The sequence below is a fragment of the Botryllus schlosseri genome, chromosome 4 (genome assembly GCF_051294905.1).
Source record: "Botryllus schlosseri isolate E-star chromosome 4, Bs_hap1, whole genome shotgun sequence".
NCBI lineage: Eukaryota > Metazoa > Chordata > Ascidiacea > Stolidobranchia > Styelidae > Botryllus > Botryllus schlosseri.
In genome coordinates this window covers 30,180,597-30,295,434 of record NC_137239.1, presented here as the reverse complement: position 1 = coordinate 30,295,434, position 114,838 = coordinate 30,180,597, and the positions used below count along the sequence as shown (strand labels likewise).

At 41.1% G+C, this 114,838-nt stretch overlaps 4 protein-coding genes and 2 long non-coding RNA genes across 6 annotated transcripts; 5 read left to right on the top strand and 1 right to left on the bottom strand.

Annotated features, from left to right (window-relative positions):
• Positions 1–13,733: 13,733 nt before the first annotated feature.
• LOC145437822 (NF-kappa-B inhibitor epsilon-like) lies at positions 13,734–23,527 on the top strand. Its single transcript, XM_080315123.1, has 7 exons — positions 13,734–13,988; positions 14,162–14,219; positions 16,831–16,936; positions 16,995–17,088; positions 17,152–17,289; positions 21,856–22,060; positions 22,688–23,527. The coding sequence occupies exons 1-7, from the start codon at positions 13,808–13,810 to the stop codon at positions 22,881–22,883; spliced, it is 978 nt and encodes a 325-aa protein (XP_080171249.1). The 5' UTR covers positions 13,734–13,807; the 3' UTR covers positions 22,884–23,527.
• Positions 23,528–29,456: 5,929 nt separating this feature from the next.
• LOC145437818 (uncharacterized) lies at positions 29,457–32,143 on the top strand. Its single transcript, XR_013914745.1, has 2 exons — positions 29,457–31,710; positions 31,991–32,143. It is a non-coding gene; the product is annotated as an uncharacterized LOC145437818 (long non-coding RNA).
• Positions 32,144–39,251: 7,108 nt separating this feature from the next.
• Positions 39,252–81,503, top strand: LOC145437817 (fibrillin-1-like). Its single transcript, XM_080315114.1, has 59 exons — positions 39,252–39,499; positions 42,747–42,838; positions 42,953–43,057; positions 43,111–43,206; positions 43,681–43,776; positions 44,146–44,331; positions 44,610–44,735; positions 44,794–44,913; positions 47,953–48,135; positions 48,531–48,713; positions 48,801–48,938; positions 49,112–49,237; positions 49,306–49,431; positions 49,504–49,604; positions 49,671–49,815; positions 49,874–50,032; positions 50,092–50,253; positions 50,325–50,431; positions 53,897–54,032; positions 54,090–54,230; positions 54,290–54,466; positions 55,003–55,218; positions 55,283–55,427; positions 57,088–57,197; positions 57,257–57,379; positions 57,438–57,566; positions 57,623–57,745; positions 58,262–58,376; positions 58,437–58,573; positions 59,267–59,389; positions 59,445–59,567; positions 59,625–59,753; positions 60,218–60,305; positions 60,920–61,077; positions 61,479–61,645; positions 61,703–61,892; positions 61,955–62,080; positions 63,063–63,199; positions 64,325–64,532; positions 66,338–66,463; positions 66,520–66,642; positions 67,661–67,777; positions 68,813–68,938; positions 69,273–69,398; positions 70,186–70,308; positions 71,375–71,587; positions 72,454–72,570; positions 72,631–72,753; positions 73,141–73,263; positions 74,463–74,597; positions 75,442–75,567; positions 76,422–76,574; positions 76,807–76,986; positions 77,537–77,659; positions 77,854–77,957; positions 78,018–78,162; positions 78,665–78,878; positions 79,268–79,414; positions 80,587–81,503. Exons 1-59 carry the CDS (start codon positions 39,327–39,329, stop codon positions 81,134–81,136), a joined length of 8,619 nt encoding a protein of 2,872 aa, XP_080171240.1. The 5' UTR covers positions 39,252–39,326; the 3' UTR covers positions 81,137–81,503.
• Positions 81,504–86,306: 4,803 nt separating this feature from the next.
• On the top strand, positions 86,307–89,475 carry LOC145437814 (uncharacterized). The gene is made up of 7 exons (XM_080315113.1): positions 86,307–86,488; positions 87,318–87,439; positions 87,516–87,583; positions 87,637–87,755; positions 87,817–87,967; positions 88,550–88,664; positions 88,759–89,475. The coding sequence occupies exons 1-7, from the start codon at positions 86,422–86,424 to the stop codon at positions 88,975–88,977; spliced, it is 861 nt and encodes a 286-aa protein (XP_080171239.1). The 5' UTR covers positions 86,307–86,421; the 3' UTR covers positions 88,978–89,475.
• A 49-nt stretch (positions 89,476–89,524) lies between these two features.
• On the bottom strand, positions 89,525–106,946 carry LOC145437813 (uncharacterized). The gene is made up of 8 exons (XM_080315112.1): positions 106,745–106,946; positions 106,563–106,690; positions 102,529–102,593; positions 102,365–102,474; positions 96,690–96,828; positions 91,709–91,814; positions 91,457–91,652; positions 89,525–89,760 (listed from the first exon to the last, which is right to left on the bottom strand). The coding sequence occupies exons 1-8, from the start codon at positions 106,857–106,859 to the stop codon at positions 89,690–89,692; spliced, it is 930 nt and encodes a 309-aa protein (XP_080171238.1). The 5' UTR covers positions 106,860–106,946; the 3' UTR covers positions 89,525–89,689.
• Positions 106,947–108,756: 1,810 nt separating this feature from the next.
• LOC145437816 (uncharacterized) lies at positions 108,757–112,988 on the top strand. Its single transcript, XR_013914744.1, has 4 exons — positions 108,757–109,044; positions 110,307–110,403; positions 110,476–110,586; positions 111,327–112,988. It is a non-coding gene; the product is annotated as an uncharacterized LOC145437816 (long non-coding RNA).
• Positions 112,989–114,838: the final 1,850 nt, after the last annotated feature.

The following is a 114,838-nucleotide window of genomic DNA, read 5'->3' as shown; positions in this document are numbered from 1 at the left end:
GTCGGCACCTGTACGCGAACAGGAACACATTAGTCATTGATAGTAACCGGAGAGATAAACGGAGCTCCATTTTTCCAATAAACAAAGAGAGCGTTGGATTTAGAATCACATTATTAATCAAAATAATTATATAGTCAAGGACATCAGCAGTACCGTCATGCGTCATCGCGGTTATAGAGGCTTGAATCAGATATTTAATATAAAAATGTACTTCATTTCGCTGCGCTGCGCGGCATTATTTTGATTCGAAAAAGTTGGTAACCACAATGATGATGATGTTTAATATCATCTCAGCATAAGCGTCAAAAGGTTCAAGAGCTTCACGCGAATGAACTTTCCATGTCAGAAACAAAGTTCGGGAAATTCCTTCTGAGATACCGAAGTCAAGAATCGTTTCTTGTCAAGCCACGACATGGAAATTCCCGCGTGTCGATCGAGCAGCTAGATTGTCGTTGCTTTGCAATAACAACCCTTTCCAAACTGGTTGTTTTATTATACATAGTACGACTGCAAGTCTTTAAGAAGTTTCCACTTATTCGCGCCTTATCTAAAGCGACATCAAACGGGAGCACGGAACATACAGTACTTTTGCGTGATTGTAGGTTTATGCGAGTCATGCGGGAAGGGGATCTGTGCGAGACTATCTTTCTGCATGGGCCCTGGCTTCAAGATATTGTAATAGAAACAGTAATACGTGCGTGGCACTCTATTCCCACTTCCCAGATAGGTCTACATGTCAATAATGTTAATAACGTCGTCGCCGAATCCGGCAGGAAACCGAAAATAGCTGGAATTCGCTGGAAAGTTTGATGATTATTTTTATTTGGTCAATTTTCCAGCGAGAGAGGAAAAAGACTTATAATTTCTCTCGGATATCAGACTGTTTGTGATTGGCTGTTTGGACGGAATTTCCCTTCCACTAATTATGGCTCTAGCCATGTCATTGATGCTGTTACTGGTCAAAGAGGCGTATCTTACATCAAGTGAAGACGGGTTTGGGTCTGAAAGTGGGGTCTTCGAGACAGATGTTATTTTATATTTCGGCTCCTAAATTTAATTGATTTATTCCTGAAAATATTTCAAACTTCGTAGCGATATATTAAGCTAGGAAACACTGAAGAATTTATAGTCTGAGACAGTGAAATGACTGCTTCTGTTTTACCGTGAATTAGAAGATAGACAGCGGCATAAAGATAAATTCAAAAGTCAGTCTAGGTGGTACCAGACCAGTACCGGTGTATTGCCGACAAAGCAGAACATAATTTAGTGTTTTCAGTTAGGCTTTCACTGTTATCTAGGCTACTTATAGTGACTGAATGTATACCTTATAATTATAAATATAATGATATGGTTGTACTGCCTGCGATGTAACACTGTAAGGATATCATCATGTTACATGATTCATGTGTTTTTTTATTTTTTATTAGTTTCTTTTCAAAACATAGACAGAGCGTCATTTATTGATTCGTCAGACATAAAATTTGACTGGAGATGACGATATGACCTATAAAGGCCTTGTTACTCATCACCTCCATGATAGTGAAGTAATCGAGTCTCGAGTGTATTAATTGTAAAAAGCATAACAGTGGACAGTCTGCAACATAGAAGAAAATAATAAACACAAATTCCGTTGAACAGAGACGGTAGCCATGCTATTGCTAACATATGAAAACAATAATATATAGTTTTTTGAAGTTGTCGGCTACACTAACCAAATTATGACTATTATATGGATATACATACAGTGAGTAGCCTATGTTATAGGTCTTTGTTGATGCCTAGTTGACACTTGGCAGCATGTGTGCAAATATATATGGAAAAGGCAACAGCATAAATTTCATTTATGCATCGTCATAATAGGCTACCGTAGGCCTACTAAGTGGAGTTACCATACGTACTCCTTTAGGGCGATTTGTCCTCCTTCAGATTTTTGAAAATGTCCTCCGAGGACTCCTAAATGTTCCCATTTTTGAGATTTTGGTCCTCTTCTTTGAGAATCTTGGTTAAATATAGGGCAAAATTCGGCTGAGATACAGTAAATCAGCACTGAAATAATGCTATTGCGGCTATTTCGGGAGCTGAGCCAGAAAACTGACTTTTTTTTAAATCAACAGATCATGAAGTGTGGGTAAAATTTACCATTATTTCAAGATTTTAAGTTTGAAAATTTTGAAAAAGTGTCCTCCTTTGCCGATTCCAAAATATGGTAACCCCAGTACTAAGTAGCCTATGTTAAAAATAATGAAGCAGATATTTGATCAAAAACAGCCTCTGAGAAACACCGTACCTTACATGATGCTTCCCTAACAAATTCTATCCCGGATTCTGGCAAGTTAAATTATCACGTTCTGCTCTTGAGTCTTGAATAAGTTTTGATTGTCTTTAATTCAATGTTTGTGTGTTTCTTCAAATTTTTAGATCCGGCCCGCCATTCTAAAATGTCCTACCCTTACAATGCATGCAGCATCAGTATCTCAGAATAAACTGCATGTGCTCAGACAGGTTGTACATGTACACTTGATATCTATTCACTAAATGAACCGAGACAGCGAGACCTGATCCAGACCTGGTATCTGTGCAATAAATCAGCTTATGCCAGCACGAGATGCTTGAAACGTAATGTATGCAGTTTGTATGGAGATCTCTAATACTGTTTTAGCATTATCCTTAAGCTTAACGCCATTTGAGTGTGGCAGACGTTCTGATAAATTTAGAACATTTTCTATGATTATTATGTTTCAATTCATAGTGTTATTGTTATTGCAGCTTATCGACATTGTAAATCAATGTTTCCTAAAATTTTTATGTACCCTAGTACCCTACATAAACCCGAGGACCCTGGCAGCAGGGGCGTAGCCAGCCGAGAATAAAGGGGGGTGTTTTGTCAACAAAGGATGTTTTGTAACAAAGGATGTTCTGGATTATACCCGATTTATCGGGCTAATTGTATGCACAAGTGCTTCTACTACAGGAATCAGATAATCTCGCTCGAGTTAACAACTCTAAACGCATATACATAGCCCTGTCATATCAAAATATAACGCCTATGTCGTACGCTACAATCGATAGCAGCCCGAGTACGTCTCTTCGTATGCGCGCCTCATATTACTGAGAGCAAGTTACGACATCGACAACACATGCGCACAGATCATATTTCAGTCAACGCAGCAGCGGGAGATCTTATATTTTCGCATTCAGATAAGTAGCGGCCTCAGCTTAATATGATACCATAACCATGCAGATTCACGAATGTTATTATATGTAGTCGGAATCTGGTACATCGTGATAACTTGTGGCATGATTCAATTCGATGTACCGCCCGCCCAACGTTCCGATCTTTTTTATTTCGGCCCGTAACTCATCCACGTAACCCAGTTGTATTATTACGATATAGCACCACAACTGGTAAGCTGAGACAACAGCAGAAACAGGCATAACTTGTCCTTAATTACCAGAAGTGAGCAGTGTGATCAAGTTACAATACAGCCAGAGATATTGCCGTTTCGCGCTCGCGACCTCAAGTCGGGTATCATAACAGATTTCACAAATAATAATGTTGAATGCGGAATCTCTTATTTATTGATGAAATTGGCGATGAATTAGCTCGGTTGTTGGAGTAACGAATGCCCGTCTTGCTAATCGTTACTCGTCCTCTAACACATCTCCTGATTGTCATGATTTAATATTCGCGCAAATACATCTTGGCCTTTGCTATGAAATGTTCACAGATCGTTTCTGCGGATCTGGATTAATTCAAATTATGCCCCATGATGAGTCTTGATTCAACATGATATCGTTCGCTAAATTGATGTAGCATTTTTTCTATGTTGGGATGGTAAAGAGTAAAGACCAAATGTGTGCGAAAGTGCTATGCAATCGTTAATGTCAGTAGCCAGTCTCAGGCCAGGCTTAGGCTCAGGCTCGTAATCGAAAAAGCATTCCTTGGATTACGATGCAAAAGAGACAAATGTGGAGTATGCACGACTATTACCACATTACATCGAACGTTTATAGAATTGTAATACATAGCTAATCGCTGAAATACCTAATTTTTCACGCCTCCGCTGCGTTTATGATTGTTTCTATTTTTGGCTGAATGTGTGAAAGCAGGACTAGACTCCAAGAAATACCATAGCAATGAAAGGCGGGCACCGGGCAGTAGTAACTCACACAACCGAGTTGTATCAAATTCATTCATGTTTCAAACAGATTCCGCATTTGGCATTTGATTAAAACATGGCAAGATATCAAGCTCGAGTCGCCAATTTATTTGTAACGCGAAATAGCGAGATCTCCCGCTGTGTTGTAACATGACACCTGAAGTACTCTCGTTATCACAGACGAGAGAAGAATCGGAGAAAAAGGGCACATTGGCATTGATTGTTCAGTGAAAACACTCGCTGTGCATCAATTACGAATGCGTGGTTATGCCATGAAATAGTATCTTCAGATTTGCGATTAAAAAGGGGGGATATTCTAGTTTGGAAAGGGGGGTGTTTGGACACCCGAATCACCCCCCTGGCTACGCCCCTGCCTGGCAGTATACTGTATGCCCCTTTGACTGAAACACATGACAAATTTAATCTCATGTCGTGAATGATGGCACAATGTCATTAACCTAATGTATAATTGGACTAAGGTCATATATTTCTTGTCTTACTATATATATATATCTATTAGTCCTACAAGCAAACAGAGTGGTCGTCGCGGCAATGATAAAAGTTTCAACTAGTCCAGGGGCGGGCAACTTCTCCAGTCGGCGGGCCGGATATAGGAAAATTAAGTACTTGGCGGGCCGGATTGCTGAATCGATACATTATTCGCCCATATATCTACATATACAAGGAATAAATCGTACTTCGTACTAATGTATTTTACCGACAGCAATGTCACTGCAAAGCCGTATATCGCCGATAATGACGAAGACAATGTAGATTTGAGAACAGCATTGTTATACAGGCGCCGTCTGTTTCTCTCTAATCAATTAACACAAGGTGCAATCTTTAAATAAGATTTCAAGGCGTTCTATAAGCCCGTTACCCACAATTTACCGAGATATCAATTCATTAGGGTTGAGTACATGGTAAATGCCGATACTGCAAGTCTTCTTGCTTCGATGAACTTACGCGTGAGCTCTACTCTCGCACGGTGCGTACACAAGTATATAATAACATACAGTCACTATAATTTGACGCTTACGCAAGTAGCGGGGTATCTCGGCGGAGTGGCGCTGCGGGCCACATTATCATGTAAGACAGGAAACTGTCCGCGGGCCGGACAAAATCCCTTCGCGGGCCGGATCCGGCCCGCGGGCCGTATGTTGCCCACCCCTGAACTAGTCCCATACCCATAATATCTTTAGCTCTTTTTCCAGTGCAAGCAATTAAATAACAAGGTGTGTGCAGAACTTTGCTTCTAGAATAAAATTGGCTCAGAGCTCAATTATTAATTTCTTGCTGTGTTGGGATCAACTCACTACCTTCGAGTCACGAGTAATCTCGAGTCATTGCACATTTTGACTCGAGTCAAGTCAATCGATTTTCAAAGGTGGCTCGAGTCAAGTCGCGTCACAATTCACGTTAAATTGAATTTTCAAAGTATGAGTTATGATTCAAATTCATTACATTTTGCTTGCTGTTTGAAAGACAAGATTAGTTGGCCATTTATCTTGAATCAAATATACGATATAAAGGTAACTATACATGCAAAAAGCCATTGCATTGCTCGTGCACACATAGAACTGGGAGGAACTGTATAGCTCCATGCTACAGTATGCTATTATCAGTCAAAACAGAGGATTGAATACGAAGCCTCGAGAAGTTGAAACAAATTGATATGGTAGGCTACAACACACCACCAATCTACACATCCGTGAGAATATAAACGCATAGACTCGACCCACACAAGGGTTGGTAAAGGTGAGAACTGTGCAATGTAAACACTTAACCGTCAAAGAAACGAAGATATGTTGCTATTAAATTAATCTACTACTGCTACTACTATAACATTAGCTGTGATCATCTCATTTGCGGTTAATTTATTTGTGATGAAACAATGGAGGATCAGTGAAACGTACAATCAGTGCATGACTAGTTCCTCTCACAAGCAACGCCGGCGTATCATGAACAATCCGAACATACACACAGGCTACAGTGATTTAATCGACACGGGTTACTTGATGACTTGAAATTGACTCATAGATTTTGCTCTGAGTCACGAGTCAATCCACATTTCTGAAGTGTCAAGTCAAGTCATTTTTGCAAAGTGACTCGAGGCAAGTCAAGTCGTGCCATCCCTGGTAAAAAGTTAAGAGGTGTTAATCAAGTCCAGAACGTTTCGCAACAAAAGCGATTTGTCCTTGAGAGCATCATCCCCGGCTTGGTCAACTAGAAAATTGTCAACTTTTGCAAATTAGATTAGAATTAGAATTTCCGATACACCGCTAAGTCCTGATTAGAATAAAGTTAGAATGATCTCACCATAGGCGCCGACTTTTATTTTTCTACGAGGTGGCGAAGTCTTGTGACGTCAATTGTTCCATATCGATGACGTCATCGTCGCAGGAAAACGCACTTTACTGCATGCCGCTGGTGTAAGTGCAGAGTTAAACCATTCGTGTGACGTTGTAATATCGGCCTTGCACTCATTAATATCAAGCCATGCAGTCGAGTTATTAAATGGTATCTTTAAACGGTACGATCATTTGAAGTGTAACTGCGGCCTGCGCTACCAGTCCGTCCGACGGAATCTGCAGTTGCGTCAATGTCAATGTTGTTCACGCGCAATGCCCAGTGTGGCTAACGAAATAACACTACGCACTGGCCTTGCAAGTAACACACAACAACTCTCGAATACTTCAAGCAGACAATAATGATGATTACAAACGCGAAATCGCGCAGCCAATCAGTAATTGTGTCTTGCGGTTTCTTGCTTCGCGTTGACCAACTCGCATCGCGGCAATTGTTTGATGATTAAAACATTGGTGCATTTCCCGATTTAAGTTCTTGAAGCATTTCGGGAGTACATCGGTCAATTCGTAAATTCAATCTGCATGTCGACAGCCGCCAACGCACACTAATTGAATTACGTGTTCACGGCCGCACAAATTTCGTTCAACGGTCGCAGGTTGGCCACCCTTAGACAAGAATTAATTCCACTTCCGGACGCATGCCGCGATCTTACCAATAGAAATCCACTGTCTATCTAATACCTAATAGTATAATATTCGATAATGTTGTTCTCGATACGAGTACATCCAGCAATCAAGTTTATCGGAATGTAGAAGGTTCAAACGAATCGAATAAAATCAGAATTTGTGCCACCCATAATATTGTGAGGCATCACGTTAATAATGAAAGGAAGACTGAAAAATGGCTTTGTGCGACTATTTCGGAGAATCAAGTAGATAACAAGAAATATGGATGATGGCAAATGAGAAAGCGTGTAATCTAATCAGTATCGCCACGAATCGGTTTTGAGTGTGACACCATATTGAGTAGCTTTCGTCGCGACAATTGTTTTCTCGTTATATCGGTGTTTTCTCATTATATCGGTGTTTAAGCTGTATTGCTGCATTTCCCGATTAATGTCACTGGCAAAGCCTTGTTAGAGAAACGAATCTGCGTGGAAATGAATTCCAATTTGCAGGCACACACCAACACACCCTCCAATTTCGCGCTCCCAATACCTACCGTATCACGAAGCTAGCTAGCTCATGAATGGTTTTGTAAATGAATATGGGTGCACATAATTTAAGATTTCAGAAAAGCAGAACGTATATTTTGGCGCCTGGTCGGCAGAGGAGATCTAGGATGGTGCTTCTTGGCACACGCTAGGCGCGTAGCCAGTCGAAAAATTAGGGGGATTTGGATTTTTTTTTCAAATTTACCAATATAGCATCAATTCAATTAGGGTCAAGTACATGTGTAAATGGCGATCATATAATCTCTTCGTATCGGCGATTTTAGGCATATGATAAGCTTGCCAAAGAGCCCGGGAGTGCTGCCAATTAGCAAGTCACTATCTCTGGTAAACAATTAAATACGCGCGCGTATTACGCAGTCTCGGCGACAGTTTTGGCAAATCAAAATGTCCCAACTTGATTGCACCGATTTCAAACTTTCGTCGTATTTCAGAACTCCAGACATGATACACATCTTCTGGTCGTTACGTTCAAGTATTAGCGGGAATCAATTTCGCACGTTAAAGTCTGTTTGCAGCGATTTGATGTTAGGGGAGATGTGGTACCGATGGATCACTGGGACCGAAAATACTTGAAAAATTCTCCATGATAAGTCCATGATTACACTCCGTGAATTTTTCTACAATTACATGCTGGCAGAATCTTTCCTCACATGCAAAAAATTCGAACTGCGTGAGTTATGGGGTCTGTGACGAATGATTTACGTTTTAGGGGGTGTAAAGTAACTTTGAATCGACATTTGCATTTTTCTATATCACCTTTCAGACTAACAAGCCCGCCATAATTTTTGATGTGAAGTATAGGGCTTGTATCAGGGTATATAATGGCACATTTTCTGAATCAATACCATCCTCGAGTGAACTATTTTCAATTCAATTGCAATATTTATGGGGTGGGGGACCTATGGTACCATAGCCAAATCAAGCAAAATAGATGGACCAACTAATCACTTAACAACAGAAACTCGCTTACATATATGTAGGCTGTAAATCATAGTTACGTGTGGTGTCTTGTCGCTATTACGAGGTATTTGAAAGTCAAAATGTCGATTTGCGAGTAATATGTATGTGGCTTTAATTTTGTAAGTGAGTAAATCAAAACATGATTTTTTGCCAACATATGAGTTGATATAATCTATTTTATTCTTGAAGGTCGTGACGAAACATTCTTCATTGGCTTGCTGTAGCTTAGCTTATAGTACACAACAAAACAAGTTAACAAAGTTGAGTTTTTAAGCGTATGTCTCAAAGGTCCCATGGTCGTGTGCCTTTGGACCTACCGGGTGGGGGCCGATGACACGTTCGAGCAACAAATTTTAAACGTTTATAAATATTTTTTGAAGAGGCGGATATCCATGTTATTGTCCGCGATAGGTAGAGCTTGTATCGAAGTGTTGCGACAGCAACAGATCTGCTATTCTAGGCTGAAGATTTGAGGGCCAGAGATCATTTTGCAATTTTTGATCCATCGGTACCACATCTCCCCTATTCAGTTTCGCTATGTCGCTTTTTAATCAATATGACATAAAACAATCACTAATCAGCGTAAACTTGACCGCATTGTCTCGAAAGCAGCGAGAGATGGAGCCAAAGCATGCTAGGCCCGATACTCGATAGTTAGGCCATGGGCCAGCAATGATATCTTTCACTCCAGGTCTATTGCAGATGCTATTGTGTAGGCCAGCGATGATATCGTGCACACCAGGCCGAAGCCGCCAATGCAGATTCGATTGCGCAGTTAAGCGATGATATAGTGTGAACTGGGCCTTGCAGATGCGATTGTTGAAGCCTGCGGAACCAGGCTTGATCGCGATAAATCAAGCTAGCGATTGCCACGCGGACGGGAATGAATGACCTAATTTCGCGACCATCTCAGCGGGAGATCATCGCAGATTCTTCTCGCTAATTGACAAAACGTTTCTCGCAAATCCGCCGTGCGGAACACGATTACACATTACACAATTATTGAATTGAAACTGAATATTAGAGTTAGAATGATCATTTCAAAATGACGGGGTTTCGCTTTTCAAATAGGGAAGTTCGACCCCCGAAACCCCCGTGGCTACGCGCCTAGCACACGCGCGTATCGAAATCGAAGACGTCTCAAACGAGGACGCATCGATTCACCTTATTACTAATTACTGGTCACAAATAATCACTTGGGCGTTTGAGCATTTTGTACGAGGTGGCCGCCACCTCGTAAATATGGTCACGAGGTGGCTGCGCCACCTCGTAACCTCGTAAGTCGGCGCCTATGGATCTCACCACGAGTGGGCAACTTTTTTGCTATTTGCTATTCACGGCCGCATTTCGATTACTTATGTAGCCTACGGCTGCATTCCTGTGCATGCCGTAATCAACTAACTGGGTGTCAAATACCCATGTTATGCCGTCCATGTCCAATTCAGTTGAATTCCAGACTTATCTAATTTCTCACATCGGCTTACTATACAAACAGATATCGCGAGTGGCCATGTTTTGACTAATTCACAATTAAATTTCGTCATCATTATTAGTATACTCACATATTGCAATCAAATATTTATCCTTTATCAGACCATGTCATCAGATCCGCTGGTGGAGTTGATAGGGGTAGTGTCTTCCGAAATTTAGGGCAATTGTTATTGGTCACTTTGTTGCATGTTATGATTTCCTGACCTTTTATCAGTATTGTAGGTAGGCTTAGCGGAAATATATTGGAATCGCCTGAACCAGTGGTTCCCAACCTTTTTGGGTGTCGGGACTACATTTCAAACTTCAGAGTACGAATGGAGCCGCGTGAAAACACTCAAGTATAGGCTACTTATAAGGAAAATTTAAAGGTAGCTAGCCTGCCTCTGCTCTCACCATCCAGCTAATTCAAAAGCATGAGCATATTGTACATAGACTTCTATAGATTTTATATCGGTTATTATAGCATTGATACAAGCGAATTGGCGAGTACAATAATGTCATGATGTGATAGCTCTTCATACATTCCTGCACTTTATGCACAAGTTTGCGGGGAATTATACGCTGAGCAATGTTGGATTTATTGCAATTTATACTTGTCTATGAGCCTTTACTTTGATGTTAGTAATATTGTGTCGAAATTTACTCCTCACAGAGACGTTATATAAATGTCTATGACCAGCAGAACTCAAGATACATCGTTGTCGTGCATCGTATTCATCCATACATTTGACGCCAGTCTGCAACAATTCTCTTTCCCAATTTTCAGAAGCGGCCGTGGACGACTTTAGACATAACTAATGTCCCGCATTTTAGCATTCGTATGTAGAAATTGCCTATAGCCATTCATAGAAACAAGCAACAATTGTCCTCTGTTATATTTTTGTGGCATATTTCGAAGTCAATCAGAGCCGCAAGAAGGCTTTCTTGGAGCCGAATGTGGCTCTGAGAGCGGCGGTTGGGAATCACTGGCCTAAACGTATCAGAAACAAATTTTTTTCGTGAGAACCACACTATACCAAGTTGTTATTTCTATATGGGGCATATCATTTTTATCTGCTATTTGCGTCTGTAATGTAGGGCTCAGATTGCAAAGGGCACTACTATGAAGTGTAGCATTAAATCGCTCGTCGCGCGAAGAAAATTCCAAGATTATTTAAAATTCAATTAATCGAAATTTCTATTTGCCCGTTGACGGCCGCCAACACATACTAATTGAATTGCGTGTCACGGCCGCACAAAATTCCTTCTACGGCCGCAGGCTGCCCAGCCCTTATCTACACATACGCATTGTTTCCGAAGTAGTTTCGTATTCGAATTACTGAATTCGTGCAAACTAGGACATTGAATCAAGTTGCATTATATCAAATCATAGTTCATCCTTATGAGCACGAGAATAGCAAATATCTGTGCAGCAAGCTTGGCTCGTTTGGCACGATACAGTTCTCATGTAGCATTTACAGGAAACCCAGAAATTAAATTAGAATTGAAATGTGAGCATAGAAACATTTCACAAATTAGACTAGGATTAGAGCAAGGAAAGATTTAACGAAATAGATTGGATTAAAATTAGATTACAGGCATATCGCTCTAATTATTTTAATGAAGACAACTGGAATTATCTAGTTGTCCAAGTCTGCCCAAATCTGACCCATGAATGTTTTTGTTAATGTGTTGACTAGAACCATAGACTCTATAAATTGAGCAGGTAATGCATTTACTTTGAAGCCTTTTTTATGTAGTGTGATTACTGAGCTTACGTAAGTAGTCCATATTCAAAATGATGCCAATATAGCAAAGTAGCCTATGCCATAACAATGAAAGCTACAGCTCACTGTTTTCATATAGTAGAGTTGAAACATTGTTTGTTGGCCATTCTTACATTACATACACGGTATTTGCTTCAAGTTGTTACGTCATGCGTCTCCAAATCCCTAATTCATAAAACAAGTCAATCATTTCACCTGTGCACGTGATTAGATGTCATCGTCACCCGAAAACGATGAGTAGGTCTGTCAAAAAAGGAAATGTGGAGGCTGAATGCAGATGTTTCAAAAAGATTTATGTCGTAGCCTGACATATTTGTTTACTACAGTCAGAGGTAAACCTGTCTTTTCAGATAGATAGCCTACTGACTCTGAATTTAAAGCATAATTTATAACACTTTCTGATGTGATCCAGATTTCATGGTCTACTTTCGACATATTCAATGTCGCAATGCTGTAGGCCTAAGCTGTATACCTAACTGATCAACACTAGCTGACAACTAGTTTAAGACTGGTAATATGTGACAGCTGAAAAGTATTTTTAAACAAACTATGAAAAAATTTAACAGTAATGACACCATTGCAATGAACCATCTCAGAATATCCACAAGGCAGTGACTTGATAGTGTTCTGATGTATTGAGCATATATTGACGAATATAATTAATTGCCAGAAATTAATATATTGTAAACCACATGCCCAACTTGAACAATTTTATTGTAGCCCATGCTGTGGGTTTCAACAGGTTTTCTATCAAAATTGATGGGAGGATCTAGAACCAATTTTCCATTTGTTCCTGTGTGTCGGAAAGTCTGCGTTCAATTGTACACTCAATTTAACATACACCAAATTTATACTATATAGCCTATCTATACCCTAATTACCCCCAAAACATATATTCTGTAAATCAAAAGTTACTCTTACCACCATTGACAAAATGCTTTTCCATGCCGTAGGCCTACCTTGTAGTATGATCAATTATCACAAACTTCAGCAACAACTGCAGAGAAGTTGCAAAATGGTGTATTTAATGAAAAGATGTTTCATAAACTTACAATTTGACGTGGAAGCTATAATCATCATTGGTTTATTAGCAATTTTTATCCGTTCAATACACCCAAAAAAATGCGATACAATGAAAAGATAAGGTGTCGAAGCGACTTCGAGTAGTTTATGGAATCAGACACCCACCTTGTCCTAGGCGATGTAAACAGGAGGCAGGCACACTGAATAAAAAGTAAAAGAAGATAGAAGAGAGAGAAAGCAAGCGACAAAATCTGCCTCATATAAGATTGGTTATTATTATTCTTATCTAGAGCTTACATCGACCCAGATCTTTAGTTTTATGGCATCTCGCGACCCAAGCCTCGCACATCAAAAAGGCTACATTTTTTTATTAGCAGGCCTATGCTGTGTTCTTTATGTATGACATAAAGAACGTGCAGAAAGGGGTTGTATGCAAAGCAGCTCTATGAATCATGCGATTTCAAATTTGGGTACGTTCTTGTCCTCTGAGAGTCTACTCGGATTGCAAGAACGGGACTATCCGGTGTACCGACCATTTTGATGAGTGGACATATCAATACCGTATCGATGGTTTTAACCAACCAGCGACGGTCAACGAAAGTCGGCACAATTTAATGATCAAGCCATATTCCAGTAACGAATATTCGATGTGTCTCGCTTATTGGCTATGGTAGCCTACCCAGATGTGTTGGCAAAAGTTTCATTTTAGCTCAAATTCCCCCACCCTATATCCATTGCAGCTGGCTGGTAGATTCAGAACAATCTGTTGTCATATCTGCTTCCATGAATAATAAACTGTTTCTTGTGTTCTTCGATTATCTAGATCTATGATAGTTTTATTACCATAAGCCTGGATTTCAATCATGAGTAATACCTATAGCCTGCCCGATGCCATTGATGACATCACACAGAAATGTCCGTCGCTCAGCCTAGAAGACCGAGAGGACTCTGGTATAGGTTCGATGACACCTTCCGATCTGGAGCGGAATGCTAATCTTGACAGAATCGTCGATGCACAAACCATTCGCGTTCGCCCCTCAAAAGGTTTGTACTTATTTTGGCACCGGTAATATGCAAGAATTACCGTCCATATTATTGAATGTATGCTTTGTGAAACATTTCTCGTTTCACATTATCTCGGCTGACTTTAATTATGTTTGGAATACATGTTTAGAATACATAACGACATGAATTTTAGGGGTTATGATTCCATTTAGATGCCGGGGAGCTCCCTTCTGACCCTTATGAGCTCTATCAACCAGTTTCTGGGATTTCGTGAGTATTTATTGCATTGAATTTTCAAATCCATAGCAAAATTCTGTACACTCCATACAATGCGTTAAATATAACTTCACGTCCCTATGTTTTCTAGAGATGAATTAGGCAGGAATATATAGCACAATGGGCTACTCTGAATTCGTGAACTTTTGTTCCGCTCACTTTAGGCTGAATTGTCCAACTCATAACCATGGGTAAAGACAGATAAAGCATTACAAATTCTATATTGCTGTGTGGTGAATGCATTGAAGCTGCGCCTTACTACGGTAATTGGCAGTGATCGCATAAAATGCATAAGACTTATACCAGTAGTTCCCAACCTTTTTAGACTAATCGATCCCTTATCAAGCTCGGCGCAAATTTTGTCCTCCCTCCCCCATACTTTCGGAACCAAAAAAGAGGACATATAAGCGGGAAATTGTCATAGCCTAACAAAATTTTGAACCCGTGTCCGAATTACGTAGAGAATTGTTCAAATTGATGGGATTTTTTTACATTTGTTTCATTCTCCAGTATTTTAGGTGAATAATACAGTTACATGGTGTCCCAATTAAGCAGATTCAACTGCATTTCCAAATGCGCTGTGAACATTCTTTGTCTTGCCAAGCTTAGGTGTTACGTGTTTATTCATTGGAGTGCGACAGCAAACTATGGTTTGGTGAGATCTGGGATTTTCAGTGATTCATTATACGCTTGGTATCCATGTATCAGCGATGAGTCACAGCTGTCGCAATGCCCTGAAATTAGTCCATGATATCGCGAGAAACAGACGGCTAGGTTTTCCGGGGAATTTTTTTATGTTATCTCAATTTGCATGTCTTATTACACATCCGTTAGTAGGCTACTGCTCAGCTCTCACGTTATATGTTGGTCGTGAATGCAACATACCGGCGTTAATTTTGAGAAATGGCTTGTTCACAAAACTGTCATTGTTGGTATGAAAACGCGATTAAGCTGTTGGGAAATGGTTTAGTGGCACGCAAAGGTTGTAATTTTCATAATCAATACGCTTACCAGATTAACGTAGATTTGCTGAACTTAGGGAAATTACTTCTCTATATTTAAATATGTGTGTGTCTGCTATTAAACGAAGCGAGCTGCAATTGACACAATATAGTCAATATAACAAAGTGCATGACTATTTGAATTCGTCGTACACTACTTGTTGCAATCTATTGCTCATTTGACGGAGGTTCACATATTTCGCTGTGATTGAAATCAACGACAATTCCATTGCCTGAAGCATGAATTTTTTGCGCTAATAGATGAATTCCGAAGTTTCTGGAATAATTTAATCTAAATCTGACTTAGATATTTTGAAACCAGTCACTAATATAAGTTGCAAGAGACCAACGACAATCCTTGTTGTCATTGTGATGATTATCTTGTGAAATGTCTCTGTTGGTTTTCCCCCAATACTCAATACATGATTAACCTAGAGGTAGGCTAGGCGCTGGGCAGAACTATTCATCTCTTTTGCTTTTGCTAGCCTTATAAAAGACCATTCACTGACAATGTCTTTGTGAAGAACAGAGTAACATCTTTTCTTTCACATACTTACTCTTATTATCTGTTAGTTTCTTCATTTTCTTGGTTTCCTATTGTGTTTAAATCTGGCTAGGCTATATAATGTGCACTTGTGTAGTCTCTAGGAAATACCCAGCAAAGTTTTAGGTTTATTGACCCAATGAAAGTGCATCACCAGAAACTGCATTACATGATATTTTAGACTATTGTGAGAGGTGGTGAGCTGAAATCCCCCAATAAATCATGTCACGAATGAGACACAAAGCTTGTTTAGTTTAACAAACTGAATTTTATTAACTCCACATCTAGATAGTTTGAAATATATTAGCCTGCTATCAAACTCTGACTACAAAGAAGCACATTCCCAGATGCTCCATGTCATCGGAATTTGACATAGCACTGTGGAATGTCTGTGTGACAAACCGAGCTGATGCTTCTGTTATAAAAATCCTAGTCTGATAAAACAAGTTATTCATCAGATTATTTTGCATTATATTCCAGGTGAAATGTCAAACCTCCATATATTCTAATGTAGAATTAGAATGAGCTAAATGCAAATATCGGTTGTGAAAACAAGATGCTTTCATCTGCAAAACTGTTCTGTTTGCTTAGCATTTCGAGGTTCTGCTTTATTTTGAGCTGGCTGTTTGCTTTGGTGGTGAATGCTTTGTTCCAGGAATCCGGGGCTTTTCGTGATAGGCATAGGTTTCAGTTCTGTGGTAAAGCGCATCCATTTCAGTTCTAAATATTGTGGCATTGCTGATCCTCGTAAGCCAGATTTTGGAAATACGAATCACATTTCTCTTTTGGTTGTCAAGGTACTGGTTCAGAACGCTTTATCCAGCCTTGTACTTAAGGCAACGGTCTTATTTTCAAAAGGATATGATGTATTTCAAACTTTTTTCATAGAACTCTTCGAATGTCGTTGGCATCAGAATTAAAGTATCTTTCCATCCCTGCAGCAATTCTTGCAACCCAAGTTGTTACAGCATGACTCACAATAACATACAAGCGACTAGATTTTGCTACATTTAAACGTTTCCTGAAAATGGAATTTTTTCATACTTTGATGGTTTTGCAGTGAACTCCATTCTGCGATTCTCAATAAAAACCAAGAAGATGCAATCGACTTGATCGAATCCTGTCCGGAACCAACTTGTCTTGACCTGTTCACTACGGAAGTTCACGTGAGCATTGATTCTGCCGTTTTTATCTTTCAAACTCAAGAAATGACTTCACTTGCAGACCTCTCTACATCTTGCAGTTTACATGAATCTACCAGACGTGGTTCGATTTCTGATTGTGTACGGAGCCAATCTCAATCATACAGATAAACTGGGTATGTCATTCAAGTCTCATTCTGGCTGTGAACCCACGCGCAACACTCTTGATCCTATTTCAGGGAACACTCCGCTGCACACAGCGTGTGAACTTGGCCGATTGGATTGCGTTCGAATGATTTTGCTGCCACTGGATGAGCAAGAGAATATTGGACTGCAAAGACAAACCAGTCTGGATATAAATCAGAGAAACTACCTAGGTGCCTTTCTATTCACATGTATTATCGGTAGGGCTGGGCAAAATCGAGTATATGAGTGACTCGATTAGGAATCGAGCATTAGCCTTCGTGTCGATCCTCCTTATGACGGCAATACAGTGTGAATCATATGGAAAGTTCAAACATGTACCTTTTATGCGGTCACAAAGAAAATAATACCAGTTTTGCAACGCATTAAAGATGATTATGTATTTTTCGACTACGTCACGATTTCACAAATATGTGATTTTCACTAATGCATGCAGATTTTTACTAAATCTATCGTATGCTACGATACGACCAATCGTGGTTTGAGGCCATGCTATCGAAACTATAATTCTTGTGAATAAATTCACTCTTAGTGGCAATGGGTGCATAATTTCAGTATTCGGAAAAATCATCTCCCACTGCTCAAATCATTGGAATTGATGCTTTATCGAGATCCAGGTTCTCGAATCATCGGTTCAACGTTTCACACCATACAAAAATGTTTGCAATGACTGTACTCAACTTCACAGTGACCAGTGACAGCGACTCGCCTTGTTGTATTTTGTTGGAATGATATTATCCACCTGATTCAGGTTCTAGTCGTTGTTTGCATGTTGTTGTTCTCATCCGACACCATTTGCTTTTGTTACTGCCAGCAATTGGTTACCATCTTTACAATAGTCTGTTTCGTCGCTACTGATTTAGGTGCCCACTGCCCAGAGCACACTGTATAAATCATGGGTTCACAACCTTTTTACATTGTGCCCCCATCTTTTTTCAACCTTGTCAAAAATGAAGAAAAAACTGCTTCATCCTACAGTAACTGGTAGCTGAATGATAAAATAACATCAACAAAAGCCAATACGCATGATGGTAAATTTAATTTGGTATATATATTCAGTTGCGATGGTTGAGCTTCTTTTAGCTCCATAGTCCTAATTCACAATGATGTGTGTGAGAAAGAAACAGAATGGCTCAACAATTTCAATAAGATTACGTGAGTATTTGCTTAGTTTTGTAAAGCAAAGAAAGTTGACTCGAGATCAAGAATTAGTTTATTACTGTACTAGCTCATAGGCTAGGCCTACGATGTTTTTTTCAATTGTCTGCCAGTTACTGGTGATTACCCTGGACGAGTGTTAGTCGAAAATATTCAATTTATATTAATGAATATATTAGTCAATTCAATTGTATGTATTATTCCATTGTTTATCCAAAAGTCTCTTCGAAAACTGTACTAGTCTTTTAATTTAAAAATATTTTATTGGTTCCGCTATAGCGGAGAGATAAATTTTTTCAAAGTACTCAAGTAGATTATGCATACTCGCACTACTTCCTCAAGTGGTTAAGATTTTAGACTACTTGAATTTGACAGCTTTGGCAATTCCAGGCCCTGAATACTTACTTGCGACTCGATAAACTCCATATGACTTATTCCAGTTTCATATATCAGGACCAATAATTGAAAAATAGGCCCAAAAACTCTCCTCTTCCTGTTTGAATAAACATGAGTAGAGCGAGAAAAATGAGTATATTATGAATGCCAGGCCTTTGATATCCAGAGGTGGTCGAAGTAGTCAAGAAAGCTACTCAAGTAGAAGTAGCGACACAAAAATCTACTCAAGTACGAGTAGAAGTACTTCTTCCATGAGAAACCTAAAACTACTTGAAGTTAAAGTAGAATTTAGTGACTTTAAATCTACTCAAGTAAGTAAGTAGTTTTGAAAACGGTCATAATAAGTTCGCATGGACTTTTAAAAGCTGCAAATTGAGTTGCGGGCGGAAGGTGCAGAGAGCTTCATGTACAATGCATATTGATCCATCCCAGAAGGTATAAATTTCCGACAGCATGAGCATTCGACCGCATCATGAGATGCAAATGATGTTAGTGATATGGAAATGAGGTATTAATCTACTAATTACGGCCTTTAGTTTAGTTGAAGGTCAATACGGAGAAGTTGTATGAATACGATGTTAACACTTTGTGAGATTCGTAAACGATGATAAAAAATGGCGGAACGTAAAAATTCCATATAGTGTAATTGTATTTTAGGAAAGTATAGACGGCGATGCTACACTTGCTTTTAAACCTGAACACGTATGTTCTCCAGACAAAAAAATGACACTAATTAGAACTCTAAGTACTGATACTTCGAATTGAACGAGAACTACCAATACTACATCTGGTTCGTGGTACAGAACTTGAATATAGCTTTCAATACAACATCCATTGTAGCAGTATATTTATTAAACTCGAAGACTTTTCGGGTGCCTCTTTTCAAGAGTTATCGGCACACTAAAGGGATTTCAACAGATTTAAAAGCAAAACCAAAAAGGCAAAGTATGACGCAACAATCAAAATCACAGACCATGAAATTCGCATCGTATCAATGGCAACAATAACAAACTACGAAGTATACGGGCATACGGTACTATAGTAGCAGCACAATTTGTAAATAAACAATTACACGCACGGAACAACACGCACTAATGAGAAATTTGTAGGTTATAGAGGAAATCTTTCTGTCTGCATAAAATAGGTTTGCTCAACTGAATAATAGTAGACTCCAACACTTTTAAATGAAACACAGACCTACCACGCGCAAAGACAGTGAACATATTGTCATCATAGTGCTGTGCACAGGCAAGGTTTTCGCTCAGATGCTGACCGATTGACGAAGCATATGCTTGGTAATCATCATAGCAGTCTGTTTTTGCAGCCAATTTGCACTGACGTGCGAGCTCCGTGCGATCATTTGCGCATGTTTTTGACCGAATCAATTTTGGGATATGCTGCTTAATACGCTCAAACAATCTTTGAGATGTACGTCCTACATACCTACTATCACAGTGGCACTTGTATTGGTAAACAACATTACTTGCATCAAAGGCAGGAAGTACATCTTTTCGAGAGTTGGGTAACAAGCGTTTCGTCGTGTACACTACATGCGTGTTAACGCTGTAGTAGCAACGGTGAACAGCCGATTTAATAAGCTTTTCAAATCGGCTAGACACGTTACCTAGCCAAGGTAGGTGTAAAAATGCCGGGCATTTTTCTGGGCCATATTTTGGAGCTGTATCCGATTTTTTCAATACCCTAGAGATGGAGCATTTTAATATGTGGTCCGCATATCCCAAAATTGATTCGGTCAAAAACATGCGCAAATGATCGCACGGAGCTCGCACGTCAGTGCAAATTGGCTGCAAAAACAGACTGCTATGATGATTACCAAGCATATGCTTCGTCAATCGGTCAGCATCTGAGCGAAAACCTTGCCTGTGCACAGCACTATGATGACAATATGTTCACTGTCTTTGCGCGTGGTAGGTCTGTGTTTCATTTAAAAGTGTTGGAGTCTACTATTATTCAGTTGAGCAAACCTATTTTATGCAGACAGAAAGATTTCCTCTATAACCTACAAATTTCTCATTAGTGCGTGTTGTTCCGTGTGTGTAATTGTTTATTTACAAATTGTGCTGCTACTATAGTACCGTATGCCCGTATACTTCGTAGTTTGTTATTGTTGCCATTGATACGATGCGAATTTCATGGTCTGTGATTTTGATTGTTGCGTCATACTTTGCCTTTTTGGTTTTGCTTTTAAATCTGTTTAAATCCCTTTAGTGTGCCGATAACTCTTGAAAAGAGGCACCCGAAAAGTCTTCGAGTTTAATAAATATACTGCTACAATGGATGTTGTATTGAAAGCAATACTACATCAGAAAACGGAAAATGTATTCTATGTCTTTTGTCGAGACAGTTTTAACGGTGGCTGCTAAAACAGATCTAACGCTTAGAAAGTCAGAGCCCACTTTTCCAGATTAGGACACGCCATGGGCAGCTAGATTACGATATGATAAGTAAATACTATATTGCCAAACGGTTGTTTCAAACGTTATGATGGGCCATATATACTGTGTTGAAATATGTCATATGGGCGTGAAAACATATTTGTAACTCTATATCTACTTGATGTGAAGCGCGACGGAAATTATATGTTTGACTAATATTTTCTTATAATTGAAAGTTGAAACAGCCCGGGAATTCCCCAGTTTCTCTTTCTAATTGGAGGGTTACACTACTTCTACTTGACAAACTGAAAATAGCGAGAAGTAAGTAAGTAGATCACAAAATATTAATAAGTAGAAGTAGAAGTAGTGAAGATAATATCTACTTCAGTACGTACCAGAAGTAGAGGAAAACTACTTGAGTACTTCGGAAAAGTAGAAGTACTTCGTTACTGATCACCTCTGTTGATATCACCCGAGTGTTTCACAGAAGTGAATTGAACCTGACTTGAACTCGATACACTATGACTCGGACTTAACCTTGGACTTGACTCGCTGGTGAATTGAACTTGACTCGAGTCTAAGCTATAAAATTGAAATTGACTTGTGACTCGGAAACTTATGACTTTGTTGCGACCCCGTTTTAACTTGCTGGTACTGGAGTAGAAGTTTATGGCTTTACTTCTTCTTGAATACCTATGGTGACTAGTTTGACCACCTCAGCGCTAGGTTGGGAACCCCTGTCATAAATCTATCAAGCTTTGTGTCATGTAAACCCTCGGTTATTCCTAGGACTCGCCCCTCTCCATCTGGCGACAATTCACGACAAGCGCGACGTCGTGAGCTACCTTCTCAGTCAGCCTGAAATCGACACTGATTTGGGAGACTCGACCTACGGCAGGACAGCGCTTCACCACGCCCTCGAGCGGCGGCACAGGGATTGCTTCAAGCGGCTTCTGAAAAGCTCGGCCAACGTCAACGCGACAACTTATGACGGGTGCCTACATTTACTTTCTTTCTATGCCATCCACACTTGTACAAGCTACTGGATTTTCAACTACCGACTTTCTTATACTCGCAACTAGAACTAATCACTTTTCAAGATTTGTAAATAGTACTAGGACTTCTCACGTTTCAGAATGTGCAACTGCTCACCTGTCACAATTCACAACTAGAACTACCCACTTTTCAAGACCTACAATTGGAACTACTACTAGCTCTAGCACTACTCACTTTTCAGAATGCGCAACCAGGACGAGACCTTTAAAAAGCCCCAACCAGCTAAAACACAACTAACTAATAACTGATAATACGAATTACTGAATGGCAGATTGTGACTCGAAGCCTTGTAACCAGACTTGGAGAACTAAATAATTCCAGTGTAATTTTGGGAAATGTTTCCATGGTCCCACTTGAAATCTAATCTAATTTCTGGTATTCCTGAAAATTCTTCTGGACAACTGTGTAGAAACGAGCCAAGTTTGGAGTACAGACACTTGCCGTTCTTGTGCTTATGAGGCTATGATATGCCGTGAACTTGATTTTGTTTCATTTCTTTTGTGAATTCAGCCATTATAATTCTAATCTAATTTGGAAAATATGGCTCGAACCATTTCATATTCAGGTGCTCTCCGCTACATCTAGCCGTGGGCCTCGAGCTGGAGGCTGAAACGCGCCATCTGATGACACGCGGCGCCAACGTACAGCTCATCACGTCAGATGACACCAAAGTGTGTGACCTGGCCAAGTCACAGAAGATCAAGGACGCGTTGCAATACAGCTCGCTGCTCGTACGCCATCAGGGACCCAAGCTGCGATAGGATTTCGGAACACTGGAAGTCTCAGGCGTTCTATTTTTGTTTCGATTGGTAGATATCGTCCTGAAGACTTGGTGGTTAAGCACTCCGAGCGCGAGATTGGGACGGATCGCCTGTAAATACATGTGCGTTGCTACGTGATGATCAATGTTTTGTTACGCCATAGTAATAGGACGCGGTATCTCAACGATACCGATGTTATCTTGTGAATGTTATATCTCGCTTCTTCCGCTGTTATCTGTAAATAAAAAAATCAAACGGAAGCATAGGTTCGCGAGTCGCAAACGCCGCTTTTAGAAATAGAATGTGGACTTGTAAAACTAGATAATTAGCGTGAAATGCTGATAATCTAATTCTAATGGAGTCTGTGAAATGTTTCTATGCTATCATTTTATTTCTAATCAAATTTCTGGTTTTCCTGTCAATGTTACAAGCGAACTGTATCGTGCAAACGAGACAAGCTTGCTGTATAGACATTAGCTAATCACGTGCTCATAAGAATGATGCGGGGCCTACTTTAACTTAAGTTATCGTAGGCCCCGCTTGACGTAATGTCCAAGTTTTTGCGAATTCAGTAATTCTAATCTAGTTTTGAAAATACTTGGTATAATTGTACTGATTTTGAAAAAAAACTTATGTACCTGCAATTGTAATCTACGGTAATTTGGAAAAGCTCAAAATTTTCTAGTTGCCACATCTGGTTGAGACGACTGTAACGTGTTTCGTTCTGACATGGTTTTGGTAGAACAGTAAACATGCATGTTCTTTAGGGTTGTTCAGAATTGACCGACTTTCAAAAAGTCCGGGTTTTCAGTCCGATTCCCATGCCTTATACCTTAAAAACATATCCTGGCTACTTTTTTTTGTAACTCGTCGCCTGCATCCGTGTGCACATTGAGCTGGAAGAATAGCAGCTGAAAATAGGGGACTCCCCTAAAATCTGAGTGTCACGATTTTACCTAGCCTAGTAAAAGTGACATATAACATGGATTTATGCAGCTGTTGCGGTTTGGAGTGCTACAAAACCCCACTATATAAGGCATTCTTAGTTCAGGATATCATTTCCATGTCCCACACTGCCTTAGAACTGCTCAAAACTACCTACAACTGATAGTCATTTTGTTGGATCACATATCCTACACCCCTCAAACCTACCCGGCACTGTTCATCAATTTCCTGGATCCCCATGTGCAAGAATACAACTGTAAATGTAACATCCACTCACAGCCACTTAATAAACATCACAGGAAACGAAAAAATAAGGCAAAGAAAGAGATCAACTTGGCAAAATATTACATAAATCAGGTGGATGAAATGGTTGATTTCTAGAAATCTGCATATCTGTTCCGGTGATCTTCCACAGCTTGTAGGAGGCTCGCTCGCTGTTTTTTGTCATCCGTTATGAACGCAGCATGGTCGGTATTCAATTTTACCATACGCTCTGCTGCATCATTAAAGTGCTACAGGAAAAGCACAGGCTGATGCATCATTTGAACTGCTGGAACTTTGGAATTTAACAAAATCTGTTAGAGCTCTTGTGTTTGACACAACATCCTCAAATACTGGTAAAAACAAAGGTGCGGTTCCGTTACTTGAAGAATTGATTAACAGGAAAAGTTTTCTACAATGCCTGTCGCCATCATATTTATGAACTGGTCATTCGAGAGGTTTGGAAGTGTTTGTTTGGATCGACAACCACAGGCCCTGAAAACACGAATTTTAATACCTTCAAGAAGAAGTGGAAACATATTGATAAATCAAGAAGCTATAAAACGCTGAGGTTTATTGAAGGCAGCTGGTTGGCGATGAAAGCTGATGAAGCAAAGCAAGAAATAATTCCACTGATGAAACCCAATGATGGAAAGCAGAAAGAAGCTTGATAAGAGATGACTACAGAGAATGTGCAACAGGCACCTTGGCGATTTTGGATGACAAATATGTTGATCATCGTTTTCGCAAGCCTGGTGCTACTCATAGCGCTAGATGGATGAGTCAAGTCCTGTACTGTCAAAAAATGTTCATGTGGAGTGAGCAAATGGACTATTCTGAAGAGTTCATTGAAAAGTTGGAACGAATCAATACATTCATTGCTTTGTTTTATGTTCCAGTTTGGTTGAAAATTAGTATTGCATGTGACGCACCTTGGAATGATCTCAAATTCATTCATGACATGAAAAACTTTTCATTATGCGATCTAACTGTTGCTGATGTGGCATACAAGAAATTGCGAAAACATCATTGGTATTTAACTGAGGAAATGGTGGTATTTACCACGTTCTCGGCTAATCCAAAGATTCTTGACAAACTGAAGGAATCGATGGCTGCTAAATTGCTGAAAATGCCAATCCCTGAAAAATTTCGCAGAGGTATGCCTCTCAGTCTGATCTCTGTCTCTGACTCAATGAGTATGGTCGATTTGATTGGGCCAGAATCGTGGTTTCTATTTGATGCTATACATGTGGAACATGATTGGTTGAGTCTTCCAGTTTCGGAATGGCATACTGATCCGGATTTCGTGACTGCTCAAGAATTTGTGAATACTGTTGAAGTAGTTAATGATGCAGCAGAGCGTATGGTAAAATTGAATACCGACAATGCTGCGTTCATAACGGATGACAAAAAACAGCGAGCGAGCCTCCTACAAGCTGTGGAAGATCACCGGAACAGATATGCAGATTTCTCGAAATCAACCATTTCATCCACCTGATTTATGTAATATTTTGCCAAGTCGATCTCTTTCTATGCCTTATTTTTTCGTTTCCTGTGATGTTTATTATGTGGCTGTGAGTGGATGTTACATTTACAGTTGTATTCTTGCACATGGGGATCCAGGAAATTGATGAACAGTGCCGGGTAGGTTTGAGGGGTGTAGGATATGTGATCCAACAAAATGACTATCAGTTTTAGGTAGTTTTGAGCAGTTCTAAGGCAGTGTGGGACATGGAAATGATATCCTGAACAAGGAATGCCTTATATAGTGGGGTTTTGTAGTACTCCAAACCGCAACAGCTGCAAAAATCCATGTTATATGTCACTTTAACTAGGCTAGGTAAAATCGTGACACTCAGATTTTAGGGGAATCCCCTATTTTCAGCTGCTATTCTTCCAGCTCAATGTGCACACGGATGCAGGGGACGAGTTACAAAAAAAAGTAGCCAGAATGTGTTTTTAAGGTACAAGGCATGGGAATCGGACTGAAAACCTGGACTTTTTGAAAGTCGGTCAATTCTGCACAACCCTAAATTGTTCTTGTATGCGAAGACTATATCAATAAGAAAACTTCAGCAGGATTACTATAACACATGCGAGCACCGTATCATAACCATCCTGAGTGCAGACTGACAAGAGTGGCTCAGGGTGTCAATGCGAAGCAAGGCACACCGGTAAATAACGATTGGCATAACCACTGTTCCTACACAAGTAGAATCAAACGTGCGAACATGGTAACTACAGCAGCAGCAGACGCTTGTCCGTTAGTGGGCGTAGTGCCCCTTTAAAATGAGCAATTACACTGGTCAACACATATTTTTAGGCAGACAAAGTAAAAGTTTTGGGGGAGAGAGAGAGACAGTCTTTATTTTCATCGAACCAAAATACATAACAAACGGCAGTGATGGTGGTACAGAAAATATGCGTGCACAGTATTCGGTATTAGATAGGAATGATCGATAAGACCGTGAAGGTCATCTAGTCTGATCACACCAGCATCAAACAGGTACACTTGACTCTGAACAGTCTGGCTGTAAAAAAATGTTTAGTTAAGAAAGGAAAACAGAAAAAAAATTAAACAATGGTAGCAAATGATCAATGAAGCAATGTCTGGGCGAGGTAGGGCAACAGTGTTAGTGTAACGACAAGAGGTCATCAAGTAGGGCTTTTTTGAATCTATTATAAGGCAATTCACGGATATGTGGTGGTACTGCATTCCAGATGATAGGTCCCGAGTAGTCGATAGATCTCTTAGTTAGGTTGCTATTGGGTGGGGGTAAGTAGATGTTTCCTTTAGACGAGGATCTCGTGTAATGGGAATGGACATGTTTAGCAGGTATGAAAAAGTCTTCAAACACAGGAGGCAGACTATTGGAAAAATATTTGTGAACAACTTTTGATACTTCGAAGCGATATAGTTCATCAACTCACAAAATTCGATGCTTACGGTAGTAAGGCGATAAATTGGTACGTAAAGGTACAGATGAGATCAGCCGTATCGCACGGTTTTGCAAGGTTCGAATTCTGCACAAAAATGTTGTGCATGCATTTCCCCATAGGGGTTTTGAAGGGCGCTGATTCCTAATATGACCTTAGTTTTTTCAAATTGGCTCTTGTGGAGATAACCCATGTGGCTATTTTGACCAAAATATCCCATTTTCGCGATAATGACTAGATATAAAATCGACTCAGTCGTACTATAAAGGTTAGAAATTCAATCTACTTGTTATTTTCACACACAGAAGACTCTTTTGAATCAAAATACAGCAACACCGCTATATTTAGGAGTAGTAGATTTATCATAGTTACAGACTTTAAAGGATATAATGTACATATATAAACCCCAGTGATGTGCATAAGTATTTACCCAGATAAACAAATAACGGCAATAATTCAATCAGTTTTCCGTCAACCACCTATTGTAAATTTGGAATAATCAGTTGGAATATAATATTATTGATGTATTTTAAATCACAATTGTTTTTTGTAGGATTTTCTGAAGCTATTTAGTGCAGTTTGTCGAAAGGTTCCGGTACTGGTCTGACATACTATGTTCAATTCTTCATCTCATCTGCCCTGATATCTTTCTTTTGTCGTTCTGATGTCTTGGTAGAACCTCTACCCTTGCTAATCAACAAGAAAATCAGGTAATATATCAAGATGACTGAACAGGAAGTGAACTTTTATGCTCATGTTCGTGCCCAAGTTTTCGATATGCAGATACGAATTTTCAGACCAACTGTTTGTAGTTGGCTGATTTGTGATCATCTAAAAAGTTTTATTTACTACATCTTTGAAGAAATTACATGCATCAGTGAACTCCTTGCCAATGTGAAATTGGAATCTTTCATCGGTATTCGACTATACCAGATACCAGATTTATGCTTCTCGTTTGATAGGGTTACTAGGTATACCCACTTTGTTGACTCAGCGTAAAATTATCCATTTACCAGTCAAAAGAAATGGGATGCATATGAGTATTTTAGTTAAGCCTTCCAAGGTCAAATTTTACAGCTTCATACTCCTCTTTAATCTTGGTAGGATGACCAATCGATACAGGAGAATATCTAATTCCGTTGTGCAAAAGTACTATTTTTAGGCTTGACAAACTGCTTTTTTGACAAACAAATATTTCACATCATGTCATGTTGATATTGATAGAATGACCACGAAAGACATGAGGGTTCTTCATAGTCAATTAGCTATTCATGCGCAGTACAAAATTAGAAAAAACTACGATTTTTCTTCCAACCAAGTGAAATATTTAAGGGTAAATACAGTAATTTTGGGCTTTTTAGGGGTATAAATATCTTCTGACAAAGAGCCAATCTGACAAAACTAATGTGATATTCGTAATCAGCAACCTCAAAAACCCCAGAAACGGCTCTCAGATGGTCTGCCTAAATTTTTTATTCATTTTGTTGGCCGGTGTTATCGATGGTTTCGTAACATTCTATTACCAGATATTCGCCGTTTTTTCCGATTCATGTCTACTCCACAGCGGTTGACTCCCGCTAAATTTGGTCATGATATCACAATGTACCGCATTCAGACTGCAGTAATTGCTCGTTTCCCTGTCCGCGATTACTGGGAATCAACTTCCGCAGACCAGGAACGCCACAGGGATATTTCGGAAAAACCCAGATGATGATGCTAATTAAACACAGAAAAAACAGACTCTATATTTCACTCAAATTTTTATGAGATATCTGTGAAGCTGACAGTCATACAGTGATAGAAGTAAGTTTTAGCCCTTGATATTGAAATTTCAACAGTTCATACCATACATTTTGTTCGGCTAACACTGCAAATCCCACAAAGATTTGCTGGGCTTTGATGCCGGAGCTGCATAAAATTCAAGTGGAGCTGGAGCCGGTTGCTTCAAAAGTAGCTCCGGCTCCGATGTAGTTCATAAGATGCTATGCTCCTACTAACAACTGAATTCACGTCATTTTACGGTAACCGTTCACAAAATTTAAAAAAAGTTGCCTCGTTTAGTCACAAGGCGTGGGTTTTCAACACATTCGAACATATACCCGGAATTGCATGATTTGGCAGTTATTTTTTCGACTAAACATAGGTCTGTGTCATCATCCCTGGATTTGAAACGAAATCTACTTTCAATCTCACCAGGTCACTGAAAAATACGATAATCACCCTCACAAAATAGGGAATGGATGAATTTGTTACGAACATTCGCAGCGTGATGATATAATTATTAATTAATACAATGACGCCGCGCACCTTTGTTTCATAGCAATGCGTCGAGAAGAAGTCGACATCATCAAGAAGACAACATAGTTTTGTGCGATTTGCAGTGTTAACCAAGCAAAATGTATAATATGAATTGTAAGACTGTGATGGTTGTCAGGTTCCAGTTTCATAGCTATCTTATATAAATTTGAGTGAAATATGGGATCTGGGTTTATTTGGCCGCCACATCTAGGTTTTTCCGAAATATCCCAGTGGCATCCCTGGTTCAACTAGCATGTTCATTGTTCATGCATTGGCACCAAACCTGCGTAGGCTGGATATTGCGCGCTTACCGCGTAATTACTGTGTTAGTATTATGGGTATTTGTCGTACCCGCAATTTCGTCATCAGCACAACACCGATGGCCAATTGTGTGGTTCGATAAATAATGATCACCATACATGTCAAAAATCGGGATTGATGCTTAGCTGAGATAATTAGTAATGACACGAACGACACCAGAGGATAAAAACGGGACCTTGTTGCACATGACAATTGTCGAGTTGGAGCCGCGCATGCCTTTCTGAATTGGATGAGCAAATGCACGCTCTTTGTTGATCGTCTTTTTAATCGTTACGCGAAATTGGACAGTGTGTTATTGTGTATGACTATGAATTGTAATTCATTCAAGCGCATGATCGTTTTCTCCAATGACAATTTGAGAACGTTAATAGGGAAATGCATCGGAGCAGCCCAGAACGCCAGTACTTAGTCCGCATACAATTGTCGCGATGCGAGCTATAGTCAATGCGATGTCCGAACTAGGAGGCTTCTTGGAGGTACAGAATAGGGATGATGTGAACCCCGGAAAGGTTCAGGTTCGTGTGAACGCGAAAGGTTCTGAGTAAAAATGTCATTTTAAGCATTTTAAACTGCCCACACCATGTTTTTCAAGCTTCTTATTGAAATTCCTTCTAACTGTGACGTCAAATTGATCCATCATTCAATTGATAATAGTTGGTTGTTAGCAACAATCGTCTTCTCAGCCTCAGTTAGTCAGTATTGGCTACAGCAGGGAGTGGGCAAACTTTTCAGCTCGCGGGTCGCACTAAGCCAAAACGCAAGCTTTGATTCGATTATAGAGCAGTGGTTCTTAAACCATTTTGATTGCAACCCAAATCCGAGTTGTAGTGGCATCTCGCAACCCAAGCCTCACACATCGTATGCATTTTTAATATAACTATGCTACATTTTACGGGCATGTATACGATATAGAGAACGAGCAGACATCAGTCGTACGCAATGTAGCTCTATATGGGACATGTCTGACTGACGTTTTCAAATTAGAGTGTGTTATTTGACCACGGGTCGCACTTTTACTGACTATTCGGTACCAACCATTTCGACGACCGGACATATCAATATCGAAAGTATTAGCGAACCAGCGACGGTCATTTTGGTTTTATCGCCGGCATTTTTTTTTGGCACCGTACTTCACCTATCGATATGCTGGCCAAAACGTAATGTCTTCATGTGTCCTGGCGCGGTAGCGGTTGACCTCGCAAGTCCCCTCTCTATAGTCCCGCACCCGTTCGTCGCACATCGCTCTACACTAAAGCATCGTAACGCTCCCCGACAGTGTTTATCAGAGAAACCATGGTCGGACAAATCTTTTGGTGGATTCAAACCAATACAAAGGCCGGCACATTTTTTTATGATCAAGCCAAGTTGTTGTGGTGATTTTTCTACGCGTCTAGCTGATTGACCTGTAGTGGTTAAAAGAAATTCAACAAATATTACATAATAAAAGATCGCTCAGATGCCATCGCGACCCAAAATTATCACCTTCGCAACCCATATACTTTCAGGACCCCTGATATTAAGTAACCGAAGACGTGGAGACTGGAGATAATACATATGTATGCATATGAATGTATATTAAAACAATAAAAATGTTGATTTGATGATAACGCACACGCGTCAGAAACATTACCGAGATTTTATAAACTGGCCATCCTGAATCAATTCGTCAAAATAAGGGATCAAAAAAGGCTGTGCTGATTCTTTGGATAAGATTGAAATTTGAATATGTGAGCAACGATCGGCTTATAGATATGTTGATTCTGCGTCTGGTCAAATTCAGAACATACAATTCTGACACCAACATGTTACCTTTACCTCTTTCGACGCCGAGCTAAATTTGACGATTGTCTTCAAAACGCCGCTATTTTCACCAAATAACCCCAATTTTAACCGATCGTAACTTCGTCGCTACCTTAGCCACCGAGACGTACCTACGTCCGTATTGTATCCGCGAACGATATCTATCTAATGATGCGTAACGTGCCTTGATTGATCCTGTCGTGTTGCTAGGGCAGGCTTCGGTACGAACTGAAGTTTGGCTGATTTCAGGCGCGCTGCTGCCAAGGTATGGATTTTGTTGGTGTTTCTATGGTACTTATAGATTAGCTGTGACGTTGTAAATTTCACAGAATATTCTTATTATATTATATATTGATAATATATTATCCTTAAATCGTTAATTCCTTTTCAATGGCAATGCGGAGGTTCAGAACCGTCGTGAAATACTGCTGCCGACATGATCTTCGGCCGTCGATGCTTCAAGGTTATCATGGTGACGTCAAATCCGCAATAATGGCTCGAAAATTTGACTTCTGCTAGTACCGGTACTAAAGTTTGTTTTTCAGGCGCAGTAACATACCGACGGAGCCCATTTGTGTACGATTACAAGCAACGATCTGCACAAAAACATCATTATTTGTCTCCGTTGAGTCCTCGTCATCTCCCGATGCAATTTTACGTTTGAAAAACTTGAATAAATACGTATATATTGGTGTGAAGTCTGTGTTGTCGCAGTACATGTACTGACTTGGTGGCTTCAGTAGATCCGTATATTAACTTAACGCGCGATGTGTCGCTAAAGATTGGTGATAATGATGTAAAATGTCTTTAGGTATTGGCATCTGTTGAAAATCATTACCGTCGTGGAAATATACACCAAATAAAGTTACTATTCCGTACAGGTAATCCAGCAAAATTGTTTCTTAGTAGCAAGTTTTGAATTCATTACCGCACAATGCCCCGACTGCCATGGACGCAAAACGGCATGTCAGATTTTCGAGACAAAAATACGCTCTCTCGATTTAGCGAACATATGGGGATACGCGGCGTTTTGAAGACAATCTCTAGCGAACATATGGGGATACGCGGCGTCGAAAGAGTTAAATGAGTCTCAGCATAGGGCTTACTGTATTCAACTTGCCTTTTTCACGTTCTTTTGTGAGAACGACATCAGCATAATTAACTATATTGTCTGAAACATAATTCCTTGATTTATTTTGCACCTCATAATTGGATAAATTATGTCTATAATTCGGATGTTTGGATTCAAATGGTGTTTTGAATTGCAGCAACGAATTAATTATAATAATGCCATATTATGACAAATAATACGTATTATTGTGTTACCATCGACGCCGGAACGGAAGTAGGCCCACCTATAAGTTGATTCTTTATTGATTGCATAAGCATTCATATTCAACTTTCCGCTTTTTGTATTGCTTTGAACTATAGTATACTCATTATGGATGAGTTGAGACCGACGTTATGACTTATTTGCAACTAACTGCGCATATGGCGGACGAATCGATTTTTCCAAGTGCAGCACTGAAAGTTCTGCTCTAAAATCACAACTGTGATCCGAACTCACTCATTTCTGTTTTGATTGTCTTGGATATTTAGCAACCGAGGCGTTTCAAAATACATAGGCCCCTAGGTTGGGCTATTGTACTGCAAATTCGATATTGGTGCGCTCGTTACCAGTCCGTCCGTCGTCGATCAAGTTTAGTGGAGCATAGAAGGTTCCCGCATGCGGCCCGCGGGCCTCGTAGGTTTGAGACCTCTGGTTTAGTCGAATAATGGCGTCGACCCTGCGTATGCGTTGTAGGGAATACAAAGGTTTTAGTTGTAAACGCGAACGTTAGAATTGGCTTCATTATTATCATATCGCGATTTGGGTGGATCAGAAATAAAGCAGTAGTGCAGCCGCAGATATTTCAATTTATAGTTCTGTGTAGCTATTATATTCTCTATGTAACATGCATATCAGGGTTTCGCATTGGCGTTTTCGGTTCTGTGAATAACTCGTTTTTGATTAATTTGTCAAAAAATTCTGATGCCAATATGCAATTTATAGCGTTCTCGTAATTGAGTGTCAATGTCAGCGACCTGTTCGTAATGGTGACTAGAAACCGCAGTCTGGTGGTTATATAAAGGGATCTATGAACATTGAACAATGAACATACTCGACAAGTCGACATTTGTTGTCTTGAGGGATTATTTAATTGAACTATTTCTTAGTACTAATCTCAACGTTTTTTAGAAATGTGCACGCATTTTTTAATCTACTCGAAATTGCTTCGCGGGCCAGATGAAATAATCTGGCGGGCCGTTTGTTTGACACCCCTACATTACACAATTATGGCATATATTAGTTAGACAACGTTTGAAAAAAAATTCAAAAAGGCATTTGTTTAAAACACTGTTTAAAACATGTTTTAAACAAGGCGTTTTAAAACATCGTTTGTTTTAAATGCAACCCTATACCTCTACATGTATAGCGTATTTGGCTCTTGATATTGTGTGCTTGCCGGTCAAGCTCACAGCAGAGATAAGTCCCTAGTTATATTTACAAACGGTAAACTGGATATTTCGAGCAAACTTTTGTAACAAAGCATGTAACATTTTTGATATTGTCAAGGTGCAAGCTCGATTATTGTTTATTTTTATGCTGCCAGTGCCATGCATAGAGTGGTCCGAAGTTGAATGAAATGCAATGGATTAAAACCAAGAATGCTACAATGACGCGGAAAATTGTAATATATGAAAAAGGTTCACAGTGCAGAACCTACCAAGGTTCGTTCGTGAACGTGAACCTCTAAATTTCTGAGGTTCACACACAGAACGCGAACGTGAACCTCTCGTTCACACCATCCCTAGTCCAAGCCCCCTGCCCCTGGTGTTGCATATAAGAGGGCAATTAGTGATTGGATGCACGCTTTCCAATTTGTAATCATCAATTTTGCGAATTCATTCTGGTCTTCTTGATACACTCGTATTCCTGTGTGACGAGATAACGTAGTGGTATAATCCACAGCTACAACACCAATGAGTTAAGGGTTGGAGTCCGACCGAGGTCGGCTCCAGAATTCCAACCCACGTGTTGGAGGTTTATCTATAGGCTCCTCCTCGCTATATCATCCGTGTAAGCGGTGTCTTATAAAAAGCCTAGAAGTGGACCGTGCTACAATTCGGCATATAAGGAATAAAAAATGAAGAAAATTGGCCTGGTGTAAATGACCATAGTAGTCGACAAACACCATGGATACTACAAGCAAACAAACAAACAATTGCCGCGCAATGTCACTTGTGAGCCTGTAGATTAATTCGTTACTGATGTTCGTAATGCGAATGTTCGTAGTTTAAATGGTTACGCGAATCCGCATCTCTGAGGGTGTATATTTTGGAGATAGTGTGATGGTTATGAGTCCGGATTCTCGATCTGTAGGTCGTGGGTTCGATCCCCGGCTAGGTCATACCAAAGACTCGAAAATTGGTATCCGCAGCTATCCTGCTAGGCGCTCAGCAATCACGGATAGCATGGAGGAGAAAAAAACAACGGGGGCGCAGACTAGATGACCTCACGGCCGTATCGCAACTCCGTCGTCAAAGCATCTCGATGGTGCAAGCAAAAAGAATATCATATCTCTCTCTCTCTCATCATCATCATCATCATTGGTTTATTATCAATTTTATCAGTTCAATACACCACAAAAATGCGATACAATGAAAAGACAGGAAGGTGTCGAAGCGACTTGGAGTAGTCTATGGAATCAGACACCCACCTTGGCCTAGGCGATGTAAAGAGGAGGCATGCACACTAAATGAAAGTAAAGAAAATAGTATAGAAAGAAAAACGACAAGAAAATAGGGCGGCATGTCATGGGAAGCGAGATCGATAGGTCAGCCGTGGTCCGGTAATCTTGAGGATGGACTGGTAATCAACTATACTCAGCCGAGAGGCCAGGACAGGGCCGCGGCGAGAGAGAACGTTGTTGTTGTTGATGCTGACTTGTTGTTGTTGTTGTTGTTGTTGATGTTGTTGTTGTTGCTGCTGTTATTTGCAACAAATATTTGATGCTTGTCGCCTGATGGCGTTTTGCACCACGGTCAATGAAATGCACAGTGTATGCCACGAAAGGAGATCGTATAAATTACCGATTAGATAATATCGAGTAAATATCACACTTTGATAGAACTATCGGTATCGGCCATGCGAGGTAAAAATGATCGGTGATTTTCGTGACGTCACAACGTAGTAGTAGGGATCGAGTCAGAGAACTATAATTGGCGACTGCTGCACTGGGAATATACAGCTTATAGTCAATAGTGGTCAAAGTAGTCATGGTTGGTACTAGAGTAGAAGTAGAAGTAACGCCGTAAATGTGTAAAAGACCTCCGTCTGTGGTTGATCACTCGGGACTTGAGTTGGAACAATGATTTTTTTAGTCAACACAAGAGGATTTCCCGTGAAATTTTTCAAATTAGCAGTTTGCTATTCCGGTAATCTAAATTTTGTGATTTGTGATAAGTGTCCTATTTTACGGATCCCAACATATAGTAACCCTAGTTAAGTCGAATAGTTTTCAAAAATCATATCCACTTGAGTGTAATTATTGCATGTATAGGCAAAACCGACTTGAGTAGACCTACTGTGAAAAAGTACAAGTACTTCCAATAATGGTTGTAAAGGCGTTCTGATAAATTCTCTGAAGTTTTTGAAATTTCCCTTAATCTAGATGCCGTATTTTGAAGATCGGCTGCATATATCGTGGCTATCTGCAGAGATGCTAGTGATCGGTTTTATCGGTATCGGCCCAATAACGTCACGTCACTAAATCATTGCATTTCAAAAGTTTTGAGACGTCCCGCATTGCCAAGCAATTTGCTTGCTTTATACTTAAAACTTGCAAGACAAGCGATGAGTCATCACGCTGAAAGAATCAACTTTGGCGATTATGCGATTGAATATCAGTATATCGCTTCAACGTCACGGGAAAACTCAAAAATAGAAATGATCTTGGATTTTTCCCGATTCCATATCGAACCCGAAGGCTTCGTGATGAATCCAGAAGAAAACAAAGCAAGATCATAAGTCGTACAGGAATGTTGCACTGCAGTGCTGATGGCTTCACGCTCTGATTGGCGCCTAATTGCTCGACTCTACGCGAGAGGTGAACCTTCTGACCATTTATGAGGAATCCGCCGCCGATTCGGAACGGAAAGTACTTATTTAGACAACGATCACGGGAATAATATTAGTTTTATATTGGCGGAAGTGACCTTGAGTGTGAAGGGAACAACAAAAAGCCGGAGGCGATCTGCGGACGAACGTCCTCGCTGCTCGCAAGTTGTCAGAAATGCTTTGCAACTCGAGTGGTTGAAAGAATATCTTGACAAGGTCGAGATGCAGATTTCGTGTAGAAAGTTTGTTTTCGAGTAGTGGCGACGTCACACAATCAAGTGGTGCAAAGCGAATCGACAGCGAGCAATCTGTTGCTTTGCGATCGTGCGTAAAATCGAGGAAGCAAATGCGTTGGTAGGCGAGGGACAGATTTTTCCATTCGAGCTCTGAGAGCAATGATCGGTTGTAAAACCCACAGCGGCCGTGATTACTCGGTTTTCGTCTTTTTTGTCGCATTGCGGTGATGATGGCCGTTTTGATCCTTCTTCTAATGAATAAATAGAATTGCATTCGATGTTTTATCACTCGAAATAGCGTGACATATTGGGAATGGGCTTCTTGGAGGTACAGAACTTCAATATACAATGGCAGAATATATTCAGATTGAAATATAACCGAATGTTTTGGCTGTCACTTATATCTGGCGTAATCGTCAGCAACTAGTAGAGAATTCGGAATGACTATTGTATAGCAAAAATCGTATTCAGAATGAAGTAGGCATTGAAAGAGCGATCCGATTATGTAACATCTTTTCAGGTTTATAACTATTGCATTGCTGGCTCTGCTGATAGCGGGGATTTGGACAGCTAGATAATTCTAGGCTAATTAGAGTAATTAAAGCGAATTGGCGATAATCTAATTTTGAAATGATTCCACGCTTTCATTCTTATTTCTGGTTTTGCTGGAAATGCTACATTTGCATCGTGCGGAACGGGCTAAGCTCGATATATCGCAAACAGTTCCTATTTTCCTTCTCATTCCTATAACTTTGATTTGATATGAACGGAAGTTGATTTTGTTGCATTTCTTTCTAATCCGGAATTAAATTCGGATTAAACTCCACTTTTGCAAATTCAGTTCTAATTCTAATCTAATTTTGAAGAGCAGAAAATCTGCCACGTGCCGCGCTAACTACCAATCACCGCCCACAACTCTGACGTTTTAAGTCGTCAATTTATCTTGGTGTGGACAGTTTGTGGGCTGAAGTTTTCGACAATTTTATTTATTTTCGAATTTCTATAGATGTTTACGGAAAGATGATAGTTGCGAGCCAAATCTTTTCCCTATCATGGCGCTATTGTTCACGATGCTTACCAAAACGAATGATTTGCTCTGCGCTCACACAGGCCCCTATGGGCCTTAGCTTTCGGCGATAGATAAGGAATCCCGGAGACGCTGAGTGTGATTTTCGCTAAAATAATAATTTTACAATCAGAGTAATTCATTAGCGAGTTCGAAAAAATTCAGCCTTTATGTCTATGAGAACTTTTTACGTATACAAACACAAAATTAATTCGTTACGTAACAACGCGATGCTTTCAGGTTTCGCTCTCGAAAAAGCAACAACAACATTGGCTGCTTTTCAAGTATGCGCAATTGCGCATCCGACAGAATGGTGCAGACTTGGAAGTAGATGATTCTAGTTGTCTAGTTAGTCCAATTAGAGCGAAATGTCGGTAATCTAATTCTAATCTAATTAGTGAAATCTTTCTTTGCTCTAATTTCAATCCTAATTCAATTTGTGAAATGTTTCTATATTTTCATTTTCATTATAATCTTATTTGCGGTTTTCCTGTAAATGATACAGGAGAACACTCTCGTTTGAAACGAGCCAAACTCGCTGTACAGACAATTTCCATTCTCATCCACATAGAAAGGAACTCTGATTTGATATTAACGGAACTTGATGCAATGTCCAAGTTTGCGCGAATTCGGTAATTCTAGTTCTAATCTAATTTGGAAAAGGCTGAAAAATTTCTAGTTGCCAAAGTCCGGGATGGTGCTCTCAAGAACATATCGCTTTTGTTGCGAAACTTTCCGGACTTGATTAGCACCTCGTAACTTTTCACTGGGGTGGGTGCGACAGAAATTTTGTTTGAGCATCAGTACCGAAAACAGGAATGCATTTCGCAACGTTTCATGACTCGCGTATGAGTCAATATTGCAGTGATATGAGATTGATTTCATCAATTGCTTCCTTGGAGGCGTCACAATGATTGCAATGTTTCGCCGAGGTGCGGCTATATATGGGAAGAAATCCGGGCAGAGTCGCTCGATCTATATCTGAAGTTCGACACGCTGCACGCTTCTGTGCACCTCGCGGTTCTTGACATCCGCCGGAATTGCAGATGACTATATTTAGCTTGAAAGCGCGTTCACAATCGTAGTCTATGTGCTCAGTAAATCTGATTGTATCGTGTTTGGAATCGTTCGAAATTCTTCAAATCCAACTTTCAATTGTTCGCCGATGCAAAATTGATGGAATACCAAACAAATTCTTGTTTAAAGTCGCATTAAGTGTGCGTTTTAATCAGCAGACTTCGGTTTCCAAGACGTGCCGCCGGCGGATGTTCGTCTGACATTTCCGCATCGCTACTCTCAACGTTTTGTCTCGTTTTGCTAGAAGTAAGAAAAGAAGGCTCGCGTTTTTGGGCTCAGCTTTGCAGAATTGGATCATAGTCGCGTAGGCATTCATCCAGTACGCACTAACTCTGCGAAAGATGCACACAGGAATATCCTTGCTCTTGCTGTGCGTGGTAGGCGCGGTGTGCGCCCAACAACAATACTCGAGAAGCGCGTCTAGGTATATGAACCATCCGCGATGGGGAAGTCAATATCGTTACGCGACAAGCAGGCGGGATCAACATAGAAGGAACAGGAGAATGGGAAATATGTGAGTATCACATCGCAATTTTGTCGGAATTGTAACGCACACAGTGATCCATGATTAGAAAATATGTGTATTTATCAAATTTCCACCATAGGGTGCGGTGTAATAAAGTTAACGGCCCATTTAGGTACTAAATTGTGTTTCATGCCTATCCGATGGGAAAAATGAGTCAATAGACTAATTCTCACGGAGCTATAAATCTAAAGGGATATGTGGCCTCTATCTACGTGCAGGTAGGCTACCACCTTCGTTATTGCTTTCTTGGGGTGGCACGCGAAAACAACCAACGATACCCTGAAATATATGTTATTAAGAATGGATGTTTATACTCATTTTCATTTGTTGGAATGAGTGTGAAAGCACAATTCGATGCCTGAAAGTGCAGATTACCCTACCGTAGGGTAAATATGGGTCGAATGCACAATTTCCGCAGTGCAGGACGTCAAGGTTTGGTGATTGTCCGTCTGGATTTTGAGATATTTCTGGTCGGAGACACGGTTCCGCCTAAATATAATTAGCTTTGGTCAGAATAGAGTGACTGGCTGATTCGAGTGTTTATGCGTTGCCTACCATAACGTCGTAACACAAAATAATGATTTTTGCGACCTCAAGGAAAATGACGCCAGTATCGCATCATCATGGTATATTTTCGTGGTTTTGAACGAAAACTATTTCGTAGAGCTTTGTGACCATTGTGAGGGTGGATCTTACTTGACAGATTTGTCGCGCCGTGTAGAAAGGTAGCTCTGTGCAACATGTTTATGTTTATCGATGCTGTGATACCGCTTTTTTGAGAGCAAGTAGTGGAAATGAAGTTATTGTAAATATATGTTTCGTTGATAAAATATTACTGCCGGTGTGAACTCTTGGAGTCTTGATACTGCCAGTACCACGACATTCAGTATAGTAGCGTGATTCCGAATCAAAGCCATGACCATTACTTGACTAGATTCGTAGCCTTATGCGATATGTTTGTCAATTTATGCTCGACTCAGATAGGCGTACTCGACTCGCTTTGCCCAGCGGTAATCACAGTATCGTAAGCCTGTATCAAAGAATCCATGACAGGCATCTTTAGTTAAACCGTGGGCCCGGTAAATCTTTGTTTCGTTTAGTTGATCAACGTCAACATGGTGTAGTCAGTCTGTGACTGCGCTGATCCGCTGAGTAATGTGTCTGCTTCATTCCAAATCTGCAACGTCTGGAAATTCTTTGTTCAAGGTGGCACGCCACCGACTTCGTTCCTATTGTGAGGCCAACAATTGCACGCTCCCGCGCGCATGCCCAATTGCCCACTCGAGAACGTCGCCCACTTTACTGGCAGTGATTTGTTAAGCTGTTCACCGCAATTTGTCACTGCGTTTCTTCCCAAGTCTCGGTTCAGCAGCTCGGCTTTCCGGCTTTGATGAAAGCGACTTCTGCGAATTGCGAGCCAGTTCTTAAAATGTGAAAGCCGTGTACTGTACGTTACATTCGAAAAAAGGCCTCGGCAATGAACTATGTCTTGCTGCGCGTTTCTCGGCCTACACAAAGGTCTTGAGATAACAAAACTCAGGGGACCGTGCAGTCCATCGAAAACAAGACTCCCCGAACTTTAAGTGCTTATTATGACGTGCCGGTTGTGGTTTGAATTGTCGTCAGACGCAGCATTGCAAAGTACACGAAACGTTTAGCTTGAAGCCCGATAACTGTTTTACGTGACGCCGAAGAAGCTTGTTTACATCTCGCGATCGGATTCTTGATGAGATTATAATGTTTCGTAGTAGAAGCGTTATCACCGGAAATATCGTGTCTGACAGTGTGAGGAGAAAAGACAACTATTCTTTGATGTAACGATGCGCCAGTTATTCCGCTTAACCCATGACCTCCGACCGTTGTTTGTTGTCATTGTGAAAATGTCCACGCGCATTTTCAACTCGTTGGCCCGTAGCTCTTGGTGGTTGAATATCACGAATTGTCCCAATGTGTTGCTCGTCTCGAATCATCCAATCCAGGAAATTCGGTGGGGACATAACACTTGTAGTCTGACGAAAGCCCTTTCGTAATGACGCCACCCACTTCAGGTTCGATTTAAATAGTATTCTTCGATATTCATATTGAAATAAACGTTTAGGTAATCGTGAGCAACTAGTGGAGAATGAAAAAGAACTTTGTATTTCAACAATCGTATCACCAACAACACCAATTACTGTGAAAACATCATTGTGCCTTGTGCATTATCATCGGGCAATCGTCAATTGACATGCAATGATATACTATTTGCTACCGATTACTCCTGCCGAGTGTCAACCTACAATATTCGGGTTGATGTCAACATGAATATATTATTCAATTTTATATTGAAGTTCTGTATCTCCTGTATCTCCAGTATTCTTGTGAGTAACCGCCAGGTGGCGACGCCATTCAATCAGCTGCTTTATCGATAGTTTATCATTACATCTGTGTTGCGTAAATAAACCAAAACTGATAGTAATCGTTCTCATTTCGTGGAGAAATTCCACCGGTTTCCTGTCTTAATACGTTTCGCGTGCGGTCAAGTCGACTCGATTTTCGGTTCCACTCCCACGAATGTGCGCGTTACGCAGCAATTGCGGGTTTGCCGCCGTTGAGGCTATCATTCAAAAAGAAAAGAACAACGCCTTTCTATCGCAAGACAATGGCTTAATTATGAGCTATCAATCTATCGCTTCCGGCTTCATATTTTCAAACAAGAAGCGGCAATCGTTTCGCGAATTGAGAAAACGTCTTGAAATAAAGCTGTTTGTTGCTCGGTTATCAAATGAGTGAACTACTACTGTATTTTGATGCTCTTTTCCACATGCCTTCGGATATACAATACCAATATCAAGCCAGATTTTACTCTAGCTTGTTCCTATCTGTGTAACACCACTCCATCAGTCTATTGGAAAATTCAGTCACGTTTATTGTTGTCTAAGTATTTACCTTTTGTGAGCTCAGTAATGATGTTTCAATTCTCTGAATTCTCTGCCGCTACTGCATTTGCGATGACTTTATTTTATAATTGATACATTTAATTTCTAGTACTTTCATGATGCTGTATGCTGTTGTTGATGATGTTTTTCTTACGTTTTTATTTATTTATTTAATTTTAATAATCAACCCGAGGTTTCGTTCGTAACGGCTATACGCTAATAAGATGCTCCTGGCCTGACTTGCTCGGGTTTGATGACTCTGTTATATATATTTATTTGGACGGTTTGTTGATAAATCAACATTCTCCTTCTCTCAGGCTAGTTGGACCTAACCGATGCCAAGAAGACGGCCAACAGTTTTGCTGTGCCGGTTGGAAGGCGGCAAAGGGCACCAATCGATGCATGATACGTAAGTCTTGAACGTTGCCGATTTAGTATGAAACTCGGGGTTCGCGTAAAACTCAATTCATTTGAATCAGTTTACTGACATGTTCGGCGACACAAAATGACTTTGAATTTTCAGCGCTGTGCGAAAACCATTGTGGGGACGGAATCTGCATGAAACCGAACCAGTGTCTCTGCCCAAACGGAAATATCGGCCCCACATGCGGAGAACCAAGATTCAGAAGTACGACTTTTATTACTTCCACAACTACCCACACTTACAGCTTATGTGTTCAGACGGTAAATGTATGCTGCGATGCATGAACGGTGGCACCTGTCAGAACAACCAGTGTTCTTGTCCGGACGGATTCACGGGGGCTCATTGCGGGCAACGTAAGTATCCTTTAGCCTGCCCGACACCGTTTCTAAACTAGCAATGTCTTTGCAAGGTGATTCGAATTAATTTGCACCTAAATAAGGTAACAAGAGTTGCTCAATATCACGATAGCTCATCGTACACGTTTCACTACCAGGTGTGGTGTTCCAGTTTGGTACAATTGCTGCCAGGACCATTTCAATGCACATTGTTATGCAATACATACGGCTATGATGACCAATCGATTGCGCCAAGTATTCAAATTACTTTTGTCGCCGATATTGATATCATTACTAAACTGATCGACATGAAATGTTTCAGTGCTAATAGAAAAGATGTCATCGCTCCCCGATATTTTTTGCGATGCCGCGGTATTTCATCCCTTGTAAATACGCGATTGTATTACCTGTAAACATAAGCCTCGCATTATTACGGTCTTCTACGGTGAAATGAAGTGTTTCAATCGCTTCACGGTTTGTGGTATTTCACAGCTATTTGCGGGCCTGGATGTCTGAACGGCGGAAGGTGCATCAGCGCGAACAAATGCCTTTGTCTGTACGGATTCACTGGAAACAGATGCCAGACAGGTAAAGCTTTTAACGTAATAAACCTAAATTCTGTGAAAAATTCGAAGTAGGCTACTTCGCTACAGACCACTTCTGTTCTGTAACCCGAATGGCTTTTTTATTGCACCAATGTTCTATTTGCTTGGATACAAAGCGCAGGTTAAGTCCTTTCCAGTAGTTGGATTAGCCGTTGGTGTTTAGGTAGAAGTACAAGTAATACTCAACCCAATTACGAGAAGCCATTTCAAGTAAGTAAAGGACTAGATATTACGGTCGTAGTTTTGTCTGAGTCTGCTTAATAGAGCTGAGTAAACTTCAAATTCTCCTATGATTAGATTAGATTGAAGTAAAGCTAGAGACAATTTGACACCGATGCGTTTGATGTGCTAGACTACCGGGTCGGCCCCTGCTTCTTACATCGAGCCAACGACACGTGCATGGACGAGGTACCAGGCGTCGCGTGCCACAAGAAGCTCTGTTGCGCGACCATCGGTCAAGGATGGGGAATCCCGTGCGAAGAATGCCCGGCTAGAGTTGGAAATTGCACGAGAGGACGAATGCCGCCCAATTGCGACGGTGAGGAGAATCATTGTTGCTTTTCGTTCTCGAAATGCTATATTTGAATAGTATATTCATATTGAAATGAACACACGAATCATTTCGGCTTACACTGACACAGTAGTAGCGTACAAGTTGCTGACGATTACCCATGACGAGTATCAGCCGAAAATATTCGGGTTCATTTCAATATGAATATACTATTCAATTGTATATTGAAGTTCCTGACCTACAAGAAGCTCTTTAAATACTACATTCTAAGCAGCGGTTGCTCTTGACTCGCTAACTTCGTTCAGATATCAATGAATGTAAACTCATCCCTGGACTCTGCAAAAATGGCGAGTGTGTCAACACAGACGGCTCATTCCGATGCGACTGTCCGGAAGGATATAAATACAACAGGAACCTTCACGTTTGTGAAGGTAAGCGCTTTTGTCTCTGGTTTACGTAGGAGTTCTCATTGAATTCTTATCACTTCAGATATTGACGAGTGTCAGCTTGGATATTGCGAAGACGGTACTTGTGAGAATCAAGACGGAAGCTTTATCTGCCACTGTCCAGTGAATTATCTGCTATCGAATGACAGAACGTACTGCATCCGTAAGTAACATCGTTTCTTGAACATGAATTAATGCGAAATAGCCTCAAAATAACCTGACTTGGCTCTGACGTATCGACATTCATTTCATTGCTACTTCTTTTATGTTATCATTTATTACTTTTCATCCAGCGTGTATCCCTCTTATTTACATTCTCTAGAGCAGTGGTTCCCAACCTTTTTCGACTCGTGGACCCCTTGGCCGGTATTTGAGCCGAAATTCCCCCCCCCCTAAGAAAAAGTTGCCCGGTTACCGAAAAGGTGCTTTTTAACGCACTGCCATTTGTTGGCAATATATGCCAAAACATACCCTAACTATGTTGAATGCGGACCGCATTACACTTTCGTAAAGTACCGCTGACAACTTCCATATCAATTATTTGACATAGGTGTATTGTTATCAGTGGTGGCTTTTGGTGTGGGCGGTCGCCCAGGGGCCCTTGGACGAAGGACCCCCCATCTTTGGTTTAAGTGCCTTTTCAAGGATTATAGCGAATAAACGTGGAAATCCGTGTACCAATCAAGAAGATGGTTCCGTACATATAGGTCAATCATCAAATCTCTGCATTTGTTAGAAGAGTTCCATAACCCGATAATCAAACCTTGACGTGTTGTGTTGGCTTATTACTAATGTCACCCGATAGCTTGCCAGATGGTCTATTAGCCTGCAGCAGTTGTATCCCTGTCTTATTATTTCACGCTACGTGCCATAAATCTTCAACATGAAGACATGAGATATATTTAGCGGAGTCACTTATTTTATAATTTTTCAATTTATAATAAAAGAAGGCTCAGGAGCTACAACAATTCAACATTGAAGCCTGCTTCAAAACCGTGTTACAGTGTCATACACCTGAGTGATGCAATTCCGGTCCATATGGCGCATTGATTTAAGTTGGTAATAATAGAAGCGAGGGGTCTGGGGTGAAGTCCCCCAAATGCTTCCATTACATACTCATAGGGCCCCTGGAATTCTCGCCCAGGACCCCCAATAGTAGGGCCACCACTGATTGTTATCAAAAATTTATCTAAATCAAAAGAAATGTGGTCATCACTAGGGCGATTTTTTTTTTGACCTATAAAACGGATGATTTTGACCTAAAAAATCTAAATTTTGACTTTTTTTGACCTAAAAAAAACTGAAATTTGACCAAATTTTGACCTCACGTATGCAAATTAGGTGTTTTCGCACATAATGTTAAAATTGTACTACTTATCTTCATTTCTGGTTGGAACTGTCTGTCCTTACAAAGTAAATTGGCCTGAAAGAACGTTTTTGGCTCAAAAACTGACACATTTTTACATGAAAAAACTAGTATTTTAACGAAATCTGGTCCTATGAAGAATTGCAGTAGTTACATTACGTATTATGGTGGAATAATTAAAATTTGTTGTAGTACAACGAAAGATACTTTCCTACATTCTCGGGTAGAAAGTGTTTGTTTTGTTTGTTTGTTTTGTGGTATTCATGGTGTTTGTCAACTACTATGGTCATTTACACCAGTCCGATATTCTTCATTATTTTCCGTAACTGCCAACATATAGCACGGCCCACCTCTAGGCTTTTTTGTAAGACACCGCTTACGCGGATGAGGTGGCGGAATTATGAAGTCGACCTCGGTCGGAATCGAACCCACACCCATCAGTGTTGCAGCCGCGGATTATACCACTGCGCTATCTCGGGTAGAAAGTGTATGTTCTTACTAAGTAGCTTGCCAAGAATGGAGAAAGAACGTTCAACAGCAGCAGTTGTTATCTGACAACACTGAAGTTGTGTGCACACTGCTTGCTGGTGATGCACCGTGTTGCTTCATTCTGACAATGTTGTCTATATCACAATTTTTCAGCTTGCGCTTCTTGATGTAAGAACCATGCAATGCCCAAGCAGTCTTGCTTCAGTTAGGATATTGCGGTACGTTGACCATAAAACCATGTCACTATTTGTTTCATTTAACCGTTTATGATTCACAATGAGAAGACGATGGGCCGTTTACAACGGTAGACCTATAAAGTAGGCTACAGGCTGTAAATTATCAAATGATAAGTTCACATACAGCGCAAAATCGACGATACAAACGAAATGTAGAGGTCAAAAAATGTCTGATTTTGTAAATAATTTTGTCAAATTTTGACCTAACGCTACAATTTTGACCTAATTTTGACTTTTTTGACATGTCAAAAAAAATCGCCCTAGTCATCACTTTCCGTTGTGGTAAAATTACTCTAAATTTGGCCTGTTTTTCACTGGTCGGGTAGCTCCTGACTACAAATAAATCACTAAATTCGCTTTTGCGATGGCCTTGAGTTGAATCAATGAATTTCGTGTTTTCCACGTTAGCAGAGATGTTGGCTTAAAAAAGTAAACATTTTCCCCAACGCCCTTTTTGTCCTGAATTCTCTCCGAGTTTTCCCTGCTTGGTGGCAATTTGGTTGAGAGGCTGTCGCGTCCCCAACGACATTTTCTCACGCGCCTCACTTTTTCAAGGGAGACCTCCAAAGAACTAGTTTCATACTTTGCAGTTCTAACATAAAAGTCGAAAAATGTTGCAAATCTAGTGTATCTCGCGTTACAACGCTAAAGCCAAATTCCCCCCTAAAAAATTCGAAATTCCCCCCAAGGGGGGAATTCCCCCCCGGTTGGAAACCACTGCTCTAGAGTCTAGACCAGTGTTCCTAAACTTTTTAGCGTCTATATCCACTGCCCATATTCAACACAACTTCTGATGGTATCTACCTATATCGAAATTGAAAGGGAAATTGACAATAAATCAATCCTACCACGAATAAAATTCTTTAGTTGAATAAATCTGCGCAGAAAACGTGGGGCTCTAGAGTGCATAGGCCAAATTGCACAGTTCAACTCGTACCTACTGATTCGGTGCTTCGTACCCCCCCCCCCCCCCCAAGAGGTGATTAAAATAGTCCAAGTCGTCTGAACGTTCTCCAATTATATCGCAATCTTATGGTGTTTGATCGGATGTAAATTTTCATAACATGACTGACTAACAAGGCACTGAGACATGCAAATCCATTTTCTGTAGTTGATGCGCCTGGCCATTGTTACACGTCGATCGAGAGCGGGATGTGCGCCGAACCGCTTCCTCAATTGACCCGGCGAACTCAATGCTGCTGCACCACAACTGGAGAAGTGGAACTCGAGACGCTCGGAAAATGTTTTGCGATACCCGACCACTCGCCGGAAAGGTGTCCCACTCTTGGAACACGTACGTATATCATGTTACTATTCCGAGTCGAAAAACATACCCACTGGTCACCTCGCGGGGGGCTAAAACCAACCCAACCATTAGCTAAGTTCGATCAGATTTGTCAAACGAACACTCTTCGGGGCGAAAATCCACGGGCCAGAGCGGACGATCTCGTTTTCGATCCTCATCCGTGTGTAACTGACCGAGACTTTTGTGACCACGGTCTGTGCGTTATTGACGTGGGATATTGGATGTGCGAATGCGAGCCAGGATTTCAAGCAGAACACTCGCGGAAATGCCGCGGTAGGATGTCAATTTGAAACTAAGTGACGCGTGTGTTTCTTTTTTTTGCATGTGATTCGTCTCAACATTTTACGAAATGTTTTGACTTTGCCGTGGGTTTGGAACAACAGCGGAATACAATCACCAGTGTCCACGCGGTATTCGCGGAGAACAGACTAGTAACGATACGTTCTGTCGCGAAATGGGAGAAAAAGTTTGTCAGAACGGACTGTGCGTCGGAACCGTTACTGGCGATTATCAATGTCGTTGCAGAGAGGGTTACACGAACACCGCCGATATGAAGAAATGCATCGGTAATAGGACGCTTTTTTTGCATGAGTCTTGTCGGATGTTTATCTGTCTGCTTGTAAAGGCAACTCGCATCCCTTCTCTCCATTTAGACATTAACGAGTGCGGGGAGGGTGCCGGCGATCGCGATATTTGCGGAATGCACGGGACTTGTATGAACACGGACGGCGCGTTCAAATGTATGTGCGACAATGGATTTGAGAACGCGGAGGATGCCAATAGTTGTATCGGTGAGTAGCCGTTTCCGTTTTGGGTTTTACCCTAGTCTTACTTACAATAGAATAGTACTTTGAATTTCAATTGTATATCGAATTAAGTATACTGTATATTGAAGTTCTGTGAGTATGTTCCGAGAGTACGTTAATTGCAATGGAGAACAGTAAACACCCTCTATTATCCTCAGATATCGACGAATGTCAAGGGGACGAAGGAATTTGCGATAACGGCCAATGTATCAACACTAGAGGAAGCTACCGGTGTCGTTGCGACGACGGTTACCGACCCACTGCGACGCAATTGCAATGCGAAGGTAACAATACCGTTTTGTAGACATCATACTTGCTCAGCGTATATAGTGCCGACCCTGTTTGATCCTAGATATCGATGAATGCGTGGAACGAGCCGATCTTTGTGAGAACGGTAGATGCGTGAACATCATTGGAGAATATCAATGCGTCTGCAACCCAGGTTTCGCTCCGTCTGAGGATAAGAAGTCGTGTTATGGTAGGATTAAATTGAAGCAACGAAATTTATCGCGGAATAGATGTTTTTGTGACCGGTCGAGTTTCTATTCAGATGAGAACGAGTGCGAGACGAAGGGAATGTGCAATCACGGAACTTGCTCCAACGAAGAAGGGGGATTCGAATGTATTTGCGACAATGGATACGAACTGACTGTAAGAAACTGCTGTTGAATACGTTTTGGCACTTCCTGCTTTTACCGGACCGATTGGTGCCCGCAGCCGAACGGACGACTTTGCGTAGACGTGGACGAATGCCTCGACAACCCGTGCGTGAACGGTGCATGCGTCAACACTGAAGGGGCTTTCGAATGTCAATGTCACAGATTCCAAGAGCTTGACGACACCGGACGCGTATGCGTACTCTGTGAGATTCACTCGATTCATTTCCAAAAATGACTGACGAAACAGCCCTTGTCGTTCAGCACAATTGACGGGTAACTGCTACAGGAATGTGTTCAACGGGCAATGCAGTGCGACAAATGCTCTGGGACTACTAACTACCAGGTCTGCTTGCTGCTGTATTGTTCCGGGCGGAACCAGCGCGTGGGGAGAGTGCGAACCGTGTCCGGAGATTGGGTCTTGTGAGTATGATCTCATGAATCATGCGTTCACGCGCCTGACTCTTGTTATATATTTGCAGCGAATCACGCCGTTCTTTGCACGGGAGTTGTGATCAATGACCCGTGCTCACTGCACGACAGTCCGTGTTCTAACGGAGCTTGCGTTAACATGGAGAACAACAAATACAGATGCGAGTGCCATCCTGGATTTGTGCCGAGCGCGAACAGCGAGTCGTGCGTAGGTGAGGCGGGAACGAACGGAACCGGTGGAACCGGTACAAGAGAACGCTTGTGCTAATCAGCTATTTTTTAGATATTGATGAATGCAGTGATCCGATGACAGCGACATGCAGCAACGGTCAATGTAGGAACACCCCGGGATCGTTTGTTTGCACCTGCGAAGAGGGCTTCGTTCTTAGAGTAAGAAACTATAGAAAACTAACCTAAATCTTCGGATAAATGTGAAACTGAAACACGTGTCTGCACGGTTGGCCAATCAAAAGGGGTAGCAATATCTCGTAGCCTCGTAAACAAATATCGTACTGTTACGTTAAACTAATTTGGTCTTGAACGAATGCTGCTTACAAAAAGCATATCAACAAACTCCAGGTATCACAAAACATTAGGATGATTGCCAGTAAATTCGGCCCTCGGTAAATTCGGCCAGTGAATTCGGCCCTCGGTCACTTCGCCCTTCGGTAAATTCGGCCCCCGGTAAATTCGGCCAGGGCCAGGGTAACAATAACAGTTACAATAACCTTACCTAACCTTAACCCTAACCTAACCTAATCCTAACCCTAACCCTAATCCTAACCTAATCATAACCCTAATCCTAACCCTAACCCGAATCATAACCCTAACCTAATCCTAACCCTAAGCTAATCCTAACCACCCTAACCTAATCCTAATCCTAAGCTCCTAATCACTTGATAATAATATAATTATGTAATATAATTCACATTAATAGTTGGTAATACAATTTACATAAAATTCTCCGAGGGCCGAATTTACCGATTGAATTCGGTGGTCAGTAAATTCGGCCCCGTAAATATCCGCGTTATCTCCCGTGACTGTACGATATACGCATACCCTAACCTTCAAATCACTCGATAATGAAATAATTATGTAATTCATTCACATTAATAGCTGGTAATACATTTTTATACAAAATTCTCCGGGGGACGAATTTCGGCCCCCTGGTAAATTCGGCCAGGGCCAGGGTAACAATAACAGTTACAATAACCTTACCTAACCTTAACCCCAACCTAACCTAATCCTAACCCTAACCTAACCCTAATCCTAACCTAACCCTAATCGAATAAATTCGGCCATCGGTAAATTCGGCCCCGTGAATATCCGCGCTATCTCCCACGATTATGCAATCTACGCATACCCTGGCATCCATATCACATAATAATAGTATAATTATGTAATTAATTCATGTTAACGGTTGGAAATACATTTTAATACAATATTCTCGGAGGGCCGAATTTACCGAGGTCATGGGCCGAATTCACTGGCCGAATTTACCGAGGGCCGAATTTACTGGCATCCCATTAGGATTACATCCAATACACCTGCACGTAGCAGTGTCAGTCCTGAATTTAGAAAATTGTGCATTCTCAAGGTCTCGGATTTGTATGAATTTGAAATTGTAAAAATGATGAAGCAATATAATGAATGAACATTGAACAATACCTGACTATTTTTAATTTCTTTTTCAAAGCCCAAATTCAATTCACCATTATAACATGAGATTTTCACAAAATCAGTCTCTATTCGTTTCATTGAAATCATCAAATCTGTCAAGAAATTCCATATCTCAGGTGTGAAATTATGGAACGACGTACCAACTGGCAACTGTCATACGTACTCTTCCTTATTATAAGTTTGAAGCTCGCTATTACAAATTTATCTTATCCAAGTACAAAGAATATGTCTCATGACCACAGTGATGTATTTTGAAAAAAGTTTAATTGTTGTTTTGTTTCATTTTATATGCTACAATAATATTACCACCACACATGGGTCAAATTGTTATTTTGGGATCACACTGTCGACAATGAAAACCGTCTTTCACTATTGTTGCTGTCTTTTGTTTACTCTTGTTTATTTCGTTACTCGTTGCTGTGCTACTCGACTGAGAGAAGAAATTGAATAATACTATTATTAATACTGCCAAATATGCTTGGGTGACTCCAGCCTGGAAGACTTCGGTCATATCGGGTCGCCCAGTCGATACCGTTTATAATATAGTTTGTAAAATATAAAAAATATTTACTATTGGACGTGAATGTTAGTCAGGGTTACGATATATGCTCTCTTTTCAGAGGATCTGTCCTCTTGACATTTTTAAAAGTGTCCTTGGCAGTGTTGGGATGAATTGACTCGAGTCCACCTTTTTTGTACGACTTGACTTGACTCGAGTCACTTTGCAAAAATGACTTGACTCGGCGCTTCAGAAATGTGGATTGACTTGTGACTCGGAGCAAAATTCACGAGTCAATTTCAAGTCATCAAGTAGACAGTGCCGATTAAATCACTGTATCTTGTGTATGTTCGGATTGTTCGTGATACGCCAGGTGTAAATTGTGAGAGTAACCAGTCAGTCTCTGATGGTACATTTCACTGATCCTCCATTGTTGCATCACAAATAAATTGACCGCAAACGAAATGATCATAGCTTACGTTGTCATAGTCGTAGTAAATTAATGTAATAGCAGCGTACTGTGCTTACATTGTACAGCGCTCACCTTTACCAACCATCTTGTATGATATAAATGTAGCGAATATAGTTTATTCGTTTATATTCTCACGGATGGGTGGGTGGTGTATTGTACCATAGCAAGTTGTTTCAACTTCTCGAGACTTCGTATTCGATCCTCAATTTTGGATAATAATTACAGACTGTAGTATGTAGCTGTAGAGTTACTTGCATATTTTATTAGCAGTTCTAGGTACGAGTGAGCGACACAACGCCTTTTTGCATGTATTTAACTTAACATTCGTTATTTGATTCAAGATGAATGGCCAATTAATCTGTCTGTCTCGCAACGAGCAAAATGTAATGACTTTGAATGATCAAGATCACTCATACTTCAAAAATTCAATTTGACTTGATTCAGGTCACCTTTGAAAATCGATTGACCTGACTTGACTCGAGTCTAAATGTGCAATGACTCGTGACTCGAAGGTACTGACTTGATCCCAACACTGGTCCTTGGAAGACACCGAAATGTCCTCTTTTTTTAAACTTTAACGTTAATGTATGTGAAAATTGGATTGAGATATATGAAATCAGTAACTCAAGTAACGGCCTGGCGGGTCTTTCGAGAGTTGAGCCAGAGAGACTACCTTTTTTTAGTCAACCAACGGAAAATCTTATACAAAGTGGGTATTTCAGGAGTCGAGTAGGAAAGTTGACCTCGTTTTGGATAACCAACTACAAACTCGGAGTAAATTTACCAATTTTGTCGGATTTTACCTCGGTATTGTCAGTCTGAAATTTTTTTAAAAGTGTCATCTTTTCAGCTTCCCAAAATATGGTAACCCTAATGTCTGTGGACATGTCTACAACACTATATTTCATGGTTGAAAAGAATTCTATTCCTCTCTCTCTCTCTCTCTGTTACATTGAGTCCAAAATTCATTACAATCTGGTTAGGACACTGCAACTACCTCAAAATTGCTATTAAAAGTAAAAAAATTGGTATTGTTCTGATCTTCTGAACATGGGGAGTGCCGATACCACATGAAGATAGAAACGACCTACTGCGGCGCTGAGGTTGTTTGCTTTTTTGCAACTATGCCGATTTCTAACTCTGCATCGTTGCCTAATCATGCAGTCGCGTGGCCAATATCAACGATATATTTCATCATTCGCAGGGAGATGTCTGTGAAGATGTTAACGAATGTCAGTCGAACCCTTGCATAGATGGGGACTGCCGTAACACACCCGGTAGTTTCGAATGTATCTGTGACGAGAACAGTGCTCTTGACATCCACGGCCTCCGTTGCTACAGTGAGTCTTCTGGTGCCATTGCAATGTATTGAGGACGTAGCAACTTGCGTGTTCCAGGCGTGCAACTTCAGCAGTGCTGGTTGGAATACACGAATGGAACTTGCGCCGACAGCTTGAAGAGTCTTACGTCCGAGGCGTGCTGTAACTCTATTGGAGCAGCTTGGGGCGATAGGACATGTACTTCCTGTGACGATCTACGTAAGCCATGGAATCGTCATATTTTGAACATCATGAAAACGCGATATTTTGTATTACAGCTAGCAGGTGCCCGAAAGGTTACGCGTACGACGTCTCAACTGATATTTGCAAAGACATTCCAGAGTGCAAGAATGACGTGTGTGACAAAAAAGCGAAATGCATTGAGACGGAAGGATCGTTCCGATGCGAATGCCCAGAACACCTTACGCTCGACGAATCTGGCCGGCATTGTGTCGGTAAGTCACCGCTTCATTCTCTGTAAGAGTGGGCACAATGATTTGACATTTGGGTACTAGAACACCAACCGAGTATCAATGGTAATGATTCAAAACGAATAGTTTTTTGAGTACTGAAATAATACGCCCCTTTTTCTCTATGAGTTAGTTTATCTACAAGAATTATAGTTCCGAGGCTACCATGGAAGTCTAGAATCCTGGATTGGTGGCATCACAGCATACGAAACATGTAGTATACAAAACTACGCAGTAGTCACGTTAGTGGGTACGACATATCTGTGAGTTTGTGATCAATCCACATCATTGTAACGAATTACAATGAAATAGCCATAGTCGAAAATGCCAAATTAACTTCAATGCGATGTAGAACTGGCATTATTTTCTTTGTGGTTGCATAAAGGGTACACAATTCATTACGAATGATACTCGGCTCGAAGCCTAATACTCCATTCAGCACTGAATCGCTGAGGTACTCGATTCTGTTCCGCCCTAATTCTGTACATGCACAATCAGGTCTTTATCTGCTATTGTTCCAGACATGCGAATGGGCCAATGCTACTACGAGTACATGCAGGAAGGAAACCAGTGTCTCAAACCGTCGACAGCTCCGGTCATGAGAAAAGCCGACTGCTGCTGTACCGTGGGACAAGGTTGGGGCGATGGTTTTTGTGAGGTCTGCCCGAAAAAAGGCACCGACGAGAATGAAGAGCTCTGCATAGACGCCCAAACTGGAGGGCCTCTCGAAGGACCATGTATGTTCTTAAAGCATTAAAAAATTGATGCTTCCAACATTCCACGATGACTTGAAAATTTCAGTGAATGAATGCATTCTGTACCCGGACCTGTGTGAGAACGGAGACTGTCAGAACACGGCCGGTAGTTTCGTTTGCGATTGTTACAACGGATATGTCCTTGATCCGACCGGAAGAGAATGTGATGATATCAATGAATGCGATATCAGGTATGATTTTCATCACTGCTAGTAATGCGTAGTGAATCTCAGTGGCGTAGTCAGAGGTTCTTTGGGTCCAAACCCCTCCCACTGCAAACTCAAAACTATGGCTGGACATTGGACAAACCACATATTTTTCATTCCACTTTGTGACAATGCTGTGCCTGTGGGTTATCACGAATTCACAGAAATGTCATTTCCACTGATGTGTAATTGTGTATACCAGGGGTGTCAAACTCAAATTGCGTCGCGGGCCGGATTCAAGCCTTCAAATCGCTCGCGGGCCTCGTCAGTCAACTGATTCCAAAATGTTACCTCGTGCTCTTGCTTTTCACTTGAATAAAAGCATATATAGATAATACGCGGATCGGTTTTTAAAGTTCGAGTAGCAAGTCGTATAACCTCTATTCGCGAACAATGGAATTGGCTAAAATACGATGATTGCCTGTTAAATACAGTTAAGAACTGCTGAAACAGTGGCGTTAACGAAGATGTCAGTGCATATTCTATGCTCCCTGCATATGGGTTGCGAGGAATACAATATATTTAATTGGAAACGCGGACGTTAGAGTTTTGTTTATTATTATTAAACCGCAAGTCCGGTTTCTCTGATGTCTGGGGATATATTGGGTCGAGTTGACACAGCCGTGCGACCATAAATCTTTCAATTATATATTTGTGCCACTATTATATTTTCCCTGTCTAGAACGGTTCCGCATTAGCATTTTCGCTTCTGTGAAGGAAAGGAAAGGACGTAGTTTATTTTTGTCCTTGATGTTTTTGCTGCATATACAACGACTCATGATACACATACACACGATCTGCGCATATGCATATCATGAGTGCATGATGTGCATATGCCGCTGGACAAGGAAGGTGCAGATATAGCCTTGTACGGCTTTCTAAGTCTTGCACCACCCCTCCATGCTATCCCAGTAATGCATGAGCACCAAGCAGGGAAGCCATGGATACCAGTGTTACTAATCAGGTCTTTGGTCCGACCCTGCCGGGGATCGAACCCACGACCTACCGATCAAGAAGCCGGACGCTTGACCAAGACGCTACCTTTTTGGTCCATATTTGTATCATACTACGAACTTAGTGTGCACTTTTTGCCTTCTTGAAATTGGATCTTGATTTCACCGACTTGTTACTATGGTGGTAACTAGAGTGAAACCACAGCGCTGTAGTCGGGTAATGAGCATTATAAATATAGAAGTATTACCTGCAAAATATCTCAACATTTGTTACAAATGTGCTTGAAAATAAATATAAGAAAATTCAATCTACTCGGAATTGATTCGCGGGCCGGATGAAATCGTCTGGCGGGCCGTATGTTTGACACCCCTGGTGTATACACTGTATAGCCTTGTACTACATGTTATGGATATTGTGATACTACCTAATGAGGTTTCGAAGCTGTCATGGTGGGAAAAAGCACCGAAACTGTAATTCTCGTTGATGATACATCTCATATTGGAACGGGGTGTGTAATTCCAGTACTCTTTTCACTACTACTCGATTCGAATCATTAAAATTAATACTCGATTCAGATTCAAGTACTCCAATCACTGATGCCGCCTTGGTAAATTTGAGAAATTGTCAAACCTTCCATTTTGCCGGCTGGCCATGCGCATAGCGATGATAACCGACTTATAACTTGAAACAGCTCATCTCTGTGTGGAGAAGACAACGGTGCGTGTGTCAACACAAACGGAAGCTTCAAATGTATTTGTGAAGAGGGTTATCAGACAAATGCTGCCGGAAGCGATTGTATTGGTGCGTCATGGAGTGTCAAACAACCCTCGCTCTGATAATAGCGACATGCTTCTCTGTAGATGTCGACGAATGCTCGCTGGGTGGGCGATGTACGGGTGGCGATTGCATCAACACGAAAGGAAGTTACGAATGTACCTGCCCGCAAGGAAGAAGCCTCAACGAAGACGAGACGCGCTGTATCGGTGAGACCAGGAGAGATACCCCGAAAAAAACAACCATACAGACAAATATCTTTTTCAGATATCGACGAGTGCGCGGTCAGCAACAATCTCTGCCAACCGAACGGACAATGCGTAAATATGCTCGGATATTTCATGTGCGTTTGCAACCCGGGCTTCGAACCTACCGCCAATAACACCGACTGTGTTGGTACGCACGCTTTTGTTGTCATGTCCACGGTGGGCGTATCATTTCATCTCATTCAGATATCGACGAGTGTGCGACCGAAAATGGGGACTGTTCGACTTATTGCGTCAACGGTATCGGATCATACGAATGCAGATGTGACCCTGGTTTCACTCTATCTTACGATGGACGAAATTGCGCGGGTAGGTCGACACGATCTGATATAATAGGTTTTTAGTGTGAGCCTTAAAAGTATTTACTCAGTTTCTGAACAAAACCAAATCCATTAATTTGCAAAAACAAAGTTCAGTGTTCAGGTCTACTTACTCGGCAAGTCAGTGTTTTCATGGACTTTGTAAAGATTTCGATATATATGTAAGACCAGTGAAAACCATCACCACTGCCTTTAAATCAGTCTCTTTAGAACCAAGTTTTGAAGAATTAGCAGAAAATAAAAAATGCCAATTCTCGCAATATCTGTGACTTGGAGAACAATAAACCATGAATATAGTCGGCAATATTTACAACCATTCAAGTCTTAAAATGAGATAGCTGACTGACTGGTTTGACTGTATTACATTTCTATAGCACTGTAACTGATTTCGCGAGAGTTATAACTGACCTAATCAAATTTTAAACTTTGGTTACTGTGCCTTTACTAAAAAATAGTTTAGTTTCCACGTTATAGCTTGCGTGTCAGTTCAGCGCTCTTCTTCCAGATGTCGATGAATGTCTGCAACAACCCAATCGTTGCGACGGAGGACGGTGCGATAACATCGAAGGAGGTTTCGTTTGTCTGTGCTTCGACGGATTCATGCTGACTCCCGAGATGGAGTGAGTTGTCTGCTCAAACTACATTGTAAATGGTAGCTAACGTCTGCTGCTATTTCACAGCTACTGCAATGATATTGACGAATGCGCTATGAATCCAAACATCTGTCTGGCCGGTAGATGCCACAACACGCGTGGAAGCTACACGTGTAACTGCGACCCGGGTTATTGTGTGCCACAAGATCAGATGATCTGCGTAGGTAGGATCAATGCCGTGTTTTTTGGTTTCACATCGTAGGCCCACCCAAAGAGGTAATTTAACAATTTTGGGGGACACTTTATATACTTATTACATTGCACTGAAATATTTTTAAACCTAAATATGGATGTAGGCTAACAGCTTTTTGTGAGCTTGTATATATTTGGACAGTATAGCCCTATTCATATTGAGATGAATCGGAATATTGTTGGCTATCAAGAATCGCATCACCAAATATGAAGTCCCGGGCATGAAATTTAAAAAATTGGGGACGAAGCGATCGCTTAAGCTCAGTGCCTTATTTTTCTGTTGGCACAAAATTGGCCGACATATTTTGATCCAAGTCGACTTCAAGAAACACAGACAAAAGTGTGATGCGAAATCTGTTTGGTCTGTCGATTGACAATGACGTGAGATTCTGTCTATCCTCCACTTTGCCTAGCTTTGACCGCTTGATAGCACGAAAACAGTGGCAGCCTTCCCATTGACTTGTTTATTTTTAACCGGTATTTTAGTGTCAATTATGATGTAATCTTTGTGTTGTTTTTCAATTCATTGAATGTAAGCTGCAATTTCTTACTCTTTGAAAGGGGTTGATTGTATTCCGTCATTTTCTTCTCGGGTGGGGGGGATAACGATATGAGAAAAGTTAATAACCACTGTAGTATGGAGTTTTACGTGTACGTAATTTCAGATGAGGACGAATGCGAGTTGGGAAAACACACTTGCGATGTTAACGCGGATTGTTCCAACACGGACGGCAGTTTCCTCTGCGATTGCATCGACGGCTTTGAAGGCGACGGGACAGATTGCGAAGGTTTGGATCGCACATAGCTTTGGTCGGACCTTCTCTGTAAACTACTTATACGCAGATATCGACGAATGCGCTTCTGGCACGCATGGATGTGACGCAAATGCCGACTGCGAAAACACGCTCGGCTCGTACGCCTGTCATTGCCAAGATGGATTCTACGGAGATGGACTTACTTGCTCAGGTATTTGGTATGATCGGTTGCCAACGAGTTTGGCTTTGAAAAATATCTTCTGTACAGATCACGACGATTGTTTGGCTGACGAGAATCTGTGCGGGGCTCACGGGCAATGCTTGAATATTCAAGGAAGCTTCGAATGCGATTGTTCAATGGGATTCATGGCAACGGCAGACAAGAAAGCTTGTAAAGGTGATGCTTTCGATTATGTCTGTAAAAAAATGAATATCGTTCCTACCTGCTTGTGGCATCGAGTCGATTTCGAACCTACTCTTTGAAACTGCGTGTGTCGTTCAGATTTTATTACTTCATCAACCGGAACATCAACAAAAGACAAATAGAGTTACAGTATGTAAAAAAGATCAAAAATCGAAAACTCACACAATCGGATTAGTGTGTGGCAGGTACAGACAGGTGCCAACAATACGGTCCTTTAGATCTTCATATCAAGCGGGAACCCATCAACTTATAAGCATATACAATATACATACAAAATTATACACTCGTGTACAGCAACAACAAAAAATGGTGGTTGACTTGCTGCAACCTAGCTTATCATTTCAAGCATCCAACAGCAAATCTAGAATCTGTGCGTATCACATTTATTCAGGATTAAGTCAAAGAACTCCGCCTTACACGATGAATTTGCATTTCAGATATCGATGAGTGCGCCATTGAGCACATCTGCGAGAACGGGCGATGCCACAATATACCGGGACTATTTAGATGTGATTGTCTGTCAGGGTGAGTTGTGAGAAATGTGACAGCATTTCGGAAAACAAATTGCTTACCGGTATACTTTCGAATAAGATCTTTGTATCTTTCCCACAAGCTCATGTGAATAAAATTCTTACTTGGTAAGTTGGCATCTACCAAGATCTCAATTTCATTTATATCGGCTCAACGAGATATCCATGCATTCTCACAGGGTTGTTTGTAACCAAGTCGCAAGCCAATTTGACTTATATCGTTTTGACTCAAGTCAAGTCGAGTCATTTTCAATTCACCAGCGAGTCAAGTCATAGTTTTTACTGATCAGTGTCGAGTTCAAGTCCGGTTCAGAACTCACTTCTGTGAAACTCTTGAGGTGATATCGAAGGCCTCGGCTTCATATGCTCATTTTCTCGCTCTAAACGTGCTTATTCAAACAGATGACGGCGATTTCCTGGGCCTATTTTTCAATTACAGATCCTAATACACGAGTCTTGAATAGGTCATATTGAATGTTTCGAGTCATATGACTTGATGACTCGAGTACAAGTTGAGTCAATACACAAATTGACTCGAGTTACAACTCAAGTTACCGTCGTGTACTCTCAAATGAAAGCTTGACATACAATCTACTCGAATCGATTCAGTTTCGTGAAGAACGAAGAAGGTACAAACTGTACAGATTACGATGAATGCACCGACGTCACGAATTGCATCAATGGTGAATGTGTCAACACAGTTGGCAGTTATCAATGCGGATGTCCGGAAGGTTTCAAACCCAATCCTACTGGAGTTGGATGTGTTGGTGAGTTTATCAAAGTATCAGCACTGGGCTTGTAACCAAGTCGCAAGTCAATCTCACTTTTCTAGTTTTGAGTCATATTCAATTCACCACCGATTCAATTTCGAGTCCAAGTCATCTTCAACTCACTTATTTACAACTCTGCTTGGTGATATTTAATGCCTGGCATTTACAATATACAGCTTTCCTCACTCTTTTAGTAGTTTCTGGCCCTATTTCTCAACTATAAGCGCAGGTAGACGAAATATCAATAGTTGGGTAAAATGATTGGTAATTCTTCGAGGGTGCAATGATATGCCTGTCTTGACCGGTCGAGTCTCGGGTCATACAACTTGCTCGGTCGAGTCAATACACGAATTGACTTGGGTACCAAAGCATACTTTTATCTGACTCGCTTTTCACAGATACTCGCGTCGGAGATTGCTTCCTAGTCGTCGAGGGTGACGAGAACGCCCCCATCTGCACTTCACCCATCGGGGTGAATGTGGCGAGGGCGTCGTGTTGTTGTAACATCTACCCGCAAGGGTGGGGAAATCCGTGCGAGCACTGCCCACAGAGCAACACAAGCGAGGTAGCGCAAATTGTCCGATTCGAGTGATGAAATGACTGGAATCGGTTTACTTTCCAGTACATGACTCTCTGCCCGGGCGGTCCTGGGTTCAAGCCAAATCCGATCACCGTGTTCTTGGAGGATATCGACGAATGCATGGAGTTGCCTGGATTGTGCCAAGGAGGGATATGTCAGAATGTATTCGGGTCTTTCGTCTGTATCTGCAAAGAGGGGTATGCGTTGAATGAAGAGAGCAGAGTTTGTGAAGGTTTACCGTTGAAGCTACATCCAGAGAATATTGTGTTCTGATCTTGATACGCTTTCCTTAAGATATCGACGAATGCAGTGCGGTCGGAAATGTGTGCGGCCCAGGCACCTGCTCCAACACTGTAGGGGCATACAACTGCCTTTGCCCGGAGGGATACCGGCCAATCAATGGAGGAAGAGACTGCGAAGGTACGGGTTTTGTGTCGCGTTTGCAGACGTGTGCAAATGTACTTGGGGTAAAACGCCTCAGAACCAATGGAAGTGGGTTCCAACCTTGAATCTTGTGCGTGTCGTCTGGGATTCTCATTGTTAACATCACTGCGAACCAGGGCTGTAACCACGTCACAAGGTCCCCAGTCTCAACTCAATTCATTTCTACTTTTATAGTTTTGACTCGAGTCATTTTGAATTCAATACTGAGTCAAGTCGTCGTGTTCACTGTTCATTTTAATATTACAGCAAACAATACGTTCTCGTTCATGTTGCCAAATTTATTCCACTCGAAGCTTTTCGACTGGCTCTCTTCAGGAGCGAACTCCAGTATATGAGGTTAACGAAGTTTGAAATATAGAAGAATTTTTTTGTTCACCTCATTTACTGGCTTTCACTTCTGAAGAGAGCCATTCGAAAAGCTTCGAGTGGAATAAATTTGGCAACATGAACATATTGTTTGCTGCAACATTGAGGTTCTGTACTTCAAAAAGCCTACTGTTCATTTTAGAGTTCAATCCTGTTCATCTCACTTTTTTACAACCCTGTTTAGGTGATATCGAATGCCTCGTAATTCATAATATAGTCATTCTCCTCCCCTTACACGGTTTCTGGCCCTATTTTACAAACACTATTACTGATAGGAGGAATACCAATAATGCGGCAGCTGCGAAGTTACAACGAAATGCCTGTCTTGGCCGTCTGAGCCTCGAGTCATGCGGAATGACTCGAGCCAAGTTATGTCAACAAAAAATTGGTAGCTAGAAGCTAGAAATCGCTAGCAGTAGCTAGAAATCGGTACCAATCATCCGATGAAGGACGCATGAATGAGGAAATCTGAAAAGTAATCCGAAAATGCTCGAACCGTTGAAAAATCATGAGCATCGTGCTGCGTGAGAGCCATTGTCGAACTGATAAAAACTATTTAAGATGAGATCACTCATGATGGATTTCCTTGCAGATCAACGAGTCTCAAATTGCTACCGAGAGTTCAACGCCAGCTCACTGCAGTGCATCGATTCCGTCGCGTTCAACCTGACCAAGGCCGATTGCTGTTGCACCAGAGGCATGGGACAAGGATGGAACAATCCGTGTGAAGTGGGTGGCGTTTACATTTTTCTGAATATACCACTGAATCTTAAATATTCGTATTGGAAGAAACCCGCATATTTTCGTCTGACACTCCTCAGGGGTAATCATCATCAGCAACTAGTAGAGAATTCAAAAGAACTTTGTGATATACAAACTACAATATACAGTTGAATAATCTATTACAGTGGTTCTCAACCTTTTGGCTTCGCGGACCCCTTTTTGACCGTGACGGACCTCCGCGGACCCCCTCAAGTTTTAATTCAAATTTTGCCCAGTTATGGTGCGACCGTCATCTGTCTTGTGCAAATATGAACTGTAGGCTTGTGATAAAACGGCAACAAAATGACTTTTTATGAAAATAACATTATACTATTTATGTAGAAATTGGGTAGACTGAAGTCATTCTGAATTATTGGTTATGTATATCACAGGATAAAATGGATTTCGTGGCGAGGTCTCTATCCATTCACTGGGAAAAATTAGGGGAAATACTTCAGGAGTTTCTATTTCAAACGACTGTTCACTGATTTGGTGACACTTGACAACTTTAAATGGAAAAGGCTTCTCAAACATTTACGAAGTCAACCTGATTGATCTTACTATCTTCATAGCTTTATATGTTTGTATCAGTAGATTATTTGCAATTTGGCAATCAATATGAATTTTCACAGTAAGACATTTCATTTCAGACGATTATTCTGATGACGCGAGTAACGAGGTTTTAGCAGTTGTGGAGGAAAACTGCTTTATGCTTTCGGTAATTTAAAAATAACATAAAAATTAGGGTATCAATCAGTTTGCAAATTTAGAGGTCTCGCGGACCCCCTGAAATTGCTTCGCGGACCCCCTGAAATTGCTTCGCGGACCACCGGTTGAGAACCACTGATATATTAGAACTGAAATATACCACAATATTTTTGACTGAAACTCATTAGGGGTAATTGTCAGCAACCAGTAGAGAATTCAGAAGAAATGTGTTGAAATACAAACGACAATCTACAATTGAATAATAATATATTCACACTGAAATATACCGGTACCCGAATCTTTGCGATAGTCGGGAGAAATCGTCAGCAAATAGTAGAGAATTTTATCATGTAAGTGCAGATGGTATGAGTATTTCCGTTTCAGATATGCCCCGACCCGAACGATCAACCGGACGAGTTCCTTGAGGTGTGCGGCACAATTGGATATCGCGACCCGGCACAGTTGAACATGTGCGACAAGTTCGTCGAACTCTGCAGAGGTGGCGAATGCGTCAACGAACAGACCAGGAACGGGTACAGATGCGAATGTCCGAGGGGCCACAGATTCAATGACGGACTTTTGGTTTGCGAAGGTAACCAATCATTTGAGAGAGGGTTCATTTCTTTCGTCCACTTTCAAGCACAGAAGGCGATGTTGGTCAGAATTGGACAGCTAGTTTATACAAGTTGTCTAATTAGACTAATTAGAGGGGAATACCGGTAATCTAATTGTAATCAAGTTCGTCAAATGTTTCTTGGCTCTATTTCTAATTCTGATGTAATTTCTGGCTTTCCTGTAAATGCTGCAGGAGAACGGTACAAACGAGCCGAGCTTGCTATACGTGTGCAGACATTTGCTATTCTCATGCTTATGAAAATGAATTGTGATTTGATGTGAACGTTACCTGATACAATGTCCAGTTTTTTCGACAAAGTCATTCTAATCTAATTGGGAGAAGACGATGTAGCTTTCATTCTAATTCTTCTCTTATTGGGAAACAACTTTGTTGCTGTTCTTCTAATTCAGATCTAATCTGAAAAATCTGAAAATTTTCTGGTTATTCAAATCTGATGGTGGTGACCATGCACGTCATGAAGTGAGATCGTTTTTTTTATAATTGCCGACATTGGATGGTGTGGACGTTGATACCGGGCGACTATAATCTTTAAGGGCCGTACATATTTGGAAGTAATAGCAATGATAATCAATTTCTCACCTCGATTAACCCTTACGAGGTGGGGCCATATTTTGCAGAATTGACCTTCAATTTTCAAATTCTCACCGTGACCCCACCAGGTCTTGAATCTGGGCCGTTCCGGTTTACAAGTGGGCGGAGTATAGCCCTCTACCGATTCCACCCTTGATCGACACCCCATGACATGTCTGAGGTTTTGTAATAAGTTTAAATAAACAAGCTTTTCCCCCCAAAAAATCTCTCTCTCTCTCAATTTTCAAGGCTGACCCTCAGGATGGCGTCAGAGAGAGGAATGTGATGCTTCAGTGCGTAGCCACTGTTGCCTGGTTTCAAACAAGCCGTCAACCATGGTTGTAAACCGCGCGGTTCGTCAGATATCGAAAAATGGAAAATACATATAAAATTTACAAATGGGCGTGGTCAGTGAGTGGTCATCAAGGTCAAGTTGATGATCAAGACTCAATCGGCCCCTACAGTCCGGTTTATGGCATAAAACAACGCGATATGCTTTCTTTTGTCATATCCAACCATTTGCAGGCATAGTATGACTCATATGCCGACTGCATTTGCACTTGAACTTGACCTAGATCTTGAAAATCACTGAAGTGTGACCAAAATTTACAAATCCCCCTCAGAAAACTTTCCAGAAAACGTTTTGATGTTTGAAACGGTGAAAATTTACACAGAAAACCGTACATGTTGACTTCTGATGTTCTGGCAGATTTTCCGACAATATTTCCCACTCGGAAAATACCCGGAAGTTTTAGGTGATAACCATATTTTATTTTATTTTTGATTTTTTGTTTATTTTTACAAACCAACATTTTTGAGTAAGGTACCAAATACATCGGAAAAGTCTCAGCTTTTCAAAAAACGTATAACCCGATGTCTAGGGCGTGTCAACATGGAGAAATCGGTGTCGGAGAAATGCCATATCAAATATGATACGCCCACCTCGTAAGGGTTAAATAGGAAAATGAAACGAGCAAAGATACGAATTGAAAGTAAATAGAAGAGCTTCCGTTGTTGTCAGTGTGATCTCGTGTCGAGAAAATAACAATTTGACCTCTGTACACAGTGACATGCTGTTAGTACTTGCATGAGGTCTGTTTGCAATATTCCGTTTTAAACTTATTATATGTAAGAGTATGTAGATTGCTGTTACGGTTATGATGCTAACTCGCTGCGCAATAACAATTCAGACATCGACGAATGCTTCAACACAAGAGATATCTGCCACGTAAACGCGGCGTGTATCAACACCAAAGGATCATACAGATGCCATTGCACAGAAGGATTCAGAGGGGACGGAGTGGACACATGCGATGGTCGGATGTCCATCTCAGTTTGTGAAACGACCCGCTGACTCGCCCTTATCTTGCAGATATCGACGAATGTCTTGACCCGCTTAAGTGCGCCAACGGACAGTGCGAGAATGCAGAGGGCGCTTTCACTTGCGATTGCAACAGAGGATTCAGACCCATCAATGGGGACGAAGCGTGTGAAGGTACCAAGGCTTGTGATTCGAATTCGAATCTAGTATTACTTGTTATGATTCAAGTCGAGCAGTATAAGATCATTTTTTCAAGTATGATGATATCCTCCTCACCACTTGGAGTAATAGTACGGAACAGAATCATAGCTTCGGTACTTTTTTCTCAACGTTGGACGCCTTGAAATCTCGATTCGTCGTAGCGAGTTACAAGAAATGACATTTCTGTCCAGCCGTGATCAACCCACATAGTGCTGTATTGTCACAAAATGCAATGAAAGTATGGTCGGGAAATACAAAATCGTCACGGTAGAATCAAAGTATCTTATTAATTAAATAGTATATTCATATTGAAATGAACCCGAATATTTTCGGCTGACACTCGTCAGGGGTAATCGTCAGCAACTAGTAGAGAATTGGAAAGAACATTGTATATGAACAATCGTATCACAAAATATGACGTCACCAGCATGAAATTTCGAATGAGAGAGCGTTCAATGGACTATTTTTAGGTGGTACACGAACTCCTTTTGTTGACAGAGTTTTGGTTGGTGTATTTTGATAAAAGTTGATTCCAAGGCACGCAAATGGAATTGTGAACGGCCTCGCCCTACGATTCGAAATCGGTTGTCTCGATAATTATTCGCACAAATCGGATGGCCATCGGCAAACATCTGTTGGATAATCCGATTTGTGCGAATAATTATCGAGACGACCGATTTCGAATCGTAGGGCGAGGCCGTTCACAATACTATACATGGGTACAGGTTTTTTCCCAGAATTTACTCGCAATTTTAAGGGTGCGTATATACACTATATTCGGAAAATTACGGTAAGCTACTTTGGCTCCACAGCGACAGAATTATCTTTAAGTAATCTAGAACTGGCATTGTTTTCTTTGTGGTCGCATAAGCGGTACATCCATACTCTTATGACGTCATAGTGAGTGATGCTCGACACCTAACACTCGATTTTGTTCCGTCCTGCCTGTAATCGACGCTGATAAAACGTGACGCTACTTTGTTTCCACCAGATATCGACGAGTGTGAATTTGAGCCGTGCGGACCAGGAACCTGCCAGAACACCTTTGGTTCTCATATATGCACGTGTCATAATGGTTACACTCTTAGCGACAACGGAGATTGCGTGGGTAAGTCTCAGATGATCGCAGTAAGGAAATACTTTGTAGTTTGTGAACTACTCGAAGTCGATTTTGCTTATTTGGACCACTTACTTTAGTAGTTAGGATTTGAGACCAGTTTCACATCTGCTTAACAAGGCAATGCTTGAAATACTCGCTTTTTCGCTTGATTGGCTATCACCTGTACTTGAGTAGAAATCGATGACGTTTCTTCTACTTTACTTGAGTATCAATTATAACAGCTTTGACCACTCGAGTAGACTTTTAAGTAACACGGAAAATTTTTCCACAATTATGAGTAGAAGCAGCAATTTCAAAGGTATGTCAAATGATATCAGATTCCGTTTCTGTGATTCAGAGGATGTTTCGGCTGGCTGTCATGGCGATTTCACTCATAAAGTTATGCAAGCATATCTAGTTTGCACAAAACCCATAATCCTAAAGTAAGTAGCTCTGCCTAAAAACGACTAGAGGAGAAGAAAGGAGTATTCTAAAAACCTGACCACTGAGCAGACTTGGACAACTAGATCATTGTAATTGTCTAATTAGTCTAATTAGAACAAAATGGCGGTAATCTAATTCTAATCTAATTTATGAGATCTTTCTTTGCTGTCATTCCAATTCTGGTCTAATTTGTGAAATGTTTCCACGCTCTAATCTTACTCCTAATCTACTTTCTGTAAATGGGATAGGAGAACTGTACATTGCGCAACAAGCCAAACTTGGTGTGCAGACATTTGCCGTTCTCCTAAGAATGAACTCTGTCTGATTTGGTATGAACTGAACTTGATTCAACGTCCAAGTTTTTATGAATTCAGTCATTCTAATTCTAATATTATGTGGAAAAACCTGTGTACCTATAATTCTAATTTACATCTAATTTGGAAAAAACTGGGTAGATCATTCTAATTCAGAAAAAACTGTAGCTATTATTCTAATTCTATTCTAATTTTGAATGCACCGGTGCTTATTTACTGACCGTCTCTGTATACATACACGCTACTATGCTGATCTGCAGCTTTCATGTTGACTTTTCGTTTGCAGACATCAATGAATGTGATTCGACCAACACAGTATGCAGGAACGGACAGTGCAATAACACGGCCGGAACGTACAGTTGCAATTGCGAAGACGGTTACAAAGTATCTGTGGACGGCCGATCGTGTCTCGGTAAATTCAACAAGAGTACTCCATTGACAACTCTCCGTTACAATTTAATAATATTTTGATGATGGAAGTTGCATGAAAGCTATCTTCAAATTTTGTACCACGGACCAGCTATTTAATACAGAATTGAGAACAACATTGTATATCAACAATTGTATCCCCAAATATAACATCACAGGCATGAACATCTGAATATTCAAGGCGAACAGGTAGCTTAAGCTGGATGTACTACACAAACTCCATTTGTTGACAATATATTATTCAATTGTATATAAAACTTCTGTACGTCCAAGTCTCTACAAACTCTCCGTTGACTCAACGCATATTTTTATTTCAGACGTAAACGAATGTGCGGAAGACCGCGCTGCATGTGGAGTGGGAACCTGCACCAATATGGATGGTTCTTATTCGTGCTACTGCCCGATCGGTTATTCGTCCGGAGAAGATGGACAGTCATGCACAGGTTTGTTGTGAAAGGGGCACTGCACTCTGAATATGATGCTGCCTAAAATGAAAGTGTGAAAAAATTTCTGACATTAACCATTTTGCTCACGAAGCCACTGTGTTCAAGTTGCGTGTAATCATTCTTGCTCTAGGTTATCTATGTGGCATCAAGGTCCTGCCGTGATAAGGGGGTCAAAGTAGTCATGGCACTCGAGTACAAGTAAATGTTACATGCTACCTTTAGACTTGAGTACGACTAGTTAGCGTTTTCCAAGTAAGTGTAGATATGATCACAGTGGTAACCGAAAAGAAAATATTTTTTTAAAACAACATCTAGGAGCGTTTTCTGCAGTTTTTGAGGTTGCTGATTACGAATATGACATTAGTTTTGAGATATTGTCACCAGTTTGGACATACAAAAACTACTGTATTCACCCCATGAATATTTCACTTAGTAGTAGTGAATTGTAGCTTTTATACTGCACGTAAATAGCTTGACTAATCGACTATGAAGAACCCTCACATGGTCCTCAGTTATTCAATCAATCTGAACTTGACCTGGTCCAAGATGTTTCTTCGTCAAAAGAGAAGTCTGCCAAGCCTAAAATTGAACTTGTGCACAGAGATGAGCTAGAGTGGAAAGTGCGGCTCGTGTACATTTTTTACCCATTAGTTTGAATACGTATCTTTTTTGAGGCAAATGGTTTGCTGCCAAAAATGTTTTCATGATTGTATCCTACCACATCATATTCGAAAGCTGATAACGAGTTTATGATTTTTGTAACGAATCCTTTGTGATGTCACAGACGAAAACGAATGTGATTTACTGTCGATGTGTAAGAATGGCGATTGCATCAACACGCCGGGAAGCTTCTCTTGCATCTGCCCGCGAAACTTTATTCTCAGCAACAACAAGAAATACTGCATAGGTAGGAACAAGCAGACTCGGACAACTAGATCATTCTAGTTTTCAATTGATTAGAGCGAAATGGTAATCTAATTCTAATCTAATTTGCGAAATGTTTCTTCGCTCCCATTTTCATTGTATTCTAATTTCTGGTTTTCGTGAAAATGCTACAGGAGAACGGTGCAGTATATTGCAAAACGAGCCAAACTTGCTGTACAGACATTTTCCATTGTCATGCTCATAAAAATGAACTATGATTTGATAGAAACAGAACTTGATTTCATGTCCAAGTTTTCGCGAATTCACTAATTCTAATTCTAATCTAATTTGGAAATAACTGTGTACAGTGTGTAGTTATCATTCTTATTTTAATATAATCTGCTGACGCTCGTCAGGGGGTTATCGTAAGCAACTAGCAGAGATTTCAAAAGAACTTTCCATACTGTGGATATACATTATTCTTCTGAATTCTCTGCTAGTTGCTGACGATTAACCCTGACGAGTGTCAGCTGAAAATAGTCGAGTTTATTTCAATTATGAATATTAGGGCTGTTTTAACATTAACTTTTGTTCTAATTTTAGAATACTTGATGAATTTTTGTGTTGCGTAAAAACTATGCACACCAAGTTTAGCTCAATTCCAACCTATAGAAGCATTGGTATAAAAGAAAAAGTTTTGGATTTAATACATATAAATATTAATGTTTCAAATTTTTTTGATTACCCCATTAAATGGTTAGGTTGCCGAAAAAACTCTGCACATCAAGTCTGGCTCAATTCCAACCAGTGGAACCGAAGTTATTGCAGCAGATTATTTTCGGATTAAAAAAAAATAGTACCGTATTTACGTTGGCAAATTTTTAGATAAGAGCTACCCCTCGTAGATACTATTTTTTCAAATCCAAAATTTTCTACTGCAATATTTTGATATACATCATTATTTTAGGCAACCTAACAATTTTATCAAGTAAGCAATAAAATTTGAAAAAAAATGTTGAACAGCCCTTACAAATATAATATTCACTCGTATATTGAATTTTTGTACCTCTCCAAGGGCACCGGTAATCTTGATTTTGTGCCATACTCAGATCAAACTATGGGTCAGTGCTATCGAACATTCGAAGAGGCCTCTTGCTCCGAACCGATGCCGACCTCGGTAACCAGGACTTCGTGCTGCTGCCGGTGCAGCGAAGCCGCGTGGGGCGAAACACAGGACACATGCTCGCAATGCCCCCGGTCCGGCACGCCCGAATTTGAAGATATGTGCCCGTTGGGATGTGGGACCACTCCCAACGGAGAGGGTGAGTTCATGCCGCATAGAACAATAGTTCTCAGCAACTGGTCTGGGTCAATTTTCTTGCCATTGCGCCAATTTTATTCCGTAATTACAAAATACAACCAGTTAGAGGAAATGAAACATGAAATTATAAGTTGATTTAGAAAACATATTTTTCTGTATGGCTGCTCAATACAGAGTCTATAGTCTACTTTGAAGATAGGTGAGCGCTCCGTTGTTATAACAACTGTTCAGAACTAACCTCAAGAAACCTTTGTGACCAAAATGCGTTCGATTTCGACAGTACAATTTAGTAACATATTGCAGTATCGGCCAGTGAAGTAGACAGGAGGGTGGAATCTGAGAACCTTCTACCCCGTTTCCGGGCTGGACCCCCTTTTAAAATCCTGTATTGTTTTATCGGAGAGAGTAATCTGCTTATCCATTATCGTTAATGTATTCCATATTGTTCTTTTAGTTTCGTTGTTGTACGCAGTCTTAACGACCTAAATCTTTATAATTAATCATTCGTCATGCTAGCTTATGTCCCACATTTAGTCATCAACAGCGCACTGACATTTGTTTGTGATTCGCATAGGAACTGAATTGAGTAAAATCTAAATTTTAATATTTCGTAAATGGCATACGTTCGTGCGTATAGAGACGTTAACTTGAGCAAAATGATCTGATCCATGTTTGTTAGCATTTATACATCGATTTAACCCATTAATCTATTACAATGTAGATCATTGTCTTTTCTCAAAATACCCCCCTCCCCCCCTTTTCTCTAAGCTGGCTATGGTATGGAGTGTAGAGTTAACAAATAGCAAAATAAAAATTACGACAGTGGTCCTAGTGATTCGTCCTTGACAATGTAACTCTTCTTTGAAGACATTGACGAATGTGCTGTTAACAACCCGTGTACCAATGGCAAATGCAAAAACATTGCCGGTGGATACATCTGCGAATGCCGAGAGGGCTTCACTTTGATCGACCATGTATGCGTCGGTGAGTATTCTTCTGTCTCCTGTTTTGTACGGTTTATACCATTTTAGTCGGTATTTTCAGATGAAAACGAGTGTGAGAAAGAGACCAACCCATGTGGACCGGGGTCTTGCGCTAACAGCGACGGCGGTTTCCAATGTTCATGCGAACCAGGCTACTACAACGGGCCGAAAATGAACTGCATCGGTACGTGAGAGCAGACTTGGACGACTTTACCATTGCAGTTGCCAATTTAAACTGAGTAGTGCGAAATGCTGGTGATCTAATTCCAATGTAATTTGTGAAATGTTCTTTGGTCTCATTTTAATTGTAATCTTATCTCCGGTTTCCCTGCAAATGCTAGAGAGAACTGTGTAGCGTTTAATATCTGCCATCCAGCCAATTCTTGTGTTGATGAGTATGCAAACTGATTTGACATGAGCTGAACTTGATTTTTTTGTTTGTGGAGCCCAATTTCCAAGTTTTTGCAGATTCAGTCGTCCGGATTCGAATCTAATTTGAAAAATTCTGTAGCTATCATTCTAATTGGGATCTAATTTACAAAGGCGGAAATCTCCTGTGCTCTTTTCACAGATATCGACGAATGCCAACAGCCAACGCACGGATGTAGATTCCGCTGCGTCAACAGTGACGGGAGCTACCACTGCGCATGCCCCAACAATTACGTTCTGAATGCCGACGGTCGCAGCTGTGACGGTACGAGATTTATCCTTCAGAGCGGGGGCTCTCAAACTTTTCAATCTCGTACCCTTGTGGTACACAATTTGAATAGAGCAGCGACATTAGGGTTGCCATATCTCTTTCAAGAGGATTTGTCCGGGTGGGCAACTTCTCCGGTCGACAGGTGTGATATGCGAAAATGAAGTACTTGGCAGGCCAGATTCCTGAATCGGCACATTTATCCACCTATACAAGGAATAAATCGTATCTAATGTAAACTTTTATGCCTAAAGATGCACTACACTCTAAAAATGATGTGTACTCAAATTGAAGGGCAAAACGGAAAAAAAAAATTGGACTCAGCCGTGTTCTTCGGAACGCCACCGTAATGGAGCTGCAATTCATTGAAATTTCAATAGCAACTTCACGCTCCAGCAGTCACCCAGAGATCGAACTTTATATCGTTGTCAGGCGATGTTATGAAGGAAATATGTCGTACACGCCAAGGTGGTTTAGATACCACGTTCAACGGAAGATGTCCACTGTCCAGTCATGAGATTTATGTCAAAATCAGGCCTAGTGTATTCTATTTCTTTAGGACATAAATCATGTACGACATATTTGCTTCATAACATCGGCTGACAACGATGTAAAGTCCGATCTCTGCGTGACTGCTGGAGCGTGAAGTTTTTGTGGAAATTTCAATAAATTGCAGCTCCATTACGGTGGCATGCCGAAGAACACGGCTAAGGCCAAATTTTTTTTTCCGTTTTGCCCTCAATTTGAGGCCACATCATTTTTAGAGTGCAGTGCCCCCCTTTAAAGCATAGAGATTAAAAACGGTATGTAATGAATTTAATGTGCTTCCATGGCTATTGCAGTCAATGAGTCATCCGCGTTGGTAACAAGCTCATTGAACTCTGGCCGCATGTCAGACCTAGAAACAATTGGTAAAGACTGCCGGTGAACATGAGTTAGGTTGGAACGCGGCTTTGTCTGGTTCATGGTCGATACCCGCGAATGTATGTAGACTTGAACAGAACAAGTAGTTTTCAAGGAAATCTTCAGCACGAAGAGCTAAAGAATACTAACAATCATTATTATCGGTGCTCGTTCCGCCTTAAATTGTGACATTCGCATATGACTACCATAAAATCTGTCTCGTGTACCGCAGTTTGAGAACCCTCCATTAGAGGACGGATTGGCGTTCTATACCATTCACGTTTTCCGTTCAGATATCGACGAATGCTCGGACCCAGACTTGAACAACTGCGACGAGAAAGGCATGACCTGCAAGAACGAGATCGGCTTCTACACTTGCAATTGCCAACCTGGTTATCACAAACAGAAAGGCACCGACGAATGCATTAGTAAGTCGCGAATGGTCCGCAACTAACATTCTTCTTTCATTTGTGTGCCTTGGACAATGACAGTAATCTAATTCTCATCCAATTCGTGAAATGTTTTATGCTCTGATTTTATTTTTAATCTAATTTCTCTTTTTCCTCAACATGCTACGAGCCAAGCTTGCTGTACAGTAGGGCTCTTCAAAAATGACTTTTTTTTCTCAAATCGTACTGGCTACTTGATAAAATAGTTAGGTTACCTAATGTAAGCCTACACACCAAATTTGGCTCAATTCCAACCAGTAGCCGCATTGCTACAGGAGAAGAAAGTTTCTATTTATTTTCTAAAAATAAATAACAAAAAATTTTAAAATTTTCTGGTCACCCCATGAAAGTGTTAGGTTGTCTATAGAAACGACTCACCAAATTTGGTTCAATTCCAACCAGTGGAAGCGTAGTTATTGCCGTCAAAAAATTTGGATTTGAATAAAATAGTATTTACGTTGGAAACCGCTATCATAAATAATTGAAGAATTGGTCACCGTAAATACTATTTTATTCGTAATACAAATTTTTCGACGGCAATAACTCCGCTTCTACGGGTTATAATTGAACCAGATTTGGTGTGTAGGCTTAAATTAGGTAACCTAACAATTTTATCATCCATGAAGGTGACGTCATAATTGGTGATACAATTGTCCATATACTAAATCCATTACAACTCTCTAGTTGCTGACCATTACCCCTGACGAGTGTCAGCCTAATATATTTGGGTTTATTTCAATATCAACACGATATTGGATTGTACATTGAAGTGGAGTGCCTCAAAATGCTATTCTAAGGTCGATTTGTATTGGTTTTTTTCCAGACGTGGATGAATGCGATACCAACACCAATGTATGCTATGGAGGAGAATGCATCGACGAGGAAGGCTCGTACCGGTGTCGTTGCTTCGAAGGCTACGAATACGACGAACAGAAACGCAGATGCATCGGTGGGTGTCAGTGCATCCATTCTCAACTCTCTTCTTGCCGTAACTAGAACTCGGCAAAATCCACTGCCTGAACGATTCCATTCTAAATTGAGTGTTAGGCTTCAAGTCAAGTATTGTCGTTCATTACGACTCCACATAGTAAGGATGATATGAAAAGTTGAAACATGTACCTTTCACGCCACCACAAAGAATATGATACGACTTCCACATCACATGCTATTTTTTCGGTCGCACCTATTTTATTGCACTTTGGACGATGCTGTGGGTTGATCGCGGCAAAATGTCACTTCCAGTAGCGTGCCTAAATTTGTATAGCATGTTTGTACACGTATGCTGCGATGCGATGATGCAGACCGACAAGATAGCGTAATGGTTAAGCGTCCGGCTTCTTGATCGGTAGGTCGAGGGTTCGATTCCCGGCCGAGTCAGACCAAAGACCTGATTAGTAAAACTGGTATCCATGGCTTCCCTGCTTGGCGCTCATGCATTACTGGGATAGCATGGAGGGGTGGTGCATGGCTCAGAAAGCCGTAAAGGCTATATCTGCACTTCCTTGTCCAGCGGCATATGCACATCATGTACTCATGGTATGCATATGCGCAGATCGTGTGTATGTGTATCATGAGTCGGTGTATATGCCGCAAAAACATCAAGGACAAAAATAAACTACGTCCTTTCCTCCTTTAGAACTGCCATTATATTATTTGTGGTCGCATGAAAGGTACATAATGGAACAATTGATGAATTAACTCTTTAGTGGCAAACAGTGAACAATATCAACACTCGAAAAAATCATCCCTCATTACTCCAATGATTGTGGCCACCCTGGCCTTAACAAGATCTTTTTGTCGCAGATCTGAGAGAAGGTCTCTGTTACATGGCGGTCCACCAACGTGCCTGCGAGGTGACTGCGGCTTCCGGAAATCCAGTCACAAAAACGAGTTGCTGCTGTGGACACGGATCTGGTTGGGGGGCCAGCTGCGAATTGTGCCCCTCAAGAGGCACAGGTGGGTGGAGGGGTGATCGTGATTGACAGGGGGTCTACGTAATCAGTGTGGGATGTGGGAACACACACAAGTAGAAAAAATAGCTGTCATTCTAATGTAATTTGGAAAATGCTGTGTAGCTATCATACAAACCCTATCTAATTTTGTCGAATTCAAAATCCCCTAGTCGTTCAACTCTGCTCTGGAGATTGCGTAGTGATGTTTTCCTCATCAACGATACTTTGTTTGGCAGCTGCCTTCATTGACCTGTGCCCGCACGGCGCTGGCTTCACGGAAACCGGCGAGGACATCGATGACTGCGTGGTCCGGCCGGGTCTCTGCCAGAACGGGACCTGTCAGAACATCCTCGGGTCTTATCAGTGCCTGTGCGACCGAGGCTTCACCCCCATCGAGGGCAAGAAGGCCTGCGTTGGTAAGATGACTACCTGCCATTCGCAGACAGCATTTGCCGTGACCAGTCGGACTGAATTGGCTTTAGTCATTTTTTAACGTGATTTAACTTGAGTCAACTTTTCAAGTGACTTGGAAGTCATTATGTGATCGTTGCCGACTAGTTCACCGGTTCATGATAGACCGAGGTAGGGTTTTAACCGAGTCACAAGTCAATTCGACTATTATAGTTTTGGCTTTTGACCCGACTCAAGTTGAGCTATTTAAAATTCAACACCGAGTCAAGTCCAAGTCATTGTGTTCACTGTTCATTTCCGAGTTCAGTCCTGATCAACCCGCTTTTTTACAGTTCTGGATGACATTGATTGCCTCGCATAGTCGTTTTCCTCACTTGACGCAGTATCTGGCCTTATTTTACAAGGACCAGTTCTGATAGACGAAATCCCAATAATATGGTAGCTTACTATTCTGGAAAGTTCCAAGGAAGTGCTTGTCTGTCTTGGCCGTCCACGTCTTGGGTCATATGACCTGGCTCGGGTCATTCCTAGTTACTATCCTGCTCCCTGTTGCAGATATCGACGAATGCATGCTTCCGAACGGATGTGCTGGCGGTTCGCGATGCAGAAACACAATCGGAGGCTACAAATGCGAATGTCCGGCCGGTTATCAGATCACCAACACAATGAGATGTGTCGGTGGGTTTTTCATGTTCTTGTCGCCAGACTCGTACAAACTATGTCGTTGGTTGACGGTCAACTAATTACCGGTGTTTTTGAGCAGTTCTAGTTCTAGTTGCGCCTTTTGAAAAGTTTTGAAAATGCTGTAGTTTATACAAGACTGCTGTTGCCCCTTGCACTTGGCATAGTAACAGACTTGTCGCGTTTGGCAGATATCGACGAATGTGCAACCAAACATCACGCTTGTCAATTCATATGCCACAACAGCATCGGCAGTTACAGGTGTGGATGCCCGAGCGGTTTCACTCTGCACATGGTGAGCGATACACTTCAATTACTTTCTTGTAGCTATTGTCATCGTGATGCGCGCATTTAGAATGAGTCCTGTGTGGACAAAGATGAATGCAAGCTGGACGGCACCATTTGCGGAAAGAACGCGGAATGTGTGAATGACGTGGGAGGATACCACTGCGTGTGCGCGCCAGGTTACGAGAAGACGCCCAACGGCGATGGCTGCATTGGTAAGGATGACCGATATCATAATATTGAGCCGATAACGATGATATGTTCTGCCGATATTCAAAAGATATGAAATCTAGCTTAAGGCACGTATCCGAACTAGACAGCTTTACGATAGGACTGTTAAAAAAAACGGGTTTTTTTTCAAATTTTGCAGGCGAAGGATTAGAAAAAATCAGTATTTACAGTGGCAAATTGGTTATTTATTGTAGACCGTAACTACTATTTTTTCAAATCCAAAAATTTGCGGCTGAAAACCAATGATTTAGAATACTCCACCGCAACATAAGTGTATGGTGGATTCCAAAATGACATACTTTATTACATCTAAAACTATATCAACACTAATACCTGATTTTGTTTCCAATTTTTGGTATTTGCTGCTATCCGTTACCTAGAATTACTATTCGTAAGAGACAGTGTGCTTGTTGGATGCAGGTGTGATCAAAAATAGTTATGCATTACGGTTGAATGAAACAATAAGTATCTCTCTCTCTGTGCCAGGACTTCCGTGCGACCAGCAACAAGGTTTGTGCGGCAGACAGATGTGCATGAATGTTGGCGACAGCATTAGATGCGTGCCTGGCTGCGGGCTTGGTTTCAAGTACAACTTCCAGAGACTGAGATGCTTCGAAGTGGATGACTGCAGACACAATCCTTGCCGGGGCGGTGTCTGCATGCAAAACGAAAACGGACAGTTCAGATGCGGTTGCAACAGGTGCGTGTCAATAGATCTGTGTGGACAACTAGAAAATTTTCAGCTTTTCCTAATTAGACTACAATTACATTTTTGCTACAGTTTTTCCAAATTCGAATTCGAATTAAAATGAGTGAATTTGCCAAAAAGTTGAAAATTGAAGTAAGTTTTTAATTGGACGGAAATATAACAAAATTCATGCTCAGTTCATTCATAGTCATTGTCATGAGCACGACAATGACAAATGTTTGTACAGCAAGCTTTGGTGTTCTCACGATACATTTCTCTTGTAGCATTTTCAGGAAAACCAGAAATGAGAGTAGGTTTTAATGGAAGCATACAAACATGTCACAAATTAGATTAGCGTCATTTCGATGTGACCGTGAGTGCTGACTTTCAAAATGTAACAGGGGCTTCGTTATGGGAGGTAGAGGAGGAGGATGCTCTGATGTGAACGAATGTCGCTTCCAAGGCAATCCTTGCAATTTCGGATGCAACAACAGATTCGGAGGCTACCAATGCGGCTGCCCGAGAAACTTCTTCCGTTATGGCGGCGGGTGAGTCTACAATTGATGCTCATTTCTACTTAGCTAATAGTAATCTATTAACTGCGGTACTCGTATTGACCTATCATTTCGAATGCACTACTGCAACATATAAGTCAATTGCCGTATCACAGACTTTATAAACGTAGGACCTTGGTAGCTTCCACACCCTATTTATAAAGACTAACTTGATTACCTCCCATCGTCATATTAGCACTAGTACCCTACTTATCCCAGAAATTTCTTCCCATTTTTCTGTTAGCTGCTATAAGTTAACTAGTATTGCTATTCTTTATTGATAAGCATTTCCTTACAAACAGCTCAAGGGCTGTTCCAAAAAAAAAAAATTCCCAAATCTTGCTGGCTAGGTAATTAAATCGTTAGGTTGCCTTAAAAGGTCCCCGTCCCAATTTTTTAATACATTGCAACCGGTAATCGCGGATTTCTTGCAGTTTGAAAATTTTGAATTTACTAAAAAATGCAAAAAAAAGATTTTTCAAATTTTTCTGTCAACCCCATGAAATTTAAGCGGAGCTGTTTGAGTTTTTCTTTGATAATTCTGGGATTATCCTTGATCGGTGGATAATCCAAGAATTATCATCGAAAAACTCGAGTAACTCTGCTTCTACGGGTTGGAATTGAGTCAAATTTGTTTTGCATCATTTTTGAAGACGGCGCAACAATTTCATGGGGTTGACCGAAAAATTTGAAAAATAAATTTTTGCGTTTTTTGTAAATTCAAAATTTTCAAACTGTAAGAAATCCGCGATTACCGGTTGGAATGAATTCAAATTTGGTGTGCGAGTGTGCGTCATTTTTAACGCAACCTAACGATTTAATCACCTAGCCAGCAAGATTCAGGAAAAAAAGTTTTTTTTGAACAGCCCTTTAGACAGTGTACTTGTCAGAGGTGGTCAAAGTAGTCATGTGGATACTCCAGCAAATGTAATGTTGTATAATTCTACTCAAGTACAACTACCAGTAGGGATTTCCAAGTATGTACAAAATTGAATATTCAAGGCCTGGTTTTGCCCACTGAACTTGAACTGGAAGTAGAAAGTATTTGAAAATCATACCTACTTGAATATGGAACTCTTACAACAGTACAAGTACCCGTTACTTCATTCGTTGTTAGCTATCTATTTCTGTTTGATCAAGGATAAAGTTCATCCTTCTCTGTTCAGGCATTGCATGAATGGCCCACGAGGATTCCAGCAACCCACCTACAACCCTGCGCCTTACAATCCTTACGGTCAAACAAGGGGCCGCTGTTACAACTGTCCACCTATGCACGGCGGCATGAGGCAAAGGCGCTCTGTAGCGGCCGTCATGGAAGAGGTCAGGGCAGACGACGAGAACGCCCCGCCTGTCAACGTGTCCATGCCCATCATCATGCACTTCGGACTGGGCGAGCTGGCCAATCGCGAGCACCTGCTTCAACTCATCCCGGCGCTCAGGCCTCTCAGCGAGCACACGAAATACCGCATCGTCCAAGGAAACGATCACAGAATCTTCCGCATTCACAAGAAGCAAATTTCTGAAGGCACAGTCCACTATCTTCACCTGAACGGCGCCAGTCATTCGATGTCGCCGGGCAAATATCACTTACAGATCGAAATGATTCCGACGCTAGATGCCAGCACGGCCGCGAGAGAGTCTCTCAACAGCGAGGAGATCGAGCAAGCCCTCGTCAAACCGACCAAGCTCGCAGTCGAACTCAATTTTGACAATTAAATCAAAGTATACCTGAAATATTTACCTGAACCGTATCTGAATGCGTCGTGCGACGTGAACTGTGACCCCAATAGAAAGCACATTGAAAATCCATCGAAGTAATGCGTCACGTGTGCACCATTCCGATACACTCCTGACTTTTTACCTCCCTTCGTGTTGATTGTACAAAAAGCCGTTTTCCTTTTTCAATTGTTCGGTAGGAAATCCAATATGTCTTGCTGCGTCGCTTCTAATCCAAGGTATGACGTCAATTCAACCCTTCCTGCGTTTTCGTCTACAATTTACGTTTTACGTGTATCGTTCGATGTAGATTTCCAAGTATTTTGTAGCCGCCTGTATCAATAAAATTCATGAAAAAGCGTTGTAATGTTTGGCGTGTTCTATTCTCCTATCAACTTGAACCGACAAGATAGCGTCACAGAATATTTGCTGAGAATGTCTTGTATTTAAACACTTGAAACGAAAGAACAAGCTACAAATCTTATACCAGAGGGTGGGGAGTTAGAAGTGAGACTGCAGTCTCTTTGGTGCTTGTTCGACCGACAAGATAGTTTAATGGTGGAACGTCCGGCTTCGCGATTGGTTGGTCGTGGGTGCAATCCCTGACCAAAGACTTGACCAGTAAAATTGGTATCTCTGAAAACCCCGCTACTTATCAGCGAGATTTGTTGTAATGCTTAATGGGTGGGCTTATTTCCCCTAAACGCGCGTAAAGCTTTTTATAATTAATTCTCAATATGGTCGGGAATTGCATAAATATTGCTATCAATTTTTAATCTTTCTCTGCTCACGTTATCAGATTTACCAGTAGAGCTGAGTGGGGTGTCTTGGAAAATGTAGGGACCGTAAATAATAATTACTCATATTCGGGCGGAATAATTAGGGGAAGGGTACCCAATAATCATAACACTTGACGACATTATTTGTTATTATTGTGTATGCCGCAAAAACTTCAAGGACCAAACTATATAACGCTGTAAATTTCTACTCAATTAAAAGTAGGAGCGGCCATTTACAAGATGTGTCAAAACTACTTCAATGGCAGTAGGATACCTTACTATAGTAAGTAGGCCAGTTTCAAAAGTAGGTATGGTCGAGGGATCCATTTGCTTTTGCGCTTCATTCATAGTTGTCCAAGTCTGCTTCCCGCACTTCAACAGAGCAATGTAGTTTACGAATTTAAGTGTCACTGTGATTGTGGCTACGTGGGAAGAACGTCAAAGCGCTGGCACTGGCGCTACAAAAACTACAACATCAGGTCCTCCGTATTATAGCCAGGGCCTTAAAGAGACCAGGATGTGTGTCCAATCACTGCTCAAAAAAGTTGGTGTTCTAAACATAAAAGATATATGCGGAAACTAGAAATTGCAAAGTTTATGTATCAGTTCCACTGCGACCACTGCCCCGAACACTTCAATGACTTCTTTACCTCGGTATCAAAAGTGCATAAGTAGGCCTACGACACACGCGCGGCGACGTCGTCCAACTATCATATGGTTGAGAGAGAGAGAGAGAGATATGATATTCTTTCTCGCCTGCACCATCGAGATGCTTTGGCGACGGAGTTGCGATACGGCCCCATGAGGTCATCTAGTCTGCGCCCCCGTTTTTTTCTCCTCCATGCTATCCGTGATTGCTGAGCGCCTAGCAGGATAACTGAGGATACCATTTTTCGAGTCTTTGGTATGACCCGGCCGGGGATCGAACCCACGACCTACCGCTCGAGAAGCCGGACGCATAACCATTACACTATCTCGCTCTATCATCGCTCTATCAAATATGCCGGACCTGAAGTGTGGAACAGTATTTCGCCGGCTATCCGACAGTCGTCGAGCATGTCCTGTCCACATTCAAGTCGAAATACAAGCAATTTCTGCTGAGTGAATAGCCTAGTAGTCAGCCCTCACCATTTACCGGACCACGACCTGACATATCGATCTCGCCGTCCGTCACTTGCCACCTGATTTTATCGCTTGCCACTTTATGTCGAATATCCTGGAATTAATCTCGGGATCTTAACTTTGCCAGTGATAGAAATGAGCGGCCGCGAGGCATTTTACCTATGGTTTGATCTTGTGCTGATTGAGCAGGTGGTTACGTATGGAAATTATTATTCGTCAAAGTATGTATTATGTAAAGCATATCAAAATAACATCTTCATATAAATGTCTTTCTTCATGAAAAAACACTAGATTTGCATAATTTTTATAAAAAAATACACTAGAGCCAGTGTAAAAAGACTAGGAGTGGGAGCACTGCATTTCACCATTCACAACTCGCATATCCCGAAAGGGACAACGCCGATCTCACTCTAGTCCAGTGGTTCCCTACCTTTTTCGGTGGCAGGGCCAAATTTAGAATTTCAGAGTACGGTCGGGGCCGCACGAATACCAGGTTAATGAAAAGAACCCAAAATAGTCACCAAAATATGAAAATTGGCATTGCTCCGATCATTACCTTGTCGCCATTGGCCATTGTGTTGCCGCGATCCCGTTGTTCAGATCAATCAACCTTTGCTGGCTATTTCGGAGTAGTTTTATTGCCCTGGCGAGACTTCAATTCGTATTTTTCGAATCAGTGCGACACTTGGTTTCGATAAACACCGACATATCAAATTATTCGGACGCTTGCGTCGCGAGCTATAGGACTACCAATTATGCCGCTTTTTGTCGGCTAAGCAGAACGCATTTCGGCGTATTCAATCGTGAGTCACTTGTTGCACATTTATCCGTAAATTAGTTATCGATACCCAGGGCCGTAACAGCACTTCGTCAGCCCCCCCCCCCCCGAAACGTTGCTCTTGGACCCCCATAGGGTGATAAACCGAGCTTCGAAGCCCCCCAGCCCCCCTCTCTGGCTAGATGAAGGTTTACCGCTATTTATCATCTAAATCGGGTGTCCGTTTTGGGCAGCTTCTCTCGACTAATCGCGCCAAGCGCGAAAAATTTCTATAATTCATGATTGAATCGGTCAATATAATCGGGAATTGCATATATATTGGTATCAATTTTTATCCTCTCTCTGCTCACGTAATCAGATTGACCGGTTGAGCCGAGTGAGTTGTGTTTGAAAAGGGCGTATAGCAGTTGCCAGGAACGAAACAGCACTTCGTCAGCCCCCCCCCCAAAAAAAAAAAAAAAACTTAGGTCTTGAGCTCCCATAGGGTGATAAACCGACCCTCAACCCCATTGTTCGCTTTTTCCACGAAATCAGGATCCCCGTTGAGTGAGCCAGCGATAATTCGATAATTCAAACTATAATAGGTCTATAAGATCGGGAATTTCATTTATATTGCTATCAATTACTTGTCCTCTCTGCTCACGTGATCATATTTACCGGTAGAGCTGAGTGAGGTGTCTTGGAAACTGTAGGGCCCCGTAAATAATAATTAGGCATATTCGGACGGGCGGACCCGTTGGTACGACTTCGTTGCATGATGTTATTTCGTGACCTCCAGTCTGATATATCAAAAAATATAGAATCGCCCAAACGTACCAAACTAAAAGATGCACACGATTTCAAATTGGTAGTTCTCCACTGGCATATAATTCTTCCCTGGGAGATGGTATCCTATTTGTCTCGTGAGGTTCAGATTGCCAATACACGAACATCCGGCGCCAGTCATTTAGGCGCCTATGGTCAATTATACCTATATGTATTTTGTATATACATAACGAAGTTTTCGGTCAGCGTAAGGTAGGCTTACCATACGTCCTCTTTTAAGAGGATTTGTCCTCTTTTTTGACTTTTTTGAAAGTGTCCTCGGAGGACGCCCTTTTGTCCTCTTTTTTGAGATTTTGTCCTCTTTTTTGAAAATTTAGGTCAGATTTAGAGCAAACTGCGAGTGATATGCCGCAAATTAGCACAGAAGTAAAGGTCCGGCGGGTATTTCGGAGTGAAAAAGGGTGATTTTAGCTCTGAGCGAAAAGATGACCATTTTTTTTAGTCAACCGATCACAAAGTGGGAAAAATTTACCGGTTTTTTAGAATTCTTGTCCGGTTTTGCAAGTCTGAAATTTCTGAAAAAGTGTCCTCTTTTTAGATTTCCAAAATATGGTAAGCCTAGCGTAAGGGCAGTCCTTTTCGGCCAAGGTTTTCTCGCTGCCGATCGTTCTGGCACACTTCTTGGAGTCGCATGTTACATGGCCTAAAACTTTCTATGTCTTCGTGCGTCGTGGCGCGGTAATGGCGAACGCCGATATGCCCACTTCTATTAATCTTGCGTATTTTATCTTGGTGGAAGAGTACCCAATAATTAAGGTACTTGGAAACTTGAAATTTTTTAAAAAAGTTGCATAACATTTCATAAAATACTCCATAATTTATGCTAATTCACTAAATAATTGTGGGCCCCCTTCGAGCTCACTCCCCCCAATTAGGGGGCTTGGGGTGCGGCAGTTACGGTCCTGTCAATACCTATCTATAGGTACTGCTCGTTCAACTGGAAAGTTAGAGCACATTGCATTGAAACAGCAGTGACGTCATCTTAGCAGTCTACTCACAACTATCCTGCAATCCTAATTGAAAACTCCAGACTCCAAGCCAAGCAAGAGTATTTTATAATTATAAATATTTTTTCATAAATCGATTTCTCAATATTTTTGTGAGGGCCGCAAGAAGGCTAGCTGGGGGCCGCAGTTCGGAGTCACTGCTCTGGTCCATATGTCTTTTGGGGGGCAAGCACGTGGAAGCGGCAGACAAAAAAGCGTTGTATTCCATGTAGAAGTGTCAACGATCAGTATATCATTTTTGGTTCAACTTAATTTAGTGTTAAATTACTTTTCTTCTTTCACCCTTGAAGTAGCCAGTGACAGAGTGTTGATATTCATGGAATTTTTAAGGAAATGTTTACAATTGTTATTCCTGCTAGGCTACTATAAGGCTCGTCTGCCAACTTGAACCTCTGAATTTCAAGGTTCCCACACCTATTACAAAACACACGTCATATATACGTAGCCATATCAATCGACTAATATAACATTCAACGGACATACGTCATCCATGCAAAATTCCCCGAGAAAAAAACTTTACAAAATGCACGGGAAGTTATTTGATGAATTACCCAGACGAAAAAGGTCAAATTGTTGCGATACTAACCATATATAGAATTCCTGCTCGTCGTTGTAAGCGAAGTGTTCCTCCCAATTGCCCTGTACCGGGAAAATAGCAGGCAACGTTACTGCTGTGTCGCAAAATTTTGTTTTATCTCCGATGTCGTAACGAATCTTTCGGTCAGCTGCAGCGAACGCCGATTTGAAATTCGTGTCTGTTATTTGCTCGAAAAGATGGAAGCGAAAATATGGATCTGTGGTTTTGTCCTGCTTTTGGCAAGACCTTCCATTCAGAAAGGAGGTAAGGTGTGATCAGTTGTTCTTGTTGCCAACTCTTTTCACCAGCAACAGAAAGTTGGGCACGCGTTTGTGACTTTAGTAATTGATTCTAGTTTTGAAGCTGAAAAAACCATAACCTCGCTGCAGCGGCTATTTTATTTCTCAATAGCAAAATGAAAAAGTTTGAAGACCATCTATATTAATCGGAAAAATTAAACTTTAAATTATAACTTTTCCTGCATGGAGTCGATCATAGATGGTCTATATATGCAGTTTGTGTATATTTTGATTTGTGTATTTTGTATGTTCATGTTTACCGGTCCGAAATTTTGTATCGAAATTTTACCGGTCCTCAAGCCAGAAAGGTTGAGAAATATTGGCCTAAAAATATACCGTGGATATCATAAATTAGGCTTTCTTATCTATTTTTATTTGGTGTAATGCAGTGGCTCATAACGATGTTTCACAAAACACAAGACATTCCATGAGCACTTCTCAGAGGTTCCGTGGAGTTCACACACAGCAGAAGTCAAACTGATTTGCAATAAATACTCATTAGGCCCTATTATGTTTACGTTTTGTGTGAAAATTATATTTTAATTGTTTCGTTGTATTCACACTCTGTTGGTTCACAGTTCATTTTGTGCACTAGTAATCTAGATATTAGATGCCTTCTGAGATGTCTAATGTGGTAGGCTCTTTGTTTTTGTGACTAAGCGGAAATTTGGGGTTCCGCAAAGGTTGTCAGATTATTGTAAATGCGTTCGGTGGGTTAGTAAAGGGTAATAACCACTGGTGCACGGAAATGCTTCGCGTTTCGCCGTGTAACGTAACGAATCGTTCACTTTAAGCTCATGTGGGCCCCGAAGGTAGCTTTCGAGTATTCGAAGATGAGAAGATCAGGGCGGCGAGAGGAGAAAATATTTCCGCCGTGGTCACGCACGCGGACGTTCCCCGTGGCGCGAGATTTGAGGTATGTGACAACTGAAAACGTTGTTCATTAAGGCATGCATTCTAATTTTTGCTTTGGATTGCACTTGCTTTTACAGTTCCGCGACGGAAGGATTGCAAGCTATTCGTACGAATCTCTGGGAAATGGAAGCTTCAAATTTTACGCGTGAGCTGATTTAGCCATGTTCACGGACACGCATACCATATTTCTCATCACAGAGAATCGCGTTTTGTCGGAATCGTAGCAACACCTATAAGGTTTGTGAGCCAAACCCGAAAACTCAAGATACATCCGTCAGGATTCGGGACCGGGAACTCTCTTACCATCCAATATCTAGGTAACGCTCCATGCAATTGACTTCGTCAGTGACTCAGTGGATATATTACTGTCGATTTCAGTCGGAACTTTCAACGATGGATGTCCTATTTGGGAACTGGACGTGGAATCAGACGATGAGCGGACTTGCCAACCGCCATTGCACCCGCTCGCTCCTCTAGCGACCTCATGCGTGATACGAAAAGCTTGCCAGGGACCCCGTCATCAAAAGAGGTAGACAGAAGTGACATAGACAGCAGTGGTTCTCACTGCTGGTCCGCCAAATATACTAGACTTTTATATGTCAATTACAAAATGCAGCAAGTTGGAAGCTCATCCCTTGATCAGAGAGAAATGGAACATCAAATTTAAAATTGATTTTGAGATTTGAAACGTGTTGGTGTCGTTTTCATTCAGTGCGCATGCCTCTTCTCTACTTCGCCTATAGGCCAAGGTTGGTGTCTGATCTCAAAGACTACTTCAAGTCGTTTCGGCAACTTCCTATCTTTTCATTATATCGCAGTTTTTATGGTGTTTTGAAATGATGAAAATATTAATAAACTGATACTGATACCCGAATGTTAGGTCATCTCCCTCTGTTGGAGTGCTTCATAAGCTTTTTGCGAAATTATGACTTGCCAGCTTTGAACATCACTTATTTAAATTCCTTTCAATGTGTATTGAGTTCTATATATATCCCTGCTTTCGGTGAATGCATGCATTGAACTTGTAGGGTTCGTTGTGGCATCTTCCGAACAAGTTCAAAACCACTCCGCTAACGCCAGTGCTGATCCCTTCTGTTATTTTTTTTTCAAGTACGTCGATGGTTTGTGAGCGTGGAAATTGGCTCGGTGACGTAAAATGTAAACTCGACCCCTCGATAGTCCAAAGGAGATGTGAAATTTTGTATGACGATCCAACTGCCCCATCGGTGAGTGCTACTCTATCTTGAAATATGGGTAATTAAGGAGCATAGTATTTTAATATTGATCGGATAATACTTCAATCTCGATTTTATGCGACAGTTACCCAGCAACTGCCCATACAATCTGGACGAGGTCGTGAAACATATCATTGAAGAGGAAGAAGATCATGACAGCTCAGGGAGGGCTAAAGTGTCGCGACGCGCTTGCCGAAGATGGTGCAACGTCGGATGCCCCCGCCGTGGAAAGGGTCCTTTCGTGCATTGCATCATCTGTAAATTCAGGGTTTGCGTGAGAGGAAACACATCTTTCGATGTATAGATCGCGGTAGAGTTGGACAACTAGAAAATTTCCGCTTTTCCAAAATAGATTAGAATTGAGATGACTGAATTCGCAAAACTAGAATTAAATTAAATACAATTACAAATTAGAAAGAAATAGGCCTGCAACCGAGTCAAGGTCACTTCATATCAAATCATAGCACACTGTCATAAGCATGAGAATTGGCTGAGTGGTGAACGTCTGTATTATCAAGCTTGTCTCGTTTCGTACGATACAGTTCTCCTATAGCATTTTCAAGAAAACCAGAAATTAGTATGAATTGAAATGAGAGCATGAAAACATTTCACAAATTAGATTAGAATTAGATTACCGGAATTCCGCTTCAATCAGTGTAATTAGACAACTCGGCTCAAATTATCTAGTTGTCCGAGTCCGCAATCACGACTGTCCTCAGTCATGCCACGTTATTTTCTCAACCACGTCATCTCTTTATATCCCGCTACGCATTTGCGAATAAAATCGTGCACTGTTGCGATATATCGTTGGGTCACGGCGTATTCTGGATCCGCAGACAAATGCAGCCATGCAAGTTTGCAGGAATATATTTTAAATGAGGAGATATATTTCACGATGTCCGATAATCCGAAAACGAAAATTCACGACCCAGCAAGAAATTCCGTTAAAATGTGACTTAATCGGAATGGAAATTACGCATACGACCACGTCTGTTAACTCCCCATCGGAAAAAGATTCACGGGAAGAACACCGTCGTCCTGCCACAGTCGTAGAGAACTCGACAGACTACGCATCTCACATAGAAGCCTGAAATAACAGAGTATAAGATATGTGTATGAGATCCGGTTCAGGCCGTCTATATGTCAAACCATAGTAGATATATAACCTAGATGCGCAGCTCATGACTGCACGATCGGGCAACCAAAGACGACTAGAAATCGGCATTGTTGCAAACAATCGGGCTGGTTGTATTGCTATACGCTATAATTGTTCGACACAATGCCAATATTCTCGTAGCCTATACAACAGCGGTCGGGAACCTATGGCTCGCGAGCCATATATGGCTCTTTCGGATATAAGATATGGCTCTTTACCAAATAAATATTTTTGTACTGAATTGATCTATTGCAGCGACTTGTTAGTAAACTTTCATCACGACCAGAATAATTATCCCCGTGGCAGTATAAACATGTCTTTGAGAGGTAAATGCAATGCCGTCTTCAAGTTTAAGGACTATATAGAACTATTTTCAAAATATTCAAATTTAAGTTACTGTCGCGCCGGCGACCAATATCCTTGGGAATTCGAGGTAGCCTGCCCGACTCGAAATCTTGGATTTCGCGATACGTTGATTGATCAAAGAGAATAGCAGACATGGCGACTCCAATATCTTTTCAAATACACATTTCCTTCCTGATCTACGGCGCGAAATGAACTGCCGTGAACGTGACATTCATAATTACAAACTCGAATTACAAACAACGCCATAGCTATCCCCGTTCTTGATTGGCAACTGGCAAGTAGCTCTACATGCGATAAAATAGGCGTGTAGCGCAACGTTATATGTTACCACCGAATACTTTGAGAATTGAGAAGTCGATCAGTATTTATATTTTCGGAATCAGTGCGACAGTTACATTGGAATAATATCAGTTATAATAAATTCTAGGCTATTTACGATGAATCGCGTTATCAGTGGTCAGGCTTGGCCAGTTTGTGCCTTACCTCTCGTTTCACGCTTTATTTTTGAATAATAAATTGCAAATTGTGTGAATTTTGGAGAAAAATGTTCAAAATCTAGCCATTCATGAACATCAATAGAAAATACCAATAATAATTGAAGGTTTCAAATTTTTGTTAACAGCCATGACTGGGTAGGCCTACATAGATTGCTGTAGTTACCATGTTTGGCTCCACCTACGCATGTGAAGATGAGTTCTCGCATTTAAAATGAGCATCACGGCAAGCCTACGTTCTCGTATTTCGAGTTTCGCATGCTCAAGTAAAGCAACCAGCATTAGTTCGAGTTTTTACAGAGACTATGTGGCGCACACGGCGAATGCCATGTATAGGCTAATGAGTTCGAATTAGTGCTACCATGACGTCAGGAATTTTGAATTGTGACGGAACAGCTGATTGACATGTATGGATCTTTGGGAGGTAACATGGAAAAAAATAAGGCCAATATGGCTCTTCGGACAAAAAAGGTTCCCGTCCACTGCTATACAAGGTCGATAATTGCCGGGTAGTTTCAGCGCCTTGGCCAGCCGAGAATATATAATGTATATTTTCGGACTCACCCCGACAGTAGCTATCGTCCAAGTTCAGTTTTGTAAATTTACGTTTGTTTGGAGACGTATAACATGGCAATATCTGTTTGCGAAGCTACAATAAATTGCTGCTAGCAAATTCTGGGTACCCACTACCCAGCCGTGCAGTCATGACTGCAGTTGTTTCGCCTCCACCCTCCATCCGTTGCTACGTTTTTGATGGTCAAACTCACTTTTGCTCGTTGGAGCGTTACAGTTCAGTCGCCACCGACCGGCCCGGCGCGCGCAGGTCAGACGGCAGTCTACCCTCTTCCCAGAAGCTCTGTCCTGTCCAGCAGGGCTGGCGGGCATTGCTAGCTCTGGAGGTGTTTCCTCGTTGAGCAAATGACGTGCTAGCTCTTCGTTCGTGAAAGGACACTTCGAATCGATCTGAAACCAATCGTAAAGTCAATACCGGTACAGTGACACGTATTACTCATACAGACCGTGAAATTTTTGAAATCAAACGAACATTTGTCGTTGACGACTTCGACTTTGGGTTTGCAGAGTTTGTCGCGTGACCACCGACTCGCCACGCAAGTGACTCGGTCACTGTGAGAAAAGAAAAACCTCAATCATTTATGGGGTAGGCTTGGACTTGTACAAACTACCAATCTAATTAGTTAACGGTCAACTAACAACCAGTGTTGGGATCAAGTCACTACCTTCGAGTCACGAGTCATTTCGAGTCATTCACATTTTGACTCGAGTCAAGTCAAGTCAATCGATTTTCAAAGGTGACTCGAGTCAAGTCAAGTCACTCGATTTTTAAAGGTGACTCGAGTCAAGTCAAGTCAAGTCAAGTCACGAGTCAAGTCACAATTCAAGTCAAGTTGCCTTTTCGAAGTATGAGGCATGATTACGTCATTGCATTTTGCTAGTTTCTGAAATACAGATTGAATGGTCATTGATTCTGAACCGATGAACGAATATAGAATTAAATGCAAGAAGGCGCTGTATTGCTCACATATACGTAGAACTGTTAAAATTGAGAAACGAATTGCTAAGATGCAATACATTCGAGCCTGCGCCATATGTTTGAGGAGTATATAACTATATTCGAATTAAATTCCAATAAAACAAGAGGTTAAAGTAAGAACAGAGAACAGAAATGGATATTTTGGTATTAAATTATTTTACTATTAATTTACAACAACGTCTAGCTGTAAGCTTCGATCACTTCGTTTGTGACCGATTTATTTATGAGAGAACAATGGAGGCTCAGCAAAACACACGATCATTGAATGATTGGTCGCTCTCACGGGTTACATTAGCGTTTCGCGGACAATCCGAACATATGGAAGATACAGCGATTTTTATCGACACCGATTACCAGATGACTTGAAATTGACTCGTGAATTTTGCTCCGAGTCACGAGTCAATCCACTTTTCTGAAGCCTCGAGTCAAGTCAAGTCAAGTCATTTTAGCAAAGTGACTCGAGTCAAGTCAAGTCAGACGAAAAAGGTGACTCGAGTCTGACTCGAGTCAAGTCATGACTCGAGTCATCCCAACACTGCTAACAACTAGTGCAGGGCCGGGCAACATACGGCCCGCGACGGCATTTAGTCCGGCCCGCGGGCAGCTTCCCGTCTTACATGATAATGTGGCCCGCTGCCGATCAATCTGTCGAGATTCCCCACTACTTGCTTACTGCGTCAAATTTTAGTGACTCTATGTTAATATATTCGTGTGTGCGCACTGCGCAGCGTGCGAGAGTGGAGCTTACGGGTATGTTCGTCGAAGGGAGAAGACTTGCATTGTCAGCATTTACTATGTACTTAATCCCAATGCTGTTTGTCGTAATCATGGTGTTTGTCGACTGCAATGGTCATTTACACCAGGCCGATATTTCTTATTTTTGATTCCGTAACCGCCAATTGATAGCACGGCACAAGTCCAGGCTTTTGTAAGACACCGCTAAATAGATATGCCGAGGAGATGGCGAGGAGGAGCCTAGATAAACCTCCAACACTTAGGTAGCAATTTTAGAGTCGGACTCGAACCCACAACACATTGGGTTTTGTAACTTTGGATTTCACCACTGCACTATCTCGCCACCTACTCAACGCTAATGGATTGATATCTTGGTAAATTTTGGGTACATGCAGGGCTTATCGAACAACTTAAATCTTAATTAACGATCGCATCCTTGTGTTGATTGATCAGAGAGAAGCAGACATGGCGGTGCATGTATAACAGTGGTTCTCAAGCTTGGGGGCGTGAAAGCATCTGAAGGGGGCGCGAAGTCACAGTTAATTGGAAAATTTTTCGCGGTTCGCGCGGTTTACCTCAGGCTCATGGTGTTTACTGTACGTATCTATTGTCAGAATCTCATATTTGAGAATTCTCTCATCAATAGCCATAACCTTTAATGTCATCAAACTATCCGTTGGGATGGCTAGCATTTTGATTCACCTCTTTAATATTTGTGATATCACGATAAGGGGGGCGGAATTTTTCACTATCAAAAAGGGGTGCGTGTTCAACAAAGTTTGAGAACCACATCACAAAGCTGTTCTCAAATCCACATTCTCTTCGACATTATCGGCGAGAAATTGCTTTGAAATAACATTGCTTCGTTAAAATAATATCATTAAATACGATTTATTCCATCTATAATGTATATGTGAATAAAGTTGCAAATAATGTATCGATTCAGCAATCCGGCCCGCCAAGTACTTAATTTTCCTACATCCGGCCCGCCAACTGGAGAAGTTACCCGCCCCTGAACTAGTGAGTAGTGCTAGTTCTGGTTCCATAGTTGCACATTTCGAAAATTCGGTAATTTGTACAAGGGTAAGCTAGATTCCAGATTAGCGTACATAGTACACCAATGCATACTCGATTCGGGAACAAAATTACTCAACCAATCAATGCGTGACAACCTTGAAACTTGACGCGGTGCTTGATGACTTCATCGTGATATACAGTCATCTCCCGGTTAAGTACGCAACTTGATCCTGACTAGCTTGTGCGAACTTATGTTGTAGTGCGTACTTAGCAGATATGCAGCCACAGAGTGAAGGTATGCTTGCAGCTATTGTGCGCAAACTTTGCATTTCTTTACGTCATTGACGATGCGTTTCCCATGTTCATTTTGTTGGTGGTTTTCTGTGCCAGGTTTTCTGTGCCATTATTTTCTGCTAAGTGTACAGCACAGCCAAAGTAATTTGTTGCGTACAATTTTCGCTTTTGCGTGATGTCAAGTAAAGGTAAGATTGGAAGTCATCGCCAAGTTGTGTTTGTCGTACGATCCAAGTAAAATAAGTCTCGCCAGATAGTGTTTCTGGTTGTTTGTGCAGTTGCCACGCTAGCACACAAATCTCCATGCAGTTGAATAGCATATTCATATTAAAATGAACCCGAATATTTTCGGCTGACACTCGTCAGGGGTAATCGTCAGCAACTAGTAGAGAATTCGAAAGAACAGCGTATATCAACAATCGTAACACAAAATATGACGTCACCAGCACGAAATGTCGAATACGAGAGCGTTCAATGTACTATTTTTAGATGATACACGAACTCTTTTTGTTGACACAGCCTTGGCTGGTGTATTTTGATAAAAGTCGACTCCAAGGCGCACAAATGAAAGTGTGAGCGACCCTTTCCGAGTATGCGAAATCTGTCTGCATACTCGGAAAGGGTCGCTCACACTTTCATTTGTGCGCCTTGGAGTCGACTTTTATCAAAATACACCAGCCAAGGCTGTGTCAACAAAAAGAGTTCGTGTATCATCTAAAAATAGTACATTGAACGCTCTCGTATTCGACATTTCGTGCTGGTGACGTCATATTTTGTGTTACGATTGTTGATATACGCTGTTCTTTCGAATTCTCTACTAGTTGCTGACGATTACCCCTGACGAGTGTCAGCCGAAAATATTCGGGTTCATTTAAATATGAATATGCTATTCAATTGTATATTGAAGTTCTGTACCTCAAAGAAGCTGTTCAAATCTCCATGCACAATGCACATTGATTGGAAACCTAAATCTCCGGCCTGTATGAAGAATCGGAGATGGCCTGTCAAATATCTTAGTCCGAGTAAAGCATGGATGGACGTTGACACATGTTGGAAACGGTTCAACAAAGTTTTTTTATTCCAGAGTAAAACGGAGAACAGGACGCCCGGTTCTCTTGTTGTTGGAAAACGCTCCGGAACATTTTCCAGCCTTTGAACGGAATAACGTCAAAGTGGATTTCTTCTCGCCAAACTCTACTGATTGGAAACGGCCATGTGACATGGAAATCCTCGCGGCAATGAAGAAGATAGGTTCAAATATTTATATCGAAGCGAGGCTCTGGACTTTTACGAGCTTGACGAGAACTTAAAGGCACACCAGAAAGGACAGGATAAAAGATTACCCAGAGGGGCAGGGTGTTGCTTATGGGATCCCTGCTCATTTGCTGGATGCTGCTCACTATGTAAAGCAATTATGGAATTTAATATCGGTTTGCATCGGTAAGTAACATAGTCTCAACTCTCAACTACTAACTCTGTTGGATGGAAGCGTTGATGAGGAAGCTAACAGGATTCATGCATGTTGATGACGTGAAAATTGAAAGGTATTCACAGGCAATTTTAGGCGACGTGAATGCGGTGTTGGAAACGATACAGACTGAAAATGACGACACTGACAGTGAGAGTGGTTGAAGCAACGATTGTGCACCTGTCGAAAACAGCATCGTGTTGCATGGCTTGGAGCACTTTACATCAAAGTGGTTGAACTTGAGGATCCGTTGCTGTGTCCTGTCTTACAGGATCAAGCAGGAGGTGCTTTCGATAATCTCAAAAGCACTTTCGAATGCTCCCAGCGAAAACTGAGACAGGTGACGCAGAAAATAGTTCAAAATATGAATCAGATGACTGTGCGCGACATGTTTAAGCAGTGAACTATTGTCTAGTTGACGTTCAACTTTTCCATTTAATCCAGTTCATGTGGTCGCTATTTAAAATAAATAAATTGCTGAAAAAGTTGAACCCAGAATTTGTGAAGAATTTTCGCGTACTTATCCTGGATGCGAACTTAAACGGTTGCGTACTTAGCCGGGAGTTCCGCACCAAATATTGTCGCCCATCTCGGTAACAAATAACGTTAAAATCAACGCAGACCGATGATGGATCTTACGCTAGTTCAGTGCTACAATACAGACGAATCGACAATAACATAGTGAGCAGTCTGAATTCAAGCGTGACGCAAATAATATGATCCATATGGGGACTGGCTACAGCGATGGCACATGCTGTATGGGGATTCTAATCAATCATTATTGAGATTAATTCGTTTATTAAAAATTAAACTTGCGCTATTAGAAATAAACGCCGCTCATAAATAAGCAGCTTTCTTGACGCACGCCACCCTTGACCCTTTAAGTACACGATGGTCTCTGTTGTAAGTTCTCTACGAATCGTGTAGCGCCCACCTGTGTTTTTTGTAGTTTGGGCCGCACTTGTGTAGAACGCGACACCAAGTCGCAGTCGGGGTCAATTCTTCAGAGTCGCATGACACGTCATTTACGTTCAAACTGCTTTTGCGGCAATGCGAGCTGTCTTCTCGAAACGCTGTTGAAGCACGAACATTCGGCTTGTCGATGTTTATATACACAGGTGGTCAGGAAAGATGCACTTTCACTTTTCGAAGTACTCCTATTAGGTTTCACGTAATGGTTTTATACTACTTATATTTGACAGTTTCCAGTGTTTATGCAAGGGGTGTCAAACTTAACTTGAGTCGTGGCTCGCCTGCCTGATTCAAGCCTTTTGATAGCTCGCGGTCCAGACCAGCAAAATGAATGCAAATTGTGTTCCTCCAAATCCGTGTTCGTGCTTTTCACTAGACCAGTGGTTCTTAACCTTGCCTCCAGCGCCCCCCAAGGGGCGCTGGCGATTTTGAAGGGAGCGGGAACGCTCAGGGGACGATGTGGGTGGCGCTGGGCTCAGGGGGGAGATATGGGAGCGCTGGAGAAAAATGGCTTCGCAGTAGATGATGTGGTAGTAGGACATATCCTTAATGAGTATTCAGAGCGAATTAACACCGAAAACTTCGTTATATATAGCCTACAAAAGACATATAGGTTTAATTGTCCATAGGCGCCTTAATGACTGGCACGGAATGTTCCTGTCTTGGCAATCTGAATCTCAGAAGATGAATTTCATCTGGCAGGGAAAAATTATATGCCAGTGAAGAAATACCAATTTGAAATCGTGTGCGTCTTTTAGTTTAATACGATTGGGCGACAGGGATATATAGAACTAGATATCCATGTTGGGCGATATCCCTGTTGGGTGATTCTATATTTTTTGATATAGCAGACAGGAGGTCACGAAATAAAATCATGCAACGAAGTCATACCAACGGGTCCGCCAGACCGAATATGTTTAATTATTAGTTACGGGGCCTACAGTTTCCAAGACACCTCACAATGTTCCCACAACGTTTTGACGAGTCTGCGTGCACTTACCAACTCTTTGCGCAGACCCTTGGACAACAGTGCGTAACGACTAAAAAAAGGTCATAACTTCGGATTTGTTGTGCGCAACGTAGATTTTCTGTGCGCAGAGACCGTCCCAGCACTGCGCACGTGCGCAGCTTAGAGGGAACATTGCACCTCACTCAGCTCTACCCGTAAATCTGGTTACGTGAGCAGAGAGGACAAGAAATTGATAGCAATATATATGCAATTCCCGATGTTATTAACCGATTTTACCATGAATTATCGAAACTTTTCGCGCTTCGCACTGGCTCGCTAAACAGTACAGCTGATTTCGTGGCAAAAGCGAACAGCGTGATGGGGGGCGGTCGGTTTATCACCCTATGGGAGCCCAAGACCCAAGTTTTTTCGGCGGGCCTGACGAAGTGTCGTTTCGTTCCTGCCAGCGGGTATACGTCCGAAGAGGTATAATTATTTTTCAGTGGTCCTTCCTTTTCAATTACACATCACTTAGCTCCACCAGTAAATCTGTTTACATGAGCAGAGAGAGGATAAAAATTGATATCAATATATATGCAATTCACGATCATATTGACCAATTCAATCAATAATTATTGAAATTTTTCGCGCTTCGCGTCAGTCTGGGGGTGAAGCCCCCTGAAAGTTTGGTTTATCAGCCTATAGGGGGTCCAAAACCAACGTTTTCTTTTTTTGGGGGAGGGGCTGACGAAGTGGTGTTACGGCCCTGGTAACGAATTAATTGTAGCTACGAGCACGCCCGAATATGTTTAATTATTATTTACGCGCTCACTCAGCGCTACTGGTAAATCTGATTACGTGGGCTGAGAGGATAAAAAGTTTATAGCGACATATATATGTAATTATCGCATATTCATTCCTGCATTGTAGAAAATCTTGCAACCTAGAGCGACCAGGCCACATAAACTTTGCTGACCATCGAAATCACGCTATGGGGTTCTTGGGGGCGAAGCCTTCAGAAGTTTGATTTATCAAACTATGGGTGCGCAAGGCAATCAATTTTAGGGGGGTTGATGAAGTGCCGTTACGGCCCTCCCTCTTACTCATTGTCTTTATTACATTCCTTACAATATGAGGTTGGGGGGCGCTGGAGCACGATAATCTTTGATAGGGGGCGCTGGAGGAAAAAAGGTTAAAAACCACTGCACTAGACTATACCTGATTATCAAGCCTAGATGCATAATCGTATATTACATTAGATTCCGGACCATACGAGCTCTATTGTACACCTCTACACCTCTATTCGCAAGCAATGGCATGGGCGATAATTCCAAATACCATGGGTGGCAGATTGAATACAGTTATAAACAGCTAAATTAGTGGTTCTATCCTGCCGTGCCGACATTATAAGTTTGCATATTTCTTTGCTCCTTTTGTTTTAGTGTAATGTGGCGTTAGCCTTATGTATGCGGAATTGCGGATATATGCGTTGTGAAGAATACAAAAGGTTTCGGACGTTGAAATAATATTAGTAATAGTATTGTAAAAGTAGTAGTGGCGCTTATCTCCGATAATGATATGGTGCGCCACGGTCTGTAATTACCTTCTGGTGTAAGCAGGACCGTAACTGCCGCACCCCAAACCCCCCATTATTTCGTGAATTAGCGCTACGAGTGATTTAAAGTTGCCGAATATTTTGATTATTTTGTACTCTTCCCCCAAGAAAAAATACGCATGATTTATAGAAATGGGCATATCGGCACCGGTCATTACCGCGCCACGACGCATCAAGACATACGAAGGTTTAGGTCACGTAACATGCGACTCCAAGAAGTGTGCCAGAACGATCGGCAGCAAGAAAACCTTGGCCTTATGCTGACCGGAAACTTCAATATATATATATATATACATATATGTTTGATTGTCCATAGGCGCCTAAATGGATGACGCCGAATATTCCTGTCCTGGCAATCTGAGCTCCACAAGACAAATGCCATCCCAAAAGGAAAAATTTTTTGCCAGTGAAGAAATACCTATTTAAAATCGTGCGCGTCTTTTAGTTTAGTACGTTTGGGCGATATCAATATATTTTGACATAGCAATAGGGTTGCATTTAAAACAAATGGTTGTTTAAAACATGTTTTAACCTTTACTGAACGGCGGGCCTCTATGCAAAAATTTGAGTGGATTCACAAAAATCTTCCTAAAATCCGAACGCCGGGACTTGAACCAACGACTAAAGTATCGCCAGAATCTGCGTTTCAATACGCAACAGCGTTTTAAACGAAGGCCTTTTTAAAAAAAATTGTGTTTTCTTCAAGTTGTATAATTATGCCATAATTGTGTAAAAACTTTCCAGAAAATATGTCGTATGAGCCTACGGACGATTACCACCCAATTCAGTCTACGTATATACGATATGGAATGGTTGGAACCCTAAAAATATTTGGTTCAACAGCTGTATAGTATATAGATATTTCGTTAATGGAGCTTACCCTACATTTTCAATTGTCGATGTCAATCCATTATGACGACACAATTGAATATTCGTGACGTCATGGCTTAAAAAACATGTTTTAAACAAGGGCCTTGTTTCAAACATGTTTGTTTCAAATTGATTTTTGCTTCAACTGCAACCCTCCATAGCACGAAATAACATCATGTAACGCAGTTATTATACCAACGGGTCCGTCCGCCCCAAGATGTTTAATTATTCTTTACGATCCCTACAGTTTCCAAAACACCCCACTCAGTTTACCGGTCAATCTGATTACGTGAGAAGAGAGAATAAAAAATTGATAGCATTATATATGCAATTCCCTATGATATTGACCGATTCAATCATGCTGAATTATTGAAAATTTTCGCACTTTCGTGTATTTAGGCGAAATAAGCGGGGAGATAGCCTAGTGGTGAGCGTCGGCGCCATCGAAGCAGGCGTCGCGCGTTCGATTACCGCCGTCGGAGGTTATTCTGGGATCCTCGTCCCCCGTGTCGTCGTTTTTACGGCGACAAAAAAGCCCAGGTAAAAAGACCCGACAAAGAAAGAATAAGAGCAAGAAATAGCTTCTAAAAAAAGACCGACGAAGAAAGAATAACATCGAAGAAGACTGTGACATCGGGCACTAGCTCGTGGTGAATGCCAGTTCAAGAGACCCTAACTGGTTGGTTCTGCGGCATCCCCCTATCTTTTCATTACATCGCATTGCGTGTGTCTTGAATATCGCATTTCTTGAATATCGCATTGTGCATTGTGTGTGTATATTGGGCAGATGAAAATATAATATGTCTATCGATTGATTGAAGCTGACTTACTAAACAGTACGACAAATCTCGCTGATAGGTTGCGGCAAAATCGAACAACCTCCCCCCCCCCCTCATAGAATTTCGATTTATCATCTTATGTGGTCTCAAGACCGGCGTTTTGGTGGGGGGCTGACGAAGTGCTGTTTCAGTCCTGGGTATAAGTTACTTTGAAAAATTATTTATCTTCGACTATACGGGTCAAAAATTGAAGGAGTCTGCGAGATGATATCGCAAATAAGGCCACAGGGTTAATAGTATATGCAGGACCAAGAAGTTGTGAGTTTTGATTTAGATGTCATGATTACGACAGGATTCGATGAAAAATGAACGTTGAAAGTCATATCTTGAACAGTGTAGAAGCAAATGGTCGACTGTTTCGGGGATATCACAATGTATACGAGCGTTAAGCCTATACGTTGGAATATGGTGTACTTATTAAATCATCATTCCGGCTTCTCTCTAGGCAGGGTATTTTGAGTGAGAAGTTGCAGCAGTGCGACCACGGGTCCACCGTGTACGGTTCTATACTATTACCGAGAAAACCATTACCGAGAATGGACATTACCGAGAATGCCATTACCGAGAATGGACATTACCGAGAATGGTCATTACCGAGAATGGACACCACCGAGAATCAACATTACCGAGAATGGCCAATGTCAAAAATATAGCTTACTGAGACTGACGTTGTCGAGAAATTTATATCTGAGCATCGATACCGAATGTGGCAACGCCGTGGTGCACGCACACGACCTGTTCATATGCATAACATGCCTGCATTGCATAGATTGCATTCTCGGTAATGTCCATTCTCTGTGGTGTCCATTCTCGGTAACGTCCATTCTCTGTGGTGTCCATTCTCGATGGCTTCCATTCTCGGTAATGGCATTCTCGGTAATGGTTTTCTCGGTATTGACCGGACACCACCGTGTACTGTTATATTCTCCCCGTAACCAGCATATAATGGTTTCGGATTGGCGCATTTCCATGAAACTCTAAACTTGGTGTGCACTTTTTTTGCCTTCTCAGAATTTGGTGTAAATGTTATCGATTTGTTCCGAATGGTGACTAGGGTGCCGTCGGGTGATTTTAATGTTTAGTTTTTTTGCTTCCGTATTTATTACTAAAAATCTCAACAGTCGTTGGAAATGTTTTCAATCTACTCAGAATTGCTCCGCGGACAGTAGGCCTATATGTGTTTGACACCCCTGGTCTAGGTCGAATTAGTTCTAGAATACTTACTATTTTGCTGACTTGGAAATTGCTATACTTCTAACTGTAATTGAGTGAAATTTATGACTTTACTTCTACTTGGACTTGGGTTACAATTATGACTACTTTGCCCAGTTCTGTTACTATGTAATATCACGGAAATCACGTACTGGTGTACTGCATACGAATGTTTTTCCCTCTCTTCAACCAGATTCGTACTTTGGTCGCGTCTAATTCTGTATATATCGGCAGATTGACTTGGGTGTTCGTCGTCCCATTTCTAAAATATCAAAATTTACAAGACATCTCGAGACACGACACTTTCTATAAGTACAATTTGTAGGCGTTTCCCCCTTTCTTCGTATATCGAAGCGTTTCTCCGGTTCGATGATTTCGGATCTGCAATGCAAAATATCCCCCAGGCTTCATTATCAAAATAAATTAATCGAACACATAGAGTCTTTATCTTCATCCAACCGAAATACATAATAAAAAGGCAGCAAGAATGATGATACGGAGAAGAACGCAAAAACTATGTTTGGTGTCTCATAGAGATGATCGATACGACCTTATAGCAGTCAACTCGTCTGATCTCACACGCAAATACGACGTCTCTACATGAATTGGCTATAAAAACATAGACAGGTCTATCTAGGTCAGAGGTCTCAAACATGCGGCCCGCGATGACATTTTGGATTTCGAATATCCGACAATGTTTAACTGATAAGCATCTTTTTTGAATTTGAGAACTGGAAATTCGCATTGTATTGCCCTCAAGATGTATAGTTAGTAGGGATGGTGTGAACGTGAGGTTCACGTTCGCGTTCTGCGTGTGAACCTCAGAAATTTAGAGGTCCACGTTCACAAACGAACGTTGCTAGGTTCTGCACTGTGAACCTTTTTCATATATGACAATTTTCACTTCATTATAACATCTTTGGTTGAAATTCATTTCATTTCAACTGCGGGCCACTGCATGTATGGCGCTGGGAGCATAAAAAAGTCAACACTAAATAAGCAATATGCATGCACCTTGGCAATCTCAAAAATTTCACTCGCCTTGCTACAGAAGTGTGCTCGAATTGCCTCTCTGCTGTGGGCTTGACCCGCAATCACACAACATCAAGAGCGAAATACATTATATGTAGGTAGTCAGCGAATGATTCTTATTCAACGAGACAATCAAATTGGTTTCGTTGCCTAATGTAAAAAAATCTAGCAGGCGTACGGGATCAATCTTGATTTCATATGTTTATTATATCATGAAACCCAAATCTGCGCGATTGTGATGTTGATGGCTACTGCTGTATAACTTGTCATTCAATGTGCATGCCTCCTCTTTACATCGCCTATGCCCAGCTGGGTGTCTGATCTTAAGACTACTCCTAGTCGTTGCGGCATCTTCCTATCATTCATTGTATTGCAGTCTTGTGACGTTTTGAAGTGATGAAATTTGATGAATAAACTTGAACTTGAACACACTGCTCAATATCAACGTAGCAATACTCAGACGCCGAATACATTGTCAGGTCTGACCTGGACCGTTAAGGCATAAGCTTAATTATATTCCCTTACAAGTAATCGTCGAAATTGTTGGCAAAGCGACGGAAGATATAGGCTTTATGGGATTCATATATCATTTGATTGCCCCAGATGATACATTTGGCGACGTTTAAAACGTCAATAGGTACTTCAGAATTGTAGCATTATGTGGCCCAAGTCGTCGCTAGGCATCGTGTACAGTTATATAGGCTATCACTTCACTGAAATGTAGGGTTGTAATTAGCAATATGACGTCACGTGACGTCATGAGGTCCACGTTCGCGTTCACACAGAACCTTTCAAAAAGGTTCGCGTTCACACGAACCCGAACCTCTCAGAGGTTCACACCATTCCTAATAGTTAGTTACATCCGGTGTCACCTTGGGTATTTTTTCCTTGTTTTTAGCGTCAATTTAATGTGGCGAGTGTATAGTAGTCATAGAATACGCTTCACAGCTGTAACACCAATGGATTCGTCGGCGATTGGATATTGATATTGCTATTGCGCAGTATTAATTATATTCAAGTTGTTATAGATCCAATATTCGAAGGTAAATCTAACCCCGATTTAATTTGACTTTTTGGTAATGACATGATCAATAGCCTATAGTTATCAGGAGTATGCCTGAAACCCACATTAGGCTGTACTGCTCCAATGATCTGATATCAAATCTTTTCTTTTTGATTCTAAAATATTCTACCTGTAATTTTGACACGTGTCCGCTATAGCCGCAAAATTTTAACGTGGCAGCTTTTACCATGTCGTGATGCATTTGTGCTCTCGCATGGTGTCTACAACTACATATACAACTACTATGCCAAGTATACAGCAACAATTTTATTCAAATATTTTTAAATGTGTTTTTTCGTGTCAGGCGTGAATTCACAATAGTTAATCTTATTTTCACGATGCATGTGGAATTTCAGTATGCAAGGTTCCGTCATATAAGGCTTAATTGGAAATACATTGGATCGCACTATTACTGGTGCTGCGGCCTGCGGCGCAATCAACAAGTAGGAAATCGGCCCGCGAGCACATCTGTATTTGAGACCTCTGTGCTAGGTAATACTAATAGCAGGAAACGCATCAATCTGAAAAGTATAGTGCCAGTGTTAGAATGTCGGTAATCGAGCAAGTCTATCATACGGCTATTCACGGATATGCTACGATAGTGAATTTCATATGATAAGTCCTCGGATAGGTCTGGCAAAATCGAGTGCCTGGCTGATTCAGTCCTGAATCTAGTATTCGGCTTCGAGTCGAGTCGAGCATTCGAATATCAGTAACATCACAACGGTATGACATCACAACGGTATGAATAACACGAAAGGTCGAGGTCTCTGTTGTGCGGTCACAAAGAATATACGTGCTAGTTCTATCACATTACAGAATATTTTTCGACTATATATACCAGTGGTTGGCAACCTGCGGCCGTAGCAAGTAATTTGAGCGGCCGTGGAAACGTAATTGAATTAGTAAGTGTTGGCGGCCTTTGTCACGAAAATTGAATTTACGAATTGACTCCCGAATTTTCGAAAGAATTCAATTAATCTGTAATTTTCTTCGCGCAACGTGCGATTCAATGCAACTTCATTTTTCGATTTAAATATCGTAGCGCCCTTTGTAATCTGAGCCCCACAGCACAGATGCGAACAGCAGAGGGAAATGATGCGCCCCGTATAGAAATATAAACTAGGAATCGTGTGCACCTCACGAAAGAAATTGGTCTCTGTTGCGTTTGAGCGATTCCGACACATTTCCACTATACCGACAATGGGAGGTCAAGAAATAACATCATGCAACAAAGTGACTCATAACAATTGGCCCACCAGAAGAATCAACATCATTTATCACTTGACCTATATTTTCGAACACAGCACTCTCTCAATCAACTCAACCAGTGAATCTTATCACATGGGCTGAGAAAGGATAAATATTTGATAGTAATATGGGAAATACTAATATTAGTGAATAAATTCATTCTTGAATCTTAGAAAATGTTCGCGCGACCATGACCAATCCCAGTAACTATTCATAAAATGAACAGACGCGATTTCGGTGCTGCGCATAGTAAGCCGCTATGAAAAAGTAGATTGGTCCACAGTTCACCGGAAATGGACATGGGCGCATTGGACAGTCAAGCATGGGTATTTGGAATCCAGTTAGTTTATTACGACTACGCCCTAGACTGCGGCCGTGGGCAACATAAGTAATCGAAATGCGGCCGTCAATACACTTATGTTACTGCATTTTATGACAATGGTGTGGGTTGCTTACAACTTCTCATATATTCCGTTGTCACTAACGTGAGTAACCTTTTACTACATGTTTCGTATGCTGTGAACATCCATTCGAGGTTTCAAGTCTATATAATATCGAAACTATAATTTTAGCGTGGAGCGTTTAATTTCAGTCCTCGAAAATATCTTATTTAACTCCTCAATTCGAATCATTATAATTCATACATGATTCCGATTCGAGTGCTCGAATCATTGCGCCCAACCCTAGTCCTGACTGAGTATAGTCAATTGATATCTTACTTAGGTTGCTATCAGGTGGGTGTAAATAGATGTATCCCTTTGACGAATATTTTGTATTATGAGAGACTCACAACTTCAATATACAATTGAATTGAATTCATATTGTAACAATCCCGAATCGTCTAAGACTAGCTATCTACGAATTATCTATACTAGTTGCAGACGATTACAATAGTGTCAGTCAAAAATAGAGAGGTTCTTTCAATATCGATATATGATTCAATTGTAGAGTGAACAATGAACATCTTTAGCAGGTGTGAACAAATCATCAATGACACGACGAACCTTCACGAAGCCGTTACGCTTCAGATCCAGTTGATCGATCCGTAGCAAAATCTTTCTGCCAGAAGGAGCAAGAATGTTGTACGATCCGCCGTTTCGCGAAAAAACCTCGCCGTGTGCTGCTCGGAGAACTGGAAATGAACAGGCTCAACTCTGCCCTACATACACACATTCACAAAACTTACTTTTAGAGCTACATTCGCTGCGCTGTGCCTCGATTGTTATCAATAAGAATACGATCACAATTTTCATCCTCAACTTATCGTTTCGTCGCTTGCAAAATATTCTGTCTGTTACCATTCCGAAGCTTTCTCAGCAAGCCGTCATTCGCGAAACGCAATGCTGAGCGACGTCATCAGCTGTTTCGGTATTGAATGAAAGGAACACTTTGATGATTTCCGGTTCCATCGTTCGAACGCGAATTCGGAACCGGATATGCTCAAATCTGGACTTCGTCCGATCTCGCCTATCGACACATGCGTCATTCGTTTTCATCACTGTAGTCGTTTTATGTTACCCCTTATTTCTTTCAATCCAGTGTGCAATGTGCGTGCACGTTATTTACATCGCCTAGGCCAATGGTTCTCAACCGGTGCCTGTACCGTGGCACACTATAGCAAGCGATCAAAAATCTAAATCGGGCTCGATGTGAAGTTTCTACATTTGTCAAATCAAAATGGCTGTCTTGCTCGCAATCAACATCCCCGCGAATTCGCCTTTCATGACTTTCGTGCCTTGAAGGCTGAATTTAGTTTTGCACAACACGTTGATTGATCCCAGAGAAAGGCAGACATGACGGCGCCTATGTGACAATGCAGTTTTAAAATCGTCATTGTCTTCCTAATCACTCATCGAGAAATGAACTCCTTTGGAGGTGATGCTCACGTTTACAAACATAGCCCTACAGTGTACAGCCTACACGTTGCGTTATTACTTGTTAGGTTGCGTGCCGGCACTGCCGTTAAAATGTTGGTTTGGAGCGCAACGTTATGTTACAGGCGACGAATTTGAGTGTGAAGTTGATCAAATTATATCAGTTAACATATTTCCCCGCCGCTGATGTTATAATTCCGGTTTGTTGGAACTATAATTGAACTGCGAGTGGCTGTCCCTGCCAGTAGAACTATTGATGTATTGCTATCCTCAAGAGTGCTATACGAACTGCGTCGAAATGCGTTTGGTATCCATGTATGTATCGTCTGCGTCGCCTCTGTGATATTCGTTAGTGGCGATTAATTACATCGACAATGCGGTAGTGGTCAGAGTTTATTGTCAAACAAATCTTATGAAATAGATTCTGTAAGCGCAGCCCGAAGTTTCAACGAGATCTCAGTCCGCTTGTTAGGTGGTAGCAGAGGTAATAGCTAAAAATTCAAAACCTCACACGGAAGCGCAGAAAGTTATTATTCCGGCTTGCACCAGAATTGTAAAAATATGTTTGGGACCAAATCTGCGCTAAAATTTAAAACGATTCCCGTGTCAAATGATACCTTTCGTAGACGTATTTGCGACATGTCCGCAGATAGTGAAGATACCGTAACATCTTCTTTGAAGCAGAGCAAAACCTACTTGAGTGCTCCGAAAAGGGAGACGTACTTCGTCAGATACCACCTCTGTACGACTGTGGGTGCTGCTAAGTATTTGGGTAGTTTTAAGATAAGGGAAGCCAAAAAAAGTTGTTGAGAACCACGGTGTTAGTGTTCTGCAAACTATTTTCCATATTCAAAGCTGCCGCGAGATCAAAAAGGTTCTAAAGGCATTTACGTCTGCCATCTATTCGCCGAACTATTTACGTATTCTACTGTAATTTGTGTGTGTTTTGATGTTACGTAGACGTCATATGATGCTTTTGAATGGTGAATGTGCTATAAACTCTTTATAATAAAGCTTTTCGACGAAACAATCAAAAGTTACTATCGATGAAGCGGGTGAATACATAAACACAGATTTTAGAGTTTGCACTCCATCCTGCAGTCTCTATAATGCGGTAGGGGTCAGAGTTTATTGTCAAACAAATCTTATGAATTAGATTCTATAAGCGCAGCTCAAAGTTTCAACGAGATCGCAGTCCGCTTGTTAGGTAGAAACAGAGGTAATAGCTAAAAATTCAAAACCTCACACAGAAGCGCAGATAGTTATTCTTCCGGCTTCACCAGAATTGTAAAAATATGTTTGGGACCAAACCTGCGCAAGAATTTAAAACGATTCCACACTCTAAATACGAGACAACAGTATCGCCTTTTTTCCCGTTGGCGGCAACGCCGTATCGCGTAAACAACATCAGGTTCGAGAGAAATTTGGTGTCTTCTCTTTCTTCGCGTCTATTTCTCTATTTTCTCACAACGCGGACATCGTTACGGCGAAACTGGAAGTCCGCTGCTGATTCTATTGCAATACGACATTACGGCAGTCACAGAGAGCGCAGATTTGAAGAGATGGTCGGTGAATAGTGGAATTGTATCGCAGCTTATCGACAATTTTAAAGGTAAATGTTAAATTGTATGCCACCTTGGTTTGTTTGTTCTTTATTTGTACAAGATTCACTTACCATAATCAAGGCTTTAATGTCGTACTGTTACGGAAAATTACGTAATTGGCCAGCTATTGCATCATTCACTTGCTTAATCATGAAACGCGAGAGGGCGGAGGTTGGTTCCAGGTTATTGGTGTCCTTTTCGGGTAAGGTAAACCAACACCCACAAGTTATCGTATGACCACTACCTTTCAGTGTTCCCCGTGGGAATGCTGTGCATGAAGTGTGGATTAGCAGAAACTTGACATGAAAATCCTTGGAATAATTGCTTGATTCTGTCAGCAGTGATGATTTTATTCAAGTGCAGAGCAGCAGCTCTCCATGGTAAATGTTGAAGTCCACATGAATCTGTTCGAGTTGAGGTACCTTGTCATACTGCACAGTATAATTATCAGTTTATCTTCTCCGGGATTAAATGTCACCATCTACTGTAGTCTTCAGTTTGTCATTTCAAAGTTGTATTCTATTGATGTGGAGATTACTACTTCATAATTTAGTATGTTTTTAGAATAATATTTCGTTAACAATGCACTGTTGGCTCTACCAATTTTGATAGACTAGAGCCCAGATCAGCTAGGGAAAACATTTGCTTAAACGACATAAGAATCATGATATTCAACTTCATGCCTGCACGCTTCGTCATACTGGAGTTGCAAATCATAATCGGTTTAGAAATTGATGTAAAATGGAGGGTCGTTTTTGTGGTTAGGTCTGCCTGTAAAAACTGAGAAGTGCTTGCATGTCCACCACTAATTGGTGTTTCTCATGGTCATGTAGTGTACAAAGGACAACAGGGAATCCTTATGATTGTTGCTTTATGCCACCACTTTGTCAGCAGTGATAATTTCATTCATGTGCTCTGTTAGCTCGCCCTGGTGAATGTTGAAATACACTTGCATTTTCTTGCCTTGTGATATCTTCCTACACTGCTGACTCAAAATATTCAATGCATCTTGTGTGGGTTGAATGCTGCTACCAACTGTAATGTTTCGTGGTGACCGGTATATGCTATGCAGAATTGCATTTTTCCCAATCTTATTTACCTTGATATTGTCAGAACGGCTGCAGCCATAGATACAAACTGCATAATCTACACACTTACAGACAGAACTTGTCATGGGTTTTTGAACAAGTCTAAATGTCAACAATGCCCTCGCCTAATGTTATCAGCCACCTGTACTAGTGTTTCGTGACGGTTTTACTTTTCGTATCAGGATAGAGAAGATTCCAAGACTATTGTCACAACCACAACTGATGATTTGAAAAAGAATTATTAACGAAGGATACATAGATTGGACAGTGGCATTTCAGGTACGTTAGGACTACGAACACATCAGGCTTAATCATTAGTAATAACTGTTTTATTCAATTGTATCAATCCAGCGATAGTGAGAGCAGGATTGACGAAGCTACTGAAATTGCAGTCATTACTTTTGAAAGCCTGAATAAACCGCCAATAAAAGACTGGATTATCTGCTTTGCAAGTCAAAACAGGTACACACAACTGCAAATTCAATGAATATATATGATTGCCCAAATCATGAAATAACACTTTGAACTATGGCAACCAAGCAGGAAAGATAGACCTATTAACGGGTGTATGTCATGAATGTCCTTACCTTGTAATTAGGGCAATTTTTGTTTCTCTGAAATCCGGTAAAAGTTACATTTAATTTCAACAAAATTTGCAGAACAAAGTTGCATTCATGCATGTATAACCCAGCAGCTCACATATTTATTACTGCGCCCCTAAAAGCTGGTTGCTACAGTTTCATTAGGCTGAAATTCAATGTATAAAATATTCTTACAGTAAAAATGAGAAGCTACCCGCACAAAAATCTCATGCAGGAGATCTCTGCCTTAGTCTGTCATTTCAACTTGCGTCAAGGTTATCGCTTCTTAGAAAGGAGCAAATGTACTTTTATAAACACACAGTTCGAACTAACTGAGCTATCTCAAGAAAACATTACAGTTTGTGCTGGTTTGACCAAAATCCAATTGATACTTTCACTTCTAATTTAGTTGGGCACTGTCGTGCTTTATTGTCTTTGTTCAACGTCCAGCTGGCAGGTCAACTGTTGCATCATAGATAACATTGAGGTGCAGCTAATACCGTTACATACCTCTTGGTTATGGAAATCAAAGAGGATAGGATGGGAAGCTGCTGGCAGCTGTTGAAAACATGTTGCAAAGACTTGTCATACCAATCACTTATAAAAATATGTCTGTTTCAGGCTCACAAGATACCATAAGTAAGAAGAATGGTCCACCGCATCTGGTCGGCGCCAGGCATCAAAATGGATCGATCCAAGGCTGGATTATTGGACATTCGTTCGTTCATTTACAATGTTTCATTGTAAACTATGACCATTTTATCCTGTTAAAAGTAGACATGAACAACTAGACAACATGATAATTCTATTTTTTGGTATATTTTCCTGAAAATTGTACAAGAGATCTACATAGTGTCTATCGAGCTGAGCTTGTACAGATATTTGCCGTTCTCATGTGTTCGAGCATGAACTCTGACGTGATAGGAACTGAACTTCATCGAATTTCCAAGTTTTCACAAATTCAGTAATTGTAATTTAATTTTTAAAACATTGTAGTTCTAATTGTAGTTAATTTTGAAAACTAACCTTGTAGCTGTAATTCTAATTTGAGTTGAAAAAATCTAATCTTGTTAAAATTCTAATCTAATTTAGATTAGGTGAATTTTTCTTGCTGGCCACATCTGGTTGAAAGTTACGTTAAGGTATTTAAACTGTCAAGTAACTATGCCACAAATATTGATTTATACTATTGCAGTGGTGCTGTTTTACTGTGCATTACTTCGTTGCCTTGCATTTAATCATTGACTTGACTTGATGGTTACACTGTAAACTATATAAATATCTTGCGCTTTTAAGTTCGGAGATGTGCGTCTTGAGTAAGTAATAATTTTTTAGTACTGCCTTGGCCCTGTTTCATTGTGCATCATATTGTTGACTTCCATTTTATTATAATCAATGGTTTCATTGCAAGCCTTAATTATTTCATGCTGTGCGTAAATTGCGCAATAGTGCCATGCCAGAATTCCTGATTTATTGTGCATTGTTCGCTTTTATTATCAATTTTTTCATGTTTCGTCTTATCACTGATTTTCACATGATGGTCTGATATTGTATTTGATTTTGAATACGATGGTTTCATTATCACATGAAAGATTTTTCAATGCTGCATGCAAGCGGGGGGTCTGAGTCGACAACGCCAGATCAGCTAGTAATCGCTCTTACGACTGACAATCCCCTCCTGCACATGTACATTTGGTGGTACCACTTTGATCTTATTCTATTAAGTGCCACTTCTAATTCATCAAATAAAGGTTTTATCACCACAATAACCAATTCGCAGCACCTTGTTAATTTTCTCTGATATGCGTGTGGTGGTCTCACACTCACCACAAATGCTATTTTTGACCCAGACAGCCGTATATATTGATTTGTGGTTTGGAGCTTTAGTAGTAAGTGGGCTTTATATACTACGGTATTCTAATGGATTAAATATGTGCACTATACAGTAATCGTGACATTCCACTATATGCTTAGTGAACAAAGTCGATGGGTAGCGCTGGCGGAATCTTCGAGGCTAGCAATAATAGTCCGAATGCCAGAGAAATATTCTGGATTTTTCAGCTCAATAGGGTGTAAATAGGATTTCACCTTTAGGGTGATATTTTTATATCCACCTTCAAAGTCAGCACAGTTTTTACATAGTGCCTAGGAAACGTCTATATGAGACAACACCACATGCCACAACACAAAACCACAACATCAACGGCTATTCAGGTGTTCTTTTTTTTACGTGCAACGCGTTCTCTTTGGCGTTGTCACCAACGGAAAAATATTTAGTGTGCAGTGTCAAATGATACCTTTCGTAGACGTATTTGTGACATGTCCTCAGATAGAGAAGATTCCGTAATATCTTCTTTGAAGCAGAGCATAACCTACTTGAGTGCTCCGATAAAGGAGGCGTACTTCGTCAGAGAACACTTCTGTACGACTGTGGGTACTGCTAAGTATTCGGGTAGTTTTCAGACAACGGAAGCCACAAAAAGTTGAGAACCAGGGTGTTAGTGTTCTGCGAACTATTTTTCATATTCAAAGGGTGCCGCGAGGTCAAAAAGGTTGAGAACCACTGGCCTAGGCCCAGGCCAAACGGACATCAGATGGTATTGACTTTGATGCCCGATATGAATGAAATCTTCAAGACCGGAATCACCGTACATACGTGGATGCAGTAATAATCCATTTCTTACCCCAGTTGAGTAGGAAATTATAATGGGGAAAAAAATATAAAACAATTAAATATGAGAGAGCAACACTAAAACATAGGAAACGGCTTCGGTTGTTGACTGTGTGATCTTGTGTTCAGAAAATAACATCTATACACACTGGTGATATTGTTGTAACACAGGGGTCACCAACACGCGGCCCGCGAGGTCATATTTTGCGGCCCGCGACGTAATTTGAGATTTCGGAAGAAAGCTAAGAAAACATTTTGAAATGCTGAAAATGACGTGCAATGGCCCAAACACTGCCAAGACCGAGACGCTTAGAAAACGGTTTAGGGCAGTGGTTATGAAACTGGGGTGCGCTCCTCCCTTGTTGGGACATAAAGGCATCTGAAGGAAGCGCGGAGCTGCGGTCAACTGAAAAAATTTTTCGCGCTCGGCGCGATTTACTTCGAATTCATAGTTTTAGGCATTGCTCTGTGTATTATTGAATTCTCTCATCAACATTCATAACCTTCCATGCCATCAAACTATCCGTTGGGTTGGTAGCATTATGGATGCATTTTTTGATATAACGATAAGGGGGAGTGCGAAATTTTTCAATATCATAAAAGGGGCATATGTCTAAAAAGGTTTGAGAACCACTAGCTTAGGGCTTCGCACAAGATCAAGCTTTATGTGGACATAGTCTTTCTGCTAGTACCGTATCTCGCTAGCCCACAAAAGCGTTTCCTGGTATCATGCACAGCTCAGAGCTCAAAATAAAATGAAATTGATGACAGTGATCCTTTGTCGTATTTTTATTCCTTTATTAATAAAATATTACTTTTTTGTGGTCACTATACCATACCGGTCACCTCTGTTAGGTAGCACAGCGTTGTACTGACGAAGAGTTTTAAAACGTGGTTGCCTACTTTCTATCGATTTTGAATTCATGCGGCCCGCGGGAGCTACGAAATTTGAAAAGTGGCCCGCGACCCGTTTTGAGTTGGCGACCCCTGTAATGTAACATATATGAACCAAAATTGCAACTGCATGCACTTAAAATACGTCAGTGTGATGATACGATACATTCGTAGTACAGATAAGGTCTATTTGCGGTATCCAGTTATAAAACTTACGATACGGAAGAGAACAATAGATTGACGGTATACGTTATGCCAATATTTTATACCTACACGAGATTTCGTGACTTAGATCAAGAGTTATCGGCACACTAGAAGGGATTCAAAAAGATTCAAAGGTCACAATGACAGACCGAGAATTTCGCATAGTAACCATTTTGAAGTTTAAGACCTCTAATTTCGCATTGTAATCACGGCGCGAAATAGATCTTGAAGGTACAGACCAAGAATCTTGGATTGTAATCATAGCGCAACAACAGATTTTGAAGCATCCGTCAATTATTGAGATTACCGGGATGTAGCGAAGTCTCATCACAGTCTGCTGAAGTAAAAAGGCAACGGCGTGTAA

Bases quoted from the DNA above. Each gene is read 5' to 3' on its own strand.
- LOC145437813 (XM_080315112.1), bottom strand. From the start codon at position 106,859: ATGGTAACAGACAGAATATTTTGCAAGCGACGAAACGATAAGTTGAGG. The intron at 102,475-102,528 runs GTACTTATAGAA...TTGATATTTTAG, and splicing joins GGGGGAAACGCCTACAAATT to AAATGGGACGACGAACACCC. The intron at 91,815-96,689 runs GTGGGCGCTACA...CTTTTCTCACAG, and splicing joins CCAAACTACAAAAAACACAG to TGACCGAGTCACTTGCGTGG.
- LOC145437817 (XM_080315114.1), top strand. From the start codon at position 39,327: ATGCACACAGGAATATCCTTGCTCTTGCTGTGCGTGGTAGGCGCGGTG. The intron at 49,605-49,670 runs GTAAGAAACTGC...TGGTGCCCGCAG, and splicing joins ACAATGGATACGAACTGACT to CCGAACGGACGACTTTGCGT. The intron at 61,646-61,702 runs GTAGCGCAAATT...TTTACTTTCCAG, and splicing joins CACAGAGCAACACAAGCGAG to TACATGACTCTCTGCCCGGG.
- LOC145437822 (XM_080315123.1), top strand. From the start codon at position 13,808: ATGAGTAATACCTATAGCCTGCCCGATGCCATTGATGACATCACACAG. The intron at 14,220-16,830 runs GTGAGTATTTAT...ATGGTTTTGCAG, and splicing joins CAACCAGTTTCTGGGATTTC to TGAACTCCATTCTGCGATTC. The intron at 22,061-22,687 runs GTGCCTACATTT...TTTCATATTCAG, and splicing joins AACGCGACAACTTATGACGG to GTGCTCTCCGCTACATCTAG.
- LOC145437814 (XM_080315113.1), top strand. From the start codon at position 86,422: ATGGAAGCGAAAATATGGATCTGTGGTTTTGTCCTGCTTTTGGCAAGA. The intron at 87,584-87,636 runs GTGAGCTGATTT...TTCTCATCACAG, and splicing joins GGAAGCTTCAAATTTTACGC to AGAATCGCGTTTTGTCGGAA. The intron at 87,968-88,549 runs GTAGACAGAAGT...TTTTTTTTCAAG, and splicing joins GGACCCCGTCATCAAAAGAG to TACGTCGATGGTTTGTGAGC.